Source organism: Salvelinus namaycush, chromosome 3 (assembly GCF_016432855.1).
Source record: "Salvelinus namaycush isolate Seneca chromosome 3, SaNama_1.0, whole genome shotgun sequence".
NCBI lineage: Eukaryota > Metazoa > Chordata > Actinopteri > Salmoniformes > Salmonidae > Salvelinus > Salvelinus namaycush.
In genome coordinates, this window is record NC_052309.1 from 82,393,235 (window position 1) to 82,537,413 (window position 144,179).

At 43.0% G+C, this 144,179-nt stretch overlaps 7 protein-coding genes across 11 annotated transcripts in view; 3 read left to right on the forward strand and 4 right to left on the reverse strand.

The window, feature by feature from the left end:
- Positions 1 to 14,009: 14,009 nt before the first annotated feature.
- LOC120041079 (transcription factor E4F1-like) lies at positions 14,010 to 31,250 on the reverse strand. Of its 3 annotated transcripts, none has more exons than XM_038986051.1 (14): positions 31,113 to 31,250; positions 30,472 to 30,614; positions 30,279 to 30,369; positions 29,870 to 30,051; positions 29,569 to 29,689; positions 29,307 to 29,459; positions 21,230 to 21,402; positions 20,693 to 20,923; positions 19,623 to 19,737; positions 19,067 to 19,284; positions 18,607 to 18,805; positions 18,139 to 18,311; positions 17,763 to 17,834; positions 14,010 to 15,847 (listed from the first exon to the last, which is right to left on the reverse strand). In XM_038986051.1, exons 1-14 carry the CDS (start codon positions 31,207 to 31,209, stop codon positions 15,479 to 15,481), a joined length of 2,337 nt encoding a protein of 778 aa, XP_038841979.1. In that variant the 5' UTR covers positions 31,210 to 31,250; the 3' UTR covers positions 14,010 to 15,478. The 3 variants fall into 3 exon arrangements, with proteins under 3 accessions (XP_038841979.1, XP_038841987.1, XP_038841970.1); XM_038986059.1 differs by having other exon boundaries at positions 20,726 to 20,923; positions 29,870 to 30,060; XM_038986042.1 differs by having other exon boundaries at positions 29,870 to 30,060.
- Positions 31,251 to 32,024: 774 nt separating this feature from the next.
- Positions 32,025 to 46,323, forward strand: LOC120041097 (hexosaminidase D-like). The gene is made up of 14 exons (XM_038986067.1): positions 32,025 to 32,186; positions 34,797 to 34,892; positions 35,093 to 35,351; positions 35,963 to 36,072; positions 36,713 to 36,800; positions 37,572 to 37,736; positions 38,060 to 38,243; positions 38,495 to 38,566; positions 42,288 to 42,492; positions 43,595 to 43,677; positions 44,127 to 44,202; positions 44,525 to 44,623; positions 44,772 to 44,861; positions 45,028 to 46,323. The coding sequence occupies exons 2-14, from the start codon at positions 34,807 to 34,809 to the stop codon at positions 45,218 to 45,220; spliced, it is 1,710 nt and encodes a 569-aa protein (XP_038841995.1). The 5' UTR covers positions 32,025 to 32,186; positions 34,797 to 34,806; the 3' UTR covers positions 45,221 to 46,323.
- Positions 46,324 to 46,461: 138 nt separating this feature from the next.
- LOC120041107 (cytosolic Fe-S cluster assembly factor narfl-like) lies at positions 46,462 to 56,972 on the forward strand. 2 transcript variants are annotated; one of them, XM_038986078.1, is made up of 11 exons: positions 46,462 to 46,545; positions 47,236 to 47,331; positions 47,657 to 47,800; positions 47,939 to 48,071; positions 48,182 to 48,316; positions 50,165 to 50,283; positions 53,422 to 53,551; positions 53,682 to 53,754; positions 54,438 to 54,575; positions 54,908 to 55,065; positions 55,397 to 56,972. In XM_038986078.1, the coding sequence occupies exons 1-11, from the start codon at positions 46,480 to 46,482 to the stop codon at positions 55,636 to 55,638; spliced, it is 1,434 nt and encodes a 477-aa protein (XP_038842006.1). In that variant the 5' UTR covers positions 46,462 to 46,479; the 3' UTR covers positions 55,639 to 56,972. The 2 variants fall into 2 exon arrangements, with proteins under 2 accessions (XP_038842006.1, XP_038842007.1); XM_038986079.1 differs by having other exon boundaries at positions 47,942 to 48,071.
- Positions 56,879 to 62,939, reverse strand: LOC120041132 (hydroxyacylglutathione hydrolase, mitochondrial). 2 transcript variants are annotated; one of them, XM_038986091.1, is made up of 10 exons: positions 62,746 to 62,939; positions 62,349 to 62,410; positions 61,460 to 61,650; positions 61,297 to 61,361; positions 61,028 to 61,145; positions 60,836 to 60,944; positions 58,972 to 59,075; positions 58,646 to 58,747; positions 58,038 to 58,117; positions 56,879 to 57,818 (listed from the first exon to the last, which is right to left on the reverse strand). In XM_038986091.1, exons 3-10 carry the CDS (start codon positions 61,562 to 61,564, stop codon positions 57,719 to 57,721), a joined length of 783 nt encoding a protein of 260 aa, XP_038842019.1. In that variant the 5' UTR covers positions 61,565 to 61,650; positions 62,349 to 62,410; positions 62,746 to 62,939; the 3' UTR covers positions 56,879 to 57,718. The 2 variants fall into 2 exon arrangements, with proteins under 2 accessions (XP_038842019.1, XP_038842011.1); XM_038986083.1 differs by lacking the exon at positions 62,746 to 62,939 and having other exon boundaries at positions 62,349 to 62,483.
- LOC120041143 (acylpyruvase FAHD1, mitochondrial-like) lies at positions 62,573 to 64,154 on the forward strand. The gene has a single exon (XM_038986104.1). The coding sequence runs from the start codon at positions 62,874 to 62,876 to the stop codon at positions 63,528 to 63,530; it is 657 nt and encodes a 218-aa protein (XP_038842032.1). The 5' UTR covers positions 62,573 to 62,873; the 3' UTR covers positions 63,531 to 64,154.
- A 7,554-nt stretch (positions 64,155 to 71,708) lies between these two features.
- On the reverse strand, positions 71,709 to 95,416 carry LOC120044076 (heparan sulfate glucosamine 3-O-sulfotransferase 6-like). The gene is made up of 2 exons (XM_038988664.1): positions 94,989 to 95,416; positions 71,709 to 72,971 (listed from the first exon to the last, which is right to left on the reverse strand). The coding sequence occupies exons 1-2, from the start codon at positions 95,414 to 95,416 to the stop codon at positions 72,353 to 72,355; spliced, it is 1,047 nt and encodes a 348-aa protein (XP_038844592.1). The 3' UTR covers positions 71,709 to 72,352.
- A 48,010-nt stretch (positions 95,417 to 143,426) lies between these two features.
- Positions 143,427 to 144,179, reverse strand: part of LOC120041152 — a 2,584-nt gene continuing 1,831 nt past the window's right edge. The window contains exon 4 of the mRNA XM_038986110.1: positions 143,427 to 144,179. This exon is cut by the window's right edge and continues 164 nt beyond it. Coding sequence (XP_038842038.1) covers positions 144,102 to 144,179 — 78 coding nt within the window. The 3' untranslated portion in view covers positions 143,427 to 144,101.

The following is a 144,179-nucleotide window of genomic DNA, read 5'->3' on the forward strand; positions in this document are numbered from 1 at the left end:
GATACGAGGTAATGATTAATAAGATGACTGTTTATCGATGTAATACCTTATGGAGTTTAATTCAGGAGATGGTAACTCTTTAAACAACCTCTTCCGTGGTGCCCCAAATTCATAATGAGTCAGTCATTAAATTATGAATTTATTCGGGTAACAATTAAACATAGTTAGTGGATTAAATAAAAAACAGTCATCAGATTAATGAAAGTAAAGTCACGACAATGTCATCACTCAGCAAAACGCCTGTTACTCAGTCAGAGTCTGTAGCATAGGACAGAGCCAATATGTATATTTGGAACTTCTTTCGAAAGAGAGGCAAAAAGAAGCAAGCAGGTTGAGCACGAGCAGGCAGCAGTGAATGATGTGGAGGGAGCAGAACAGCCAGAAAGTCAAAGTTCAGCAGCTGAGTTAGACACAGGTTTGTGCAGGATTGATGGTAGCTAATTAGCTAGTCTCCCTCAGCATAAGGGTTGGCTAATGCTAGTAAGCTAGCATTAGTGCGCAGCATCTTTAACTTCTTTGGGGTAGGGGACAGCGGTTGCATTAAGGACACAGCGGTTGCGTTAAGGAGAAGTGCATCTAAAATTCCATGCATAACAGTTGTATCTTTTAGCAATGTTTATTATGAGTATTCCTGTAAATTGATGTGGCTCTCTGCAAAATCAAAGGATGTTTTGGAACTTCTGAACGTAACGCGCCAATGTAAACTCAGATTTTTGGATATAAATATGAACTTTACCGAACAAAACATACATGTATTGTGTAACATGAAGTCCTATGAGTATCATCTGATGAAGATCATCAAAGGTTAGTGATTAATTGTATCTCTATTTCTGCTTTTTGTGACTCCTCTCTTTGGCTGGAAAAATGGCTGTGTTATTCTGTGAATAGGCACTCACCTAACATAATAGTTTGGTTTGCTTTTGTTGTAAAGCCTTTTTGAAATCGGACACTGTGGCTGGATTTACAACACGTGTATCTTTAAAATGGTGTAAAATACATGTATGTTTGAGGAATTTTAATTATAGGATTTCTGTTGTTTTGAATTTGGCGCCCTGCAGTTTCACTGGCTGTTGAAGAGGTGGGACGCTACGGTCTCACGTACCCTAGAGATGTTAAGTGACAGAAGAGCGCAGATGGAGCGAGAACAGAGGTGGGTTGAGCACACAGTAGACTGTATCACTTCAAGCTGCTTGTAGATTATTTATTTGCACAAATTAAAATAGGTGAAATACTGACAATGAAAACATAAAACATAGTTACAAAGAATTTGCAGGTTAGGTGAAAAAGCCACTGAAATTACTATTAAAACATTTTTTACAACCAGGACAGGAAAAGAGAGGAGGGTAGACAAGACACAGGAACATAAAATACTAAGATACAGCAACAGAAGAGGGCAGGCGAGAGGCAGAGGAGGGGTGAGCACACAGTGGACTGTATCACTTAAAGTTGCTCTATGGATTCTAATTACTGCACAGCGTGCGTGCGTGCGTGCGTGCATGTGTGTGTGTGTATGAGTGAGTGAGTGAGATTGGGTACTGTGGGATTCTTTAATCAGTTTGGCTCATTGGACAGGCCAGATTCTGTTTGAAGTTGTTGAGTGGTATGGAGGTTTTTGGCAATACATTGTAGATGTATTTGGCCCAGAGAAGAGAGTAGAGAGTGTTCCAGAGTAGAGACAGTAGATTAGCAAATGAGTACTGGCAGTGTCTGCTGTGGGAGGTGGGAAGGTGCAAGTTACCTGTTGCTGGACCCAAGGAAGAGTAGCTGCTGCCTTGGGTCCAGGGGATCCATAATGGGGATCCATAATAAATACAAATCTCTCAATGTTCTAATCTCTCAATGTTCATCTCAAAGTGCACCAAATTAATGCATTTAGCTGTTGAAATTCCTTTATTTTTTTTGGCTGGGGGAGAATGCCTCCGGACACCCCTACTGGCTTTGGGCTAAGCCCCAAATGTCTTCAAATCCTACAAAACGCCCCTGATGAGAGCAGAGAAGAGAGAAGTCTTTGGGAGTAAGATTTTGCTGTGACAGATACAAATGAGACCCAAATTACATTATCTTCTCCCATTATCACATCTGTCACATTATGTTACATTACCTCTTACCTCCCCTCCCACTGAGGGAGGGAGCAGACTAAACTCTCTCCAGTCTCCATTCAACACTGGTTATGCAATAATAATATGAGCCTTCTGTTTTTGGAGGGGGGAGAGCGAGCTAGGAATATTCCTTGATGGTGAGAGAAACTCATCGTCACTGCACACAATTTATAAGAAGGAAAAAGCAACAAACAACGCCCATTGAGAAGCCAGGACATTCATTTATTTTGACAATTGATAATACGTAAACTAGAACCCCCACCGTTGGTAGCCTACAGTAGCTATCAACTAAGTATTAGTACCATTGCGTTCTGACAAAACAGTCCTGTCTACCAACCATCAGTAGTACAGTTGTTGACAAATAGCAGCAATCTTCTAAACTCCAAACTCTATGACATTTCACCATCACAGCTGGCCTCAGGGCATTATCAAGTACAGGAAGATGAGAGGAACACAAAACTAATCAAACTGGCCAAAGGCTTAGTCAAACAAACCAAATTCCTTCCCACACTATAAAAATAAATATATGTTTTATTGTCACATACACTAGACAGATACAGTGAAATGTGTTTAACAGGGTCACTAATAATAGTACAGCGCCCCTGGATCAAATGAGTGTAAAGTGCCTTGCTCAAGGGCACATAGACAGATTTTTCACCTTGTCGGCTCAGGTTTTCGAACCAGCAACCTTTCGGTTACTGGCCCAATGCTCTAACCGCTAGGCTACCTGCCGCCCCTTTACTGTATCTTATGGAGTACACAACACCTGCATAACTGTCTATTTCACAACACCTGCCCAAATCACAGTACTGACATCACTCAGATCACCAGGCGGCAGTACTCACCTGAAGCAGGTCATCATCAGCAGCATCGCTTTCTGCAGGGTTCATAAATCCAAACCAGAGGAAGAAACTATGTGTGTGTGCGCATGTGTGTGTGTGTCCAAAGCCTGTCACTGCAGTGTGCAGATGCAGCAGATGTGAGTGTGACTTGTGTGTGCATCTCTCTACCACCAACAGCAAAGTGCCTGCAGAGAAGCTAAGAGCTGGATAAAGGGACTGAAAAAACGATCATAATCAACAATGAGATGCAGAATATGTGTGTGTGTGTATAAGTCTCTCAGACACACAGAAAGTGCCTGCGCACACAAAAGTGTTCATTTTCTACTTCGCTATCAATGCTGAGAAGAAAGAAACGTGATATTCCCTGGGGACTTTGACAGTTTTCCTCTGTACAGGAGGGATAAATGGTCTGTGTCCCTAAATGCCATCCTCTTACCTACATTGTGCACTAGTTTAGAGAAGAGCCTGGTCAAAAATAGTGCACCTTATAGGGAACAGGGCACCATTTGGGATGTTACCATGGAGTATGCAAACCAAACTGACATCTCCAGCCTGAGGAGGATTTCAAACAGACAGTCCTCACCACGAGACAGCCCACTGGTGACATCTGATCAAAGTCATTGAGCTTCGCCACATAACTGATTCTGTTCCTGCCACCATTCTGAGGAAAAAGTATGAGGAAAGCAGTTTTTCTATGAAATATTGATTGTTACACAATTAAATTGCTCTTGTTCCTACAATGCAGACCTATTGTTGTTCAAGACTACCATATCGATTAATACCTCAGCCAGGGCCTGTATTTATAAAGCATCTCTGAGTAGGAGTTCTGATCTAGAATCAGGTCCCCCCTGTCCATATAATTATATTCAATACGATCTAAAAGGCTAAACTAATCCTATATCAGCACACTTACTGGTCCTGGTCCATTAAACACACTAAGGTCTATTCGACTCTCCCCAAGCTCATTTCTGTGTAGTAGAACACTAAAACACAAAGGGTAGACAACTTGAATATGATTAATTACAATGAACATTCAAAGCTCCCCCGTGGGTAAAATCCATTGTTCTGATCCAATGCACAGTAAGTCATCCAGGTGAGCTGAACTGAACCGATCTAAATGGACGAGATGAATTTCGTATTGCTCAAAGGATTCAGTTTTCCAGGACTGCTCCATATGTTCTCACAATAGTATGAAAACATACAAATAAAAATGTGCAACTCAATCAGGTTCCATTCAATTCAATACAACGGTATTAGTCCCCCTGAGGGCAATTAGGAATACTACACCATGTGATGAAACTAAGATTTGACCATAGATCATAAACATTATATACAGTATGTATATGGACATCATAGCATGTCACATGTCTGAGCCTTCCCTGTGAGCAACCTTGATTAAACATATCCAGTATCAAAGCACTAATCATATCACACACATACAAACACAAACTGCATCTTCAAACTCAGGTCTGGCACCAAGGCTGTTCACTCACTCTAAAATATGAATATGCTGTCCTGATTATATCAGCTTGGTAACTGAATATATGTCCACCACTGTGTATGAGTGTGTACCAATGATACTGTCACTGTTAGTCTTTGTTGTATATTTTGCCATGGGTGGGTGGGTGTGATAAGGACGTTTGTTTGAATCTGTTGTGCTCAAATGTGTTTGTGCTTTGTGATGCTTGGAAGCTCCATAAAAAACCCATCAGGGAGAAGAGTCGCTAGTCACTATGACAGGATGTGACTCAGAGAACTGTATGACTCTCAAAGAGATTGTGTGTGCGTGCATTTGGTTTTTTTTAGGGGGTGGATCAGTTTTAATATATATCTGTGTCTTCTATCAATGTAATTGTCTGCATCATTTCCAATCCACCTTATATATTTTTTTATATATATATTATCTTAAATATATACAGTACCAGTCAAAAGTTTGGACACACCAACTCATTCAACTGTTTTTCTTTATTTTTACTATTTTCTACATTGTAGAATAATAGTGAAGACATCAACACTATGAAATAACACATATGGAATCATATATCAACCAAAAAAGTGTTTTGGTTAACCAAAGAAGTTAACAAATCAAAATCTATTTTAGATTTTTCAAAGTAGCCCCCCTTTGCCTTCATGACAGCTTTGCACACTCTTGGCATTCTCTCAACCAGCTATTTGTATTTATTATGGATCCCCATTAGCTGCTGCTTTTGGCAACTCTTCCTGGGGTCCAGAAAAATTAAGGCAGTTTATACAATTTTTAAAACATTACAATACATTCACAGATCTCACAACACACTGTGTGCCCTCAGGCCCCTACTCCACCACATATCTACATTACTAAATCCATGTGTATGTATAGTGTGTATGTTATCGTGTATGTTATCGTGTGTGTGTGTGTGTGTGTGTGTGTGTGTGTGTGTGTGTGTGTGTGTGTGTGTGTGTGCGTGTGCGTGTGCGTGTGCGTGTGCGTGTGTGTGTGTGTGTGTGCGTGTGCGTGTGTGTGTGCGTGTGTCTGTACCAATGTTTGTGCTGCTTCACAGTTCCCGCTGTTCCATAAGGTGTTTTTTAATCTGTTTTTAAAATCTAATTTTACTGCTTGCGTCAGTTACCTGATGTGGAATAGAGTTCCATGTAGTCATGGCTCTATGTAGTATTATGTGCCTCCCATAGTCTGTTCTGGACTTGGGGATTGTGAAGAGACCTCTTGTGGCATGTCTTGTGGGGTATGCATGGGTGTCCGAGCTGTGTGCCGGTAGTTTAGTCAGACAGCTCGGTGCATTCAACATGTCAATAACCTCTCATAAATAAAGGTAGTGATTAAGTCAATCTATCCTTTTTGTGGCACCTGACCACACAACTGAACAGTAGTCAAGGTGTGACAAAACCAGGGCCTGTAGGACCTGCCTTGTTGATATTGTTGTTAAGAAGGCAGAGCATCGCTTAATTATAGACAGACTTCTCCCCATCTTAGCTACTACTGCATCAATATGTTTTGACCATGACAGTTTACAATCTAGGGTTACTCCAAGCAGTTTAGTCATCTCAACCTGCTCAGTTTCCACATTATTTATTACAATATTTATTTGAGGTTTAGTGAGTGTTTGGTTCCAAATACAATGCTTTTACTTTTAGAAATATTGTGGGCAACTTATTCCGTGCCACCCACTCTGAAACTAACTGCAGCTCTTTGTTGAGTGTTGCAGTCATTTCAGTCACTGTAGTAGCTGATGTGTATTGTATTGAGTCATCCGCATACATAGACAGTCTGGCTTTTCTAAAAAAAAATATTCTTCAAAGTAGCAATATTTTGCCTTGATGGCAGCTTTGCACACTCTTGGCATTCTCTCAACCAGCTTCATGAGGAAGCTACCTGGAATGCATTTCAATTAACAGGTGTGCCTTGTTAAAAGTTAATTTGTGAAATATATTTCCTTCTTAATTAGTTTGAGCCAATCAGTTGTGTTGTGACAAGGTAGGGGAGGTATACAGAAGATAGCCCTATTTGGTAAAAGATCAAGTCCATATTATGGCAAGAACAGCTCAAATAAGCAAAAAGAAATGACAGCCCATCATTATTTTAAGACATGAAGATCAGTCAATGAGGAACATTTCAAGAACTTTGAAAGTCTCTTCAAGTGCAGTCGCAAAAACCATCAATGATGGAACTGGCTCTCATGAGGACCACAACAGTGAACGGAAGACCCAGAATTACCTCTGCTGCAGAGGATAAGTTCATTAGAGTTACCAGCCTCAGAAATTGCAGCCCAAATAAATGCTTCACAGAGTTCAAGTAACAGACACATCTCAACATCAACTGTTCAGAGAAGAATCAGGCCTTCATGGTCGAATTGCTGCAACAACAAAAAAACACTACTAAAGGACACCAATAATAAGAAGAGACTTGTTTGAGCCAAGAATCACGAGCAATGGACATTAGACCGGTGGAAATCTGTCCTTTGGTCTGATGAGGCCAAATTTGAGATTTTTGGTTCCAACCACCATGTCTTTATGAGACGCAGAGTAGGTGAACGGATGATCTTCGCATGTGTGGTTCCCACCGTGAAGCATGGAGGAGGAGGTGTGATGGTGCTTTGCTGGTGACACTGTCTGTGATTTATTTAGAATTCAAGGCACACTTAACCAGCATGGCTACCACAGCATTCTGCAGCAATAGGCCATCTCATCTGGTTTGTGCTTAGTGGGACTATCATTTGTTTTTCAATAGTGCAATGACCCAAAACACACCACCAGGCTGTGTAAGGGCTCCAAGAAGGAGAGTGATTGAGTGCTGCATCAGATGACCTGGCTTCCACAATTACCAGACTTCAACCCAATTGAGATGCTTTGGGATGAGTTGGACCACAGATTGAAGGAAAAGCAGCCAACAAGTGCTCAGCATATGTTGGAACTCCTTCAAGACTGTTGGAAAAGCATTCCAGGTAAAGCTGGTTGAGAGAATGCCAAAAGGATGCAAAGCTGTCATCAAGGGAAAGGGTGGCTACTTTGAAGAATCTAAAATCTAAAATAGATTTTGATTTGTTAAACACTTTATTGGTTACTACATGATTCCATATGTGTTATTTCATAGTTTTGAATGAGTTGGTGTGTCCAAACTTTTGACTGGTATATTTAAAAAAATATATATTTTCCTTTATTATTTCCCCTAACCCTACCACCCCTCCCCTAATTTAAGTAAACTAATGGACAACACTTAGGCTTCTACTTCCAGCTTATACATACTATATACATTTTACAGACACAGTATATTTTACATGAGTTATCTTTTGTTTGTTTTTACTCCCATCCTTCAGCTACCCTCAACCCCTCCATCTCTGAACAGAATCCAATTTTGATCTATTTGCCATATACTTTTCAACTGTTGGGGAGGGGGTGCTTTTTTTTAATGACACCTTGAGTTGCTCTCTATGTGCGTGCTCTCTATGTGGTGTTTTGGGAAACGCATGTGGCAACTTTGGCCGTTTTAGGAACAATGCATTGTTCAAATATTCGTAAGCTTATCGGGAAACCGGGCCCTTGTCTGACCCGACCATGACCCAATGCCACAAAGAGGCGGCATGACAGCGTGTTATAATCAGCTGATTGGTACCTGACGCTGTCAATCAGCTGCTGATGGTCCTCATTGATTAAGATGTCTGGGAGGGCTTCAGCTAGGTTCTCCACGTTCCGCTCGGCTGCGTACTGCTTCAGAACACCAAACAGCTGTTCCTTTATATCTGGCTCATCACCAAGCACCTCCTCCACCTGCAAGAAGAAGATAAACACAACTTCCTGTTGACCTCTGTGGGCTTGTGAGTGTGGAGACCTCCATAGACGGAGACACAGACAGAGACAGAGTTGGAGACGGAAACAGACACAGAGATGGAGACAGATGCAGAGACAGAGACAGAAGACAAATATGCAGGCACACACCCCTGCCACCCACACACCTTCTTGTTAAACTCCAGGGCCTTGTGTGCACGGTCCTGCCTGACACTATCCCCGCTCAGTGACACCTCCCTCATACTGTGGCTGAGGCGCTTGATTCTCCGTCTCATACTGAGCACACCCAAACGCAGTGGGCGCCCCTGTGCCACCTTGATCATGGCCGCCGCCGTTTCGTGATGCTTGACGGGGATCCCGTTGACCTCTATGACGTAGTCGCCGGCCCGGAGGCCGCTGCGGCCCGCCGGGGAGTTGGGCAGGCAGTCATCCACCAAGAGGGGGCAGTCTCCCACGATGGTGAAGCCAAAACGGCCGTCAGGGCCTGGGTTGATGTCCATCTAGGGAAGGGGAAGCAACAGTCAGATTAAAATTAGATGTGAAGTCAATAAACTGTCTATTTGATAAGTATCTGCATGGAAAGTAATGGAGATTGTTTTGAAAGTACATATCATTTTGCCCTAGACTTATGTGTTACCCAGCTCACAGTTCCAGATCAGTAGTAGTGATCACACTGAGGCTTAAGTAACATGCAACAACACTGTCACAACCAACTCCTATCTGTCTTTAAAAAATGTCTCTAGTGAAAAACCGAGGTCAAATGTCCACTATCTGCATCACTGAAGCCTAAATGATTTCCCAACTGTTCCAGACCTGTTCTATGCGTGACACCACTCCGATGCTGGGGGGTACAGTCTTCAGAGTCTGTGCCAGGGCCACCAGGGCCTGGGTGCTGAGAGAGGACACCTCCTGGCCCTCGATGTCCACCACCTGGTCCCCAGGCTGCAGGCCCGCCAGGTAGGCACTGCTGCCCTCAATCACAGACAGGATGTAGCTGGGGCCCGCGCCCCCCAGAGTGAACCCAAACTCCTCCGGCCAGTTCTGATTGGTAGCCGGGAGGGTCAGGTCTGGAGAGTAGTCAGGATTGGGTTGGTTACTTAAGCCTGTTATACATAGCCTGGGTGCCAGTCTGTTTCTGCTGTCTTGACAACTCCTTATGGAACATGTTTGACTTGGCAATGACAGCAATGTAGTTGACAAGAGCACAAACAGATCTGGGACCAGGATACTTCTAACACAAACACTGCTATTACCAGGGTCTAGAGTCCATGCTTTTCTCAAATACTATCCCCAAATATACCAGATTATAGATCCAGTCACATGCACGCCTCCTGCTGTGATAGAATGGTAAAACCTCATGGGTCCTTATTTGTTTTACACCAGTAGGAGGCGTGGCGGGAATTCAGGGACTATAATGAGAATCCAGGTTTCCCCAAATACACTGGTGGAGACCCAGGTAAGACCATGGTCAGACCTGCCTCTGGACCAGGGATCCAAAGCAGGGTCTGATAACCTGGGATGACCTGAACACACTGAAGACAGAGCCAGGTAAAACCAGGGTACCTTGATGTATTTGGGGCATAAGAGTGTAGATTATTTTAATAACAATGTCATGCAATGTCACAGTATGATACCATTTAAATGGAGACTCAGCGATATGAGCAGCTGTGTGAAGAACCAAAGATACTGGAGAGTGAGTGCCATGCAAGAGGCTGCACTTGTGAGCATGCACACCACAGAGCATCTGCACATGTTCACGAGAGTTTGCGTCACTCTCCTGCAACATGATAGCTGCGTGACAACAACTGCGGAGGAGATTTGCCTCTTGCTTCGCGCTCTTTGATGTTTTGGAAGTCGTCCCGATCTGCTAATGGTACATTTGTATCGCTGAGTCTACCTTTAACTACATTGTAGTCTCTTTTCACAGTTGCTTGTCTCAGAGGCGGAGACAAGTGGCAGTGAAGAGACTACTACAATGTAGCTGTACTTGACTGACCTGGGTTGAAATACTTTATCTGGGCTTGATTGAGCTTGCCTGGCACAATGGAACCAATGGAATAGTTGCAAAACTACAAACCCCACCCATCTGGAACCCCAGGCAGGCTAAACCAAACGCTAAAAGTATTTGAACCCAGATCTGGGACTTGAAACTAGTTTAAAAGTCTTACTGATATTCATTGGATTATTCATTGGAGGACAGCCCATTTGTTGACGGAAAGCATCATCTGAATGGGCGAGAGAACCAGAGACTGAAGCGTCACAAGAATGAAATGGGTTGAGAAGGTTTTTCTGCTCTTAAGGGACATCCACAATGGTCGAACACAATGGTATCACTTTTTAACAGACACTATCATACCTCCATAGTATAACGCCCCGCTTGGAGGATTCGAGAGTGGAACATCAACTATTGGAAAAAACTTGACTTTATTATATAATAGCAATCAATGAGAAATAACACAATCAATAACGAATATACTTTTATTTTGAAGAGTGAATATAGTCAATGTTTAGAGAGATCAAATATTAGCACCACATAGTTTTGAGCCCACCTGTCCTCTCCGTCAAGAACAGGTCAAACTGAATACGTTTCCACCATATTGTTTTTACAGATCAACTTGCTTTAAGACCAGTGATCATGAAGGACAGAACAGAATGATGCTGTTTTAGACTGTTGGGACTCAGCCTATGTCTGTCATATCTTTCTGTTCGGAACTGCTGGCCCTCCCCTGGTCACTGGCCTCATTCTCATACTGCAGTCAGCGGGTGCCACTCAACACCACAAAATGGCTTCCTGTCCTCGTCTCCTCTCACTCATCTGCACTGATCTGAACAGACGCGATAGCTGAAGGCAAAGTGGCAGATCGAGGCCTATCAAAATTACTTGCTTTATCTTGTCAAGTTGTTTCAGATCAGTGCAGTTGAAGGAAAGCTGGATACAAGGGGAGGAAACGTCTTTAGATTATTGAGATGTACCCATTCATTCTCCTCACTCTCTCCTGTACCAGACTGTTAACCTCCTAACACTGGAGTCTACAGCCGCAGCCCTATTCATTTAATAGGCCATATGATGATCCTATGAGGATGAATGTTTAATGAAAAGATTAATAGGTTTCATGACTACAGCAGGCAGTTTATGCAAATTCAATGACTTAAGTGGCAATCTTTCTCTCATTATGAAGGGGTGCATGAAGACACACACACACACACACACACACACACACACACACACACACACACACACACACACACACACACACACACACACACACACACACACACACACACACACACACACACACACACACACACACACACACACACACTCTCTCTCTTTCTCCCTCTGTCTCTTTCTCTTTCTGTATCTCTCTCTTTCTCTCTCTTTTAGAAACGGGTGCATGAAGACACACTCACGCACTCAAGCCTATTGTATGTGGATTTCTTAAAGTGAACAAGAAATGGATGGTCAGATCAGTTTGAGACATTTCAATGGAGAAAAGCTGTCAACAGTGGCATCATTACATAGTTCTACACTGACTTTGCAGGGAAAATAAAAAAGTGATGGTGTTATGAAAATGTACGCGCCCCGGATTATCTGAATAAAAGTTCAGAACACAGTGAGAACACGTCGTTCTATATTTCACTTTGTCAGTCTCCATGTATTGTGTCATAAAACAACAAAGTCTAAAGTAACGTGTCAAAATAAATTGGGACATCTAGACCTGTGAGAAAGTACATTGGTTAAATCAAACATTTCTTTCTCCAATGTACCAGGACACGCAACCCCACCGTCGAGATTAAATTTCCCACGGCCTTCTTCTCTCTTCTCCAAATCTGAAATACTTCTGAAGCCCGCGACCTAGATACACACACACAGCTTTTGTCCTTTTGTTCTCTTCTGTCTCTTCTCCTCCTCTCTTCAGAAGAGAGGGATGAAGCAGATAAGAGGAATAATGAAAAGGAAATAAAGTAAAGACTTACAGAAATCTTTGGAGGCACCGCGAGGTCCAGACTTGCTCTGGCGCAGCGAGAAGCGGCCTTTGCGGCTCAGAAAGCGCCTCATCTTGACACTGGTGGTGTCTACTGAGATGTCAAGGTTTGCGAGGACACGTCCAGTCAACAGCCCAAAGTCCCCGTCTCTGGTGCCCAGTTACGCCCTTACCCTCTCTCTGGCTCCTGTACCCAGCTCCAGCACCCCCACCAAGACCTACAACCCAAACCCTCTCAGGAGGTCACATCAGCGTACAAGTATGCTGATGTCTCCCTTTCACGGATCAAAGAACCAGAGATATGGGGCAAAAGAGGAGAAGGAGGCTGGGAGAGAGAGGAGACGGTCTGTAAGTCAGGCTCCCCATCGCAGGTAAAATCTGCCGGCCCACAGCCCTAGCTAGCTGCTATCGCAGAGCGCCCATACAAAAACTGGGACACTTTGTCCTCTAATGATTATTTCGCGAGAAAAGGTAGCGCGAAGCCCCATTTTTCTATAAATACCTCTGCCTCTCTCTCTTTCTCATTCACTCTCCTCCTACCCTCTCTCGCTCTGGTTCTTTCAGATGGGGCCCTCTCTAAGGGCTGAGGACTGACCCAGAAACAGTGAGGAGAGCCAGCCAGGGACACTTCTCACTGATTAGATCGTGTCAACCTCAGTGTTGAGGCACTGTAGTCTATAGGCAGTAGGCACACAATGGCTCCTCAAGGTTCATGTAGGAAACTTGAGATTGAGGGAACAGGTTAAAGGTAACACATTCCAGGTAGCATACCATCCTTACATTCCTGAGGCGAGGAAAAGGAGCAAGGCTGGTGAATGTCTATTATACCTGATGGTAACTTCCAGAACCTTGGCTGAGGATCAGCACGAGAGCAATCCTGGTTCCCTGTTAGACACTGACGTCAAGCTTGCACCTCCTCCAAACTGGCTACCTGAAAGTGAGAGACCTGTTCAATTTCAAATCACCCGTTATAGTACTCTTGTAGATGTGAAATGATAGCATTTTGGTGATAACTCCACCATGCACTGTAATAGGTTATGTGGACCAGCCATCACATTGCTTACACATATAACCTTTCAGATCTAGTGTCTAAGAGTAGGGGTGAGGTGTCAGTTTGAAATTTGGCAGTATCCCTCAGTATGAGCCCTGAGGAAACCATTTCCTATTGGTAAGTGTTTACCCCTCCGGGGCTGACTTGACCTCAATGGATTCGTGATCAGTGTGTTTCCAGTGAGAGATGCAGGCAGCAGCACTACAGCTGTGGATTGTCCTCTGTTCTAACAGTGATCATGGCTCATGTGAAACTCTGCCAAATGAATCTCTAGAGAGGATCATGTTCAACAACATACAGTATGCGGAAACTAATCAGGGAAACAAAGTGATTGTGATGTTTGAGTAGGTGTCTTTGATTGGACACAACGTCAGCAGAGTTAAGGTTTAGTTATGAATGGCTGGATCACCATGCCAGTATGTACAATACAACGGGCCAGAATCAATGCTTTGTTTAGTAGAGATGGGGACATTCTCACTAGGTGTCTAATAATTTACTTTGCTAGCCACAGGCATGACAACAAATCCCCCATTGGGGACACACAATTAAATTTCCTAATTCCACAACCAAAAATAGTTTGTACAAAATACTTAAAAGGCAACACAATTGCAGAAAAATATACATCAATACACCATTGGCATTACATCATGTGAAAATGCCCTGTTCATCTTACAGTAGAAGACTATGGGGGATTTCAGACTTTGAAAAAAGGAAAAAGCCAAAGACATGATTATACGTTTTGTTTCAGGATTGTTTTATTCATATCAAGTAGCCTGATCCCATTGCATCTATGATAGATCAAAGGACTATCTCAGAGTAAGGGCAGCTGTACAAAAAACCCAGAGGGGTGAAAAGATTTGTCTTCATTCTGACAGCCTTGAGAGAGAATGCGAGCGAAAGGCATGGGAGTAAAAAGAGTGAATGAGAAAAGAAAAGTAAAGTGAGAAGAGAAAGAAGGCAACAACAACCACGGGCAAGGTGAGCAGCAAGGCTGCTTTGTCCTGAATCTGCCAGGCTGATGAATCCACTCCCGCTCCTCCATCTGGGGCCCACTGAGAGCTGTTGGGTTGCCCACGGCAACTGTAAACACCAGACCCAATCAATCGATCAATAACTGAATCAACCGATCACTTCTCAACCTGCTTTTCAGTCAGGTATACAGTACACAGGAACCATTCATCCATAACAAGCACATTTTTCACATACACAGGACAAATAAATTCCTTTTAGTCTTCTGCAGAAACTCAATTCTCAAAGATGACATGCAAAGTTGTACTGAAAGTAGCATTTATTCATTCCACGCAAACTGAGCCAGTCAAGTAATAGATCACAGCATTTGGCAGTAGTGAGGTGTCTGTCCGTCTACTGGTTGGCCTAGTTGTCCTGCTGTAAGGCTGATGTGTAACACATCAGCAGCACAGTCCAACAGCTAAAGATCACAGTCATATTCACTAGGCAACAAAGAGTAGACATTGTCTATTAAGAAATGCTCATTTAGTTTTTTCCGTTGCAATATGGTGTGCCCTAATGAATACAATCCAGAGACTCTCACGAACAATCACTAAAGCATTTTAAGTCTATGGTCAAGCATAACAGAATATTTTATAATGAATCTGTCCAAGGTAAACAACTCCAGAGTCATTAGGTAGTATAATTGTTTTAATTAAGGGGGGGGATTTTATAAAGTTGACATCTCCTGGTGTAATGTCTAAGTGTAACAGAAACAGTGAACATTCTAGGGCTTTTGAGACTATCAAGGCAAAGGTAAGTACTTGAGCTCCTGTGACCTCGCTATAAGCTTACTGTTCGTACCATGTGATTGGTTGCGCAGTGTTGACAACCAATGACATTACAGTTCTGTGTACTAAAATAAAGGCAGCTTCACTTCTGTACAAGTAAAACTTACACTTCAGTCCTCCTTACTTCAGTGACTTAAGACATAATACCCTTCCAATAATTGATTGCAATCCTTACCCAATAGAAATCGACTGTAATACTGTAAAATAAAATGTCAAACTTTATACAAACAGAATCTTTCAACCTTATGCAAACTGTCCATAATACAAGCAAACTCCTCAAACATAGACCAATGTTCTCATTCAAAGTCCTGAGTTCTCATAAGAAACTCTTCATAAGACATTCTGTTCTTATAAAACACACTGTACTCATAACTCATGCAAAGTCCTGAGTTTTCAGAAGACACTTCATAACACTAAGAAATCATATAATGACTGTCTGGATCTCCACCTCCTCCGATGACGTAATAACAAACTCCTCCTCCTGCTGCTGCTCCATCACCTCGACCATGTCCTCGCCCCCCGATGTCGTTACCATGGTGACCGTGCCATCAGGCGTTTCCAGGGCGCCGCCTCCTGCCAGAAGGGTTCCGTCGCTGATGGCTGAGGCCAGGGTCATGGCGACCTGCGCGGTCAGGTTCTCAGGCGTCGCTATGGTGATGGTGTCGCCACAGTCGGAGATGGATGTGCCCTCGTCCATGGAGACGTTGCGCACAATGATTTGGTGGCCGCCGACGCCGCCACGTGATTGGTTGACGATCTGCTGCACCACCTTCATGATGTGGTTGCCCATCTGAAAGGTGGGTAGAGCGGGGATGAGTATTGAGATGCCTTCTTAATGTCTACCTAATAGTTGATTTATCTTCTTAATGTCTACCTAATAGTTGATTCATCTTCTTAATGTCTACCTAATAGTTGATTTATCTTCTTAATGTCTACCTAATAGTTGATTTATCTTCTTAATGTCTACCTAATAGTTGATTTATCTTCTTAATGTCTACCTAATAGTTGATTTATCTTCTTAATGTCTACCTAATAGTTGATTTATCTTCTTAATGTCTACCTAATAGTTGATTTATCTTCTTAATGTCTACCTAATAGTTGATTTATCTTCTTAATGTCTACCTAATAGTTGATTTATCTTCTTAATGTCTACCTAATAGTTGATTTATCTTCTTAATGTCTACCTAATAGTTGATTCATCTTCTTAATGTCTACCTAATAGTTGATTTATCTTCTTAATGTCTACCTAATAGTTGATTTATACATGTCAGGGATCATCAACTAGATTCAGCAGCGGCCCGATTTTTTCTTGAGAGGATGGTCGGGGGGCTGAAACGTAGACTGTAAATTGACCACAAAAAGTCCAAACATATGTTTGACTAAAACATAAGCATTTCAAGACCTGCTTATATTTGTATACGATCACATGTCTCTATTATGCGTGGGAATACTTGGGAACAGATTCCTTAAATTAAAATCACTTGGAGATGGTTTCCTGGTGTTTTTACAGTCTTATGTCCAGCAATGAAAATCTTTAAACAAAATACATTTAGTTAAAAACACATTTTGCTCCGAAAACTTGAGGGGCCAAATAAAACCACTCGTCAGTTGGGGAACGAAACTAAGTTTCGGTACAATTTTTTAATGTAGACAGATAATTTGTTGGATTTTTTTGTGTTATGATGAACTTCACAGGGTGGCGAGGGTCTTATTATTCTGGTGACATGATGATCGATGCTTGACAAATAGAAATATTCTCTCTCTTATCCATAATAATCTCATCATGTAGAGTAGCCTACCTGCAATGTATCTGCGAGCTGTTGGCTAGAGCGCACGTGCCAGAGTAGGCATATTTGCTATTTAACAGTTTTTGGTAGAGTTGAAAATGCGATGAAAACACATTGAACTTTAGATTTTTATTCGGTATATGAAAACGTAAGCGAATAAATTACATTTTGAAGGGCTCCCGGGTGGGGCAGTGGTCTAAGGCACTGCATCGCAGTGCTAGCTGTGCCACAGAGACTCTGGGTTCGAGCCCAGGCTCCGTCGCAGCCGGGAGGTCCATGGGGCGACGCACAATTGGCCTAGCGTCGTCCGGGTTAGGGAGGGTTTGGCTGGCAGGGATATTCTTGTCTCATTGTGCACTAGCGACTCCTGTGGCGGGCCGGGCGCAGTGCACGGTGTTGCGCTGTGTTAAGAAGCAGAGCGGCTTGGTTGGGTTGTGTTTCGGAGGACGCATGGCTCTCGACCTTCATCTCTCCCGAGCCCGTACGGGAGTTGTAGCGATGAGACAAGATAGTAACGACTAACAATTGGATACAACGAAATTGGGGAGAAAAAGGGAGTAAAAAAAGAAAGAAAAAAGGACATGTGTGCACTACGTCAACACATGGCGCACTAGCGACTCCTGTGGCGGGAGTCGCCAGTAGTGAGGTGATATCAGCAACAAGTCAGTTTGGTGGAAACACCGATGGATAATCTGCATATTTTCTTTATGCAGATTAGTTTATATTTGCATGAAAATCTGTCGCCAATTGGATGGAAACTTAGCTTTGGTCACATGTTAAATATATGTCTATGAACAAGCAAACAGTGAAAGGTGGGACTGTTGTATGTGTGGAGGGAGGCGAGCGCTAGTCTAAGCCATCAAGACACTAGAACACAATTTCTTAGCTCCAGGAGAAATAGGAGAGCAGAGCACTGACCTGATTCTCGTTGTCTTGGATGAGAGTCACCTCCTCGCCCTGCCCCTCCTCCTCCTCCTCCACTCCTGGGGCCTGGGGAGAAGAGACAGAACACGTGAATTACAGAACCTTCCATACATACTGACAGCATCATTTGTGAATGTGATGATGCATCTAATTTCTGTGAGAAAAACACAGATGAATATTCCTATTAACAACTGCGTTTACATCAGCACCTTGTCTGTGTTGGTGCCTAAAGTTATGCCAGGTCAAGTTGAAACATTCAGTGAATTCAGCAAAAGGTCTGGATATATTACTTTCACTTTTTTGGCAGTGTGAAATGGGTAATAGATCCATTAGGAGAATAACCCCCCCGCCCATCTATAAATGGTCTCACCCTAATGATGTACTCCTGGGTGTCAGCCACCACAGAGGAAAACTCCACCAGCACAGCGTGGGGGTCGTCTGACATGATGGCTGCTGTGGCCAGGCTGTCTGCAGATTCCTGCTCCTCTGAGACCAGCATGCCTTCCTCCCCAGACCCCTCCTTCTGGCCAGCATAACAGCCACCTGGACACACAAACACATCAATGTAATCCTGTGTAGTGCTATTTGGCTGTTTGCTTGTGTCAATTGTGGAATTGATAACATGTATAGGCTAATATGGAAAATCCATTACATCATCAATTAAAAATCAGGGCCAGTGTCAGCCTATCCAAAGTAATGTAAGTCGGGAGTACACACATAAAGAATAGTAACACTAATATCACTGATAAGATCAATGCCAGATACATCGGATTCTATGAATCTGACATTGATCTTAATGCTATACATGACCCAGGAGACAAGTGTTAATCATCCTGACCTTTGGCACGTAAGTGGCGGTTGAGGGTGCCATGCTCGGCGAAGCCCCGCCCACACTTGTGACACTTGAAGGGCTTCTCTCCGGTGTGATGGCGGATGTGGCGCACTAGAGAACCCTTCTCCCTGAAGCCCCGCGAGCAGAACTGGCACACGTACGGCTTCTCCTGGGCGTGCGTCCGCTGGTGCACCTGCAAGGCATTCTGGGACAAAAGTGGAGGGGGGAAAAAATTATTAATTAATCGTCATCTGTTAGTTAACCAATTCACTTCTGACATGCGAGAAAAATTACTGATAACCGTTCAATCGAAGAAGCTCCGAAACTTGACTTAACATTAGCAGACTCCTGCCATTTAAGAGACCGAATAAAACTTAGGAAAAGCAGGAATTCAACAACTTTCAGTCAGATTATTTTGCTTGCTCACGGCCTCCTTGGTTTAAATAAAAGTTGAGTAGGAACAAACCTTGGTCTTGTATCCCTTGTCACAGCTGTTGCAGTTGTACGGCCGTTCCTCGGAGTGGGCCCTCATGTGTTCCCGGACGTGTCCGATGGTCTTGTACAGCTTGCCGCACTCACCACACTTATACCGCCTCTCACTCAGGTGGACCTCCATGTGCTTCTTCAACAGGTAGCCTGTCAGGAAGTCTTTCTGACACATCACACACTTGAAGGGCTTGCAGCCTGCAGAGAACACACAGATGAGCTACTGTAGGTCATGTTCATTAGTGAACGCAACAGGTAGTCCCTCCCCTTCAGACCGGTTTCCTTGGAGACTAATGAACACGACCCAGGGAGAGAGAGACACTGGGGAGATTTGAGAAAATGTAAGAAACAGGGAATACATGATATAGACGTATCTGATTTTGAAACCTTGGCTAAATCCTCTTACCACCCCAATCATTTGATATCAATGGATCACCTATGTGTGTGTGTTGACTAATGATGTAAAGAAACAATGGGTTATGCCGAGACTATCGTTAAAGGAAATCATTAAAAAGAAATGGAGACAGTGGTCTTACCGAGGTGACCTTTGACATGGAAGCGGAGGTAGTTGAGCGCCTTAAAGGAGCGACTGCAGTGAGGACACTTGTGACTTTTAGACGGCGGCAGATCCTCCTGCTTGTCAGACATGTCCTACATGGCAGGGCAAGGGACATACATCATGTTTATCAACCTCCTGCTGTAGGTGAGAGGATACATCATGTTTATCAACCTCCTGCTGTAGGTGAGAGTATACATCATGTTTATCAACCTCCTGCTGTAGGTGAGAGGATACATCATGTTTATCAACCTCCTGCTGTAGGTGAGAGTATACATCATGTTTATCAACCTCCTGCTGTAGGTGAGAGGATACATCATGTTTATCAACCTCCTGCTGTAGGTGAGAGGATACATCATGGTTATCAACCTCCTGCTGTAGGTGAGAGTATAAATCATGTTTATCAACCTCCTGCTGTAGGTGAGAGTATACATCATGTTTATCAACCTCCTGCTGTAGGTGAGAGGATACATCATGTTTGTCAACCTCCTGCTGTAGGTGAGAGGATACATCATGTTTATCAACCTCCTGCTGTAGGTGAGAGGATACATCATGTTTATCAACCTCCTGCTGTAGGTGAGAGGATACATCATGTTTATCAACCTCCTGCTGTAGGTGAGAGGATACATCATGGTTATCAACCTCCTGCTGTAGGTGAGAGTATACATCATGTTTATCAACCTCCTGCTGTAGGTGAGAGGATACATCATGTTTATCAACCTCCTGCTGTAGGTGAGAGTATACATCATGTTTATCAACCTCCTGCTGTAGGTGAGAGGATACATCATGTTTATCAACCTCCTGCTGTAGGTGAGAGGATACATCATGTTTATCAACCTCCTGCTGTAGGTGAGAGTATACATCATGTTTATCAACCTCCTGCTGTAGGTGAGAGGATACATCATGTTTATCAACCTCCTGCTGTAGGTGAGAGTATACATCATGTTTATCAACCTCCTGCTGTAGGTGAGAGGATACATCATGTTTATCAACCTCCTGCTGTAGGTGAGAGTATACATCATGTTTATCATTCCCCATTGACTAACTCACCACCATCTCCATCTCCACACACTCCTCCATCACCTGGATCTCTGTCATCCTGCCCTCCACGTCCCTGACCTGCAGGACCTCTTTAGGCATCCCGTCCATTGCCTGCTCCTCGGCCTCCTCCTCAGTCTCAGTGACTGCCTCCAGGGCGATGCCAGAGTTGATGATGGCCTGGCAGATGAGGTTGTCTCCCTCGGCCACCAGGGCATCTGCCTGAGCCTGCTCCAATATAACCTAGGGATGGGGAACCAGACAAGAAAAGTGGGTCCAACATGGCCCTAGGAAAAATGTGTGACATCCAAATAGGTTATATTAAACATCAACAGAGATTTGGGATACAAAGGAAATGCTTGAGGGTGGGTTTCTCTATTTTTTTTTTAAAATCTGCACTGATGTGATAGAAACGGACAGGCATTCTGTAGGCATTCACAACATGGCCTTCACCTATCCTGTGTTTTCAGATCACTACAAATGAGCAGGTGTGAGAGGAGACGAGGAAGACAGTTTATAGTACAGGAATGCATCCAGATCTCCACACACCTGCTGTTCCTGCCCTTCTCCCTCTACCTCCATGTGGAAGTGGACCTCGTGGATGACTTCCTGTTCTCCGCTGTCAGTCTCCACCACGCTGACCACCGCCGCCTGCGCTTCCTCTTCCTCCTGCTGCTCCACTTCCTGCTGAGCAGCCAATGAGGCGGCCTCAGCCTCCACTCCTGGAATACAAACATGACACCATCAATACCTATATATTTCCCTGTCCAGCTACTTATCTACCGATAGATCCATATATTTAATCTTTCTATCCATATATTTATCTTTCCATATAGTAATTTCCCTCTTTCCATATAAACAAAAGTATACTACCGGTCAAAAGTTTTAGAACACCTACTCATTCAAGGGTTTTTCTTTATTTTTACTATTTTCTACATTGTAGAATAATAGTGAAGACATCAAAACTATGCAATAACACATATGGAATCATGTAGTAACTAAAAAAAAGTGTTAAACAAATCAAAATCTATTTTACATTTGAGATTCTTGAGGTTCATGCGGTAGTCACCTGGAATGCATTTCAATTAACAGGTGTGCCTTCTTAAAAGTTCATTTGTGGAATTTCTTTCCTTCTTAACGTGTTTGAGCCAATGTTGTGACAAGGTAGGGGGTATACAGAAAATAGCCCTATTTGGTAAAAGACCAAGTCCATATTATGGAAAGAACAGCTCAAATAAGCAAAGAAAAATTACAGCCCATCATTACTTTAAGACATGAAGGTCAGTCAATGCGGAACATTAAGAACTTTGAAGGTTTCTTCAAGTGCAGTCACAAAAACCATCAAGCGCTATGATTAAACTGGCTCTCATGAGGACCACCACAGGAATGGCAGACCCAGAGTTACATCTAATGCAGAGGATAAGTTCATTAGTTACCAGCCTCAGAAATTGCAGCCCAAAAAAATGCTTCACAGAGTTCAAGTAACAGACACATCTCAACATCAACTGTTCAGAGGAGACTGTGTGAATCAGGCCTTCATGGTCAAATTGCTGCAAAGAAACCACTACTAAAGGACACCAATAAGAAGAGACTTGCTTGGGCCAAGAAACACAAGCAATGGACATAAGACCAGTGGAAATATATCCTTTGGTCTGGAGTCCAAATTGAGATGCGGTGTGGGTGAACGGATGATCTCTGCATGTGTATTTCCCACAGTGAAGCATGAGGAGGTGTTATGGTGTGGGGGTGCTTTGCTGGTGACAATGTCAGTGATTTATTTAGAATAAGGCACACTTAACCAGCATGGCTACCACAGCATTCTGCAGCGATACGCCACGCCATCCCATCTGGTTTGGGTTTAGTGGGATGATCATTTGTTTTTCAACAGGACAATGACCCAAACACACCTCCAGGCTGTGTAAGGGCTATTTTACCAAGAATGAGAGGGATGGAGTGCTGCATCAGATGACCTGGCCTCCACAATCCCCCGACCTCAACCAAATTGAGATGGTTTGGGATGAGCCGGACCGCAGAGTGAAGGAAAAGCAGCCAACAAGTGCTCAGCATATGTGGGAACTCCTTCAAGACTGTTGGAAAAGCATTCCAGGTGAAGCTGGTTGAGAGAATTCCAAGAGTGTGCAAAGCTGTCATCAAGGCAAAGGGTGGCTATTTAAAAAAAAAATGTATACTTTGTTTTTATTGTAGGAACACAAAGAAAGTACAAATAAAGTAAAATAAAAGAACAAAAATGATCTGGCAGTTACAGTGCACTTCATACCTTCATCATCATATTAGTTACATTAGCATCTTTGAATTAGACCTTTTCCAAGTATGAAACCCATTTCTCCCAGTATTCCTGACCTCTCTGACCTGACCTCTGTGGTGTATTTCTTCTACAATGTCTATCCATTGTGTCACTGTGGGAGGGTCTTTTTGTAGCCATTTCCTAGTGATAGCCTTTTTACTGGCTGCCAGTAGGACCTTCAAGAGGTACTTTTCTCTATTGTGTAAGTTATCTGGTATTTCACCCAAGTACAAAGAAATGAATGTTTGTTCTATGTCAAATCCCATTATTTTCCCAATGTTAGATCTTATTTCTCCCCAGTAAGTTTCGATTGCGGGGCAGGACCAAAAGATATGAGAGTGGTCCGCCCTCAATAGACCGCATTCTCTCCAACAAGGGTGTGGTGAGCCAGTCTGTTTCGATTTCAGTTTAAGTGTTACGAAGAAAAGTATAACATTCTTCCAACAGAATTCTCTCCATGACCTTGAGTTGCTGGAGCTTTGTTAAGTCTCTAATATGTTCAACCATGTTTCATCAGTTATTTCAATGTTAAGTTCCTCCTCCCATTTCTTTTTAATATAGTTTGTAGAATGTTTCTTTGAGGATTGAATACCCAAGTAGAGATTTGAAATCGTTTTTTTGTTACTCCCCAAGTTGTATGCGTTAGTGAATACTTGGATTAATTTTGGAGGTGTTCGAGGGTCAGTCACTTTTATCTCCCTTAAGAAATAGTGTCGGACTTGTAGGTATCTGTAAAAATCTTGTTTATCCAAGCCATGTTTTTTACTTAAGTCCTGGAAGTTATCTAGGTTCCTATTCCTTATAATTGTACTGAATGATGTGATGCCTTTCTGCGTCCATTGTTTAAATCTGCTGTCCTGAGTTGCAGGGATGAAGCTGGGGTCATATGCGGGCCAACTCAGCAGTTTGATCTCTCTGTCTAAATTATTTTGCTTAACTACCCTAAACCATGTCTTCAGAGAGAAATTAATCCACTGATTTTGTCTATTGTATATTTCTTTTACCATGTCCTTATTTCCCAAAACTGACTGTATGGGTATCCCTGTCAAAGTAGTCTCGATGTCTTTCCATTTGGATTCGTATTCTGAATTGCACCAACAAACCAGGGGTCTCAATTGGGCTGACACATAATAATCTTTTAGGTTTGGTAAGGCCATACCCCCACAGTTTTTTGGTAATTGTAATGTTGTATATCTAGTTCTTGGTCTCTTACTGTTCCAGATAAACCTTGATATCCGTTTATCCCATTCCCTAAACTGTTTAGGTGGGATGTCTATGGGCAGTGATTGGAACAAATACAATAACCTCGGCAGGATGTTCATTTTGATTGTTTCAATTCTACTACTAAGATCTAAGGGAAGTGAGTTCCACCTGTCTAGGTCATCATATATTTTCTTGTTGATGTGATCGTAATTCATGCAATAAAGTTTGGGTGTATCTTTTGGTAGGTATACTCCAAGATATTTAATGGATGAAGAGGTCCAGGTGAAGTTATACCTATTCTTCAGCTCTTCCTGTGGGGTATAATTATATACTAGGGCTTGGGTCTTGTGTACGTTAAGCACATACCCTGAATATGTTCCAAATGTTTGTAGAACATCCATCAATCTAGGTACGCTTGAGCCTGGGTCTTTAAGGAATAACAGAACGTCATCCGCATACATGCATATCTTATGTTCACTGTCTCTTATTGTTATTCCCTCTAAGGTTGGGTCCTGTCTTATTGCCTGTGCTAATGGTTCGAGGTACAAGGAGAAGAGCGTGGGTGAAAGATTACAGCCTTGTCTTGCCCCTCGCTCTAATTTTATCGTTCGTGTCAAATGTCCATTTATCTTTATTCTAGCGGTCGGACATGAATACAGTGTTTTGATGCACTGTATCACTTCTTTGTTGAAACCAAATCTTTCCATAACTTGGAATAGGTAATCCCATCCCACTGAATCAAATGCTTTTTCTGCATCTAGACTGATTAATATTGCACTTGTCTTATTCTGAGTAATGTGGTCCATGACATGTAGTGTTCTCCTTATATTGTCCTGTGTCTGCCTATTTTGTATGAAACCAGTTTGATCTCCGTCAATCAATTCTGGGATTATATTCTCCATTCTTTTGGCTATTATTGATGCATATAGTTTATAATCTGTGTTAAGAATTGCGATAGGTCTATATGAACTGCATTCTTTCTTATCTTTACCCTCTTTTGGGATTACAGATATGATGGCCTCTCTCCATGACGGTGGGAGACCACCCTCCCTCAGAGTCCAGTTAAAACAGGCCTTAAGTAGAGGTGTTAGTTGTTCTCTGAAGGTCTTGAACCATTCTGAAGGGAAGCCATCAGTGCCTGGAGACTTGTTGACTTTTTGTTGAGATATTGCTTTATTAATTTCTTCGGTGGATATTTCTAAAGTTAGTCTATCATTTTGCTCTGTCCCAATTGAGGGGAGATCAAGTGAGTTCAAAAAGTGCTCTATTGTCTGTGCATCTGCCTTCTCTGGTTGCTTGTACAGATTTGTGTAATATGATTCAAATGCATTCTGTATTTCATCTAATTTGCATGTGTTCTTTTTTGTTTTGGGGTCTTTTATTTTAAAAATGGTATTCTGTGCTTGTTGTTTCCTGAGTCTCCATGCTAGTAATTTGGTTGTCTTTGAGCCTGCTTCATAATATCGTTGTTTCAGGAACCTAAGCTTTTTCTCTACTTCTTCTCTATAAATCTGGTCAATTTCCTGTTTTACCTTTTGAATCTCTCGTAATATAAGAGGGTCTTTGTATTGACTATGAGATCGTTCTAAGTTTCTTAGGGTTTCCTGTAATTTCAGCAGTTTCTGTGCTTTAATCTTTTTCTTGAGAGACGATGTGGCTATGATTTTTCCTCTAATAACCGCCTTAGCTGCATCCCACAATATAGCAGGAGATACTTCCCCATTATCATTATTCTCCAGATAGATGTTCAATTCTATCTTTATTGATTCCTTGAATGCTGGATCATTCAGCATGCTTGTATTAAGTCTCCATGTAGTATTTCTTGGTTTGCTATCAAGGTGTAGAGTGAGGTAAACTCCATTATGATCTGATAAGTCGCTCTGCCCGATCCTACAATCCTTAAGCCTGTGTCTATCTGCACTGTACATAAAAAAGTAGTCTAACCTGGAGTATTCAGTGTGGCGGGCTGAGTAAAAAGTATATTCCTTATCGGTCTTGTGGGTGTCACGCCATACATCGAGCAGTCCTAGATCCTGCAGTATCCTATTGATCTTTTTGGCAACTAGGCTCATTTTCCTATTTTGATTTGTGCTGTCCAATTTTGAGTTTAGTATTGTGTTAAAATCCCCTCCACAGATAAGAGTGCCAGTGGTTTCTGTGGCAATTAAATCAAACACCTTCCTATAGAAGACCATGTCACTCCCTGGGGGTGCGTATACATTAAATAATGTAACTTCCTTGTTATCCAGTTTACATTTAACAAGTATAAATCTACCCTCCTTGTCTTTTATTTCTGACAAACTCAAAATTAACTGAATTTGGGATCAAGATTGCAACTCCCCTTCTACCCATTTTGTAAGAAAAAAAAAAGTGTTCCTATATCCCATTTTCTTGAGTTTCTCGTGTTCAGGTGTGGATAAGTGAGTTTCCTGACAGAATAGTATGTCAACTCTCTCCCGTTTCATCTTTGCTATTACCTTACTTCTCTTGATGGCACTCCCCAGTCCGTTTACATTGAGACTTATGACCTTAAATTCCCGATGATGCATCGATATAAATAAAAAAAACTGTGCACCATATCTGCCTGCTTATCATGAACCTAAAAATTAACGAAAATTCAAGAACGATAATAAAGTAAACCAAAGTGGGAAAGTACTTTGGTATTTGGACTCCCATGTCAGAGGACTGTCTCTTGCCTCTGGGGTTTGAGGGGATGAGCCTGTCCGCAGGATGGGCCCCTCGCTCAGATATGAAAATGCGTGACGTAGTAACAAACAAGACCTGGTGGAAGCGAAAATAATAAGGGCGCCTATTTCGTCGCTTATACACATCGGTTAATTACAAGTGAAAACTATATCGGTCATGCGTGCATATCATGAATCCTCCCCTTGATATGCCCTTCTGTCGCCCCGTTGTCAATGTGTCATTAATCCTTAGCTAATATATATGTTATTAACGTGACGCTACTTAATGTGTTCATAAAGAACACATGCTTTTGGGTACTCACCCTTGTCCAGCATTGGGGGAAAATAGGGGAGATATTTTATCTATTGCAATGTCAACCGTAACAACCCAAAGTCTTAACAGCTGCGGTAACTATTAATTCTGTTAAATCCGATTCAGTGTCATTCATCTTCCCGTTGGAAATGCCTGAGTCTCTCTCGGATGTGAACGTCCTCTCGCCGAGATGGTTTCCCTCTTTCTCCATGACCTTGCTTGTTGCCAACGATCCATGGGAGAGCCTGCTCGAGTCTTTCCGCTGGTGATGTCGCCTTTCTCCTGGCGGTATACTCCACTGGGAAGCCCCTTGACTTCAGGTCCTCAGCCGCCTCGTCTGCATGCTCGTATGTAACCGGGCCATTTTTCAGAAATACCCACATTTTTGCCGGGTATGGTGTTTGGAAGCGAATACCCTTCTCTTTAAGTGCTTTCTTAATGGGGGTGTATTCTTTCCTTCTTTTCAGTATCTCTCCCGCGTAGTCATGATCAAAGAACACTCGTTGGCCTTGGAAGTTAACAGGTTTTTTCCAGGTAGCATGTAAAACTTTCTCTTTGACTGAGAATTTTAGGAACCGTATTACTATGGATCTTGGTGGGGCGCCGCTGGGGGGTTTTGAGGCCAGAGCTCGGTGTGCTCTCTCGATTCCCAGGTCAGTGTCGTCGTCAAGTATGTCCTTGAATAGACCCTCCAGGGTGGCTATTTTGAAGAATGTCAAATATATTTTGATTTGTTTAAAACTTTTTTTAGTTACTACATGATTACATATGTGTTATGTCATAGTTTTGATGTCTTAATATTATTCTACAACGTAGAAAATAGTACAAATAAAGAAAAACCCTTGAATGAGTAGTTGTTCTAAAACCTTTGACCGTTAGTGTATGTGGAAACCCCTTCAAATTAGTGGATACACCCATTTCAGCCACACCTGCTGCTTACAGGGGTATAAAATCGAGCTTACAGCCATCCAAACTCCATAGACAAACATTGGCAGTTGAATGGCCTTCCTGAAGAGCTCAGTGACTTTCAACATGGCAGGTCAGTGACTTTTCAAATCAGTTCATCAAATTTCTGCCCTGCTAGAGCTGCCCCGGTCAACTGTAAGAGCTGTTATTGTGAAGTGGAAACGTCTAGGTGCAACAACGGCTTAGCCGCGAAGTGGTAGGTCACAAGCTCACAGAACAGGACTGCCGAGTGCTGAAGCGCATAAAAATCACCTATCCTCAGTTGCAATCCTCACTATTGAGTTCCAAACTGCCTCTGAAAGCAATGTCAGCACAAGAACTGTTCATTGAGTGCTTCATGAAATGGGTTTCCATGGCCGAGCAGCCGCACACAAGCCTAAGATCACCATACACAATGCCAAGCGTGGACTGGAGTGGTGTAAAGCTTGCCGCATTTACCTCAGGAGCAATGTAAACACGTTCTCTCGAGTGATGAATCACGTTTCACCATCTGGCAGTCCGATGGAAGAATCCGGGTTTGGCGGATACCAGGAGAACACTACCTGTCTGAATGCATAGTGCCAACTGTAAAGTTTGTTGGAAGAGGAAGAATGGTCTGGGGCTTTTTTTCATGGTTTGGGCTAGGCTGCTTAGTTCCAGTGAAGGGAAATCTTAACGCTACAGCATACAATGACATTCTAGATGATTCTATGCTTCCAACTTTGCGGCAAAAGTTTGGGGAAGGCCCTTTCATGTTTCAGCATGACAATGCCCCCGTGCACAAAGAGAGGTCCATACAGAAATGGTTTGTCGAGATCAGCGTAGAAGAACTTGAGTGGCCTGCAGAGCCCTGACCTCAACCCTATCGAACACCTTTGGGATGAATTGGAACGCCAGCCTCATCGCCCAACATCAGTTCCCGACCTCACTAACGCTCGTGGCTGAATGGAATCAAGTCCCCACAGCAATGTTCCAACATCTAGTGGAAAGCCTTCCCAGAAGATTGGAGGCTGTTAAAACAGCAAAGGGGAAACCAACTCCATATTAACGCCAATGATTTTGAAGCAGGTGTCCACATAATTTCAGTCATGTGGTGTATGCATCCTACCATCTATCCATATATATATCCATCCATGCATGCATGCATGATCCCTCAATCTTTTGACAGACTGCTACCTTTCTGCTGTCCGTCCTTGCTGACGAGGATCTCCTTGTACTGGTTGAAGCGGATCTTCTCAGTGCAGGGGGTGATGGACTTGAGATGTCTGGTCAGAGCCCCTGACTCCCTGAAGGAGAGCCCACACAGGTTACAGCGGTATGGGCGCTCATCTGGGGGAAGAGAGGGAGAGAGACTGATGATGGAGATAGGAAACGAAGCTGCATATGTCACATGCAGCAAAATCTCATTCTGAGCCCACCCCCTTCCAGTCCACTGTACCTGTGTGACGGCGGTTGTGACGAATCAGGGAGCCTTTGGTGCGGAAGGCACTCCCACAGAGCTCACAGGGGAAATTCTTATTCTCACTGTGGGTGATCATATGGGTTCTCAGGATGTTTGTCTAGAAAAAATGTAGACATAGAAAAATAGGTTTGTTTGATAGAGCATAAACAAGGGAAGAACAAAATCGCTGATAGTCATGATTTCCAAACTTTCTTCCAGACTAGACAAGGTAGTGACAATCTGTACGGGTTCATTCTCAGATCTATATCAACAGAAGCACAGGTGCAGTACAACTCACCGTTTTGAATGTCTTCTCACATGTTTGGCAAATGTAGCGTCCATCTTTGTTGACCCTGTAGACTGGCTTGTCTGCACCGTCAGGGCTGTGGGCCTCGGTCCCCTCTGTTTGGACAGTAGCCTTCCCTGTGCTACCCCTCTTCCTGCGACTTCGAGAGGAGTGGCCTTCAACTTCTACCTCACCTGAGAGAACTTAAGGCTGGTTAATTCAGTCCCCTCAAATATTTTTTTTGACTAACCCATTTCAACTGGGCATGAAAGTCAAAACAGGAGGAAATTGGGTTTCTGACAGAATATAAAGTCGTTGCCATGAGAAGAAACCATAAATCAATCAAATAATGTCTCATCAGTTACGGACAGATGATACTGGAGGGTGCCAGAGTGCAAAAAGTCAAGGACCATTGACTGACCGTTGTTGTTGGACTTGTCTGGTTCATCTGAAGACAGTCCACTTCCATCCATTCTTGTCAAGGTAGCAGAAGTTCCATCTGGGGCAAAAACCTGACCAAACACAAACGTTTTGACATATCACCCCATTAATTTATGAATTCAACAATCTAAACCGAGTAGGCACCGGGTGTACAATTGCCCGGGCAAGCCTACCTTTTGGTTGTCATCTCGGAGTTTATTGACGGGCACCTGGGGTTCCTGTGCCCGCGTGCAGTTCTGCTGGAGTTTGTGCTGGATGAATGCCTCCAGCGTACAAAACTCGGACTGGCAGCGTCCGCACTTGTGGACATCTTCATCTGCAAGTGAAATGCATGAAAACCATGCGTACAATCAAGAACAACACACTTAAAAATAAATTGTAAAACGTTCAATGTTGTTGACTGGCTAGCTAATTAATTGACACATGCAAGAGACTGGACATTGACATAGCTAAGTTAGCTAGCTACTGTAGCAAGTGCAGCCGCCAGCTAACTTAGCTAATGTTAGCATATTTAGCAAGCCTAGCTAGTTGGCAAGGCTAAAACCGATAAGTGCAAAGTTAAACTACAATCCGAGGATGCTAACTAACCAAATCTGACCAGCGCGACCTACACTACTTGGCTAGCTAGGTGGATAGATAGATAGCATTGACCCGATAAAGCGCAAGCAAAGATGTGGCGCAAGCTAGAGTGCACCGACCTTATTTTGTCGCCTACCAAGCTAGCTAGCAGCTAAATAAATTGAATCAATTGGAGTGGGCCAACATATATGCCAATAAAAATATATGACTGTTTTTGCACGTAAACTGTCTTTACCTTCATCTCCGAGAGTTGTTTGAATTGTGACGATGTTGTTGCCGTGATCCGTTTGCTCGCTCACTGTTTCTGCCGTATTATTATTTTCTACATTCATGTCGTTTGAGTTCTCCGTCTCTGTCGCAACGCTACTAGATGGAAAACATGGCGGATTTACGACCTCGTAGTCATAACAACAAAAGTGCAATACGAGGGAAGGAGGGATAAGAGACAAATCATAGGACCACTTGGATTTTGACTTATGCGTTTTACCAGATTTTGGTTTAAAAAAAGGCTTTTTACCACCTATTACATGGCCAAACTCTGATGTCTGAAATTATCATGCGCAGGATTTAAATAAATATCATCAAGACTGTTGGGAATTTGAATTTGCAAAATATTCCAGAATTGGAAATATTTCACGACATGTCTGCTCTACAATGTGAGTGTATTCCATAAACTCTATGCCCCTGTCATTCTCTACAAGAGGGCAAACTTGTCCACAGCATGGCATTGATGTAATGCCTCATGATTTCCGTATTCTTTTCATATGGATACCCACCGTGCGGTGTGACCCGAGCCGCGAACTGTCAAACGAATGCAACGTACCCCCGAATGCAACGTACCCCGATTGTTGCCCGGGGTCGAATTCTTTAGACTAATTACATGGATGAAACACAGGCACAGCAGCTTTTCCAAAGATTATGATAACAATGCGCTTGCATTATTTCCCACGCGTCAAACAATACGTGGACAGATCAGATAAAAGTCAATTTACTAGCCTGGATGATTTATTTATGTGAGGATGGGTGCAACTTCTCTCTACTCTAGTATATTCTGCTGCACAGAGCAGAGCGCTATCTTTTCGCAGTGCTTTTTTATTATTAAATGATGGGTGGGTGCGTTCATTTATAGCTCAGTGGGTAGTGTGTGTGACGAGATGCCACTAGTGTAACGCGGAAGTTCGTTGAAAGTTGTCGTGCGTTTCGTGTACAGTAGACCTTCCACAACATTCGGTGTTCAAGTTCCTTTTTTTCCGGGAATTGTAAGTGCGGAAACATTAGGACAACAAACTACATGCACGCTCCTCACGGGGTAAGGATTTATTGTAGCCTACCGCCATCAACGTTTAATATACATCGTCATTGAGTTGATGCGATGACAACTGTGAAGTTGGATAGTCTACTGTTCATGCAATTTATTCAAATGTAAAATATCAATGGCAGCGCTGTAGTGGAGGCTATACGCAGGTATATGAAGTAGATCCACTGTTTCCAAGTGGGAATTGCAAATAGGCTACCAATTTTTAATCCCCACTGATGCATATCAAAGTAGCCTAGTGTAGTGGCGGTATATACCGTAACAATTATGTAGGCTAGTATAATAGTGAAATCATGCACAAAGTATACTACATAATCGCAAAGTACGTGAAGTATGTTCGCAGGGTCGCAGCACACATAGCCTAGTTTCAACCGAATACAATCATTCAGGCAGGGGTGAAAGTACAATTAATTTTTTCCCGGTACGGTAACTCATATTTCCACTCACAACACATGTCCAGCCTCCAAACAAACAGTGGTGGATGGAAATATACATATATTACACAAAACACCAAAACACCAACAACATCAACCCAGCTCGTGGGAAGTGACAAAGAGCTCTTATAGGACCAGGGCACAAATAATAAGATTTTGCTCTTTATTTAGCCATCTTACATATAAAACGTTATTTGTTCATCAAAAATGGTGAATAACTCACCACAGGTTAATGAGAAAGGTGTGCTTGAAAGGATGCACATAACTCTGCAATGTTGGGTTGTATTGGAGAGTCTCAGTCTTAAATCCTTTCCCACACACAGTCTGTGCCTGTATTTAGTTTTCATGCTAGTGAGGGCCGAGAATCCACTCTCACATAGGTACGTGGTTGCAAAGGGCATCAGTGTCTTAACAGCGCGATTTGCCAAGCAAGGCAAGAAACTCTGAGCACAGCCCTATCCAGAAATCTGCCAGTGTCTTTTGATTAAATAACATTTTCACAGAACCGCTTGTTGCAATTTCGATGAGGCTCTCTTGTTCAGATATCGGTAAGTGGACTGGAGGCAGGGCATTAAAGGGATAACTGTCACGCCCTGACCGTAGAGATCTTTTTATTCTCTATGTTTGGTTGGTCAGGGTGTGACTCGGGTGGGAAACTCTATGTTCTTTGTTTCTATGTTTTGGCCGGGTATGGTTCTCAATCAGGGACAGCTGTCTATCGTTGTCTCTGATTGGGAATCATACTTAGGCAGCCTTTTTTCCTTTTGGTATTTGTGGGTAGTTGTCTTTGTTAGTGGCATTATAGCCGAAGTAAGCTTCACGGTCATTTCCTTGTTCTTTGTTTTTGTTGGCGACATTTATAAATAAAAGAAATGCACGCTCACCATGCTGCCCATATTTTTTTATTTAAACTTCATTTAACTAGGCAAGTCAGTGTCACGTTCTGACCTTAATTCCTTTTTTATGTCTTTATTTTAGTTTGGTCAGGGCGTGAGTTGGGGTGGGCATTCTATGTTGTTATTCTATGTTTTGTTCTGTGTGTTATATTTCTATGTGTTTGGCCTAGTATGGTTCTCAATCAGAGGCAGGTGTCGATCCTTGTCTCTGATTGAGAATCATACTTAGGTAGCCTGTTTTCCCACTATGGGTTTAGGGTAGTTATTTTCTGTGTCTGTGTTTCACCATACAGAACTGTTTCTGTCACGATCGTCTTCTTGAGAAAGAGTGGACCAAGGCGCAGCGTGTGCAAAATACATCTTCTCTTTATTTAGAAGAAGAACAAACGAGAAGCTATAAATGACTAAGTGCAAACATGCAACATAGACTAGACATAGACAATTACCCACAAACACATGATGCCCATGGCTGCCTTAAATATGGCTCCCAATTAGAGACAATAAACCACAGCTGTCTCTAATTGAGAACCAATCTAGGCAGCCATCGACATACAAACACCTAGACAAGACATTGCCCCATTAAACCTACAAACCCCTAGACAAACCAAAACACATACTTCACCATGTCACACCCTGACCTAACTAAAATAATAATGAAAACAAAGATAACTAAGGCCAGGGTGTGACAGTTTCGGTTGTTTGTTTGTGCTTTTGTTATTTTGTTCAGTGTTCAGTTGATTTATTAAAAATCTAATTATGGACACTTACCACGCTGCACATTGGTCCGATATTTCCTGCTCCTCCTCAGACGAAGAGGAGAATCGTTACAGTCAGTTAAGGACAAATTCTTATTTACAATGATGACATACAAGGGAACAGTGGGTTAACTGCCTTGTTCAGAGGCAGAACGACAGATTTCTATTTTGTCAGCTCGGGGATTCGCTCTAACCACTAAGCTACCTGCTGCCCCATAGCGATGCATAATGCAGAAAATACATGAGAGTTCAGGGGCCTTGCTTTAACAACGTTAACCATTTTCACTGTAGTGTCTAAAACGTCTTTCAAGCTGTCAGGCATTACCTTGGCAGCAAGAGCCTCTCGGTGGATGCTGCAGTGTACCCAAGTGGCTACGGGAGTAACTGCTTGCATGCGCTTTACCACTCCACTATGTCTCCCTGTCATGGCTTTTGCGTATTTGACTGCCATGTGGGTATTATTAAAAACTTGAACTTGAAAATGAACTTGAAATATTATTTTCTATTTCTCTCTGTTAGCTGAAGCACCATGGTAACAAAAAGGCAGGCCCTCAGAGCTGTTGTACTTTGTCTGGTGCTTGTTGCTGCTGTCAAACTTCTGCTTTCGGAATACAGGTGAGACATCCTACCATGGGCACAATCCTCATTCAGTGAGGTGTTTGTAGACTCATATGATATAATATTGTGTTTTTCTTAGCCTCTTGGGACAGCCGTTCGTTCTGGGTGCCGAGATTATTTTAGTAAAACTTTCTCAAGCCTTTATTAGTCTTCAGAAGAAAATAAAAAAGTTACTGTTTAAATCTGTCTTGTTCCAGAACTGAAAGGAAACAGAAGTTGGCCATCATGGATCCTGGCTCATTTTGGCACCAGGGACCAAACGTGAAGGAGGCTGTTACTGTACACAAGTCAGAGGTTATAAACTATTTTGTTAACTGGGCCCAGAAACCAGAGGTTCCAGAGCCTCCAGTAGAAAAAGGAGCAGACACAGTACCTCTGGAAACCAGCAAAGTCCCTGCAAGAATAGTACACCTGGATCTGAAAGGTGCTGCACCCAAAGTCAAATACATGAAGCAGGTGAGAAAAGTTGTTCTCTCCTTGAGGTGGATCCCCCAAAAATGTTATTTGCAGGGCCTCACTCTGGATAAGAGCATCTGCTAAAATGACTAAAATGTCAAATGTAAATGTGTTCTTTATAAGGTGTATCCCTTTCCTGCAGTCAAATGACCTAGTGACCTGATGAGTGGAATGTTGTTCATATCATTTAATAATTAATAAACATGATAAAAAATCCAGTGTTTCTATGTCAACTGGCTTTGTCATATTTCAGTCTTCTGTGATGTAGTATATAAAGTGTAAAATTGGGATGCAAACTCACAAAATGTAATACATTTCAACTCTATACCTGACATGGTACAGGTGTCTTATTTTTTAAAGTCCGTAACCATGTGTGTGAGGTGTATACTTTTGTTTCAAAGTAGATTTATTTAAGACTACCAAGAAACAGTCTGTGTGACCCTGATTTAGCCCACTGCAGTAAAAGGTTTTAAGATTCATATTTTAATGGAGATCCTGGCATATGGGTAGTCTTGTTTATATAGTATAGCTATATAATTGAATTGGGGAAAAATGCAGTATAAGAGCTTTATCCACCAGAACCAAAGTCATTGTGACGGTTTCCATTCCAGATCTTCCCGCTCTTCTCCTCTCTGGGTGCTGATGGTGTTCTGCTAGAGTACGAGGACATGTTTCCCTACCATGGAAACCTGACGATTCTCAGGTCACCGTATGCCTACAGGTGAGCACCAGATGGTGATGTCTCAGTCAATTTATGATTGATAGGAAAAAACTAGGGCCTGGAGTTTTCCTTGTCAGATCGCATGTCAAAGGAGAAACTCCTGACAATGATGATAAAACTAAGTGAAAACTAGGATGGACAATCTGTATTACTGTCACGTTCCTGACCTGTTTTTCCTTTTTCTTGTGTTTATTTAGTTGGTCAGGGCGTGAGTTGGGGTGGGTTGTCGAGGTGTTATTTTCTATGTTGGGTTGTTTGTGTTCGGCCGGGTATGATTCTCAATCAGAGACAGCTGTCAATCGTTGTCCCTGATTGAGAATCATACTTAGGCAGCCTGTGATTCACGTGGTTTTTGTGGGTGTTTGTATCTCGTGTCAGTGTTAGTACCACACGGGACTGTTTGCGGTTTTGTCACGTTTGTTGTTTTTGTATATTAAGTGTTCAGTCTACGTGAATTAAAAGATGACCACTTTCCACTCTGCATATTGGTCTGATCCTTCTCGCCTCTCCTCCTCGTCCGAGGAGGAGGATTACGACAGCCGTTACAATTACCGTTCTATTGGATTATTAGTGTTCTATTTAAATATGTGTCACAATGATGAACAGTCTGCTGTATATCTCTGTGTTCTCTGTTAAACAGTATGGAAGATATAGAGGAGATAAAGAGCCTAGCCAAACTCAACAAGCTGGAACTGATTCCTTTAGTGCAAGTGTTTGGACACCTCGAGGTAAGTCAGGGATACTGTATCAGTGATGTAGTGGGGAAAAAATAGGTGGTTACGCTGTTCACAGTGAGTAAAGTAATGCTCCCTATACTTTCAATGCATTTTTCCGCAAAAGGTGGGTAAACGCCCACGCAAAATAAGAAAGTTGCGTAAACAGCATTTACGTGTGTTTACCCGACACTAAATGCTGCACTATTTAAACACTAGCCTCCCAACCCCCCTTCCCCAAAACACGTGTAAATATTGGACTATAAGTTGTGCCTTCCTGTATTATACTTATGGTAAAATGTTTATTCTACTGAGCCATTTACTTTATGTTTGTAGTCTTGTCTTTTATTATTTCTCATTGTTGTTGCATTGTCCAGAAGGAACCTGCTAGTAAGCATTTCATTGGACGATGTATACCATGTGTATCCCGTACATACGACTAATAAAACTTGAACTTGAAGCACTACACAGCTGGTCTGTATGTATTATACTCATATTGGTTCCTCAGTCTCTCCTGAGGCTATCATGACCTTAAATAAGCGGATCACTTGTTTCATATTCTAACCATACCAGAAAAGCAAGAATAACTATACATTCCTTGGAATGCTCATTTTCAGTCATGACTGCACTAAGTGAGACCAGAGCTATGCTAGATATCTATCTAAATATATGGCTGTGAGTGATACTATTCCATAGTATTGTGTAATGAAATTGAACCACTGTTGCCTGCGGGGTAAAAACTATGCCTCCTCTTTAATCTATCCTCCTCTTATTTCCTCTGGATAGTTTGTGTTGAAGCATGAGAGGTATTTCCACCTGAGGGAGGTGAGGGCTTTCCCTAACAGTCTGAACCCCCACCATCCTGGCTCTGTGGCTCTGGTCAAGGACATGGTCTCCCAGGTCATGGACTGTCACCCTGACGCACGCTGGTTCCACATGGGGGCTGATGAGGTTGGTGGGTGTGTGTGTGTGTGCGTGCATGATTTTGTGTGTGTGTGTACGCCGTGTGTTTGTATGTGTATGAACTAGAACACTACTAATGTATGTTATCGTATCTGTTAGTAGGACTTTCAGTTCAGCAGGATATTGAGATATGCAAATAAAGTGCAAGTAGATTGTTATAAGACCAATGAGATAGGCCTACATTTTCCATACCCCCTGGTTTCTATAGTTCCATTCATAATACAGTGTGTGTGTGTGTGTGTGTGTGTGTGTGTGTGTGTGTGTGTGTGTGTGTGTGTGTGTGTGTGTGTGTGTGTCTCCATGTTCCTCAGGTGAGGGGTCTGGGAGAGAGCCAGGACTCTAAAAACTGGTTACATAGCAACAAGGGGGACGTTGGGAAAATGTTCCTGAACCATGCAGTGTCATTGGCCCGTTTCATCACAGAGAGAAGGTCAGGGGTCAGAGTGATTCTGTGGGACGACATGTTGAGGAAGATCAGCCCTGCCACTATTAAAGGTGTGATGATGAGATCTCCTAGCAGTCCTATTGTGCTGTGGATTGATTAAATGAATGTATGTTTTTCTAATTAGAACTGACTGACTTCAGGACACACAAGTGTTTCTATGTTTTATCTTTATTTTTTTTTACTTCATACCATGTTTATTACAATGAATTATGCCATGTGCATTACAATGGAAATGGTTAAACCCCACTAAGTGTCTGACTAGTTGCTCTATAGCTGATTGTGCATCTGTTCATACCCCTAGAGTCAGGCCTGCAGGATCTAGCTTCCCCAACAATATGGAACTATTTGAAGAAAATGGATACAGATGGTATAGGTATGTTTATGTTTTCAGCCATTATTACTTTTTTTGTAATAATATATTTTTAATTCATAAATTCCACCCCAGATACAAACATACACATACGTACAACAATTTACGGATGCACACAAACATTGACTACAGTTAGTCTGCCCAGATTCGCATGCTCACACCCCTATCCCTAGTGCCTGCATAATATTTTGCCACATGGCCTTAAATTGTACCAATTCGTTTTTTTCGGTCGCCCATGCTATTTAAATAATATATCATGAGATTTTCCATTGTGTTAATGATGATGGTGGATTGATTGATTCCCAAGTTTTTAGTATATGTTTTTCAAGATGAGTGATGAGAATTGTCCAGCCCATTGTATCTCACTACACCCCCATATGCCATATGTATTGAGATATGCAGACAGACGGATTAAAAGTAAGTTTACATTGTAATACTTATAACTTGCCAACTTTCTAGCTCCACCAATAACTTTTGGACTGTATAGCATTCCCAGAAAGCATTGATTATTGAGTCATATTTAGTTTTACACTTAAGACATGACTGTCGTCGTGCTGTAGAATTTGTGAATGTTGTCTCTTGTACAGTATAATAAAATGTATACATTCATTTATACTGGACTAAGCGTACATTTTCGTTAACTAAATTCGTTAGGTATGCTCCCCTCCATCTTGTGCAAACAAATCAAATCAAAATCAAATCAAATGTTATGAGTCACATGTGCCGAATACATAAGGGGTAGACCTTACAGTGAAATGCTTACTTATGAGCCCCTAACCAACAATGCAGTTTAAAAAATACAGATAAGAAATAAGATAAGAAATAAAAGTAACAAGTAATTAAAGAGCAGCAGTAAAATAACAATAGCGAGACTTTATACAGGGGGGTACCGGTACAGAGTCAATGTGCGGGGGCACCGGTTAGTTGAGGTAATATGTACATGTAGGTAGAGTTATTAAAGTGACTATGCATAGATGATAACAACAGAGAGTAGCAGCGGTGTAAAAAGGGGGGGGGGGGGGGGGGGGGGGGGCAATGCAAATAGTCTGGGTAGCCACAGGAGTCTTATGGCTTGGGGTAGAAGCTGTTTAGAAGCCTCTTGGACCTAGACTTGGTGCTCCGGTACCGCTTGCCGTGTGGTAGCAGAGAGAACAGTCTATGACTATGGTGGCTGGAGTCTTTGACAATTTTTAGGGCCTTCCTCTGACACCGCCTGGTATAGAGGTCCTGGATGGCAGGAAGCTTGGCCCCAGTGATGTACTGGGCCGTTCGCACTACCCTCTGTAGTGCCTTGCGGTCGGAGGCCGAGCAGTTGCCATACCAGGCAGTGATGCAACCAGTCAGGATGCTCTCGATTTTGCAGCTGTAGAACCTTTTGAGGATCTGAGGACCCATGCCAAATCTTTTCAGTCTCCTGAGGGGGAATAGGTTTTTGTTGTGCCCTCTTCACGACTGTCTTGGTGTGCTTGGACCATGTTAGTTTGTTGGTGATGTGGACACCAAGGAACTTGAAGCTCTCAACCTGCTCCACTACAGCCTCGTCGATGAGAATGGGGGCGTGCTCGATTCTTTTTTCCTGTAGTCCACAATCATCTCCTTTGTCTTGATCACGTTGAGGGAGAGGTTGTTGTCCTGGCACCACACGGCCAGGTCTCTGACCTACTCCCTATAGGCTGTCTCATCATTGTCGGTGATCAGGCCTACCCTTGTTGTGTCATCTGCAAACCTAATGATGGTGTTGGAGTCTGGCCGTGCAGTCATGAGTGAACAGGGAGTACAGGAGGGGACAGAGCACGAACCCCTGAGGGGCCCATGTGTTGAGGATCAGCGTGACGGATGTGTTGTTACCTACCCTTACCACCTGGGGGTGGCCTGTCAGGAAGTCCAGGATCCAGTTGTAGAGGGAGGTGTTTAGTCCCAGGGTCCTTATCTTATTGATGAGCTTTGAGGGCACTATGGTGTTGAACGCTGAGCTGTAGTCAATGAATAGTATTCTCACATAGGTGTTCCTTTTGTTCAGGTGGGACAGGGCAGTGTGGAGTGCAATAGAGGTTGCATCATCTGTGGATCTGTTGGGGTGGTATGCAAATTGGAGTGGGTCTAGGGTTTCACGGATAATGGTGTTGATGTGAGCCATGACCAGCCTTTCAAAGCACTTCATGACTACAGACATGAGTGCTACGGGTCGGTAGTCATTTAGGCAGGTTACCTTAGTGTTCTTGGCCACAGGCACTATGGTGGTCTGCTTAAAACATGTTGGTATTACTGACTTGGCCAGGGAGAGGTTGAAAATGTCAGTGAAGACACCTGCCAGTTGGTCAGCGCATGCTTGCAGTACACGTCCTGGTAATCCGTCTGGCCCTGCGGCCTTGTGAATGTTGACCTGTTTAAAGGTCTTACTCACATCGGCTGCAGAGAGCGTGATCACACAGTCTTCCGGAACAGCTGGTGCTCTCATGCATGTTTCAGTGTTATTTGCCATGAAGCAAGCATATAAGTAATTTAGCTCGCCTGGTAGGCGTGTGTCACTGGGCAGCTCTCGGCTGTGCTTCCCTTTGTAGTCTGTAATGGTTTGCAAGCCCTGCCACATCCGAGGAGCGTCAGAGCCGGTGTAGTACGATTCGATCTTAGTCCTCTCTAGGTAGATAGTGTGGTCTACAGCTTATCATGAGATACTCTACCTCAGGTGAGCAATAGCTCGAGACTTCCTTAAATATTGTTCACCAGCTGTTATTTACAAAAATACATAGTCCGCCGCCCCTTGTCTTACCAGATGCCGCTGTTCTATCCTGCCGGTACAGCATATAACCAGCCAACTGTAAGTTGATAGTGTCGTCGTTCAGCCGTGACTCCGTGAAGCATAAGATATTACAGTTTTGAATGTCAGTTCCTTTTAAGTCTTGGTTCCAACAGTTTAAAAAAATCTAAGAGATTGTCAGTTGGATAGGCTCTCTGCAAGGTTTTCTATATCTTACCTATCATATGAACATCTGTTTATGACTCAAATAAGATTCCCTCAAGGTTGCTCTGATGTCCAAAATATTTTAAATTGAAATTTCGTGATATGCAACTTTTAAATTGCATGTATTTGAAAATATCTACATTGGTCAGTCCAAAATTGCTTTTTAATTCTGTCATGGAAGTAAATGTATTTCTTGTTACCAAGTCATTTACAGTTTCTATGCCTTTAGTTTTCTATGTGGACCAATTTATTGGTGAATTCTGAAAAGCTATCCAAGGATTGTTCCATAGGGTTGAATTTTATGGGAGTGATATTGGTTCTTATAGAATACGTTGCATTTTCTTCCATATTGTTAAAGTGTTCTTAACTATGAAGTTGTTAATGTTCTTAGCTTTATCCTTTGAAAATAGACACATGAAAAGATTCTGGGGATGAGCGTGTGCATCTTCAGTATGTACCCATTGTTCCTCTTTAGTGAGTTCAACTATATGTCACGAGTAAAAGCCTTGGGTAGCAAGTTGATACAATTCCAAGTCCGGAAGGTTAAACCACCCTCCGACTTAAAAATTATGAATTTTATTTGTCCATATAAAGTATGTTATGACCGAGTATACTTTTTTAAAGAATGTCTTCGGTGGGGTAATTGGTATTACCGATGACACAGAGTCTAGACCATTGTAAAAGTGTTTACACCTTTTTAATAAGAGAGGGAAAATATTATGTTTACCAATACCCAATTGTATTGTTTTCTATTTTGAACAGGAACGTTGATATCTAGATACCACGAGGCCGGTTTCAAGGGTGTATGGTTCGCCAGTGCATTTAAAGGGGGCACAGGTATTGACCAGCGATGGACCCCTCTTGACTATCAGCTACAGAACCATCTGTCCTGGATAAAGGTCATGAACTCTATGACTAAATACCCCAACATAACCCTCCATGGTATCCTGCTAACCGGATGGCAGAGGTAAGACATTGATTAGGGTTGCAACATTTCTGTAACTTTTCCAAAATTCCAAGGTTTTCCAGAAATCCTGGTTGGAGGATTCCGGATTTCATGCGTATTCCCTTCTGATTCCAGGAATCTTCAAACAGGGATTTCATGCGTATTCCCTTCTGATTCCAGGAATCTTCCAATAGGGATTTCATGCGTATTCCCTTCTGATTCCAGGAATCTTCCAATAGGGATTTCATGCGTATTCCCTTCTGATTCCAGGAATCTTCCAATAGGGATTTCATGCGTATTCCCTTCTGATTCCAGGAATCTTCCAATAGGGATTTCATGCGTATTCCCTTCTGATTCCAGGAATCTTCCAATAGGGATTTCATGCGTATTCCCTTCTGATTCCAGGAATCTTCCAATAGGGATTTCATGCGTATTCCCTTCTGATTCCAGGAATCTTCCAATAGGGATTTCATGCGTATTCCCTTCTGATTCCAGGAATCTTCCAATAGGGATTTCATGCGTATTCCCTTCTGATTCCAGGAATCTTCCAATAGGGATTTCATGCGTATTCCCTTCTGATTCCAGGAATCTTCAAATAGGGATTTCATGCGTATTCCCTTCTGATTCCAGGAATCTTCAAACAGGGATTTCATGCGTATTCCCTTCTGATTCCAGGAATCTTCAAACAGGGATTTCATGCGTATTCCCTTCTGGTTCCAGGAATCTTCCAATAGGGATCTCATGCGTATTCCCTTCTGATTCCAGGAATCTTCCAATAGGGATTTCATGCGTATTCCCTTCTGATTCCAGGAATCTTCCAATAGCGATTTCTGGAAAACCTGGTAATTTGAGGGAAATTACCAGAATTTTGCAACCCTGACACTAATCAACCACAATTGACTCTGATACTGATGTCTTGGTAATGTTCAAAGTGTGTGTACTAAACCAGAGCATGCAGAAGATATACTGTATAAGGCATGATGTTATATAGTTGAACTAGATTACTTGACTCATAACTCATTCCGTTGGCCCATTAAACTAAACCAACAGGACGATCCTGTCTTTTACTGTGTCTGTGTTATGAAGTGCTGCACCTCAGTGTTTGAAATATTTTACCCTCCAGGTTTGAGCACCATACAGTGTTGTGTGAACTCCTCCCAGTTGGCATTCCCTCCCTGGCTATGTGTCTACAGAGCTTAAAGCATGGTAAGTGCCAGGGGAACTGTAAAATAGGGACCTTCTCGCAGTCATAAGGACAAAGATTCAGCAGGAGGCAGGCAGGTAGAGGTGCAAATGAGTGTTTTCTATTCTATTTACACAGTGCTGTTGATGAGGGTGATACATTTACAAGTTGCTATATTTACAAACGTCTGACTTCAAAATGTCACTATTCAAGAAGAAAAAGCCTCCTGACAGGCAGAAACTGTCCTAAGCATAAATGAACAGGTGGTAGAGCCCTGTACTCCAAACAAAAGACAATAAAGCAATTGACAGAAAACTGGTGAATATAATAAAATAAACCAAAGCTTCTTACTCAGAAGTGTTGCACAGTTTGTGAGCTCTCCAAAGAACATGTCCACTACAGACATGAGATCGGTAAAGTATTACAGTAGACCGGTCTTGTAACTAACATTATGCATGCGTCTGTTGGACAGGTACATTTGACGAAAAGGCAAAGATGGAGGCTCACCACATACTGGGTTGCAACATCAAGGTGGAGAAAGATATCTGGTTAGTATTATAACAGTACTATTTAATCAAATGTGATGACCTTTCTTCAGTAAACTTCAACTGAAATACTGTGTTGTATTATGAGAAAGACCAATTGCAATTTTCTAGAGAAAGGAAAACGTACACGTGAGGAAGGTGGAACTTGGTGATTTGTCTTTTGTGTCAGAGCAAGAGTGTGTGGCTACATTCCTTTCCTAAGTCAACCTGAACTGTACCATGTCACATATGGTTTACTTGAAATGCCTTGCTTTGTGAACTTAACAAAACATAAGTTGTTTGGTAAAGTGCTTGACCTTTCTCTCCTGTTTGTCTGCCTCTGTAGTGAGGGGAGTGGAGCCTTCTCAGGCTCTCAGATCTACCACATGGTGTTTTACATTCACACAAACCTGCAGAAGGAGGTGGAGGCCCTCATGAAACACTAGTAAGCATCCATCGCTTTCATTTTTATGTGATTCCAGAGTATGAAAAAGACAGCATAAGTAATTAGATAAGTCATTCAGAAGCAAAGAAAATACCATATATTTGTCTGATGGCAATTTATTGTCTATTCATCTGATTATCTCTTACAGCCACATCAAAGGGGGTTTCAGTCGCTACCACAGAAAATACAATTTTGCAAATCCAAGAATTATAGGATTCTTCCAAGGTCGGCTGAAGAAGTAAGTATTGCTTTTAAAAATGATTGATGTTAGCCATCACCTTTCTCTTCACCATTAACACCACAGAGATATTATCTGGATGTATGAGAGATATTCAGCCACTTGGAGGACAATGGAATAAAAAATGCCTCTTCTTCGTTAGTTAAACCCCTGTCTCCTCTTCCAGACTGTTGGATAAGTGGGAGACGTACATAGAGAACTTCCGTATGGAGATGGAGGGTATCTACTTCCCAGACACAGTGGAGGAGTGGATGGAGGAGAATGTCAACGCCAACATGGATCTACTGAGAGAGAATGCCCGGGATGCCGAGCGAATCCTAAAACTGAATGGACAGCCCAAGTCACTGAAGACCTTATAGTGACTGGCCTTGTACAGTCTCCAGACCTGATGCCATTGGGTTGGAACTTTGCACATAGTACCTGTTGATGGTATGTCTAAAGGAGTTTTTCAAGACCATGCGACTTGACCAGGAAATACTCTGGACCATAGTTATACTGGTGCTAGCTGTAGCCTGTAACTAGGGTCCACAATTTGGTTCTCTGGCTTTACAAGCCATTAACTGTGTGATTGTGCTGAATGTGTCACATGGCTCATATTTACATTGCAAATCATGCTCTTTGTATACAGTACGGTGGCAGAAGCTGCACTGAATCTGTTTCTTTGTATGTTTGTTTATTTGTAGTGGGGAGTTCTGATGAGAATAACATTCTGTTATAACACTGTCTGTATTGCATTATCATTATAAGTTTCCTGTATATGTTTTTTCTAGATCCTCCCTGTTGCCACATGATGCAACTAAGGGTTTTGCCAGTAACCATGGAATAATATGTTTTTTACTGCTTGGAATTTTAGCGTGAGGGCCTCGGATGGTCTATGAGTTATGAGTTAATTACAAATGTATGCTTGAATATGAACAATACATAAAGGAACACTGATCCTGTTATGATCAAATTGCACTGTAAGATTCATGCAGTCTATACTATACTGCAATGTTAACATGCCTTTACAGCTTACAGGATGTAGCTCTTTATGTTCTATTGATATGCTGCTGCACAGTCTCAGGTTAAAACACTGTCTGATTGTACAACATTGTTGAACATTGGTCATTACAAATTAATTGTGCAGTCATTACAAATTGAAGATTGTGTATTTTGCACATATTAGTTGATTATTCTTGATTGCAAGTTTTACAAGTTATTAAAAGTTTTTGACTTGATTATTGTTATTTTATTGTTAATACGGGATATTTTCTTTAAAGAGGAGCTCTGACAGTTCCCTGGATGTGCAGGTTATGGTATCCTATTTCAAGTTTTGGTCACCTTGGGTTTCCTTTATCATAGCCTACCTAAATGCTGACAGTGTACAATACCAATTAAAAAAGTACATTGATTCATAGATTTATATGATTTGATTCTGGTATGTGAATTCTGAGAACTTAAATAAATGGGGTTCATACGCACATTATTTATTTTTATTTAATCGCCTCGGTAAACGTGGGTACTGTTTAAAAATACTAAGTATCAAATCTGGTTGGTATTATGAGAGAAGCGCATTCTCTGACGAAACATCTTTACGACATTCAAAGTAAACACAAACTGCTTTACTGCAGCACTAAACATGGTGTCCCAATTTAGCGGTGTTTTGCAGTTGACAGATCTAGATGATTTTATCACTCCTTCCCAGGTAAATAACACTTATCCATACAACAATCAGGTTATTAAACACGTTTTACATAATTTTAGCATAGGTATAATGTGGTTATTTTAATGTTAACGACCCACTGGTCGCCATTCTCAGTAGCTAGTTAACGTTAGCTACTGTAGTTAGCTAACCTCTAAAGTACTGGCTAGCTGTCAAATAGAGTATTATCTGTCCAACTTCCAAATGCGTATATTGCGTTATTGGCATTGCTGTGTAAATTGATTGAAGCAATGGTGGTTTTCAATTGAACGCGCTTTTGTTCTTTTTTTTAATCTAACTAACTCGTAGCGGATGCTGGTGGGGGAGCTTTAGGATGAGGACGGGCTCATTGTAATGACTGGAATGAGATCATTAGAATGGATTCAAAGACGTTGTTTCCTTCCAGCCCCCTCTACTACCTAGTTGGTTTGCTCTCTCGCTAAGTAGCTAGGTCATCGAAATGACATGTGACTCATTTGACTAGCTAACGTTAACTCGTTTTAACTTCCTAGGTTGAAGAACGTAGCCAAAGATGTCCACTTTTATCTGTCATCAGACACATCATTAGTTCCTTTTAATTTAATTGGTCCTTGTACTGTAAGCACCTGGATGTGACTAAGCTAGCTAGTATTGTTTGTGATTGTACTTCTCCCCCCTAAACTGATTGCTACTTGCTCCCCTTTCCTTTCTTAGGAATGTGTGAAACCAGTCAAGGTGGAGAAGAAGCAAGGCAGATCTGTGGCTAAAATTCAAATAGAAGATGATGGGAGCTATTTCCAGGTTAAACAGGTGCGTATGCTTCAATGTTTCCCACATAGTGACCACAGCTGGAGCTGTGATGTTACATTGACTAACATGTCAACTGGCATGAGCCTACTTCACTGAGGGTGAATCTCAAAACTCTCTTGTTGCTCTTCTCATCTCGCCTTCACCTGAACTTGTTCTGAAGACACAGGATCGGTAAAAGCAATATGGCTGCCTTATGGGATTTGTTTTGTCAAGTACTTTCTCAAATTAATTTGAGTAGTGGATGCTACTTTTTGAGACACACATTTTCTTTCTCACTGTTAACCTACAGTACAATGTTACTCCATCTTGTTCTTTGTGTCTCCAGGATGGTGGAAAGCAGAAGCTGGAGAAAGCTAAGATCACTCTGAATGACTGCCTGGCCTGCAGTGGCTGCATCACCTCAGCTGAGAGTGTCCTTATCACACAGCAGAGTCATGAAGAGATCTACAGGGTGCTACGCAACAACAAGGTAGTGTGTGTGTTGTCATCCATCTGAAGACCCACAAACAGAACCCACCAGTCATACTCAACCCAGCGTGTTTAGTGATGATGATGGTGTCTGTATCTGTCTCCCCTGTGTGTAACTAGTCTCCCTTCATCTCCCCAGCAGGCAGGTGTAGCAGAGCAGAAGGTGGTGGTGGTGTCTGTGTCCCCACAGTCCAGAGCCTCCCTGGCAGCACGCTACGGCCTGAGCAGCAGTGAGGCAGGCAGGAGGCTCACCGCCTTCTTCAAGGGTCTGGGTGAGTGCGAAGGTTAAAAGATAAACCTTTGTGTATCTGTGTAATACACATTAGTGAGATACATTATATTTAGATAAAATATACTGACTGGTGTGACTGTTGTGTTTCAGGGGTTCACCACGTGTTTGACACCAGCTTCAGTAGGACCTTCAGCCTGTTGGAGAGTCAGAGAGAGTTTGTGGAGCGGTTCCATCGGAAGGAGCAAGACAAGCAGGCCCTGCCCATGCTGGCCTCTGCCTGCCCAGGTAACCAGCTGTACCTCAACACCTTAACTAGCCCCTGATTATCTCCAGGCCAGAATCCTTCCAATAGAACTTCAGAAACCAGGGCCCAATTTCACAAAGTTCCTCAGATTAGAAGTGGGTGGGTGCTTATATTTGTCCTGTTTCACACATGTACAAGTGTGTATTAATTGGAAATGTGTTTTTTGCATATCCCAACTCCCTCTGAGACCCTCTGAGAGTGGGGTCACAGCCAGAAGAGGGAATAAGAGGGGGGACAGATCATCTCCTACTCTGAGATACTTTATAAATACAGGCCCTGGTCTCTTCCAGGTTCATTAATAATACAGGCTTGTGTTCGGGTTCATTAATAATACAGGCTTGTGTTCAGGTTCATTAATAATACAGGCTTGTGTTCAGGTTCATTAATAATACAGGCTTGTGTTCAGGTTCATTAATAATACAGGCTTGTGTTCAGGTTCATTAATAATACAGGCTTGTGTTGTCTTCAGGTTCATTAATAATACAGGCTTGTGTTGTCTTCAGGTCCAGTAATAATACAGGCTTGTGTTGTCTTCAGGTCCAGTAATAATACAGGCTTGTGTTGTCTTCAGGTTCAGTAATAATACAGGCTTGTGTTGTCTTCAGGTTCAGTAATAATACAGGCTTGTGTTGTCTTCAGGTTCAGTAATAATACAGGCTTGTGTTGTCTTCAGGTTCAGTAATAATACAGGCTTGTGTTGTCTTCAGGTCCAGTAATAATACAGGCTTGTGTTGTCTTCAGGTCCAGTAATAATACAGGCTTGTGTTGTCTTCAGGTTCAGTAATAATACAGGCTTGTGTTGTCTTCAGGTCCAGTAATAATACAGGCTTGTGTTGTATTCAGGTCCAGTAATAATACAGGCTTGTGTTGTTTTCAGGTTCAGTAATAATACAGGCTTGTGTTGTGTTCAGGTCCAGTAATAATACAGGCTTGTGTTGTCTTCAGGTTCAGTAATAATACAGGCTTGTGTTGTCTTCAGGTTCAGTAATAATACAGGCTTGTGTTGTCTTCAGGTTCAGTAATAATACAGGCTTGTGTTGTCTTCAGGTCCAGTAATAATACAGGCTTGTGTTGTCTTCAGGTCCAGTAATAATACAGGCTTGTGTTGTCTTCAGGTCCAGTAATAATACAGGCTTGTGTTGTCTTCAGGTTCAGTAATAATACAGGCTTGTGTTGTCTTCAGGTTCAGTAATAATACAGGCTTGTGTTGTCTTCAGGTTCAGTAATAATACAGGCTTGTGTTGTCTTCAGGTCCAGTAATAATACAGGCTTGTGTTGTCTTCAGGTCCAGTAATAATACAGGCTTGTGTTGTCTTCAGGTCCAGTAATAATACAGGCTTGTGTTGTCTTCAGGTTCAGTAATAATACAGGCTTGTGTTGTCTTCAGGTTCAGTAATAATACAGGCTTGTGTTGTCTTCAGGTCCAGTAATAATACAGGCTTGTGTTGTCTTCAGGTCCAGTAATAATACAGGCTTGTGTTGTCTTCAGGTCCAGTAATAATACAGGCTTGTGTTGTCTTCAGGTCCAGTAATAATACAGGCTTGTGTTGTCTTCAGGTCCAGTAATAATACAGGCTTGTGTTGTCTTCAGGTCCAGTAATAATACAGGCTTGTGTTGTCTTCAGGTTCAGTAATAATACAGGCTTGTGTTGTCTTCAGGTTCAGTAATAATACAGGCTTGTGTTGTCTTCAGGTTCAGTAATAATACAGGCTTGTGTTGTCTTCAGGTCCAGTAATAATACAGGCTTGTGTTGTCTTCAGGTCCAGTAATAATACAGGCTTGTGTTGTCTTCAGGTCCAGTAATAATACAGGCTTGTGTTGTCTTCAGGTTGGATCTGCTATGCAGAGAAAACCCATGGAGAGTTCATCCTGCCCTACGTCAGTTCCACCCGCTCCCCACAGCAGATGATGGGCTCTCTGGTGAAGGGCTTCTTCGCTGGCCAGCAGGTTGGTAGGGACTCATTGACATTAGAGTCCTGCATGGGTCCGTTTTTGGAGCCGCACCCGCCCCGCGCCAGCCACATAAATTCTGAGCCTACCCGACATCAAGAGAGATCTTTCTGTACATTCCGACCCATCCGCATAAAATTGTTCCGAGAGCTGATCCGTTAACCTGCCAAATAACATCTATTTATTTACTGTTTGTGACTCCTGGGTAGTAGGCTAATATTCTTCTTCCCTGCATGAATTCATTTGTCTGCGTGTCTATTCAACATGAATTAAGAACAATATATATATTTTTCTTCACAATGCAATGCGGCACATTGACAACTCAAATCGCTATGAAAAATGGAGACTTCTAATTAGCCTTCTTACCTAATGAAAGCCTGTAGCCGACATAACGAAACAAGACCTTTACATTCAATATTGTTTAGATAATCAAATAATTTCATTGAAACTTAAAGGGATTCTCTGGTACTTTTGTATACTTTTTAGCCAGTAGTTCTGAAAGTAGCATCCACGAGCTAAAAGTGGTCCCCGAAAATTGTGTACTACATCACATATTTGCAGATATGTGCTCCACGTCATTGCTCTCTCTCTTGCTCTGCTGTGTGTGATTCTTGCTAGTTGTCACTCAAATAGCGATGGGCTGAATTTCATTGGCTAGATCTTCAATTGCTAGGGGGCTGGCCCATGTGGGGGAAGTTAGGGAAAATGGCGCAACACAGCTTCCAGAACAGTTGCTTTTAAACTAGGGATTTTGTGGTTAATTGAGGTAAGACAGTAATTCTGCTCATAGATTATGCGTATATGAACTACACATTGACACATCCAGCCCAAAGCGAGAGGTTTCAAAAATATTTACTAGTCGCTAAAGTACCTGAGCATGTCTTTCCCAGAATAATTTATTTACTAGGCTACACTTTTACCAGCGGCACTGGTTAAACGTTATATGGCCTGTGTATGGTCTAAATGTACGAAAGCCTGAATTAACAGAATCATTCACTAATAATTAACTGAATTATTGTAAACAAATACCTGCTTGCACTTTTTGCAGTCTGTGCATCCATCTACCGAGTTGTTGACTTTGTCCATAATGACTCCAAAATCCTTCCAAAGCGGGGATTTCACTCGCGCAGCACCTGTTTCCATGATTGTGTATTCCTCCATCATAACTTTTATTTATTTATTTGTCCTGTTACTTTAGCCATTTTCGCGTGAGATAGGCTAGCCAGGGAAAGTAACCTTGGCAATGTATTCTTACGTGGGGGAAGGGAACATAAGCTCTGCATGTGGACAAATTCAAATGTTTCAGCACAACACAGATAATGGACAGTGTCCTGCTGGTCGCCTTCTATGTCTGCCTCACCGCTCACAGAATGGAATTCACATAACAACACAGATAATGGACAGTGTCCTGCTGGTAGCCTTCTATGTCTGCCTCACCGCTCACAGAATGGAATTCACATAACAACACAGATAATGGACAGTGTCCTGCTGGTAGCCTTCTATGTCTGCCTCACCGCTCACAGAATGGAATTCACATAACAACACAGATAATGGACAGTGTCCTGCTGGTAGCCTTCTATGTCTGCCTCACCGCTCACAGAATGGAATTCACATAACAACACAGATAATGGACAGTGTCCTGCTGGTAGCCTTCTATGTCTGCCTCACCGCTCACAGAATGGAATTCACATAACAACACAGATAATGGACAGTGTCCTGCTGGTAGCCTTCTATGTCTGCCTCACCGCTCACAGAATGGAATTCACATAACAACACAGATAATGGACAGTGTCCTGCTGGTAGCCTTCTATGTCTGCCTCACCGCTCACAGAATGGAATTCACATAACAACACAGATAATGGACAGTGTCCTGCTGGTAGCCTTCTGAGTCTGCCTCACCGCTCACAGAATGGAATTCACATAACAACACAGATAATGGACAGTGTCCTGCTGGTAGCCTTCTGAGTCTGCCTCACCGCTCACAGAATGGAATTCACATAACAACACAGATAATGGACAGTGTCCTGCTGGTAGCCTTCTGAGTCTGCCTCACCGCTCACAGAATGGAATTCACATAACAACACAGATAATGGACAGTGTCCTGCTGGTAGCCTTCTATGTCTGCCTCACCGCTCACAGAATGGAATTCACATAACAACACAGATAATGGACAGTGTCCTGCTGGTAGCCTTCTATGTCTGCCTCACCGCTCACAGAATGGAATTCACATAACAACACAGATAATGGACAGTGTCCTGCTGGTAGCCTTCTATGTCTGCCTCACCGCTCACAGAATGGAATTCACATAACAACACAGATAATGGACAGTGTCCTGCTGGTAGCCTTCTGAGTCTGCCTCACCGCTCACAGAATGGAATTCACATAACAACACAGATAATGGACAGTGTCCTGCTGGTAGCCTTCTATGTCTGCCTCACCGCTCACAGAATGGAATTCACATAACAACACAGATAATGGACAGTGTCCTGCTGGTAGCCTTCTATGTCTGCCTCACCGCTCACAGAATGGAATTCACATAACAACACAGATAATGGACAGTGTCCTGCTGGTAGCCTTCTATGTCTGCCTCACCGCTCACAGAATGGAATTCACATAACAACACAGATAATGGACAGTGTCCTGCTGGTAGCCTTCTATGTCTGCCTCACCGCTCACAGAATGGAATTCACATAACAACACAGATAATGGACAGTGTCCTGCTGGTAGCCTTCTATGTCTGCCTCACCGCTCACAGAATGGAATTCACATAACAACGCAAAACAACAAGCTCCTGGGTTTGTAAAAAAAAAAAAAAGTGTTTTCTTGATTTAAAAAGTTTCTGACCTGCAATATAGTTCTTCTGAACCGGAAGTTGACCCCCCCCCCCCCCACCCGTCAGCTGATGAGTCTGACATTCAGCATGGATCAGGGATGCAGACTGCAGGGTTACATATCTAGATGTTAGTTATGGAATAGACTAAATGGAGTCAGGTGATATAGATCAGAGATGTAGAGTAACGTTTAAATAGATGATAAGAATTTGTTCATTTTGGATGATGATTCTATCATGTCTGTATAGTAGGATGAGATCTTCTAAAGGACATGACTGACAGGTGTGTGTTGTTGTTGTTGCAGGGCCTGAACCCTCAGCAGATCTACCATGTGACTGTGATGCCCTGCTATGATAAGAAACTGGAGGCCTCCAGGCCTGACTTCTACCTGGAGGAGGCTGACACCAGAGAGGTGGACTGTGTCATCACTTCAGGTAGAGAGGACATTACACCACTATGGCAGATAGTATTCAAAGTGTGTGTGTGTCTGTGTGTGTTTTCTGTTTTGAAATACATTTTTAAATGAACGTTTTCTGATGTCTGTTTCTGTTTATTTCATGACAGGAGAAGTTCTGAAGATGCTAGAGGAAGAGAAAGTGTTGCTCAGCGATGTGGAGCCAGCCCCATTAGATACAATGTAAGGGTTTGAACCTCATCTTTTACATATAAATTAATACCAGCGCATGTGTCAGGAGAACTCCAGAAGGTGTGTGTGTGTGTGTGTGTGTGTCAGGAGAACTCCAGAAGGTGTGTGTGTGTGTGTGTGTCAGGAGAACTTCAGAAGGTGTGTGTGTGTGTGTGTGTGTGTGTGTGTGTGTGTGTGTGTGTGTGTGTGTGTGTGTGTGTGTGTGTGTGTGTGTGTGTGTGTGTGTGTGTGTGTGTGTGTGTGTGTGTGTGTGTCAGGAGAACTCCAGAAGGTGTGTGTGTGTGTCAGGAGAACTTCAGAAGGTGTGTGTGTGTGTGCAGCGTGCGTCAGGAGTACTCCAGAAGGTGTGTGTGTGCAGCGTGTGTCAGGAGAACTCCAGAAGGTGTGTGTGTGTGTGTGCAGCGTGCGTCAGGAGAACTCCAGAAGGTGTGTGTGTGCCAGGAAAACTCCAGAAGGTGTGTGTGCAGCGTGTGTCAGGAGAACTCCAAAAGGTGTGTGTGCAGCGTGTGTCAGGAGAACTCCAAAAGGTGTGTGTGCAGTGTGTGTCAGGAGAACTCCAAAAGGTGTGTGTGTGCAGCGTGTGTCGGGAGAACTCAAGAAGGTGTGTGTGTGTGCCGCGTGTGTCAGGAGAACTCCACACTTGCTGATGTGTGTGTGCACTTTTGTCCCTGCAGGTTCAGCAGTGTGTGTGGTGATGAGTTGCTGGGTCATGCAGGGAGCGGTTCAGGAGGATACCTTCATCACGTGTTCACACACGCTGCCAGACAGCTGTTTGGAGAGGAGGTGAAGGAGCTCACATACAAGACACTCAAGTAAGTCAGTCTGGCCCTGCAGTATTAAAGCCCTGTTAGGAGCTCACGTCTGCTAATTGGTTAGCTTTCACTTAGTTGTGTCAACTGTGAAATAGTGCAGGCAAAATACTCAGTCTCTCTTCATTTCCATGAGATGTGCAGGGAAGTCTGTCTCTGCTTCCTATCAGCCATGGAAGTATAGATTTGTTGAGAAGAATAACCCTGAGATTAGAGCAAGTTTAAGAAACAGGCGTTTCTGATTGGACAAATCCAAGTAGTCCTTCCCTGTTTCAGTCTGATTTCTTGCTTTTGGTGCCTAATGAACACAACCCTGATTAACCTGTCCCCTTTAGGAACAAGGACTTCCAGGAGGTGACCCTGGAAAGGGATGGTGTGGTCGTGCTGCGTTTCGCCGCAACCTACGGTTTCCGCAACATCCAGAACCTGGTGCAGAAACTCAAGAGGGGAAATTCACCCTACCACTTCGTAGAGGTCATGGCCTGTCCGTCAGGTGAGGGAAGAGGAGGCTTTGTTTGTTGGTTTACATTTGCGTTTAATATAAACACAGATAATATATACAAATGCATGTTTTTTTCTTCTTCCCACATTCAAGTCTTTGAATTGAATTATAATGTCTTGTCTGTTTATTTATTTACTGCTATGGTTGAAGTCTCTATTCTACATGTGCACAGAAGCACAGACAGCAGCTAGTAATAGACAGCACACTGTGTGAATTCCCCTGAGGAATGCTTCCTGTTTGTAATGGCATTTCTTTGGTTCAAGTCAAAGTGAACTTGTAAAACCAGTTGTGTGTTGTGTTTCCTCACTGTGTGTGTATACAGGTTGTCTGAATGGGGGAGGCCAGGTGAAGCCCTTACCAGAGCAGAACAACAAGGAGTTGCTGCAGCAGGTGGAGGATCTGTACAGGGAGGAGCGCCCTCTAGTGCCAGAGGAGGACCAGCGCGTGGCAGAGCTGTACCAGTCCTGGCTACAGAGTGTAGGAGAGGAGAGAGCCAGGGAGCTGCTGCACACACAGTACCATGCAGTGGACAAGGCCACCAACGGACTCCTTGTCAAATGGTGAAGAAGAGGGTGAAAGGATGTTGAAGGGTTTCTGTAAGTGAATGGTCTGTCCTCAAGTGTCAGGGTGCATCTCAATAGTCTAAAGTAGCCTCCTCTGTTTCATCTCCATTGAGTTTAACACAGGTTAGGTGGAAGCAACATGGCCGGTTCTTGTTGGGTATTTTCTGTCACCTGTCTAGTTGTTTAATATCAGTAGAAATAAAGAAAAAGGCATGATAGGACATCTATTTGGCTATTGAGATGCATCCCTATTCTAGGATTATTTGAACCATTGCGTGAAATCACAAAACTTGACCTTGGGTTAATGTTTATGCTCTATCTGTTCTGGATGACTGAATTTATCACTTTCCTTCACCGTCTCTTTCTTGTCTCTCTCCTCTCTCTCTGCTTTTAAGGACCCCTCATCTCTTTTCTCTGTCTATCCATTCCTCTCTTATCTATCCTTCTGTCTGTGCTTAAAGGACTGTCTGTCAGGTCAAATAGAGCATTATCGCCAAGTGTTTAATTACTGTGGTGGCCTGTTATTTATACCAACATAAAGCCTGTATACATTCAGGCTATCGATTCTATACGCACAAGTTAATTCATACCAGACCACTGGTAATGTGGTTGGATAATTATTACTACATTTAAGTGTGCACTAATTATGAATACAGCAGCAAATTCTGTTATTTCACTTGTATGCACTGAAAAGTATTTGTTGTACTCTTGAAATGTTTTCTGATGCAATTCTAAAGAAATATTTTAGTTTAAATGTATATAATTTCTGCCTTATTTATAATAAATCTATGATACATATTTTGCATATTAAAATGTTACATTAGTGTAACGTTCAAGTACGTTATTCACCATGTACCAGCAGTCATTGATATACATACTGGCACGATTTACTTGATACAAAGGAACAGTTTTAGCTGTAGAAATAAGCATACACTTTAAATATTTACATTTGGTTTTTCAGTGTTTTCTTCCTTTGTATGGCATGGTGAGAACAAGAGGCACATCCCTTCATACGGTATGCTCTGTCAGTTAAGCAGCTATGTTAAACCATTTAATATGGACTAGGTAATATTAGCAATATGTCAAAATATATTGCTAATATATTAAACAATGTTTAGCAGCTCTCTTGTAGATATGTGGTGAAATGTTAATATAGAATGTCAAGCAAACATCACCATTTTACCCCAAGAAATCTGCAAGCAGGTAATAGTCATTAGGGATATGAATCTCTGACAAATATGAAATGGTCAGGCCAACAATACATCTGCTTTATTGATTTTTCTGTGAAAGAGACAATGGAGATTTTAATAAAACCTATATGCATCACGCACTTCACATCGTCACTCAAAAGCCTGATGTGTGTATAAATATATGGAGCTTTTGATTAACAAAGAGCATAAGTTGTTATTTAGTATGAGAGATGTTTGGAAGTGCTTCAGTTGATTTTCTATATGTCCAACAATCACACTAAAGTAGCCCTGGCTTCTCTAAAGGGACTATACACAAACCTCTGAAATATTGTTTTGAGTGAATATACCATATTAAAGTAATAAAACACTTGATAAGAAAGCTTTATACAGAGACAAAAAGTCTAAATTAATTTACAAACATTGCACATTAAGACATCACTTATTCAAGCTTCTACCTGCTTTTTATAGTTCTGTTTTGCTTCTGCAGATGAGAATTGTTGGGGTTTATTAAAATATTATTTTTCACATTACAGAACATCAATACTGTATTCACTCTACAGCAAACTGTACATTTCAGTAATCAAAGCTAAATTAACTTAATTCAAGTCAAGATTCTTAAATCAATCTGCAATACAGATCAAATTTTATTCTGTAAATCCAGTTTATACTCAATCTCCAGTCTTCCTCGTGACGAGACTACAATATTTTGTTTTGCTTGATGCTTGCATTAGGTCTACAAGCTAATGTACAGAATGTGGAAATGAAGTAAATACAGTATTTTACGTAGTGAATGAAACGGGTAGGAAATATTTTGCCATAGTTGTTAGTAACAAGTCGCAGTGCACTGGTACGCATGTAGTGGAACGGATTTCACTAGACTCCATTCTGCAGTCACTCCTTGGGGACCCGGAAGCCATCTTTCTCCTTACGCAGACTCCTCATGGTTTCAACAGGGTCATTCTGCCCAGCATGCTCTTGCACAGACTTCTCTCTGGAATAGAAAGGAAAGAATATGTCACTTAAATTATTTCACTACATACAGAGTGAGCATTGGCACTTTCACGCTAAAATCCTCTCCCTCGTCTTCCTCTGACACAAAGCTCAAGAGGGCACTTGTGGATTGTCTGATGCTCGTATAAGAGATCAGTGCTGCTTGTGCTCACTTGAGCGAGTGCTTTATAAAAATGTCTGAATCGTTAGTTGTTCTTACTTCACTCTCATAAAGGGGTTGAATTTGAATTCTTCAGCCACAGTGGAGGGGATGGTTGGTTCTCCATTACGGACCTTCTCCTACGGATTTAATAAAAAGCAGATTATACATTTTCTTGATTACATTAAAGATCGCCATGGCCATGAGTTCACACAAAAAAATGTCCAATGCAGCTGTTTCTCAATATAATTTCTGGGTAACAAGTAAATAAATTACTGTGATTTTAATTGAAAACAATGGTCAAAAATAGCTTCTTAGCAAAAGGGACATTTCTAAATATTTAGCTATGACTGTCTTGGAGTGGTCTGAGTGGGAGGGGAAAACTAAACATTTGTTGTTATTGGCAGAGAGGTTTGGAACTGTTTCTTATTGGTCTATTAACTAATTTACCGCATGGTGATTTCACCATGGAAGGCCAAAACGCCATCCTACCAAAAACAGCAGAATTTCAGTCTTTTAAAAGCAGCTCTTACACTAAGGGCATTAATCATCTTTTTTTTTACAATTTCACAGTATTATTCCAACCTCAGTGAGGAAATGTATATAAAACTCAGGGAAATCATGTTTTTGACTGCACTGGGCCTTTAATGAAATGTATCAAGATATACCTTTGCCCATGCTAGTTTTTTCTTGATGACCTCGTTGTCAGGCTCCACATGTCGAGCGAACTTCAGATTGTTGACGGTGTACTCATGACCACAGTAAACACGCTGGAACACAAACACACTATTGTTCCCATCTGCTGCGTGACCAAGCATGTGTGCTGACAAACTCTGTCACACGTGCTTGGTCGCATATAATGTAATAATAACTGACCTTTTCTAACCAATAAAGACAGACACTGAATAGTGTTAATACATTAGCTGTCATTACATGTAAAGAAAGTTATATCTAGAAGTTAATTTTTAACACCGCGTGATTGCGGTATATTTACTGTTTCAGGGGGCAGACGTCCCAGCACGTCTATCAATGCCCTGTACATCTGTTCAGCTGTACCCTCAAAGAACTTCCCACAGCCAGCAACAAACAGTGTGTCCCCTAAACAGGAAGATAACAAGGGTCAAAGGGCATCCATGAAAATCTGCTGATTTAATAATACATAGATAACTACTGTAGGTTTACTTATGTAACTCATGTTTAATGATCAGAACTGTTTAAGAGATTGAAGTCCCCTGTGACTGGAACTGTATTACGACGAGTCTATTCAGACTTCAATAGAGTTCTCCTAGCTTTAAAAAACAACAAATGAGATAGATAGATCTATCTATAATAGAAAAGTATGTGGACACCCCTCCAAATAAGTGGATTCGGCTATTTCAGCCACACCCGTTGCTGACAGGTATATGCAATCTCCATAGAGAAACATTGGCAGTAGAATGGACTTACTGAAGAGCTCAGTGACTTTCAACGTGGCACCATCACAGTATGCCACCTTTCCAACAAGTCAGTTTGTCAAATTTCTGCCCCAGTCAACTGTAAGTGCTGTTATTGTGAAGTGGAAACATCCAGGAGCAACAACGGCTCAGCCGTGAAGTGGTAGACCACACAAGCTCACAGAACGGGACCACAGAGAAGCACATTAAAATCGTCTAACACTCACTACCGAGTTCTTAACTGCCTCTGGAAACAATGTCAACACAAGAACCGTTTGTCAGGCGCTTCATGAATGGGTTTCCATGGCCTAACATCCACACACAAGCCTAAGATCACCATGCGCAATGTCTAGCATTGGCTGGAGTGGTGGAAAGCTCGTCGCCATTGGACTCTGGAGCCGTGGAAACGCGTTCTCTGGAGTGATGAATCACGCGTCACCATCTGGCAGTCCGACGAAAAAATCTGGGTTTGGCGGATAACGCTACCTGCACCAATGCCAACTGTAAAGTTTGGTGGAAGAGAAATAATGGTGTGGGGCTGTTTCTCATGGTTCAGGCTAGGCCCCTTAGTTTCAGTGAAGTGAAATCGTAACACTACAGCATACAATGACATTCTAGACGATTCAATGCTTCCTACTTGTAGCAACAGTTTGGGAAAGGCCCTTTCCTGTTCCAGCATGACAATGCCCTGTGCACAAAGAGGTCCATACAGAAATGGTTTGGTCGAGATCGGTGTCAAAGAACTTGACTGGCCTGCAGAGCCCTGACTTCAACCCCTTCGAACACCTTTGGGATGAATTGGAACGCCGGCCTCGTCGCCCAATATCAGTTCCCGACCTCACGTCATGGCTGAATGGAAGCAAGTCCCCACAGCAATGTTCCACCATCTAGTGGAAAGCCTTCCCAGAAGAGTGGAGGAGGCTGTTATAGCAACAAAAGGGGGACCAACTCCATATTAATGCCCATGATTTTGGAATGAGATGTTCAACGAGCAGGTGTCCACATACTTTTGGTTATGTAGTGTACCTCAGGAATGGCTGAACGAACCAATTGGGAAAGAATGGGTTTTTGGGATAAACACCAAAAATAAGGTCTGAGGTTAACACAGGCTTAGGAGAGCTTATACGTTTTGTTCTATGAGAATATCAGTCAGTTAACATGACCTTTATGAATTATGAAGACTTTATGTGCTTGTTTTGATTACTTAAATGCTTCAAAATTCACAAAGGGACATTAGCTGATATAGATTATCTCATAGAACAGAACGTATAAGATCTCTTAAGCCTGTGTTTACCACAGTTCTTATTTTCGGCTTTTATCCAAAACCCCTATTAATTTCCCTTGGGCTTTAGCCAACATGTCATTACTATTGCTCTCTATTACAGTAGGTGATACAGTCAAAGTGGAAAGATACCGGTAGCTTACCTGTGAAGACAGCTGGAGGCTCAGTGCTGTTGTCTTTGGTCACAAGGTAGCAAATGTGGCCAGTGGTGTGGCATGGCGTAAACAAACACTTGACTGTAAGTGAACCAACCTGGCAATGAAATAGACACGTTTTTAAAATATTTTTAGGCCTGTTATGGTTATTACATAGGTTATTCTGGTATAAGGCCTTACTTTGAACGTGTTGGAGTGTTTGACTTTCTTAGTGAGGGCATCCACCCGGTCATCTCCTCCGTACACAGTGAGACCAGGCACCAGCCTCACCATCTTCTCATTGCCTCCCGCATGGTCCCTGTAGAGAGAAGGAGACAACACATGGTACATAGAAATCCTATAATGTCAGTATATCTAATCTCAGTGTTATTGGACTGCTCACAATGGTAATTTCGCTGAGTCATTTGCACTGAGTGATATTCAAAACATTGATTGACAACTTGACTTACCAATGGTGATGGGTGGTCAGAACTGTCGTAAGTCTCACACCGTGCTTTCTGATAGCTTCTACAACCTGAAGAGACAATCAAATGATTATATAATGTATATACATAATATCCTACTGTTGATCCATCAAAACGAACCTACAGCAGGCTATATTTCATTTCATACCTTCACTGGTTCAACTGGGTCTATGATGGCAGCTTCCTTTGACTCCTCATCAATGAGAAGGTACATATAGTTGTCAGTGAGGGCTGGCAGCAGTTCTACCTTCATGTCGCTCTGCTCCAGAAGTAAAGACTTCCTTATCGGGATATCAGGAGCTTCCTTGTGTAGAAGGGCTGCTTGGACGTGCGCAGGGGCTACACAATATTTACAATTCATCACATTAGACATAACAGAACTCACTAACCAATTTGTCATCGTAAAAATATAAATAGTTGACATAATATTAACCAATCCATTTTCGTGGAAAAATACAGTTCACATACAGGTTAAACGTGCTTACAATGTACACAAGGGCTACGTGGTTCTTGGAGAACAGCCAAGTAAAGTTTCGCTATTGTAACCCTGTCAGAGAGAGCTTGTTGTAAATTTATTCAAGCTGTCATTCACATGAAAGTAAACAAGTAAGCCAGAGAGCACAAAGCCAAAGTACTATGGAGTAAGATCAGAATAATAAATAAAAATAACTGGAATCCAATGGTTTGCAAATATTTCGATGCTGCCACATTCTATGCATAGTAGCTAAGCCTTCAGTTCAGTCTGTGTGTGAGAAAATGTTAAGAGGAAATGCCAGACAAGGGGATGATGTAACAGCATCAGAGGCTTGCTAAACGCTGACCAACACCAGTTAGCTAGCCCGGGACAGCTGCTTCAAAGATATATGGCTGCTTTGACAGTAGCTAGCTAGCATTTGACTATGCTGTGCAAATTACAAATATGAACGCTAGCTAACCTTACGTTGGCGTGTCATCAGTGACAGTTCGTTTAGAAACGTTCAGGGTTGTTATGTAGCTGTGAAAAGAACCTGAAAGATCGGGATGTGAGCGAAACATACCAATTTTATACGTTGCAGCGGCTCCAAGAACGCCAAGAGTGCAGGCACTCGCTACCAGTGACCTGTAAAACATAGCAAGCAACACTGTAGCTGTTTGCTAATATCGCAATCGCATGTACAGGAACCAGACAAGTTTGGTTTAAAGAAGAGTTCCGCCTTCTTTAAAGTTGACCTCCGCAGATACGCCAATCGAATGCGGGGGAGTAGCTCGTGAATATCAGCTGGTAGGCTGGAGAAAGCGAACCCACAGAACTTTACGACGTCATATTTGTAATCAGGGTTGAGTTTGTAAAATATATGCACTAATTTAGCTTCATTGTAATATTTATATAATGCATTTCCTTCGTATCGAAATATCTCATATTTGTGAATGAACTTTTATTATGTAACACGTCACCTTTTTTTGTCCACTCTGGGATACCGTACGGTTGACAGGTTTGTTCAAGGAAGCTGCAGCGGGCAAAGGTCGTTTTGATGGTAAGAACTGCTTCGGAGCAGCTGTAGACTTGACAAGATTTCTTTACAATGACTTCACGAAATGTATCTCGATATTGGGAGTGGGGAAAGAAAATCATCTGTGTTGGGAGGAACTACGCCGACCATGCAAAGGAGCTGAATAACGTCGTCCCAACAGAGCCCGTGTTGTTCCTGAAGACACCATCTGCATATCTGACAGAGGGCTCACCTATCCTCATTCCCAAATACTCCAACAGTGTACATCATGAAATCGAGTTGGGGGTGGTCATCGGGAAAGGGGGCACCGCTATCCCCCAATCCTCCGCGATGCAACACGTCGCAGGGTACGCCCTGTGCTTGGATATGACCGCTCGGGATGTCCAGGATGACTGCAAGTCTAAAGGTCTTCCGTGGACTCTGGCCAAAGCGTTCAACACGTCTTGTCCCGTCAGTGAATTCATCCCCAAAGAGCGGATACCCGACCCGGGAAACGTGAAGTTCTGGCTCAAAGTGAACGGCCAGATGCGCCAGAATGGCTGCACCTCTCAGATGATCTTCTCCATTCCCTTTCTCATCAGCTACATCAGTGAGATCATCACCCTAGAAGAGGGGGATCTGATTCTCACTGGGACTCCCAAGGGTGTATCCGCTGTGCAGGTGCACGATGAACTACATGCTGGCATAGATGATGTTGTCAGCATGACTTTTAAAGTTGGCAGACGTTGACAGATGATTAGCAAACTCTATTAAAATCTGTATTTTATTGTACATTTCTGTAATTTGCTTTTAATCAGAGCAGAGAGCTGGATGAAATGTATGGAATTACATTGGAGTCATTAGGCAGGCCTATTTCATGCAGAATGGCCACACTGATCCAAGTACATTGTTGCAGTTCTGAAACCAGCAGAGGGCAGTGCTTACTCAAAGATTCTAATACAGAATTACAATGTAGCCTATTAGACCATTTTTTAAATTGATTTTACAATGGGAAATATGATAGATACAAAACTTGAAGTCTTGTTTTGAATTTCTGGTCCAGTAGATTTCACTAAATCAGATGCTCAACAAGTGGGCCAGGTGCTGATCTTAATCTTATCCTGACCAATTGTTGTTTTCTGGTCTAGACAACAGCCTCTGTCACATCACTGTGATCACAGTTAGAATGTTCGTCTTAAAAATCTAGTCTTTTTCTGTTTGTGAGGAACATTGCCCATGGCATTTTGAACTCCTGTCTACTCTACTATGAATAGGGAAAAAATCTGAGGATTTTCTCTTACAGGTCCAATCCTCTTCAAAGCCAAATCAGCCTGAAGAAGTAGTCACATTAAACATTTACAGCCTGTTCATTTATATTGGCGTGCCTTTTATAATCTCAAACATTTCACAGATGAAATTGAGTCTCCACTACAGTGTCACAGATGAGTGATGTTTGAGACGTGACTTATTGAGAGAGTTAAGGGAGGTTTTTGCTCTAGTTGTGTTGTGGGCCTGCTGCATGCTACCCCATTATAACAGTGGAGAGGAGACTGTCTTCATCCACTGGCTTTATGAGACAGCATATTACACCTGTGTTTTTTGGAAGTGATCAGAGTATCAGACTTCAGGCCTGAGGTAACTCCTTGTCACCCTCCATCTCCACTTGAATCTCTATCTTTTGAAGAGGAACAGACTAAAGGGCTTTTCACATAACTGAGTCAAACTAACCTGAGCTTTTCTGTACTGAGCTTGCCTGGTTATGTGTCCACCATAGTGGCTAGTTGATATTGATATCGGAGCCAGCAAAGCTTGATTCGGGTCGGCACAGTAGTGTGAAAATGGTATGATTTCTTTCAACCTGCAACAACTCAACTGGAATGTTTCTTGTCATAGGATCAAACAAGCCTTTTTCATTTAGCTTCTTTCCAGGAAAGGACTCCAGATTTTCAGGTTTGTGTAAATTCTGTCTGACTTGATTACAGTCCGTCATTTCTCAGTTTCTCAAATCCACAGTCAAATGTATCCTCTTATCTGTAACTGGCTCGCGCTGTGCGGCTCAACCGTTGTCCATGATGGCGGTAAATAAGGGCCGTGTGGGTCTGCCAGCTCTGCCCTCTCCGTAACCACATTCTTCCAGGAGTGTTTAACATCTGTTCCAGGTTGAATTACACTTCCCCCACAGGCCTCTGCTATCAGGATCAATCACAGTCTCAGCCTGGCTTGACCCAGGCCTGTCTCTCCCTGTAACCTGAGTCTGTGTGTAGTATACACCTTCATCATCCCACCTCAGAGGCATTCTATCACCCAGTCTCACAACTATATGTCCCAGCAGCCTCCAGGGGACTAGGGTTATGTCCAACTTGTTCATCATCATAGCAACTATGAAAGGTTCTGTTTTAATATGTCTAAGAATCTCACTGTAGCTGTAACTGTACCCAACTATCGTCTATGATACAGTCTGGTGAACTATGATTGGGTTATAGCATATGCATGTGTACGCTTTGTGTAGCTATAGGTGCTCCTTTTAACGAGATATGATTATTGTCATCTTAGCTTATATGTGTCTGTGGGTATTATCCTCTAGTCTCCTCTATTAGGCTTGAACAATGAGTTCAAAGCCGAGTGTGGAGCCATGGCTTAGCATTCAGCACAGTGAAATGGCATGTTGTCATCGAGCGAGAGGCCTGAGAAGGTACACTTAACATTCTCAGGGAGTGGATTACCTGCAGTCAGACCACAGCGTGTCTTCAAACCAACCCAACACTCACACACTGACAGTAACAATGATGTCATTCATTGCAGGGCATCAAGCCAGTGGGGTAAAAGTGAACCAAAGAGTGAAGTCGCTCTTTGAAGAAAGGGAATCCCATTGTGAAAAGAAAACACATAATTCTTTCTTTTGAGTGGGGAAACAAAAGCAATTCTGCTGTGGGGTATAGCTTTTGCATTTCTACACAAAAATAAGCCCCAAGTTAACATGACCAAATACTGACACTCACTCACTCAGTCACACAAGAAAGCTATCAGTTACCATTTAATTTGTCCGAGATGCTTCCCCTGCGTGTGAACGCAGAGGTGAGTGTGGTGGATCTTTAAAAGATGACAGGGCTGGTAGCTGTCATTCCAGGAGCAGGCAGAGGTGAGGCACACAGGCAGGAAGGAAGGCAGATGAGTTTTGGAGGTTCATTTTACACAGACAGTCTGCATGACACGCTACAACACCTTCATCCATCCTCAGCACTCATCAGCAACACATGACTGGGTGGTAGAGGTAGTAGCAGGTAGGTATCTCTCCTCTCAGCTTGAGGACACTGAGTTCCTGCATTTGGGTTCATACAGACAGCAGCTCCCACCTTTTTTGTCGATTTCTCACCCCAAGCTCAAGCTCATCTGTAGCCCGGGCGCTGATTGGGAAACAGTAGACAACTTAATTTTTTTTATTGTGTCTGTTCATGTGAAGTCATTTTTCAAGTGCACTATTGAGAAGGTCCTATAGACTTGACTTTGAGAGTCCTATAGAGTTTTTTATACAGTCTTGCCACGTCGGCGTTTAGAAAATGACAGTTCGTGATGTTCTGCTTGCGTGCTGTGCTGTATGTATGTCACCAGACTGTACTGTGGTGTGGCCATCCTAAGAAAGCAGACGCCACAGGCACACACAGCTAGTGGAAAGACTGAGTGAGGGAGGATTCAATATCACATGCATGACAACAAGGCACAGATATGTCCACAACGACTAGGAAACTATCGAGGAATAGATAGTATGGGATTTCATTGCTGGCGATTAGCTGAGAAAAATATTGTGTGTAAGTTTGGATTGTGTGTGTGTGTGTGTCAGTCTAGGAAACCAATAGTTACATAGTTTATCTTCTTGTCCTCTTCATAAATGTCCTAATTAATGACTGAATCTTTGACTATAGTTGATCTCCCACACATGGAAGTAATTACTTTGTGTTCAAGTCAATCCATCATAAAGAATTTATAAGTGGGTGGTTGGGTTTAATAAAACCATGGAACATATCAAGAACCAATTAGTGCTTTATATAGGCATGGCAAAGCTTTAGCATAGACTTATATAAAACTAGTCCTATACCATGGAACTTAAATACTGACTTATGGCATGCAGAATGGAGTCCTTGGCAGCTGAAATTGAACTGTGTAACATAACAGGTGTGTACTTCATTAAGTCTTAGCACGGTAGCACCTGAAAGGGAGGTACAGCTAGCCTGGTCCCAGATCTGTTTGTGCCGCCTTGCCTACTCATATATGGTAATTGTTTGGCCTGACTCCAAACAATGACCATATAGCCTATAGGAGTTGAAAAGACAGCATAAACAGATCTGGGACCATGCTACACTTACAAAAAAAGGGTTCCAAACGGGTTTTTCGGCTGTCCCCATAGGATAACTGTTTTTGGTTCCAGGTAGAATCATTTTGGGTTGCATGTAGAACCTTCTGTAGAAAGAGTTCTACATGGAACCCAAAAGGGTTCTACCTGGAATCAGAACCTTTTGGGTTCTAGATAGCACCTTTTTTTCTAAGAGTGTAGGGCACATCATCTCTGAAGGTACTATGCTATCAATTGAAGACATATTCAACGGTGCACTAAGTAGTAGATGTATATTTCGAGGCAATCTCTAGTCTTCAAGGACTCTGTGATATCATCAGAAAGGTATCAGTTACCATTTCATTTGTCTGAGATGCTTCCCCTGCGTGTGAATGCAGTATATTTCGAGGCAATCTCTAGTCTTAAAGAATTCTGTGATATCATTGTGCTTTTCAGATGTTAAGTGATATAGATTCAGTTGTTAGTCAAAACAGAATGCCTGGAATGTGGCGACTGTCAACAGTATTGTAGTAAATCGTTTATTAAAAATCCTGTTATAGTTTAAAGTGTGAAGTTTTCCCATCCAATTGGTAATATTTAGCTCTGCACCTTGCCATTTCTGGGTGTCTGCCATCCTATGAATTTTAATTGTGAGTTTTCCAAAAAAGCCCCAATAAGCTAATTATAAATGACTGGCAACTTGGATGTTAAGTGGTATTGAAGCAAGAGTTTTGTCCTGAAATAGTATAAAGTCCCATTGTAAAACTTCCTAATCCCATCTCTAAAAAACATTCCCTGAAACAGGCTTACTCACCACCAATTTAAAGTAAAACCATTTTGAGCCAAATTACTCTGAACAATTAAAGCCAGAGTCACTCGTTTAACAAGATACAGTGTACTACCCTAACCACAGAGTGTGGGAAATGTGTGGAGTCCTTGTAGTACGGACTGTCTTCATTTATGAGTAATCAGAAGAAACCTCTTTTACACTGTAATCCTGCTTTTATCTGGTGTGTACAAATCAGCCTTTTTTTCTTCAAACTGAGAACCCTCAAAATCGTTCAACCCTCCTCCGTGACTGGTTCTGATTAGTCTGCCATATGCCCATATATGTCTCATCCTTCCCTTACGCAAAATATATAGGTCCCTCATCACAGTTAATCTCCAATAATTACAGGGCTGTAACCGTATCCACGTCAGGTGATTTTCATAAGGGTAAACAAATCCACAATGCTAGGAAGTGATGGCATGCATCAAATTGTGACCTCAGATTCTTAAGAGCTGCATACCACTAGGGCCACAACAAATTGTCTAGTTGCGGAACGGAAGACGTTAAGGTTTATGAACCTGTAATTTAATTGATGTACTCATTCAGTCATGTACGGGTTTTATAGGTCTACATTGTTAAAACCTCCATCCTCTTCAATGTAAACAAATCAGTCAGAACAACTGGATCACAGTTTCATTCTGGGTTTATCTGTGGAATTATCTGTGTATGGAAACTGAAGTGCAATGGTTGGTTATTGTACACTACAGTAATACTACAGTCATAGCATCACAGTTTGTCATTTCTGTTGGATAACTTAGTAGTCTTCTAAACTCCAAAATCCCCTTTTTGGCTCGCGTGTGAGAAATGATGTCTTGGTACTACTGTTTTCACGATGGGGCGCAATGATGTCAGGGTTGTTTTACGATGGCATGTTCAATGTAACCAGGATGGAGTCTTTGACTGTCTACATGATCTGTCACATTACCAGACTTATTAAAGGGTCGAATCATATCTAGCAGATACATAGATCTACAGTACAAAACCAGTCAATTCGGATGCCTACAGTGGATATCAATGAGAGTTATGTTATGCATGCACCTTAAGTTGAGACCATGCCCATAGAATGGAATGATTCAAATACATAGCCATTCCTCCGGGCCCCATTGTGGAATGTTTTGGGACAGCTTTGCCCAGAGCATCCACTCATACCATGCTGTGGTTGCAGTCGGGTTGCAGTCCCATTAGAGCCACAGTAGTTCAGCCCAGTGTATAATAAACATGTAGCCTATGATTCATGTTCCGCTGATTTCATTAAGTTTACTGTTAGGCTGGTACCGAAGACATTGGTGCTAATGACTTGCCCAGATGGAGGGGGAATATAAAAAAATGGACACACGCGCAGGCACACACACACACACACACACACACACACACACACACACACACACACACACACACACACACACACACACACACACACACACACACACACACACACACACACACACACACACACTCCTACCACTGGGCTGGCACTCAGAAAAGGCAGCTATCAGCAAGACAGCTAAATAAAATGTGGTACAGATGAAGTGAGCCAGGGACATTAAATGGTACTGAGGGCACTACTAGCCTGTGGCCAGACGTATTTAAGTGAGGCGGATAGGTGGGAATGTGTGACAGACATAGCCTACTGGGTGTAGGTACTGTATCCTACTGGGTGGAGGTACTGTAGACTACTGGGTGGAGGTACTGTAGACTACTGGGTGGAGGTACTGTATCCTACTGGGTGGAGGTACTGTAGACTACTGGGTGGAGGTACTGTATCCTACTGGGTGGAGGTACTGTAGACTACTGGGTGGAGGTACTGTATCCTACTGGTGGAGGTACTGTAGACTACTGGGTGGAGGTACTGTATCCTACTCGGTGGAGGTACTGTAGACTACTGGGTGGAGGTACTGTAGACTACTGGGTGGAGGTAATGTATCCTACTGGTGGAGGTACTGTAGACTACTGGGTGGAGGTACTGTAGACTACTGGTGGAGGTACTGTATCCTACTGGGTGTAGGTACTGTAGACTACTGGGTGGAGGTACTGTAGACTACCGGGTGGAGGTACTGTAGACTGCTGGGTGGAGGTACTGTATCCTGCTGGGTGGAGGTACTGTATCCTACTGGGTGGAGGTACTGTATCCTACTGGGTGGAGGTACTGTAGACTACTGGGTGGAGGTACTGTAGACTACTGGGTGGAGGTACTGTAGACTACTGGGTGGAGGTACTGTAGACTACTGGGTGGAGGTACTGTATCCTACTGGTGGAGGTACTGTAGACTACTGGTGGAGGTACTGTAGACTACTGGGTGGAGGTACTGTAGACTACTGGGTGGAGGTACTGTAGACTACTGGGTGGAGGTACTGTAGACTACTGGGTGGAGGTACTGTAGACTACTGGGTGGAGGTACTGTAGACTACTGGGTGGAGGTACTGTAGACTACTGGGTGGAGGTACTGTAGACTACTGGGTGGAGGTACTGTATCCTACTGGTGGAGGTACTGTAGACTACTGGGTGGAGGTAGGCAGGAGGCAGAAAGTAGTGCCACTGCCAAGGTAACTGGGTACTAAACATAAACTGAGCCCGTTCATTAACTGTTAATCCTGGAGCTGTTCTGCGTCCATCCCAGTCTACATTTCAGGGGGAAAGTTGGGTTCCTTTAAAAAAAAGTTATTCCACCAGAGCAGATGTGTTTTCTTCCTGTTGGAAGAAAGGAGTGGTGCTAATTCTGCCCAGAGAGGGAAGGATGGGCTCTTTTTAAGACAGCTGACATATTTCATAATTTAAGGCCACAGCCCTCAGACTGCACATGTGGTCTCACTATGTGGAGGGAGAGAAAGAGGGAGAGAGATAGAGGGAGAGCGAAGGGGGGACGAGAGGGAGAGGAAAGAGAGGAGAGGGAAAGAGGGAAGCTGAGGTCTGTGCATGTTTTCTACTGAGGAGGTAGACAGAGTTTAGCCTCTTATTCCAGGCTTCTGAGTTCTCCTAGAATACACAGAACACAATAATACAAGGTCTGGCTACGCTAAACTAGGTAGAGTTGGGTCTTCAGGCCTCCAAGGGACTCCTGATGGTGGGTCTTAATGAGACCTGTTGTGGCTAGTAGAACACTGACAGGTCACAAGAGCATTACCGCACCACTGTGTGTGTTTCAGTAAAAAAAATAACATTATGTATTCATTTCAAATGAAGCTTTACTAAACATCTCAACATATTCTCATTTCAGTATGTACAAGTGTTGTATAGTGTTGTATGTATAGTGTTGTAAACTTCAGTATGGTTTAATATAACATTTTTACAGAGTAATACGAAACAGTTTCCTATACATAATTGAAAGGAAATAAACTTTGACAAACATAATCTTTAAGCATGTAATTTACAAATGACCTGGTAACGTCAAGTGACCTGGTAACGTCAGGATAATGATACTAATTGTACATTGCGATTCATCATTGAAGGGTAAACTATATATACAAATCTGTTTCGGTTGCAAAATGGTGTTTCTGTACCCAAAGTGAGGTATCATTGTTGGATGCATCAAAGGTTTGCAAGTAAGAGCATCATTTTAAATGAGGCTTAAATAACTTTGAGTTAAAAGGTGAAATAAGTATCACATCATAATTAGCTCTTTACCCAAGTGGAAGAAAAAGGATTATGTGTACAAAGTCTATGTAATAGAGGTTCATCATCCAATGTAATACTGTCCCAATGGAAATGCTGTAAACAGGGTCTGGTATTAGATTGACTTGACAGATAATGATAGATAGTTACACATTTGGTTTTAGATCTACAGTACCATTGAAAACACAAGTCAAAAGTCAAAAGAAAAGGATTGTCAACCCTGATAAAGAAAGGTTTTGTTGCTTAATTGGGTGGTCACAAGAATAATTAAAGCTACGTACACATATTGCAATAAATAAACTTTTCTTACGGTATCTTAAACATGCACACACACAAACATACATACACACACATACACACACGCTGGTCAGAAACAGGTTAGTTATAATCCTTTGTATAATTCATTGTAACATGAGTCTCCTCACACAGAGGTATCAAGTCATCAACGTCCTTTGGTCTACTTACTGTGACATTTATCCTTATCTCCTGGTTCATGTACTTTACACTGGGAAAACAATTAGTTCTTACATTATTCTTACATGTAGCAACATACAAATATTGTAACTGAAACTATAAATGACAGCTTTATATCACTGTTCCATAAAATACCAAAAAATGCCAACATTTTGTATAATGCATACCATGTCACAAGTCAAAGTGGTAACCTAGAACCCCTGTTCCCTCATTGACAAATGTAATGTCAGTCTTGTGTTTCTTGTCTTGATGAAAGCAGTGACCTCTCCACATGTTTTAAAGTAATCATTTTCATCCTTTAGTTTGATTTTCCATGTAACATTGGTGGACGGCTCAGTCCCATCCAAAGTCTTGTCCAGTCATCCGGTAGAACCTGAGGTTGAATGGCCTGTAGAAGTCCCTGAGCCTCTGCAGTACCTCTGGTGAGATCTGTGGATGAGGCCTTCCTTTGGACTTCCCCAGACACCGGGGCCTGCTGCTTCCCTCTGGCTTCTTCAGACAGGGAAATCCCTTAGTCTGGTTGAAGTAAAAGTGCTTGTCGCTCACCACCCTCTTCAGACCCAGGAAGTCCTGCACCCGGCCCATCTCCCCCGCCGGGTCGGACACCAGCCGCTCGCCGCTGACGAACAGGAAGTGAGATAAGGGGAAGTGCTGGAGCCAGTTCTCCAGGTGCTTGGCGTACAGGCCGATGCGCACGGCGCTCCACGAGGTGTCGACCAATCCCGTAGAGGTATTCTTGAGGGCCAGGCTCTGGAAGGAGGGGAGGCCGGGTTGTTTAGAAAGCGTCTGGGTATAGTCGGAGACTGCCCGGGTCACGGGGTCGCGGACGACTACAATGAGCTTGGTGCGGCAGTTCATGGTGCAGAGGCGACGAGGAGCCTCCTTGGTCACAAAGTAGCTGGGCGTCTTCTCCATGGTGATCTGACCTTCCAGGGTCCGAGGCATCAGGTTCCTGACAACAGACATGGAGAATAATCAGTTACTGTCATTCAACAACATGACAAACTTCACACTATGCAGTGTCATAAAGAGCTGGAACATTGATTCATAATATACTGTACATTGGATATGATTCTTACATCTGTGTGTTTTTACAGAAATAGAGAAGACATTACAGATATATCATTTTAGATACACATCTTTGTCTGAGCCAGATATACATCCTTCAAGTTCAAAACTTTGTCCATTTTTTTTTCTGGAAATGTTTCATTTCCAAAAACACTATTTTCCTCTACAAACTCAGGTATGAAAATTTGCATTCTTAACTGCCACAAATCCAGCACTGTATACCTAAATTAAACCTTCTCCAAAACAGTCATGATTAAAAGAGTACAGTCTATGTTTATGAACCAGTCCCCAGCCCATCCCAGTCCTGGTATAGGAGCCATGGGAAACTGGGAGGCCACAGAGCCAATATGGATCTGATGAGCCAAAGCCACAAGAACCACTTAACAGCAATTTCCTTAAGACTTCCTTCTCCAGCCCCCTGTCCTCCCCCTTTCCTGCACCGCAGAGTGATGTGTTCCCCCCGCAGGCAGGCTCTGTGAAGAATCTAGCAATACCAGACGAAACAAATTCAGGACTACTATGAAACACAAGGCTAGCTAAGCTGCTTAGCTCAGTTACACCGCCTTTCTCACATCTACTTTTAGTCTTAGATCATAGACAACCCCTGGTGAGAGATACTGTATACTGGAAAGAGATACAACACATAGAGTCCCAACTCTGTCCTGTAGGCAAAGATGTAACTGAGGTGTCATAAGAAACTGTTCCATAAGAAACAGTCTAGATTGAGTTCAGTCAGATGAATAAGCCTCTGTCACCTCTCAGCATCTGTTCTCCTATCTGCTCTGTGAATGTTCTGACATGGCTGTTTGCCTCAACAACACCAAAATCAAGTTCAGTGAAGTTTACTATCAAGCTAAAGTATAAATCTGTTGATGTTCCCTTGAGCAAGGCACTTAACCCTAATTGCTCCAGGGTTGCCGTTGATAATGGTTGATCTCTGGCCGTGACCCCACTCTCCGAGGGTGTCTCAGGGGGATATGCAAAAAACGAACTTGTATACTACAAATGTAAGCACCCACCTAATTATTAATTATCTTATCTACTGTACTGTACTGTACTGACCAGGGAAAACTCCTAGCTCTATTGTCTATAATTCTGCTTCATCTAAATTCATCGGAATAAATTCTGTTAAATGCCATGTGTGTCTGGTCTGGGGGATTTGTGGGTAATGTATGGAGACGGTCCAATCCTCTACTGACGTCTGAGGCCGCTGTTTTGTGGTGAGAATGAATTCAGGGAACAAATTGTTTTACTTAACAAAGGATGAGAAGAAATGTTAGTTTATAGCAATTACTTTTCCATCCATCCATTCATTCATCCATCCACATCATAAGCCTACAGATGTAGGATCTTAATTTGAGTCAGTTTGCTACAGCAGGAAAATAATCCTGCAGCAACAGTATGTGAATTATTATGTGGAATATAACTAATGGACATTTTTGCTGGGGTTCATCCACTTTTCGTAAGGGAAAATCAAGTCTGAGTTTATCAGAAGCTTCAGAAGCCTTTTTAAACCTTAAATACACTCTAAGTTATCCTGCAACAAGGTGACCAAATTAAGATCCTACATCTGAATAGTCTGTTATTCTTAAGGAGACCATATTGTGGCTTTACTGAAAATAAACAACTTCAACACATTCTCTATGGACAGCCAGCACTTGAAAAAGTCAGTTTGTTTTTTATGAAAAGTCTTGAAGATTCGCCAAAACAATAATGAAGAATGACAGGAGTCCTTTCAATTGCTTCTATGTTTGACAACAGATGAAGCGCCCATCAAATGAAGTTCAAAGAGTTCGTCCAAACAATGTGTGATCCTAGTTTAATTTTGCCAGTTATTCCCCAGCAGGACTCTGGCAGTGGTTGCTGACTGACTTTGACGATGGCTCAGAGACTTTGACGACAGTTCAGAGATGTTTCTGGGTAAATCAAACTGTTCATTAGGCCTTGTGTCTGCTGCCAGACATGACATGGCACTAAAACAGAATGGTTCAGCTTAACTAAAGTTGGAATGAAAACCAAACCAAGAAAGGAGGGAAGCGAATCAAACGAACAAGTCATCTCAAACAGATTATAGTCATGATAAGCACAGATAGTGACCTCTGTACATTTCATATTTTATTTAAAAGACTTTTCAAAATGCTATTATATTTCAGAAATTGATAGCGTGGGCATCATCTTGGTTGGTTTTTGAGGAGGACTAACAGTGATTTAACTCCTCTCTATAATCTCTCTATAACATATTTTGACTTTAACGTAGTTGATTTACTAGGTGGACCAATACCTTCAACCCTGTTGACATTCTAGAGAGCTTCAACAATCTCTAAAGGCTCAAATCATACAGACAACAGAGTGGAGCAACAACATGACCCCCTATTAGCCCTGAGCTAAGCACTAGTTTACAATAGTTCAAAGAGTCATCTGTAGTCAAAGTACAGGGGTATTGTAGACTAGGTCTCCTGTAATTGCAGGTGGACAGACTAGAGCAGTGGTACTGTAACACCAGTGGAGGCTGCTGAGGGGAGGACGGCTCATAATAATGTCTGGAACGGAGCAAACACTGCAGCATTATACTCAGCTAATGTCTTTTCTGTTTAAATGTAGCAAATAAACACGTCCCATTTATGATTAACATCCCAAAATGTTAATCACCTGTCCTGTCTGTCTGTCCCCAGTCCTGCTCTGCCAGATCGATGTGTCTGTCTCTGTATATCTGTGATGACAACAGATACGGCAGGACAGTGACAACAGATATGGAGGTGATGATGTTGATTGGGTGGCTCTTCTGTCTGTCTCCTGTCTGGCCTTGGGTGTCTCCCCTCGAAAGTGATGTTTGTCATTGCTGTAATTGGCCATAAGAACACCTCCTTCCATAGTTATAAATAGTTAATGTGATGCCCCTTCTAGCCGCCCTCCCCAGGTCCCTATCTATCCCCCTCACAATCTGCCTCATCATTACACAATCAATAAGAGCCACTCTCTCCCTATTATCAATGTCTTTGTGTGCCTTAAGTGTCAAGCACAATCAATATGAATCTGTATAATATTGGGACATGTGCTTCATAGGACATTCTTCGAAATTAAAAAAAAGGAACAGCAATCGTACAGCTAACTACAACATAGTGTTATAAAAACAAGGAACAGCCCCAGAGCTAGCTAAAAGTGTAGCCCAAGAGCTAACTAAAACTGTAGCCCAAGAGTTAGCTAAAACATCCATGTCTGACTGTTACAGCACTTGGAAAGGGAGCAACAGGGCAAGGTAGAGTTCTCTATTTGGGCCTTCTTGGAGAGCTTTGCTGAGCTAGCCACATTAGCTAGTGGGTCCCCGCTGTTAGAGGATGTGGGTATTTTACCCTGAAGTGATATGCTTCTGATTATACGACTGATATGTAGCAACCAATCTGGAGCGGAGCGTATAAGCTACCCCCGCAGCTAGGATGTGGCTGACACATTTCCTGCCTTCACGATCATAACCCTGTAAAGTACTGGTACTACTACTACTACACAACATACTGTGCCTTCCTGTAAGAAAAACATGGGACGTTTTGTGTCTATGGAAACGTGAATTGCTAAGACTTCAATGAATTAAGAATCATGACTGTACCAAAATGTTTATAATATCAACAGTCAAGAAACACTATTTATTTGTATAAACCTCACACCATTCTGCTTTAGAACTGTAAAGTAATCATAATGCCTCCACTTTACACAGAGGCAGAAGAGAAGCTGAAGTTGAAATGGACGTTGGAGAATCTGCTCACTAGGCTTATTGAGCACAGAGCTTGTTGGAAGTAGTCTCTAAGTATTCAGGGCCCATATTCACAGAATCTCAGAGTAGGAGTGCTGATCTAGGATCAGATCCCCCCCTGCCCATAAAATCGTATTCATTAAGATCTGAAAGCCAAAACTTATCCTCGATCAGCATTCCTTCTCTGAGACGCTTTTTGAATACGGACCCAGAACTCTGCCTGTGAGATCCAATTAGACTGAAAATCAGCCCCATAAAAGAGGCAGGAGAGCAAACAGCAAGCTGAAGAACACAACAACTCCCGGCAGTCCTGCTGTGCACAGAGGGTGTCGGACAGAGACAGACAGACGGCCTGGGGGACAGGCAGGGCTGTCTGGCTGACTGTGGAAACCTTTCCCACCATGCAGTGCTTCCTGCCTCTCTGGATAGCTTGATAGCATGTTGTTTACTGTATTCTCCTTCAATGACATGGCACAATATCAGGCTTAAACCTGGAACCTTTTAGGTTTAATGACTGTTATGTGATGTTATGTAAATGACATTGACATTCTAAATGCACAGTGGATGTTTTGACTCTACTCTGTATAGATACTATCCTAACATTCTTCCAGTTTAACTTCATTTCACCTACAGAATGTAAACATGTCAAAAGAGCATGAGTAGGCTTCCATTTCCCCAAAGAGAAAACACTAACTGGTCTCTGATGATGTGATTGGATATACAGATGAAACACTACAACAGGAAACGCACTGTACAAGAAGAGAGCCACAGAAGCCTTTGACGTGTGTACGTGTGACAATGAATTTAAAATATATATATATTTAACCTTTATTTAACTAGACACCCTACTGGCGCCATGGCCGGGCCAACACTATGACACTATCAAGGATCATGGCAGGCCGACATGCTGACGAACTGTCTCTGATGTCAGGTCTTTGTGACAGCTTCTTAAGGGACAGCTGAGCTGACCAGTCATAGTGTTGGCCTGGCTGTGGTGCCAGTAGGGTGTCATGGCTCGGGCTGTGGCGGTCATAACATTTTGTCAGCCGGTGATTGTCATGCAAATAACTGCTGGTCTCACAGTAAATGACCATTAATATAAACACGTTTAGCATCTCCTGTCTTCCACACACAGCCTACAAGCCACTGATGCAGACATTTGGAACATCTACATTTGAAAAAGTCTAATAAATTCATGTAATATAGCCTACACCATCACAATAAATCCATTAAATATTTTAGACAGGACAAAATAAACATGATGTGAAGAAAATGTAGTCTATTTCAGAAGAACAGAATGGCATACTCTAAGTTGTCTTTATGTTAGGCCCTGATCTGGTTATGCCATATGGCTCTGGGCTACACTAGTTCATTTAGCAGACAAGACTCTAATAGACAAGACTCTAGTTGCATGAAAGGCATGAGCTCTGCTGTACACACTTCATCAAGGCTGTAAACACTTCATCAGTCTCTCATTCACAATTTGACAAGCATTTGATAATGCCTCGAATTTCCCGGCTGCATCCACTTTGTGTGGCCGTAATGCCCCCTAAAAAATCCATGCCTTTTGCGGCCAGTGGCCGTTGTGCTGAATATAATCATTATAATTCCCTTCTCCCTGCTGCATGCCGAAGCACCTCTCACAGTAAGTAAGGTGATCGGGTCTTTCTCACAGACTACAAGTCAAGACCGACACATCGGGGACGGAACTGCATGGGTCCTTATCCAATTCTGAGGCGCATATTGATGATATGGCCTATTTATTGCCTTAACTCCCTTATCTTACCTCATTTGCACTCACTGTATATAGACTTTTTGTTTTCTTTTGTTCTACTGTATTATTGACTGTATGTTTTGTTTATTCCATGTGTAACTCTGTGTTGTTGTATGTGTCGAATTGCTTTGCTTTATCTTGGCCAGGTCGCAGTTGCAAATGAGAACTTGTTCTCAACTAGCCTACCTGGTTAAATAAAGTTTTTTTTTTTTTTTTATATATCTGAAGAACTGTCCACGTTTACTTTTCATCAGCCAACAAGATGAGTAGGCCTAACGAACAGCAAAAGCACTAGCTTATGTCAATCTACTATCCCCCATAGTACAAAAGTTGACCTATTCTATTCTGTGCCATAAATAAATATTCCAAACATAGTCTGGGACAGTTGTCAGATGCGATAGATCCAAATTAATAGAACCACTACCATAAAAAAATACGTTTTTAAGCAATGAGAACGTTTAGCTTAAAATGTTGATAAACTATTAGGCTATTTCTTCACATTATAAGCGCAGCAATGCACACACGGCAGTAGGCAAAAAGCGTATGTTCCATTAGCAGGAAAATACCACCAAGTGACCACAAATGCAATTATGCATGTATTGCTTTTATTATAAAGGTGTGTTTTTATGATGAAAATGATCTTCCCCAAACTTGAAACTCAGTTATCTCTACACCCGTTGTAAAGCGGTTGAATGTGCTTCATTTTAAGACGTTATTTGGCCACTTTAGTTGTGATACAAACCTTATCAAAACATTTAGGCCTATGGGCTAGGCTACATGAGGTGTGCGACTATGATTTGAAAAAGTCGCACAAAAAAGCATGTGCTGTTTGCTTTAAGCTGGTGATAATATATCATTCAATATATCAAGTGACAGGCTAATACTGTCACCCATCACACTATTCTTGATTTAATCTTGTCTTTACATATACCAAATAATATGTGTGTGAAATTTGTCATGACTCATGACCGCCGGTGTGGCGGTAATATGGTCACCGTGACAGCGCTAGTCATGGCCGCCAGACGCCTACAGTGTTGGGGCAACACATGGTGCAACACACCATGGCCTAAGGATTGGCAGGGCTGCTGAGATTGAACACCAACACTAGCCAAGCAATAAACAACATTCTGTACCAGTCTCAGTAAAGACCAGAACCCACAGAGCTGTAGCGATGGAGCCAGAGTTGGGGGTGCCCCCATGATTGCATGACTGAGAATTAACCATGAACTCACCCACACATCCGTACCATACCACTCTACCCTCTCTGTCCCTCTCCCTCCAACCACTCTATCAAATGACTCTATCAAATGCTATGGAGCCAGAGACCAGGGGTGCCAATGTTTGATATCCCCATACCACACACACATCCACATCACTGCACCCCCCCCCCCCTTTCCCCCTCCCCCATTATATTCTATGAGGCTGGGGGTGCAATGTCTGAATCACAGCAACATCCCCTCCCCCCCACATGCACACACACATCCTCACCACTGGAGCCTTGAATCCCCCTGCCCCCTCGCCCCCCATGACACTCTATCAAACACTATGGAGTCAGAGACAGTCTGAAAGATACAGTAACACTACCCACACACCCCAGACACAGCCTCACATCCACACCACTTCTCCGCCCGCTCCCTCCCTCCCTCCCTCCCTCCCTCCCTCCCTCCCTCCCTCCCTCCCTCCCTCCACACACACACACACACACACACACACACACACACACACACACACACACACACACACACACACACACACACACACACACACACACACACACACACACACACACACACACACACACACACACACACACAATGAAGCACCAGAAAGGCCAGGACAGCAGGATCTGGTGTGTCTCAGAGACGTAGTGTGTCAGACTGGAGGTGAATGCCTGTGGATTCACAGTGTGTCTCCCGCCAGGCTCTACTGCCCACATCCACCCATTCATACTCAGACAGGAAGAGGAAAAGAATGGTTATACATAATATATAGTAGAGTAGGGGGAAGTATCTACACCAGAGCTTGGGACTAAAAGCTATATTTTCAAAAATATGATTCTGAGATAATTGGCTTTAAAGTTCAGAACACTCATTTGATTTGAATGGTTTCAGCATTTATAAAAATATATCTTAATGTTTTTACAACATTAATTGGGGGTATTTAGAGCATTATATAGGTAGAGAACATTGAACAGAACAAGGCTATGTCAATAACTCAATTTTGACAAAAATGCATATTGAACCGTATAGTCGCAAGCTCTTGTAACAGGCTCCTTAAACAAGAGTAGGATACCATTATCATAGGTGTGATAGAGAGGAGATGGACTCGCCAAATCTGTAAAAAAAGAAATGTGTGTGTGTTTGAGCGTGCACGTGTATGCGTGTGTGCGTGTGTGCGTAGGCTTCTCTTTTTAGAGATGAAGTGCAGTGGAGCCCATTACTAATTAGTGACTAGAATAGAAGAGCCCAATCATATTGAAGTATCATCACAGGGTCTGAGGTCAATGATGCGTCGCCGGAGAGTTTTCTGGGGAACGGCTAATGGCTTCAACATTTACACACATTAAAGTACATAGGCCAAGCAGTCAAAAACCATGTAGCCGCTGTCAGACCTGGGCTCAAATACTATTTGAAATGTTTCAAATACTTTAAGCGTTTGTTTTAGCCTGCCCATGATTGCCAGGCGGGCGGGGCTTGGACTTTTGGGACCTTTCTATTGGTTCAACTGCAACAGGCAAGGTTAATGAGGCACAAATAAATTACTTCAAATTATTTTGAATAGCATTTGAACCCAGGTCTGGCCGCTGTTCAAGTCCATGACATGCTGCTGCCATTCTATATTCAACTGTACATACAAATGAAAGTTATCTTTAGAAACATATACTTACAAGATTTTTACGTTACTGCATTTAGCTCTCGTATGATTGAGAACTTGAAACAGTTTGATTACGTGTGACAAAGCCATTGGCCCGTGAGCACTCAGTGTAATTTCAGCTTATTTCCATTAAACGTTTTTCATCGTTTTTAACCTAACATTATTCTTTGTGGGGATGGCAGAGAAACCATGCATGACAACACAAGGCATCTGAAACATTTCATTTTGGCCTGTCGAAGCGAGCTATTCATTCTCCTCACAAACACGTTTCTCCTTCCTACTCCTGACCGACCGACCGACCGACCGACCGACCGACCGACCAACCGACCGACTGACTGACTTATTACTGCTGGGAGTGCAGCTAAAATGGCAAAACGTTCTGATGTCTCCTCAGTACTTTCTGGGATCGCTAAAAATGGACCACAATGCACCTCAAATTATTATAATTCCCACCATATGGGGTGTGAGTATAGGGCCTAGTAGCCTACTGTATCCCAATGGCGCCACTCCACCCCCACCTCCACCTTAACTCCAACCCACCCAGGCCCAACACTATTAAAACACTATGCAACTGAACGCTACAGCCACTTCCTGTTCTGTTTGCAACTAAACGCCACAGCCACTCCTGGTCTGTTAGACAACTCAACACGGCATCCAGCCTCTACTTATCATTAATGGCCAAAGGGCAGGACAGTGAGGGAATGAAGTGTGGGGAAATCCCCTTTACTCTAATGGAAAATCAGGCCTGCGTACTGTACTGTAACAATGGGTTACTTTTACAGTCCGTTTTATACATTGTCTGGACTGAGAGTGATGCTGTGAGATTTTGGGTTCTACCTTCAAATACAGTAATAGTATGTTTTTGTAAGTTTAGCAGAGTTAAATCATCGTTGTGTAAGATTTAAAGAAGAAAAAACCCGTAATTTAATTGGAATTTGTATTTAATTAAAATGTTTTCATATTTTATAAACAATACAAAACATACACATACAATCGACAACATCATACAAACATCAACTACATCAGATCTGCCCAGACCCACTAGCATACACCCCCATCTCCAGCACCCGCATCACTTTCTGCCACATGGCCTCAAACTGCACCATTTTGTTTCTCTCCATAGCTCACGCACTTTCAACATTTAAATAATAAATCATTACATTTTTACATTGTGTTAATGATGGTGGATTGATTGACTTCCAAGTTTTTAGTATACGTTTTTTCAAGATGAGTGATGAGAAGAGAATTGTCCAGCCCATTGTATCTCACTACACCCCCATATGCCATATGTATTGAGATATGCAGACAGACGAATTAAAAGTAAGTTTACATTGTAATAGTTCTGACAGACAACCTTTTAGCTCTGCTCCCAACTTCCGGATTTTAGAGCATTCCCAGAAAACATCGATTACTGAGTCAGTTTTACACACAGAATTTCTTATTCGGTACTAATGATATGACCAAGCCTCATGGATTGATGCAGTGAGTGTCAATTTTGCTTGTATAGTTTACAAAATCAGATCCATAATCAGAAAAAAATTATAATTGTTTTTATTTTGATTGAAACCAGAAGGACTCGTCCATAAATCTACAGTTTATGTCAGATGGATAGGAGATACATTTATCTTGTCTAATCAATATTGTGTCATGCATGATCAATGTGTTTCAAATGCTATTATTATTATTGAAACAGATGGGAGGGGAGTGAGAAAGAAAGGATAATTGTCTTCCATATTGATATCATTGAGCATTCCACTATTCTTACAGAATGTACACATGGAATTCTGAAGCGGGTTATAACACCAACAATAAGGTTATAAGTATACATTGACTTCAGTATTATTTAGCTTGACAGAAGTGTCCCGCTCCTGCAAGCTTCCAGTAGGCCTACAGTACCTTTTTCCTGTGTAGAGAGAGAGTATGGTGTAGCTGTGTGCTAAACAGCCTATTTAAACTGTGTTTGGCTTCCATAATGGTCATTGCAATGGATCTTTTTACATGTGGTTGATAACACCAATGAGCATATCACTGATAACAACAATAACCAACAAGGACAGTGAAAATCCACCTGTTGTAATCATCACGTCCATATTGTTGTGAATTGTTAGATATTACTGCACTGTTGGAGCTAGGAACACAAGCATTTCGCTACACCCGCAATAACTTCTGCTAAATATGTGTATGTGACCAATACAATTTGATTTGATTTGATTACTACATGACTTAATTGACGGCACTTTGTGAGCCTATGGGATTTCCAGTAGTATTGACGTTTCCCCGTGCCCTTATGCCATTGCTCTGAAAGGATTTATACTATAATTTAATTGCAATCCGATTGGCTGAGGCCTTCGGTGTCAGGGGTAAAGGTCAGCCAATTGACAAGCTGTCAAAATATTGATGACATCACTTGCGTATTGGAGTTTGTCCTCAAATTGAAATGCAGTAATGATCTTTTCATGAATCACGCAGTATCATCACTGCGCACATTCACTGACTGGCTGAGTACTGTATGCTTGATTGTATTCATACACAGTACAAATCATGATAAGAGGACATACACATTCACTGACTGGCTGAGTACTGTATGCTTGATTGTATTCATACACAGTACAAATCATGATAAGAGGACATACACATTCACTGACTGGCTGAGTACTGTATGCTTGATTGTATTCATACACAGTACAAATCATGATAAGAGGACATACACATTCAACAGCTTGCCTACTGTATGTTTTTAGAATTGCAATATGTAGCTAGTTTATCTTTCTGTATGAAAGTGAGGAGTGGAACAAGTGAACAGCATCTTATTCCTAATTCTTTCATCTTTATGAAAGCAATATGAAAAACATGTGGAGATCCATTTTGTCTAGTCAAGACACTATGGCTGAGTTTACACAGGCAGCCCAATTCTGATCTTTTGTCCAATTATTGGTCTTTTGACTCTTTTATGGTCCAGATGTCCGACTGGACTGTAGCTCTTCTGATGTGATGTCTGACTGGGTTTGATCCCAACCCAAATAAATCTCCTCTCTGCCTCAGAGGCATACATGAAGAAGCTACTCTCATATAATTCACTGTCTGGGTGAAACATGTCAGAAGGCACTGACTTACGGATGGACTTTGTCAACGATGTCACACATCTTGAAGCCAGCTTGCAGGTTTTGAAACATGGCACAAATTTACACTGTATGAAATTACACTGCATATTCAGTGGTCCTATTCACAAGAGGGTTCTCTTTTGGAGGGATATGTGTGACATTCTTGCTGGGATTTGAGAAGTTAGGAGGTGTGTGTGTGTGTGTGTGTGTGTGTGTGTGTGTGTGTGTGTGTGTGTGTGTGTGTGTGTGTGTGTGTGTGTGTGTGTGTGTGTGTGTGTGTGTGTGTGTGTGTGTGTGTGTATGTGTGTGTGTGTGTGTGTGTGTGTGTGTGTGTGTGTGTGTGTGTGTGTTGGGGGGGAGGGGAGGGGGTGTTAGCAGGAGAAAGCACAAAAGTAGAAAAGCATGTTTCATACAATTTGGTTTATTGACACAGTATAACTCAATAGGACTGGATAGAATTCCATGATCTCTCTTGATCCATCTGTCTTAAATAAGTCTTTAAGGCGGTTTCACGCTGGTACACACAATGATTTAGTGGTTTGTAATATTTGTAATATTTGTTAGTCATCAATCCATTAATCAAATTGAAAAGTGAATAGGAGTATTTTCTACCATCAGCCTTTCCAAGAAGTCTGTTTTCTCCCAGTCCCTCCCTGCTTTTCCTGTAGAGGTGTTTACACACCATCTCCAAGAAGTCTGTTTTCTCCCAGTCCCTCCCTGCTTTTCAAGTAGAGGTGTTTACATGCCATCTAAAAGACACGTTTTCCCCCCAGAATGAGCCAACGATGCATTTTGTCATTTCCATACAATAAAGATTCAAAACGTTCATAAGAAAGCAGAAAGACAAATGAGTTCATTATAAAGTCTTCAACAACAGGAGGCCGATATATAAAACAGTGACAACTCATGTACTTCATTGTGCCCATGTCGCGGTGACATAAGCATAACAATCCATGCCATTGTGCCACGGAAAGTTGAGGTTTGCCGGTTTTCCTGTTTCAACTGTGTCTGGTGTGGCTCTCACAGGGCCCATATGAAAAACATTGGCCCTAAGTCTATTTAAACCCATGAAACAACACAGAAAGTCATTAAATCCCCCTTTTGATTCTGATGGGACTGTTCTGTGGTTTTTTCTAGTTCAGTAATGTCCGTAGGCACACATGCACACTACACAGACACACACATGCACGCACTCACACACTCACAAGCATAGAAGCACGCGTGGACGTACCGTTCACAGACACACACCCACCCACCCACCCGCCCGCACCCGCACACACCCGCACCCACCCGCCCCCGCACACACACACCCGCCCCCGCACACACACACCCGCCCCCGCACACACACACACACACACACACACACACACACACACACACACACACACACACACACACACACACACACACACACACACACACACACACACACACACACACACACACACACACACACACTAAAGCTCCAGAAAGCTGAGGAAAAGAGCTGGCAAGAATCACAGAGAGAAGTCAGTGGAAAACACTTAAAAGAGGTCTGAGCAGTTTTGTCTTATAGCAGACAATGATTTTTGGAAGACAATGCGTGGGATTGGATTGTGTGTGTGTATTACAGCTTTTAACAATCACTTTGGCACTAATTTCAGAACCTTGTGGTCATTTTTCAAAACTCTAGACACAAAACTCAAAACGGTCATCACTTGTAACACAGGCTGTCCAATGTTCAAAACATTGCATTGTGCATTCATATCGTTAAAGAAACCTTGCACTTGCAGAATCATAGGTTCAAATAACTCATTTATCGTGAAATACCATAGGAACATTCATTTAGATCACCCACACACAAGATACCGATAGTTTCACTGTGTAGTTGTTCGTACAATCATTAAATATTGCAGTACAAAATATGTGACACATGTTTCATTATGCTACTACACGTAAATACATCACTGTAAAAGGACTAGTAGAGAGAATACTACAGACACAGTGGAATCATTGAACAAAATATGAAATTTATTGATGAAATACAATGAAATCACAACATAGGTTTCTTTGAATCAAAGCTAAAATAATTAGATAGAAAAAAAGAAAACAACTACAGTAAAACGTCAACTGCAGTGTTCCTCACCTGGCTTACTGTAAAAAGCAAAACAAAGGATTACTGTACTTCTATATTTCCATCAACCCTGTCTTGTGGATTTGGCCACAGGTTCTCATCCACATCACAATGGATGTTTTCATTAGCCAAACATCTTGTTAAGAATCTTCGGGCATGGCGAATCCAGGCCTGACACTGGTCTGCCGTGATGTCATTGCATGCGTCATCCATGGCCTGGAGAAGGGTGGCTTGTTCGTGAGGACGCCTATCATACCTTCCACCTCCATGTGGAGAAAAATTCCTCAATCGGGTTAAGGAAAGGAGAGTATGGAGGTAAGTACAGGGTGGTAAATTGTGGATGGGCCTGAAACCATGCTTGCACCATTTGAGCATGGTGGAACTTGACATTATCCCACACAATGACATAGGTCATGCCATCAGCTCTACAGACCTGATTTAGCTCATCAAGGAAGGTTACATTCGAACAGCGAATCATGTGGCTCCCTGCAACTCAATATATAGAGTATATAGAGTAGAGAGCTTAAGATGTTGTTCGACCAAACATTAGAACGGGCAAGATGAGTAATCTAAGCAACATTGACTGTGGTATGATTGTTGATGCCGCACATGGTGATTCCAGCATCTCAGAAACAGCTGCCTTCCTGGGATTTTTACACACTACAGTCTCTAGAGTTTACAGAGAATGGTGCGATAAACAAAACACATTCAGTGAGCGGCAGTTCTGTGGGCAAAAAAACCTTGTTAATGAGAGAGATCAGAGGAGAATGTCCAGACTCATTCAAGCTAACAGGAAGGCCACAAATACTCAAATAACAGCTGTTTAAAACAGTGGTGTGCAGAATGGTATCTCTTAACGTACAACACCATGAATAATTCAGGCTGTTGTGGAGGCAAAAGGGGGTCCTACCCAGTACTAGATAGGTGTACCAAATAAAGTGGCCGGTGAGTGTACAGTAATGTCAAATCTGAAAACATGGTCTGGAAAAGTGGTACATGGGACCATAGAAACATCTCGTTATCCTGAAACTTTCATGATCTAAACATGGAATATTGTTTGTCAGTTTCCATAAAACTATGCATTATGAGTAATGCAACAGTTACTTATCATTTTGAGCAGTTATATCAATTGATAGTTAGATCATTGTAATGAAATGAATAGACAGTCATCTCAGATGTAATGTGTGAATTGCATTTTGAAATGGTAATACTTTGATGTTAAGCTGTGTCATTTTGAACAGGTGATTTTAGTTCAATGAACAAATGATCTTAGCTTTATGTGTATTGTATCCAAGCAATTGGAAAAAGTGTTAGAGTTTTGAAAAATTAGCATTTTGATCATTGGTTGTACATTTTGTGTCTAGAGTTTTGAAAAATGACATCAAGGTTCCGAAATTAGTGCCAAAGTGATTGTAAAAAACTGTAAGTCTCTTCAGTATGCATATTGCGCCTGTATGTCCCTGTGGTTGACAGTCATAAATGATAATGTTTTTTATGACAGTGCACGAGCAGTCCCTCTCCCACTCTATTAGAATCAGATGCAGTCATCATATTTCACTGTCCAGGACACATGGCTCCAGACATATAATCACAATGCACTGCTGTCAGCTCCCCCAACTGTCTTTCTCTGTCCATAATCATGTGTCTCTCTGTCAATGACAACGCATTTGGTTCCAAAACTGCATGAGGCCAAGGGTCACACAATGTAGATAAAAAGTTACAGTTGTAGATAAAACGTTTATAATGTTGTTCTCGTTTTAAAGCATTTCAAAGCTATATTTTTAGTTGATTATATTCAAATACAAGAAGCGAGATTCACAGACCATTTGGCGGGTAGCTAAAGCTCTGTTGACAGTATGCAGCTGTCATGTATTCTGAGAGGAGGACAGAAGTTCATACACACTGACATGTCAAAGCAAAGGGCTTCAAGAGGAGGCTGTCACAGTGTGTGTGTGTGTGTGTGTGTGTGTGTGTGTGTGTGTGTGTGTGTGTGTGTGCGTGCGTGCGTGCGTGCGTGCGTGCGTGCGTGCGTGTTTGTGTGTGTGTGTGCACCCAGACATAACAGTGTGTTGAGTTTCTGCTAACTGAGCACGGCGGGCACAGAGGGGTCAGGTGTGTTACCCTCACGGGGACCCCCAGTCAGTGCGTAACATATGTACCGTAGCTGAGCACTACAGAATGGTTCTGGTAACGTACGTACCGTAGCTGAGCACTACAGAATGGTTCTGGTAACGTACGTACCGTAGCTGAGCACTACAGAATGGTTCTGGTAACGTACGCACCGTAGCTGAGCACTACAGAATGGTTCTGGTAACGTACGTACCGTAGCTGAGCACTACAGAATGGTTCTGGTAACGTACGTACCGTAGCTGAGCACTACAGAATGGTTCTGGTAACGTACGTACCGTAGCTGAGCACTACAGAATGGTTCTGGTAACGTACGTACCGTAGCTGAGCACTACAGAATGGTTCTGGTAACGTACGTACCGTAGCTGAGCACTACAGAATGGTTCTGGTAACGTACGTACCGTAGCTGAGCACTACAGAATGGTTCTGGTAACGTACGTACCGTAGCTGAGCACTACAGAATGGTTCTGGTAACGTACGTACCGTAGCTGAGCACTACAGAATGGTTCTGGTAACGTACGTACCGTAGCTGAGCACTACAGAATGGTTCTGGTAACGTACGTACCGTAGCTGAGCACTACAGAATGGTTCTGGTAACGTACGTACCGTAGCTGAGCACTACAGAATGGTTCTGGTAACGTACGTACCGTAGCTGAGCACTACAGAATGGTTCTGGTAACGTACGTACCGTAGCTGAGCACTACAGAATGGTTCTGGTAACGTACGTACCGTAGCTGAGCACTACAGAATGGTTCTGGTAACGTACGTACCGTAGCTGAGCACTACAGAATGGTTCTGGTAACGTACGTACCGTAGCTGAGCACTACAGAATGGTTCTGGTAACGTACGTACCGTAGCTGAGCACTACAGAATGGTTCTGGTAACGTACGTACCGTAGCTGAGCACTACAGAATGGTTCTGGTAACGTACGTACCGTAGCTGAGCACTACAGAATGGTTCTGGTAACGTACGTACCGTAGCTTTTGTATAATTTCATCAACTGTCCGTTCAAACAATGTGTTGCTCATGACATCACTTATGTGACTGAACACTGTTTCTAGTTGCCGTGGCCACATCTGCATGTGATTGTGATGGTGTTGTGCCTGCTACAGCCCCGGCAATTAAAACACACATAGTACCACACTACCCTGCCCTGCCCTGCCTCCTGGAAACCAGTGCTGCCACAGATATTATACATAAACACTTCACCTCCTTCATCTGCCACTCTTAATGAACAGAGAGAGAGCAGGAGGGATGGAGGGAGGGAGGGAGGGAGGGATGGAGGGAGGGAGGGAGAGAGAGAGAGTCTGTGTGCCTGAGAGAGAGAGAGAGAGAGAGAGAGAGAGAGAGAGAGAGAGAGAGAGAGAGAGAGAGAGAGAGAGAGAGAGAGAGAGAGAGAGAGAGAGAGAGAGAGGGGGGGGGGGTACCAGCAGCATGCTAAAATGATCAGTGGCAGAAGTGTTTCCATGTTTCCATGTGTTCGTATGTTTTAAGTTTAAATGCTGCTATAAAGGTTAAGAAAAAAGAATTAAAATATTAAATTACAGATGAGAATTTCACGCTCACTTTCTCTCTACTGTCTCCCACTTTATTTTTCAAACTCAAACTATCTGTTATCAAATTCTTTCCCACTTCATCTTCCTGCATGTTGTTTCTATATGAGAGAAAGGCTTATCTACAATAGCCTGATCCTATATCAGTATGTGCTGTAGCTACAATAGTCTGATCCTATATCAGTATGTGCTGTAGCTACAATAGCCTGATCCTATATCAGTATGTGCTGTAGCTGCAATAGCCTGGTCCTAGATCAGTATGTGCTGTAGCTACAATAGCCTGATCCTATCAGTATGTGCTGTAGCTACAATAGCCTGATCCTATATCAGTATGTGCTGTAGCTACAATAGCCTGGTCCTAGATCAGTATGTGCTGTAGCTACAATAGCCTGATCCTAGATCAGTATGTGCTGTAGCTACAATAGCCTGATCCTATATCAGTATGTGCTGTAGCTACAATAGCCTGATCCTAGATCAGTATGTGCTGTAGCTACAATAGCCTGGTCCTAGATCAGTATGTGCTGTAGCTACAATAGCCTGATCCTAGATCAGTATGTGCTGTAGCTACAATAGCCTGATCCTATATCAGTATGTGCTGTAGCTACAATAGCCTGATCCTATATCAGTATGTGCTGTAGCTACAATAGCCGGATCCTATCAGTATGTTTTTTAAATGTATTTTATTTTTAATTTCACCTTTATTTAACCAGGTAGGCCAGTTGAGAACAAGTTCTCATTTACAACTGCGACCTGGCCAAGATAAAGCAAAGCAGTGCAACACAAACAACAACACAGAGTTACACATGGAATAAACAAACAGTCAATAACACAATAGAAAGTCTGTATAGAGTGTGTGCAAATGAGGTAAGATAAAGGAGGTAAGGCAATAAATAGGCCGTAGTGGCGAAATAATTACTATTTAGCAATTGAACACTGGAGTGATAGATGTGCAGAAGATGAATGTGCAAGTAGAGATACTGGGGTGCAAAGGAGCAAAAAAATAAATAACAGTATGGGGATGAGGTAGTTGGATGGGCTATTTACAGATGGGCTATGTACAGGTGCAGTGATCTGTGAGCTGCTCTGACAGCTGGTGCTTAAAGTTAGAGAGGGAGATATGAGTCTCCAGCTTCAGTGATTTTTGCAATTCGTTCCAGTCATTGGCAGCAGAGAACTGGAAGGAAAGGCGGCCAAAGGAGGAATTGGCTTTGGGGGTGACCAGTGAAATATACCTGCTGGAGCGCGTGCTACAGGTGGGTGCTGCTATGGTGACCAGTGAGCTCAGATAAGGCAGGGCTTTACTTAGCAAAGACTTATAGATGACCTGGAGCCAGTGGGTTTGGCGACGAATATGAAGCGAGGGGCAGCCAACAAGAGCATACAGGTCGCAGTGGTGGGTAGTATATGGGGCTTTGGTGACAAAACGGATGGCACTGTGATAGACTGCATCCAATTTGCTGAGTAGAGTGTTGGAGGCTATTTTATAAATGACATCGTATGTGCTGTAGTTACAATAGCCTGATCCTAGATCAGTATGTGCTGTAGCTGCAATAGCCTGATCCGATATCAGTATGTGCTGTAGCTACAATAGCCTGATCCTAGATCAGTATGTGCTGTAGTTACAAAATCCTGACCCTAGATCAGTATGTGCTGTATGTAGCCCAATCCTCTGACTATCATTGTCATCCTAAACATGTCAAACACAGTCAGAGGAATCGGCCAAACTAAAGAACATGGAGCCTCTTCACACTTACTACACTTTTCATCAAAATATCAGCTACAGTACACGTATTACTCAAATATAAACTGACATACTTGCAGTGGTGGGAAAAGTACCAAATTGTCATACTTGAGTAAAAGAAAAGATACCTTAATAGAAAATGACCTAAATTAAAGTGAAATTCACCCAGTAAAATACTACATGAGTATAAGTCCAAAAGTATTTGGTTTTAAATATACTTAAGTATCAAAATTACATGTAATTGCTAAAATATACTTAAGCATCAAAAGTAAAAGTATACAATTCCTTACATAAAGCAAACCAGACGGCACAGTTTTCTTGTTTTTTAGTCAGGGGCAAACTCCAACAGTCAGACATCATTTACAAATGAAGCACGTGTATTTAGTGAATCTGCCAGATCGGAGGCAGTAGGGATGGCCAGTGATGTTCTCTTGATAAGTGTGTGAATTTAACAATTTCTCTGTCCTGCTAAGCATTCAAAATGTAACGAGTATTTTTGGATGTCAGGGGAAATATGAAATATGAAGTTAAAAGTACATATTGTCTTTAGGAATGTAGTGAAGCAAAAGTAAAAGTTGCCTAAAAATATAAATAGTAAAGTGAAGTACAGATATATAAAAAAACATAGTCGTAGTACTTTAAAGCATTTTTACTTAAGTACTTTTACAACACTGTGTACTTGCTATGTCTCGAGCGCATGACACTCCCCCAACAGTTGTCCCCCTTGAAGCAGGGCAGTGTGAACAGAATTGTCTTGTTGAGCCAACACTCCTACAGTATAATTCTTACAGTAGGCATTTCACTGTAAGGTCTACACCTGTTGTATTCCGCGCATGTGACAGATAAACATTGATTTGATTTAAATAGTAATAGCAGAGCAATGTTTTTGAAACAGCTGAAATGTGTAGACATTTTCCTAATATTTGAAACTTGTTTCATTGAGTTTTTACTGTAATTGCCGTAACAGCCTGAAATAGTTTTCCTGGGGCCCAGAGTTTTTCCTGATCTGGTAGTAGGCTAGCCTAGCCAACTCCAGGCCCTAGTTGTAGTAATAAATCAGCTGTAAAAAAGTATTTATATTAAACTTCTGGACAAACTCCTGACCCTGGGGAGGATGAAAACATCAAAACCCTATTCATAAAATGTCTCAGAGTAGGAGTGCTGATCTACGATCAGTTTAGCTTTTTAGATCATAATGAATAACATTACACGGACAGAGGGAACCTGGTCCTAGATCAGCGCTTCTAGGCGCTGTCAAACAGTCTCTCTCCTCAGCTATGACATTCTCCAGCAGGATCCTCCAGTCCAGACATCTGAAGGTAATCAGAACCTCCAGCCATCTCTAGCTCCATAGGCCTGCAGTAAGGCAGGTAAAGGGCCATCAACATCCATATCCCTGCAATAGGGTTGCTAGGGCCATAATTACACCCCAATTACAGCTATGGTCAGCTGCGTCATCTATTACCAGCAGATCCTATCACCTCCAAAGTAGCTACAGTGCCTGGGTGGAGATTTTACTGTATATACCAAGACATTATAAGTTTCAGCCTGTATCACACTGTGGCTGTATTCACTCTTGGCCAAATCCAAAATCAAACTACTGCAAAGAAGTATATATCTTCTATTGAGACCAGTTCCTGCTGTATATGAAGTATAGACTACGAGTTGGGCGTGCTGTATATGAAGTATAGACTACGAGTTGGGCGTGCTGTATATGAAGTATAGACTATGAGTTGGGCGTGCTGTATATGAAGTATAGACTACGAGTTGGGCGTGCTGTATATGAAGTATAGACTATGAGTTGGGCGTGCTGTATATGAAGTATAGACTACGAGTTGGGCGTGCTGTATATGAAGTATAGACTATGAGTTGGGCGTGCTTATTGATTCAACCCTCTTTAACTACAAAGATGAGACTGTAACGTTTAAGTTAACATTTAGCATTTCAGTCATTTAGCAGATGCTCTTATCCATAGTGACTTACAGTTAAACTTACAATACTGTAGCTAGTTGGGACAATCACATATCTCAGTCATAGTAAGTACATTTTTCCTCAATAAATGAGCTATAAGCAAGGTCAGAGAGCTAGTAAGGAGGAAAAAGTCTGGTTAAAGCCTATGATCATTCAAGAGGACATGGGCTTTTAATGGGAGTGCACCATTCCATTCCAATAGAATAGACATGGATTGTATGTTAATATGGGATGTCATGTTGAACTGAATAAATTGTGTTTAAAACACTGTCATGATGATTAACAACACCCCAGGGACGTATAGACTCTTCATCTACATCCAGCCCTACATCAAGTCAGGCAGGGTTGTATTGACACACACACATGCTCACACACACACGCACACACGCACACACACACACACACACACACACACACACACACACACACACACACACACACACACACACACACACACACACACACACACACACACACACACACACACACAGTACTGGATATCTGACTGTCAATGTGCAAATATCTATGTCTGTTATTGACAAGAACCTTCAGCAGAGTTCTCCACAGGTGAATAGCTTCCCCAGGGGAGAACACTACTCCTCATCTACCTGTCATCCTATCTCCATTCATCATCCTACAGTGGCTGAGGTGTCATCTTTCTCCAAGGCTCAACATGCAGCTTCAACTGAAACTGTTGTGAACAATACAAATACAACTAAATTATATGTTAGATGTTTGTATTGCAACAGATTTGATATGTATGGAAGGTAGCCCCAGCCCCCAATTCACAGATTCGATTCAAGATATCGCAATATCAGAGTAGGCTAGAAGCCGCGCATGGTTTGTACTGGCGCTGATAAACACTCTATGGACATTGTAAAGTAGCAGAATATGTGCCTTACCTGTACCACTCAAGTCCTTTCTCGTAGAACCTGTCGAAAAAGTGAGGTTCTGCCCCGACAGCTCTCACATCCGGATGAATCCGTAGGAACTCCAGCAGAGCGCGCGTTCCGCCTTTCTTCACACCGATTATGATGGCTTGTGGGAACTTCTTACTCTCAAATGTGTTGGACATGGGGATGCCGTTAGCAGCTAGATTTTCCTTAGGGCTATTCGGTATCTCTTGTGGGAGCAGTCCGCCTTCAACCCACTTTAGCGTGGCGACCTGTTCGTCTGCACGGTGGAGCGCGGCGCCCGTTGAAGTGTCTGTCCTGTTCCAGGGAGTCGGTGCGCCCGGGTGGTGAGGATAGAGTCGCGCTGGCGGCAGCAGGTTGTCGTACGTACGGTCCGATACATCATAGTCTCTGTTTACAGTATGATGGTCGAACATCTGTCTCGGCGCCGAGTCACATAATCCGGTAAGACAGTAGAAGAAATAGGTGAAAATCACGACCATGGTAAAACACACGGATACTTTGGACAGCGCCTTTCCAAAGTTGAGCCTTGTTCTACAGCCCACACTACATCCCATGAGTCGCTGTCCTGTTCGGTGAGCAAGGAACAAAATGTTGTCAGCATACTGCTTTTCCTTACGTTGAGTAGCCTAACTGTTCTCTATATAACTATTTCCTGAATCCTGAAAAGTGTAGCTGTTTCATAATCATAACACCCCAAAATTGGAGCATTGTCGTCGAACTTATCAAGGTGATCCTCATACCGTTGTCACGCATCATTACACAAGACAGAAAACGGGTCTTTAACCTCTTTAAACAAGCATTTGTCATTCTGCATGGCTCAATACTTCAATTTTCACTGAGTAATGATTCCACTGCCTTGCTGTGCGCTCAAGTCAGCTCTGGTGATCTCTCATGCACGGTTTCCCCTCTCCTTCAAAGATTGCTGACACACCCAACAATCTCTACCCGTCCCTTCTCCAGCAATGGACAACATGCCCCATGAGACGTTTAGCAGCATTCAATGGTGTAAGCTATTGTCAACTACTGGTTCTTTATTCTACTGTACTTATTGTACACCTCTCTTCATCCTTCCAGACCTGGGTGTGTAACAAGCATACATTTCAATCAATTTACAGCCAACAGAAAATAATACCATCACAATTTAACACGTTTTATGGTGCATGCTGACTCAGGAAAAGGACAAAAAATGAATAACAACCGTTCCCCCTTTGAACCTCATGATAGATGAAACGTTCCTCTTATGAATGAGAAAGGCCCTCAGGACATCCATCCAAACCTTTATCTGCACCTTGAGACTCCTTGTCATAAGAACAAGTGGTGCGGCAGTCCTTTCATATCTACTGACACAAGTCTCACAACAAAGACTTGAAAAGCAGAGCCCTGCCCCAAACTCATTCCCAAGCATACCTGTTGTAGATACAGTGTTATGGTTTGGTGTAACCTAGCAGGACAGAAGGCATTGCTGAGAGAGAGATCATCACATCACACAGTAGGTCTATAATGTATATAGTTTCAGGGCTGACAAAGGTGTATGTGTGTGTGTGCACATGCATTTGTGTGTGTGTGTCAGGTCCTTTGAACCTGACCAATACCAGCGTCTCCAGTTTGAATAAACTGGAGGAGAGATCATCTGTCTGGGAACCACATGCACACAGTCAGCTAGGTGAAGTCAGCTAGCCCAAGTCAGCTAGTTGAAGTAAGCTAGCCCAAGTCAGCTAGCTCAAGTCAGCTAGCTCAAGTCAGCTAGGTGAAGTCAGCTAGCCCAAGTCAGCTAGTTGAAGTCAGCTAGGTGAAGTCAGCTAGATGAAGTCAGCTAGCCCAAGTCAGCTAGGTGAAGTCAGCTAGGTGAAGTCAGCTAGCCCAAGTCAGCTAGTTGAAGTCAGCTAGCCCAAGTCAACTAGGTGAAGTCAGCTAGCCCAAGTCAGCTAGCCCAAGTCAGCTAGCTCAAGTCAGCTAGCTCAAGTCAGCTAGCCCAAGTCAGCTAGTTGAAGTCAGCTAGCCCAAGTCAGCTAGCCCAAGTCAGCTAGGTGAAGTCAGCTAGCCCAAGTCAGCTAGCCCAAGTCAGCTAGTTGAAGTCAGCTAGCCCAAGTCAGCTAGGTGAAGTCAGCTAGCCCAAGTCAGCTAGCCCAAGTCAGCTAGCTCAAGTCAGCTAGCTCAAGTCAGCTAGCCCAAGTCAGCTAGTTGAAGTCAGCTAGCCCAAGTCAGCTAGCCCAAGTCAGCTAGGTGAAGTCAGCTAGCCCAAGTCAGCTAGCCCAAGTCAGCTAGCCCAAGTCAGCTAGCCCAAGTCAGCTAGGTGAAGTCAGCTAGCCCAAGTCAGCTAGCCCAAGTCAGCTAGCTCAAGTCAGCTAGCCCAAGTCAGCTAGTTGAAGTCAGCTAGCCCAAGTCAGCTAGCCCAAGTCAGCTAGGTGAAGTCAGCTAGCCCAAGTCAGCTAGCCCAAGTCAGCTAGGTGAAGTCAGCTAGCCCAAGTCAGCTAGCCCAAGTCAGCTAGCCCAAGTCAGCTAGCCCAAGTCGGCTAGGTGAAGTCAGCTAGCCCGAGTCGGCTAGGTGAAGTCAGCTAGCCCGAGTCAGCTAGCCCAAGTCAGCTAGGTGAAGTCAGCTAGCCCAAGTCAGCTAGCCCAAGTCAGCTAGGTGAAGTCAGCTAGCCCAAGTCAGCTAGCCCAAGTCAGCTAGCCCAAGTCAGCTAGCCCAAGTCGGCTAGGTGAAGTCAGCTAGCCCGAGTCGGCTAGGTGAAGTCAGCTAGCCCGAGTCGGCTAGGTGAAGTCAGCTAGCCCGAGTCAGCTAGGTGAAGTCAGCTAGCCCGAGTCAGCTAGGCCGAAGTCAGCTAGCCGAAGTCAGCTAGCCGAAGTCAGCTAAGTGAAGTCAGCTAGTTGAAGTCAGCTAGGCGGAGTCAGCTGACCGAAGTCAGCTGACCGAAGTCAGCTAGGCGAAGTCAGCTGACCGAAGTCAGCTAGGTGAAGTCAGCTAGGTGAAGTCAGCTAGGTGAAGTCAGCTAGGTGAAGTCAGCTAGGCGAAGCGAACGAGTGCTCCCATACTCCCTTAAAAGACATTCAAGAAAAAAGCAGCAATAGTACTGTTTGTCCATTTAGAGACGCTGTAGCCAGTAGACACTTCCTCAAAATAGTCAGAATTAATCTATGATAACTCAAGAACTCTGTCATTGATTTTGACGTTTTTGCAGAGGAGATCTTAGTCTGGCAATTTTACATCTAAAGAAAATGTTTGGTGCAGTATTTCTAAATGACAAAATGTGCATGAAAACAAGTTGTCTCTCATTGAATGACAACAAAGACTTTATTGAAGAATCCCTGTTGTTGACCAATCACCGCCGAAGGGGCGTAGACTTCGGCTACCATTTTCAGCTTGTCTCAAGAGAAAAGGTTGTGTGGCCAAACAACCGAAGTCCAAAACGAACAAAAACGTCACAACATGTTGGCATAATATAATAAAATTAAATAAAATTGTATTTGTCATACGCCGAATACACAGGTGTAGACCTTACAGTGAAATGCTTAGTTACAAGCCCTTAACCAACAATGCAGTTTTAAGAAAAAAAGTGTTACGAAAGTATTTACTAAAATAAACTGAAGTAAAAAATGTAATAAAATACAAATTAAATAAATAAAAATAGAAAGAGTTTGTGCAAATAATATATGCACAAACTCTTCCGAACTGTTTCGGCTGGGAAGCGTGCAGACACCTTAAGAGAGAGATGAAGGCCGAGAACGTCGACAGATAGTTTTGAAACAGTCAATATGAATCATGAACAAAAATTTGGCACATATCTGTCAGCTGGTTTTTCCTATTTGTTACACGTCACTAACATTCCCCTATTCATTTTCTATGAAGAATAGTTTTGCTGCAAGCTCCATGCATAGTCCATTCAGAGACCAATTAACAGTAAAACTAAGTAAAAGTGCTTAAACAATGGTCTCTATGGATACTGGCATCTGCAGAGCAAATATAGAATAATGATAGGTTTTTAAGCATAAACAGCCATTGTAAATCCATGTAAGGAGAGGGCAGACTGGCACTGTGGAATTCACAGCTCTGAAAATGACTTCCTGACTGCGTTCAAAATGACACCCTATTCCCTATGTAGTGCACTACATTTGACCAGGGCCCATAGGGTATATATAGGGTGCCATTTCAGACGCAACCTTCTGTGATTTAGGAATAGGAAAGACGGACAGAGTCACAATGAGGTCAACATGCAGCCTTTCTTTCATCAGACGTTTTTGGGCTTTTCTCCCGTACTAATTGCTCTATCTGGGCCTGTATGCTGACAGTTCTGGATCCAGAAATGTAAACGTAGAAAATGGAGAAACAAACAGTTTTTTCTGGTGGTGATGTTGAAAACACATGTATGAAGAAAGAATGTGTGTGTCTGGGGGTGGGGAGGAACGGTGTATTTGTGTGTGTGTGTGTGTGCGTGCGCGTGCTGGTGTTCATGTGTGTGTGTCTATATATCTACGTGTGTGTGTGTACGTGCTGGTGTTCATGTGTGTGTGTCTATATATCTACGTGTGTGTGTGTATGTGCTGGTGTTCATGTGTGTGTGTCTATATATCTACGTGTGTGTGTGTACGTGCTGGTGTTCATGTGTGTGTGTCTATATATCTACGTGTGTGTGTGTACGTGCTGGTGTTCATGTGTGTGTGTCTATATATCTACGTGTGTGTGTGTACGTGCTGGTGTTCATGTGTGTGTGTCTATATATCTACGTGTGTGTGTGTACGTGCTGGTGTTCATGTGTGTGTGTCTATATATCTACGTGTGTGTGTGTGTATGTGCTGGTGTTCATGTGTGTGTGTCTATATATCTACGTGTGTGTGTGTGTATGTGCTGGTGTTCATGTGTGTGTGTCTATATATCTACGTGTGTGTGTGTGTGTGTACGTGCTGGTGTTCATGTGTGTGTGTCTATATATCTACGTGTGTGTGTGTGTATGTGCTGGTGTTCATGTGTGTGTGTCTATATATCTACGTGTGTGTGTGTGTGTGTACGTGCTGGTGTTCATGTGTGTGTGTCTATATATCTACGTGTGTGTGCTATTGATACATTTCCATAGCTAGCGGCCGGCAGATGGTGTGTACATGTGTCAGCCATTACGGCAAATTACAAGTCCTCCCCACCGAAAAGGAGAATGTTCCGCTCTCATTTTGTCATTTCCAGGACTGGAGAAGATGAGCTCTGGGCTATAGTTGTGAGAGCCACAAGATTCCCAGCAGAGATGGTTGAAAACCATTATGACAGATCCCTCTACCACCACCCATGAGAGGGTAGTTAGCGTCTACATGGATATCTGGAGTCCTTTACAAAACCTTACTCGATGGATGCCTATATTGTGGCTGCCTCCCAAATGACAACCTGTTCCCAATAGAGTGCACTACTTCTGACTGGGTCAAAAGTAGTGACCATATAGAGAATAGTGTGCAATTTGGGACGGACAAATTTTGTCTGAATGTTTCTATGTCCTCTTCATCAAGATATTTAGTAATAATGGTTTCCACATTGAGGACATATTAGCCTCCTTTTCTCATCATCACTGTACTGGATCAGTTTCACATGACATGTTTTTATTTAACTAGGCAAGTCAGTTAAGAACAAATGATTATTTACAATGACGGCCTACCCCAGCCAAGCCCAGACGACGCTGGGCCAATTGTGTGCCGCCCTATGGGACTCCCAATCACAGCCAGATGTGATACAGCCTGGATTCGAACCAGGTACTGTATTGAAGCCTCTTGCACTGAGATGCAGTAACTAAGACCATTGCGCCACTTGGGAGCACATGTATTCCTTTGATTTGATTCTCATCTGATACCAGTTCATATAGTGATCCACTTTAGTTTAGTGACATTAACATTTCACAGTAATTGGATTATGTTGATTCCATTATATTGTGTCCCAAATGGCACCCCATGTGCAGGATTTTATGACCCTGGCCCATAGGGCTTTGGTAAAAAGTAGTGCACTATATAGGGAAAAGGGTGCCATTTGGGACACAACCATAGTCGGTATATAGAACTTCTATTGTGATGTGTATCGCTTATTTTGTAGTAATTTAAAGTAGACCACCCCTCACACCAATCACCAGAGATCTAGTGTAGTACAAGGTAGTGTCTGAAGTTTGTCTTGTGTGAAAAGAGAATAGAAATCTCCCTTACCCCCAGGGGCGCTAAGTCCATCTCTCCATTCCCACACACACTCACACACACACACACACACACACACACACACACACACACACACACACACACACACACACACACACACACACACACACACACACACACACACACACACACACACACACACACACACACACACACACACACCTCTGATTGTAAAAGGATATCCCCTGGGTCTACAGTCAGACAGGATCACAGAATTCAAAGAGATACAACAAAGTCGATGGTGACACAGTTCTATACAGTGAAAGCACCACCCCTCCTCTCTTCCTCCCTCCTCCCTTTTTTAAGCTTTTATCTGAATGCCACAGGTGAATGATAGATGGATGGAGAGATGGAGGGTTGGGTGAGGTGACTGATCTCTCCATTTAACCCATCCTCCAGGGTCCCTACACCAGTGTATATCCTACCCCCAGGCCTCCCCTCCCCTCTTCCACCCCCCCAGCCTAAAGCACTACCCAGACCCATACAGGTGCATCCATGCAGCTGGCCTCCAGGTTGGCTTTCATAACATAGCAGACCCTAAGGCTTGTAGGGACACCACTAATAAGGTGGTCTTTTGGAATAGAAAGTTATTGCAACTTACTCTAAAAACCTCAAAGGCTGTTTGGATCAACAGACAACATGATGCTGTTGGGCTTAGATATGGTGTAGATGGTGTAGATGGTGTGTGATGTGTGATTGGAAACATTGGTTTACACACCTGTTGTTGATTTGTGGTTGAAGTCTGGTTAAAATATGCATATATTTTGCGAATTCAACAGAAAACAATCTATATATTGATCAGTATGTTGAAAAAAAAGATTTAATTGATGTAATGTATTTTTGCCTGGTGGGAGGTTTGTTCATTATGAAAGATCAACATAACAATGTGTTCCTATTTAATACATGTATAGTTACAGTATCCACTGTGATAGGACTGTGAACAAGATCGATGCAGGTCTTTGTCACACATCCAGAAGCCAGCTGAGGAGAAACCGTTTGTTTTCTGTTTGATCACATTGGCTATAAAGAGCTTTTCAAAGTCTTTGAAAGGGACAAGTCCATACAGGAGTCTTTCATCTAGTTTTATTTACCTTCACAGGAGTCTCTATTGTACCGAGGGAGGGAATCAGGTATAGAGCACTCTGACAGTAAGGCTGGGAATTACTCTGTATGACAATTATGTCATCACATAAGCCACACAGCATTTGGGAAACGCCTGCTCTACTAATCCAAAACACTGTGGTGAAAGGAGTTCAGAATGTCAAAGTGTGTGTGTGTGTATATGTGTACAGCGTGTGTGTACATGTGTAGCGTGTGTGTGTTTGTGTGAGAGAGAGTGTGAGAGAGAGAGAGTGAGAGAGAGAGAAATGAGTGAGAAGGAGAAAGAGGTAGAAAGAGCTCTGATTAGTTCAGTATACAGTTTCCTGCCTTGGAGCTCGCTTGAGGGATTAACTAAGACTTGTGGCTGCAAAGCTGACAGCCCCGTAAAGGTGTGTGTGTGTGTGTGCATGTCCACACGCATGAGGAAATGTGTGTGGGAGGGGAAAGATGACCTTTAATCTTTGTCTGTATTCCATATTCACGTGCACATCTGTCTCTGCAGTGTCACACACACACACACACGCACGCACGCACGCACGCACGCGCACGCACACGCACACACACACACACACACACACACACACACACACACACACACACACACACACACACACACACACACACACACACACACACACACACACACACACTGAGGTGTTGTCTAAATGCTTTTGGGAGAGTCCCTGTGGCTTTCTTTCATTCAAGCCTCGTAGTCTTAACCTCTACAGCCATGACGTCAACATGAAACCACAACCCCCTTTTTTTTATGTGTTACTGTCACCATGCATTTCCACCCAGCTCTCTCTTCCATTGAACGATTCACTTACCGGAAAGGGAAGACTGGATCCTGGGCCGGGTGGCTTGACCACACCAGAATCACTCTCCAGCTGGATTTTCTCCTTAACACTTAAAGGTTTTCCACAACACTATATCAATCCACAATACCTAGGGGGTGTGGAAACAGAAATAGAGAGAGCACGAGAGAGAGGAGAACAAAAAAAGCAGCCGTTAGTTGGGTTTCCGGAGTCAGTAATTATTGATTGGGTCAAGGATGCGCCTTTTGAAATTCCCCTGTCACCAAAGGAATGTGGCACGCCACCCTGACATCACCTGAGATCTCACAGAGGCACAACAGCTGAGACACTGTCCTCTTGATTGATTGATTGACTGATTTTATACATATATACATAGTACATAGCTGTCCTCTTTGACCATGGTGTCCTCTTTGACCATGTGTCCGCTTAAATTATGGTGTCCTCTGACCATGGTGTCCTCTTAAATTATGGTGTCCTCTTTGACCATGTTGTCCTCTTAGACCATGTTGTCCTCTTAGACCATGTGTCCTCTTAAATTATGGTGTCCTCTGACCATGGTGTCCTCTTAAATTATGGTGTCCTCTTTGACCATGGTGTCCTCGTTGACCATGTTGTCCTCTTAGACCATGTGTCCTCTTAAATTATGGTGTCCTCTGACCATGGTGTCCTCTTAAATTATGGTGTCCTCTTTGACCATGGTGTCCTCGTTGACCATGTTGTCCTCTTAGACCATGTTGTCCTCTTAGACCATGTTGTCCTCTTAAACCATGGTGTCCTCTTAAACCATGATGCACATCATGTCCACTGCCTCACTGTCGAATCACGTCCAGTAGAACACATATCACATGGCTTGTGAGAACACGCACACCCCAGACAGAGCATTGGCTGGTGATGATATCTTCAACCGGAGGGGACAGGAGTGTACCAGATATGTGCATGTCTGATGTCTTCCTTCAGTGAGTGAGGGGGAGAGCCATGGTGGATGGCCTATGCTCCCGAGGGGACACTGAGCATTAGGTTAAGAATGTATTTCCTCTGTAACAAGACACAGTTATGAGAGTGGAACTTCAAGGGGGGTGAGGGGGTTTCCTTCAAAAGTCACTCTCTTAGGGAAGTATGGGTACCTCTACCTTAGTCTTGGTATTTTCAGTCTTAGGGAACTCTGGGTACCTCTACCTCTGTCTTGGGTAGAGGAGAGGGTTGGAGTTGGGCGTCTGTGTTCCCCAGTGGATGGAGGGGGTTTGCTCTCTCTCTCTCTCTCTCTCTCTCTCTCTCTCTCTCTCTCTCTCTCTCTCTCTCTCTCTCTCTCTCTCTCTCTCTCTCTCTCTCTCTCTCTCTCTCTCTCTCTCTCTCTCTGGATTATGGGGGTTAAAGGGTGTCTGACGGGGGTCTGTCATCTTCAGTTCCTCAGTTCTGTGGGAATCTGCTCAGGCTCTGACCTCATCATTAAACTAACCCCTTTTTCCCTCTTCCCCTCTCCACCTCTCTCTCCTCTCCCCTCTCTCTCCTCTCCCCTCTCCCTTCTCTCCCCTCTTCCCTCTCCCCTCTCCTCACTCCCCGCTCCCCATCCCCTCGCCATCTAGAGGTACTTTGGCTTTGGGCTGTGTTCTGGGGTCTGTGGACACACACCAGACAGGGACTCTTATGCCACAATAAAAGTATATTAATGCTGTGGGAGATTTCCCCACATACTTAAGTAATTGCATCATTTGCAAAGAGTTATGTTGTTTGCATCAACCTCATTCGCATAATCCGTTTCTACAGTTGATAGGTTGTTTGTCACAGATTGCTGTAACAAAATGATTTACAACTGAGTCTAAGTCTAAAACTCCCCAGCCTGAAAGTAAAGATGCTGTAACAGTTCCAACATCCAGTACATTTGAAAGAGCCGCTGCACTGTGGCTGAACCTGCTCTCCTCTACAATGTGTGTGTTTGTTCTGTATGGGGGTGGAGAGAGGAGCAGAACCTGCTCTCCTCTACAATGTGTGTGTTTGTTCTGTATGGGGGTGGAGAGAGGAGCAGAACCTGCTCTCCTCTACAATGTGTGTGTTTGTTCTGTATGGGGGTGGAGAGAGGAGCAGAACCTGCTCTCCTTTACAATGTGTGTGTTTGTTCTGTATGGGGGTGGAGAGAGGAGCAGAACCTGCTCTCCTCTACAATGTGTGTGTTTGTTCTGTATGGGGGTGGAGAGAGGAGCAGAACCTGCTCTCCTCTACAATGTGTGTGTTTGTTCTGTATGGGGGTGGAGAGAGGAGCAGAACCTGCTCTCCTCTACAATGTGTGTGTTTGTTCTGTATGGGGGTGGAGAGAGGAGCAGAACCTGCTCTCCTCTACAATGTGTGTGTTTGTTCTGTATGGGGGTGGAGAGAGGAGCAGAACCTGCGTTCCTCTACAATGTGTGTGTTTGTTCTGTATGGGGGTGGAGAGAGGAGCAGAACCTGCACTCCTCTACAATGTGTGTGTTTGTTCTGTATGGGGGTGGAGAGAGGAGCAGAACCTGCTCTCCTTTACAATGTGTGTGTTTGTTCTGTATGGGGGTGGAGAGAGGAGCAGAACCTGCTCTCCTTTACAATGTGTGTGTTTGTTCTGTATGGGGGTGGAGAGAGGAGCAGAACCTGCTCTCCTCTACAATGTGTGTGTTTGTTCTGTATGGGGGTGGAGAGAGGAGCAGAACCTGCTCTCCTCTACAATGTGTGTGTTTGTTCTGTATGGGGGTGGAGAGAGGAGCAGAACCTGCTCTCCTTTACAATGTGTGTGTTTGTTCTGTATGGGGGTGGAGAGAGGAGCAGAACCTGCTCTCCTTTACAATGTGTGTGTTTGTTCTGTATGGGGGTGGAGAGAGGAGCAGAACCTGCTCTCCTTTACAATGTGTGTGTTTGTTCTGTATGGGGGTGGAGAGAGGAGCAGAACCTGCTCTCCTTTACAATGTGTGTGTTTGTTCTGTATGGGGGTGGAGAGAGGAGCAGAACCTGCACTCCTCTACAATGTGTGTGTTTGTTCTGTATGGGGGTGGAGAGAGGAGCAGAACCTGCTCTCCTTTACAATGTGTGTGTTTGTTCTGTATGGGGGTGGAGAGAGGAGCTGAACCTGCACTCCTCTACAATGTGTGTGTTTGTTCTGTATGGGGGTGGAGAGAGGAGCAGAAGACCAGTTTCTCATTGACGTAACAGTTGGATTAATAAAAAGTTGTATTGTTGAACTGAAGTAATGTTTATCCATAGAGCAGTGGTTCCCCAACTTTATTAAACCACAAGCATAAAGCATGGGATATGAGGATTTTACAGCATTTCATTGCACCATCTGTCACGTTCGTCGTAGTGAGGAGACCAAGGCGCAGCGTGATTTGAAGGCATTCTTCTTTAATAATAAATGAAGAACACTAAACAAACTAACAAAAATGAACGTGACGCTAATTACAACGAGTTCTGACATGCAACTACACATAGACAACTACCCACAAAACCTAAATGGAAAATGGCAACCTAAATAGGATCCCCAATCAGAGACAACGATAAACAGCTGCCTCTGACTGGGAACCAATTCAGGCCACCATAAACCTACATTACCTAGACATACAAAATCCCCATAGATAAACAAAACCCCTAGACAAGACAAAAACACACATACCCACCCTCGTCACACCCTGACCTGACCAAAATAATACAGAAAACATAGAAAACTAAGGTCAGGGCGTGACACCATCCATACTTAGAGCGGACGAATCTAACCCTCTCTCATGTCTTTGATGAAAATGGACCACACAACACGCGTTCCTAACCAAGTCTTAATACCTGTGTCAGTCTGGTCCACAGTACACTCACGGTACACTCTGTACATGGCTACAAAGACATTGAACCCAGTGGAAAGAAGCTGACGAATAGACAGAATAAATACATGTCAGTTGAATGATTTGGAGGATTAGGAGGTATTTGCCTCCTTGGCACGCCATTCAAAGAACAACATGTGAAGGCAGATGTGTGAATAATAATTCTGAACTGGCCAATTTCAGATACTAAATCAAAGTTTTTTCAATGGTGAAATATGAATCATGTTTGAATTTATTTCGTTGATTTAGTTATTTCAAAAAGAGATAGTCTGGATCTGGTTGATGGTCTTGGCGTTGTTCATATACAGTATAAAGTCATGTCAATGAATCGCTCAACATCTCTTTCATGTCAGGATATTATACGCTCTTAGAAAAAAGAGTTCCAAAAGGGTTCTTCGGCTGTCCCCATAGGAGAACCCCTTTTGGTTCCAGGAAGAACCTTCTGTGAAAAAGGTTCTTCTGTGTCAGAGACAGGTGTGTGTGTGTGTGTGTGTGTGTGTGTGTGTGTGTGTGTGTGTGTGTGTGTGTGTGTGTGTGTGTGTGTGTGTGTGTGTGTGTGTGTGTGTGTGTGTGTGTGTGTGTGTGTGTGTGTGTGTGTGTGTGAAGCAGGTTAGGGAGGTGTGTTCACACAGGAGGAGCTGAAGGGCAGAAAGCTGTAGAAATACGGAATTCCCCTCAATCAGGTGATGAGGGGGATCCAGATGTTAATAGAAATGAACACACATGTTCACACACACACACACACACACACACACACACATACACACACACATACACACACACACACACACACACACACACACACACACACACACACACACACACACACACACACACACACACACACACACACACACACACACACACACCATGTCTCCTCCACGGTGTAAATTTGGAACAATCCCGCCTCTCCTCCTCTCTTCCTCCAACACTGGTGTTTATCCACACTAAAGAAAGACAGCCCTTCTCCATATCTCCCATCTATTTCATCACAGTATCTCCTGTTCTCATCCAAACACACACATCCTCCCTCTCATCTCTGGTTAGGGCTTCTAGTGTTATATGAGATGCAGATCACGTTGTGCGTGTTTGTGTGCATGTGTGTGTGTGTGTGTGTTTGTGTGTGTGTGTGTGTATGTGTGCATTGCATGCATATGTCTGCATGTGTGTGTGTTTGTGTGTGTGTCTGCAAGTTAGGACCCCCCAGGCCCCAGATGGGGGGTCCTAACTTCTCCTCTGGTAGTCCTGGTTGCTAACCTCTGTGGTATAAATTCAGGGTGTCTTGGGAGATCCAGATCCCCTTTCTTCTCCTGAATTTAAGAGGACACCATGGTCTAAGAGGACACCATGGTCTAAGAGGACACCATGGTCTAAGAGGACACCATGGTCTAAGAGGACACCATGGTCTAAGAGGACACCATGGTCTAAGAGGACACCATGGTCTAAGTGGACACCATGGTCTAAGTGGACACCATGGTCTAAGTGGACACCATGGTCTAAGTGGACACCATGGTCTAAGAGGACACCATGGTCTAAGAGGACACCATGGTCTAAGAGGATACCATGGTCTAAGAGGACACCATGGTCTAAGTGGACACCATAATTTAAGTGGACACCATGGTCTAAGAGGATACCATGGTCTAAGAGGACACCATGGTCTAAGTGGACACCATAATTTAAGTGGACACCATGGTCTTCGAGGACACATTGGCAATTACCCATAATTCAAACCATCCCCCAGCATATGAGGGGGGTTATGGAGCCATGTGGATGTATGTGTTTGGATTTTACGTTATAACCTGAACACAGCCTCAATAACATAAACACATTATAACCGGAACACAGCCTCAACACCATAAACACATTATAACCTGAACACAGCCTCAACACCATAAACTCATTATAACCTGAACACAGCCTCAACACCATAAACACATTATAACCTGAACACAGCATCAACACCATAAACTCATTATAACCTGAACACAGCCTCAACACCATGAACACATTATAACCTGAACACAGCCTCAACACCATAAACACATTATAACCGGAACACAGCCTTAACACCATAAACACATTATAACCTGAACACAGCCTTAACACCATAAACACATTATAACCTGAACACAGCCTCAACACCATAAACACATTATAACCTGAACACAGCATCAACACCATAAACACATTATAACCTGAACACAGCATCAACACCATAAACACATTATAACCTGAACACAGCCTCAACACCATAAACACATTATAACCTGAACACAGCCTCAACACCATGAACACATTATAACCTGAACACAGCCTTAACACCATAAACACATTATAACCTGAACACAGCCTCAACACCATGAACACATTATAACCTGAACACAGCATCAACACCATAAACACATTATAACCTGAACACAGCCTCAACACCATAAACACATTATAACCTGAACACAGCCTCAACACCATAAACACATTATAACCTGAACACAGCCTCAACACCATGAACACATTATAACCTGAACACAGCCTCAACACCATAAACACATTATAACCTGAACACAGCCTCAACACCATGAACACATTATAACCTGAACACAGCCTCAACACCATAAACACATTATAACCTGAACACAGCCTCTCTTCATATCGTGTTGCTATGTGTTTCCTTTCTTATTCTGTTGCTTTGGTCTACTGTACCATCATGGTTGATGATAAAAGCAGACAAAGGTAAACAATCAGAGACATCTTATTAACCTTTTCAAGGCCTCCTCTCTCTCTCTCTCTCCCAGTCCACCCTCCATCCCTCAACAAAAAGTAAACTTGTCCCTGATCCGAGAGACACCCAGTACAATACCAGCAGCTCACACCCCTGGTTGGTTGGTGTATACTGTAATACTCACTTTGAGGCTCTCAGAGCCAGCCGGCTCTGTCTGGCGGTTCCATCACCAAAGACAACGATGACAGCCCAGATAGGAGGTTGTTTTTCCAAACACCTGCTATTCATCCAACATCCAACTGACCCTTAGAGCAGGGAAGTTACAGGAATGTCAACTCTACGCCTGGTACAGTAGATGGTGTGATAAAGTCTGCTATAAAGGAGGTTAGGCCATTTGAAGACCTATATCATTTCTCAGATGTTTCACATTGTTTATGTTCTCAGTAGAGACCCACATAGAGACCCTCTTGCTCGGCAGTTCACGTAGAGTACCTCATATTTTACTGTACTTGTCGTCCAATTTCACAACATACTGTCCCCTCTCACTATAAATGAACTGACCAAAATGAACTAAGTAAGAGAGGCTAGTAAGAGAAAGACTGAGTTAGCTTTAAATCATATTGTTACAATGTCGGTTTCTCACAAGTTCTAACACACCAAAGGCCTTTACTGTACAATGTTGCAATGTTTATAGTCTGTATGTTGTGACAGACATGCTGCCAATATATACCATTCATCTTATGCAGTCTGTAAACTACACATCAGGTTACGTTACACTTCACCTCTATCTGAGAGGCAGAGACCAAGTAACCTCATTATTTCCCAGGTTCTCCTCTACACTAGAATCGCCGTCTATAACACATGTTCACCTGATAGAGTGGAATTAGAACAATGCCCAGCCTGGAGCAGTGCCACGAGTCCCGGATGTTCTGAACGTTCCCTTTGATCCTCAGTAGAAAATCACATTCCCATTCCATTTATAAAAACACTGTTTATGCTTTCATTCATCGCGTAGGGACTGGGAGAGAGACAGATGTTTGGCTAGGCTGTGGAAAGGCCCATATGTATGCCCCTCGGAACCTGGGTTCAAATACTATTTGAAACCTTTCAAATACTTTGAGAAATTGCTTTAGCCAATATGGAATGCCAGGTTGGTGGGGTTTGGACTTCTGGGACTATTCTATTGGTTCCATTGCAACAGGCAAGCTCAATTAAGAGCTTGATCAAGTATTTGAAAAGTTAGCAAAGAGGATTTGAACCCAGGTCTGGCATGCCCCTTAGAAACACATGGATGGCAGCCCCCTTATGTAGGACCAGGCAGCCATCCTATAGCACCATGTGTAAGATGGTAAGGTGGTGGTGGTAACACACATCTTGTAGATATTATTCCATGATGAAAGGATGGTTGTGTATTAGTGTTAAGGACAGGAAACAAAAGCTTTGTTCTCTGTATACACAGCACAGTACGTGCAGGGGCCTTCAACATCTGACCAAGGCCTCTGTGGTGTGCAAAGCAAACCACCAAACCAGTGTAATTGCTGATGGATGCCTTGAGTACGTGTTTACCTTGATGAGGCTGTATAAAGGCCTATATACTGTATGTAACATACTACTGCCACTGGTCACTGTAATAGGCCTATATATGTACAGTACAACTGCCACTGGTCACAGGAAATGGTCCTTTACCGTGTGGTTCCAAATAAAAACAGGTGCCTCTATGAAAAACATCTACCGACAAGTGGCTGTGGTATCATCAGATCAAGATGTGCTATGAATGAGACAGTGGATATGTGTGTGTGTGATCTGAGGAGTGTTTAGACTTGATGCTGGGGGGAGTTAGTAGTGCTTTAATCTGATTAAGGCTTTCCTGTCCTTTATTATCAGAATGGGGCCCCAAAGGTCAGGGGAGGAAAAGCCCCAAAGGTGTCATGACGTTGGCCTGTGGGTAAGGTTTATGACCCCCTCATAAATACCTTTCTCCCTTCCCTCTCTCTCTGACTCTACTGAAGAACTCTTGAATAGCCTTTGTTAAACATAGAGAGTCTGGGAACATCAAACAAGTGGAGGGAAAGGAACCATATTTCGGTAATAGAACCAGTTGAAAATATGCGTTGGTACTTAATGAATATGATGTCAGTTCGGTTGTCATCTGAGACATTATGACTGATGACAGGACGACATAAACTGTATCTGGGAAAGTCTACACATTGTAGTTATCAGATTCACATGGAATTGTTGTGCAATTTAAATGTTTAAATATAACACTATTTGTGAAAAGATGAAATATAATTTTAGCTTCCAAATGAGAGAATTGGGTTTTCATAAGGTTAGAGCTCTGCTCAATCAGTGGCCCGCCCCTGTGTAGAGACATTGGTTATAAACTATGAAACACACCCTTCTCTCCCTCCACTATATAAGCCCTTGACGAAAATGTAACCTCCTGTTCCGAGTACGCGAGGCCTGCAGCCTCTGCGTTAAAAGGGCGAATAACTTTCTGTTCCGGGTACATTAGGACGAAGGTCCGATGTCAGAAGGATTCAGATAATAACTACAGAACTAAGCCAACCTCAGCGTGAGCTTTGGTTGCAAATGGTATGAACTTTGAACTCTTATTCACTACAGAAGTGATACCTCCTAGCCGTTGAGTTAGCAGCGGCCGCTGTAAACGTGGGCTAGGAAAAGACGGACGACGTATCCAGTCTAACACACAACGACGATACTACAACGTGTACCATTTACTACCAGAGACATTCTTCCGAGGACAGCAAGATCTCTGTTGGGCAACACGGCCAGCATCTACGACCAACCAGCTCAGAGTAAATATTTATTGCATTTCCCTTTTCCAAATGGGCGGTAATTTTAGAATGCATAAGATACTGTATTTACGATAGCATAGCCTCTCCCTTTGTTCCTCAGTCTTCCCGCTCTTTCACTCAAACCCAACCCCCTTTCCTTTGTGTAACCAGCCGTCATGTCGGCTCCGTCCACCAGGGACGTTTTCTGTATGACATAATTTGCATTCTGTGTATATGTAATTCTGTGTGATTAGTTAGGTATTTAGTAAATAAATAATTAAACCCAATTTTGTATTGCTGATACAACTTATTAGCCAGGGTTCGTGTAGATAATCAAGAATTTACAACTTTCAGACGAGACTGAAATAAGGTGACGATTAATATTGACTGCTATTGATGTAAAATATTACTAGGTCTTTAAGAGTTTATTCGGAAGATAACAGCTCTATAAACAGTCTTTCGTGGTGCCACGACTTTCTAGTTACTTGATTAGCTCAATCAGGTAATATTAATTACAGAGAAAGGATTTTATAGAATAGCATGTCATATCACTTAATCCGGCATAGCCAAAGACACAACAAAGGTCAGGGGACGAAAAGCCCCAAAGGTCAGGGGAGGAGAAGCCCCAAAGCTCAGGGGAGGAAAAGCCCCAAAGGTCAGGGGAGGAGAAGCCCCAAAGCTCAGGGGAGGAGAAGCCCCAAAGGTCAGGGGAGGAAAATCCGCAAAGCTCAGGGGAGGAAAACAAGAGTTAGAGCCTCACTCTGTCCCATCATATTCTATCTGAAAGTTACTACTTCCTCCTTCCTCTGAGGCTTCCTCTGAGGCTTCCTCTGGACATACAGCTGTGATGTTCCTCACAGCTCGTACCCCTGTCTGCTTCTAATGGGCACTCACTATGCCATCTGCATCCTCTGGTACTACTCAGAATACTACAGAGACAGTACACAGCACAGGTTCCCAACAGGTTTACAGAGACAGCACAGGTTTCCAAACAGCCATCTCTATGAGGGGGCATGACATGAGGAAAGTAATACCCTACCACATTAATTAGAGACTGGGGGTGAGGGCTGCTTCCTAAATTATACCCTTTTCCCTATTTAGTGCACTACTTTTGACCAAAGCCCTATCTTTGACCAGAGCCCTAGGAGCCCTGGATGGTCGAAAGTGATGTACTATATAGGGAATAGGATGCCATTTGGGACTCAGGCAAGGTCAATGCTGCCGGTCATCAGGCTTGTCGCAGAGGAAGAGGAACATGTGTCATTAATTAACCAGTAAGGGGATTAGACACGGTTTCAGCTTCGCCCCATTATGATATCAAGACTCGGTTCCCCAACGTCTAGAAATGGCTGAACTTGGCTTAGAGATACAAGTACACAAATACACTACCCTCCAGTGGTGGAAAAAGTACCCAATTGTCATACTTGAGTAAAAGTAAAGATATCTTAATAGAAAATGACTGAAGCAAAAGTGAAAGTCACCCAATAAAATAGTACTTGAGTAAAAGTCTAAAAGTTTTCGGATTTAAATATACTCAGAAGTGAATGTAATTGCTAAAATGTACTTTAGTATCAAAAGTAAAAGTATAAATCATTTCAAATTCCTTATATAAAGCAAACCAGATGGCACCATTTTCTAGTTTTTTTTAATTAATTCAAGGATAGCAAGGAGGCACACTTCAACACTCAGACATAATTTACAAATGAAGCATGTGCATTTAGTGAGTCCGCCAGATCAGAGGCAGTAGGGATGACCAGGGATGCTCTCTTGATAAGTGTGTGAATTGAACCATTTTACTGTCCTGCTAAGCATTCAAAATGTAACGCGTACTTTTGAGTGTCAGGAAAAATTGATAGAGTAAAAAGTAAAGTATTTTCATTAAGAATGTAGTGAAGTAAAAGTAAAAGTTGTCAAAAATATAAATAGTAAAGTAAAATACAGATACACAAAAAAACTACTTAAGTAGTACTTTAAAGTATTTTTTACTTAAGTACACCACTGGTAGTACCTCTGGTGTTAACGTTTATGGTGTAGGGATATATATAAACAAGTAGGCTATCTGTGTCATGGCTGTTGAAAGATGAGGACCAAGGTGCAGCGTCGTGAGCGTACATTTTCTTTATTTTATCAAAATGACGCCAAACAAAACAATAAACACCACAAAAACAAACCGTGAAGCTCAAAGGCAAAGTGCCCTAAACAAAGTCAACTTCCCACAAAGACAGGTGGAAAAAAGGGATACCTAAGTATGGTTCTCAATCAGAGACAACGATAGACAGCTGCCTCTGATTGAGAACCACACCCGGCCAAACACAAAGAAATACACAACATAGAACATAGAATACCCACCCCAACTCAAGCCCTGACCAAACCAAAAATAGAGACATAAAAAGGATCTCTAAGGTCAGGGCGTGACAATCTGCAATTTGCAACAAATGAATGTGAACATGCCTGAAACTCAATATGCTATCAAATCAAATTAAAGTTTATTTATATCACTTGACCATTTGTGATTTGACCACAACTCTCTCTTGACTAAAGATCCTAGAGATCAAACTAACAAATTATTCCGATGGTATTTATTGTAATGTTGACTAACAAACAACACCAGTCATATTGAGCAATTAGTTGACAACCTGCTTCAAAAGCACTAGGACAATGCATGTTTGCGGTCCCTGTCCCCTAATCCCATACTTTACACTGCCACCTTTGAACTCTCCCTCTCTGATCCTCTGTCCTTTGAAATGAGCTGCTCTACACCTGCTCCGCAGAAATATAAAGAACTAGAGAGCTTGAACGTGCCCCCAATCCTTCCTTTGTTTGGGATTCCTCTGAGTAGTGGTGGCTGTAGGTGTTTAACACACATCTGCTCAGCAGTGTTGTTTAGGGTTTGGTACTGTACTGTACTAATCTACCATGCTGGTGTTGGTACTGTACTATACTATACAACTCTACCATCCTAGTGTTGGTACTATACTGTACTAATCTACCATGCTGGTGTTGGTACTGTACTATACTATACTACTCTACCATCCTAGTGTTGGTACTATACTGTATACTGTACTGTACTATACTGTACTAATCTACCATGCTGGTGTTGGTACTGTACTATACTATACTACTCTACCATCCTAGTGTTGGTACTATACTGTACTGTACTATACTGTACTAATCTACCATGCTGGTGTTGGTATTGTACTATACTATACTACTCTACCATCCTAGTGTTGGTACTATACTGTACTGTACTATACTGTACTAATCTACCATGCTGGTGTTGGTACTGTACTATACTATACTACTCTACCATCCTAGTGTTGGTACTATACTGTACTGTACTATACTGTACTAATCTACCATGCTGGTGTTGGTACTGTACTATACTATACTACTCTACCATGCTGGTGTTGGCACTATACTGTACTGTACTATACTGTACTAATCTACCATGCTGGTGTAGGTACTGTACTATACTATACTACTCTACCATGCTGGTGTTGGTACTATACTGTACTGTACTATACTGTACTAATCTACCATGCTGGTGTTGGTACTGTACTATACTATACTACTCTACCATCCTAGTGTTGGTACTATACTGTACTAATCTACCATGCTGGTGTTGGCACTATACTGTACTGTACTATACTGTACTAATCTACCATGCTCGTGTTGGTACTGTACTATATTATACTACTCTACCATGCTGGTGTTGGTACTATACTGTACTGTACTATACTGTACTAATCTACCATGCTGGTGTTGGTACTGTACTATACTATACTACTCTACCATGCTGGTGTTGGCACTATACTGTACTGTACTATACTGTACTAATCTACCATGCTCGTGTTGGTACTGTACTATATTATACTACTCTACCATGCTGGTGTTGGTACTATACTGTACTGTACTATACTGTACTAATCTACCATGCTGGTGTTGGTACTGTACTATATTATACTAATCTACCATGCTGGTGTTGGTACTATACTGTACTGTACTATACTGTACTAATCTACCATGCTGGTGTTGGTACTGTACTATACTATACTACTCTACCATCCTAGTGTTGGTACTATACTGTACTGTACTATACTGTACTAATCTACCATGATGGTGTTGGTACTGTACTATACTATACTACTTTACCATCCTAGTGTTGGTACTATACTGTACTATACTGTACTAATCTACCATGCTGGTGTTGGTACTGTACTATACTATACTACTTTACCATCCTAGTGTTGGTACTATACTGTACTGTACTATACTGTACTAATCTACCATGCTGGTGTTGGTACTGTACTATACTATACTACTCTACCATGCTGGTGTTGGTACTATACTGTACTGTACTATACTGTACTAATCTACCATGCTGGTGTTGGTACTATACTGTACTGTACTATACTGTACTAATCTACCATGCTGGTGTTGGTACTGTACTATACTATACTACTCTACCATCCTAGTGCTGGTACTATACTGTACTGTACTATAGTGTACTACTGTACCATGCTGGTGTTGGTACTATACTGCACTGTACTACTCTACCATACTGGTATTGGTACTATACTGCACTGTACCATGCTGGTGTTGGTATTATACTGCACTGTACTACTGTACCATGCTAGTGTTGGTACTATACTGCACTATACTACTGTACCATGCTAGTGTTGGTACTATACCGCACTATACTACTCTACCATGCTGTCGTTGGTACTATACTGCACTGTACCATGCTGGTGTTGGTATTATACTGCACTGTTCTACTCTACCATGCTTGTGTTGGTACTATACTGTACTGTACCATGCTGGTGTTGGTACTATACTGTACTACTGTACCATGCTAGTGTTGTTACTATACTGCACTATACTACTCTACCATGCTGTTGTTGGTACTATACTGCACTGTACAACTCTTCCATGCTGGTATTGGTACTGTACTGTACTGTACTACTGTACCATGCTGGTATTGGTACTATACTGTACCATGCTAGTGTTGGTACTATACTGCACTGTACTACTGTACCATGCTAGTGTTGGTACTATACTGCACTGTACCATGCTGGTGTTGGTATTATACTGCACTGTTCTACTCTACCATGCTGTTGTTGGTACTATACTGTACTGTACTGTACTGTACTACTGTACCATGCTAGTGTTGGTACTATACTGCACTATACTACTCTACCATGCTGTTGTTGGTACTATACTGCACTGTACCATGCTGGTGTGACATTGTAGCTACTATATGTGATATAGTAGCTGGATGGATAGAGAGGTGTGGTGGTGAGGTTTCACCAGAGAAACTTTCTAACAAAAGGGCTGCATGGCTGCATAACCTGTTTATTTGCCGGCTGATTTGTAGAATTAATGACAAACATGATAAAACAAAAGCATAGAAATAATGATATGACACAAAAGCGTATTGAACTGTCTAGTGGCTTGACTCATCTCTAATACCATCTCCATGTCAGATACATTGTGGTCACATGGCCTTTGAATGATTGAGGTTACAATAAACACCAAAATACATCCTCTCATGTACAAATCTTCCATCAGCCAAACGCTTAACAGACTGTAGGTTACAAAGAAAGTATGAATCTCGATCTACAAGGGACTAATATTATGGAAGTGGGCAGCACCATCAACAGGTGAAAAGCTGCAACTGCCTCTTCATGGAAGGTGGACGGTTTGGGATAGTTCCAGTATGCAGAGCTGGTAAGAGCAAGCCTGCCTGTCCTCCTGACCACTATATTCTGTCCAGTCATGGTTGCGGTCAGAAAGCTTTTTCCATCCACTTAGTTATTGAAATGTTTCGATTACTAGAGTACTACAGTTATTATTTTATTACAGTTTATCTCAATCCCGTACAAGCATTTTTTGTCGATTTTCAAAACAAGAATCCACAAGACACAGAACTTTGTGGCCTTTTGCAAAACAGTAAATGTGTTTTCAAGGTGAAGTTGCCTTCTCAAAACATAAATCAATTCATCAAAAGAACATGACTGCCTGCAAGAACATTAACACAACCATACTTATCTCTCGAGTCCAAGCAGACAAAACAGGAAGTTCAAGTATTTTAAAAATCCCAGTAGATCAACACATTTTATTTGTATTTCTATTTTTTAGTCACTAAATCCTGATGATTAAAATTGGAAGCACAACTATCTAAAGGTGTGGAATTATGGGCAATGACTCTGCTTTTATGCATATTTCACCAAACAATTTCATATACATGATATCAAATATAATTCCTGGTAAAAACATTGAATAAAAAATAAGCACATTGTGTGCAGGACTCATTCATCGGTATCATCACAATCCAATTCCATGTATTCAATACAAAGGCTGGTTTGCTGATAGTTTTATTTTAACTTTCCATAGCTGCACAGAAACACAATTCACAATAGAACATGGAAAAGTGAATACAATGGAGAAACACAACTGATGTGAACATATAAGTCTAAATCCACACCAAAGCAAAGCTCTATAATGGAAGGTCACAGTGTTGGAGATGAAAAGGAACCCAACTTAATTGTTTGCGTCTCTGCATGTCCGCAATACTGCAAAAAATCAGAACAATTAGACAGTCCCCATTGTCTAGATCTTCCCATATATTGTACATGGTATGACACTGATGGGATGATTTATAATGTTGTCCAGTAGTATTTACTGATTGCCGGACATTTCACACATTTCTCTTCTGATGAAAACAAAGTGTTAATAGTCCGTGAACCAAACACTTAACAGTGAATTATCGATATGCGAGTCGGGTACTAAGGCAAGAAAATTATCAGAAGTTCTGTAAATGTACACTGAACAAAAATATAAACGCAACATGTAAAGTGTTGCTCCCATGTTTCATGAGCTGAAATATAAGATCTCAGAAATGTTCCATACGCACAAAAAGGTTATTTCTTTCAAATGTTGTGCACATATTTTTTTCCAACCCTGTTAGTGAGCATTTCTCCTTTGTCAAGATAATCCATCCACCTGACAGGTGTGACATATGTAGAATGCTGATTAAACATCATTGCTTTGATTAAACATCATAACACAGGTGCCCCTTGTGCTGGGAACAATAACAGGCCACTCTAAAATGTAAATTTTTGTCATACAACACAATGCCACAAATGTCTCAAGTTTTGAGGGAGCGTGCAATTGCCATGCTGACTGCAGGAATGTCCACCAGAGCTGTGCCAGAGAATTTAATGTTAATTCCTTTACCATCAAATCAAATCAAATCAAATGTTATTTGTGCCGAATACAACAAGTGTAGATCTTACCGTGAAATGCTAACTTACAAGCCCTTAACCAACAATGCAGTTCAAGAAATAGAAAATATTTACTAAATAAACTAAAGGAAAAAAATAAATAAAAGTAACACAATAAAATAACAATAACGAGGCTATATACAGGGGGTACCGGTACCGAGTCAATGTGTGGGGGTACAGGTTAGTCGAGGTAATTTGTACATGTAGGGAGGGGTAAAGTGACTATGCATAGATAATAAACAGTGAGTAGCAGCAGTGTAAACCTTTTGAGGATCTGAGGACCCATGCCAAATGTTTTCAGTCTCCTGAGGGGGAATAGGTTTTGTCATGCCCTCTTCACGACTGTGTTGATGTGTTTGGACCATGATAGTTTGTTGGTGATGTGGACACCGAGGAACTTGAAACTCTCGACCTGCTCCACTACAGCCCCTTCGATGTGAATGGGGGCTTGTTCGGCCCTCCTTTTCCTGTAGTCCACCATCATCTCCTTTGTCTTGCTCACATTGAGGGGGAGGTTGTTGTCCTGACAGTTCTCTGACCTCCTCCCTATAGGCCGTCTCATCATTGTCGGTGATCAGAACTACCACTGTTGTGACGCCAGCAAACTTAATGATGGTGTTGGAGTTGTACTTGGCCACACAGTCGTGGGTGAACAAGGAGTACAGGAGGCGACTACCACAAGCCGCCGTCAACGTCGTTTTAGAGGATTGGGCACTACGTCCAACTGACCTCACAACCGCAGACGTATGGCGTCGTGTGGGCGAGCGGTTTGCTAATGTCAAAATTGTGAACAGAGTGCACCATGGTGGCAGTGGGGTTATGGTATGGCAGGCATAAGCTACGGACAACGAACAGAATTGCATTTTATCAATGGCAATTTGAATGCACAGAAATAACGCGAAGAGATCCTAAGGCCTATTGTGAGGCCCATTTTTTTTAAAGCTATCTGTGACCAACAGATACATATCTGTATTCGCAGTCATTTAAAATCCATAGATTAGGGCCTCATGAATGCATTTAAATTGACTGATTTCCTTATATGAACTTGAATTCAGTAAAATCTTAGAAATTGCTGCATGTTGCATTTATATTTTTGTTCAATATATTTTGTCACGTTCGTCGTATAGAGGAGACCAAGGCGCAGCGTGATTTGAATACATTCTTCTTTTTAATTAAGAAAGAACACGAAGAACACTAAACAAAGCGAACGTGAAGCTAAGAATAACGAGTGCTGACATGCAGCTACATATAGACAATAACCCACAAACCAAACTGGAAAATGGCAACTTAAATAGGATCCCCAATCAGAGACAACGATAAACAGCTGCCTCTGATTGGGAACCAATTCAGGCCACCATAGACCTACATATGCCTAGACTGCACACACACACCTAGACATACAAAAACCCTAGACAAGTCAAAACAATCATACCCACCCTCGTCACACCCTGACCTGACCAAAATAATACAGAAAACATAGAATACTAAGGTCAGGGCGTGACATATTTGAGCATTTCATTATTGCTGTTCTGGGAGAGATAGGCCTACGTTTCAACACAGATCCAATTAAGAAAAACAATATGTTGCATAGCCTATGTAAGGGGTGCGTAACCGGTGGCAGGGAAGTCAGAAGCAGGAGAGCAGAACTTGGTAATAGCCGGAGCAGTTTAACTTCACTAGGGTAGGGGGCAGCATTTGGAATTTTGGATGAAATGCATGCCCAAATTAAACTGCCTACTTCTCGGGCCCAGAAGATATGATATGCATATAACAGGTAGATTTGGATAGAAAACACTCTAAAGTTTCCAAAACTGTTAAAATAGTGTCTATGAGTATAACAGGACTGATTTGGCAGGCGAAAACCTGAGGAAAATCCATTCAGGATTTTTTTTTTTTTTTTTTTTTAGTTTTCTATTCAATGCCATTACAGTATCCATTGACTTAGGACTCAAATTGCAGTTTCTATGCCTTCCACTAGATGTCAACAGTCTTTAGAAATTGTTTCAGGCTTGTATTCTGAAAAATGAAGAAGTAAGAGCAGTCGGAATGAGTGGACCCTAAAGTGTCACAGAGCTTTTTCATGTGCGAGATGGAGAGAGTGCCTTTCTTGTTTACCTTTTAAATTGACAAAGTTATTGTCCGGTTGAAATATTACCGATTATTTAGGCTAAAAACAACGTGAGGATTGAATATAAACATCGTTTGACATGTTTCTATGAACTTTACGGATACATTTTGGATTTTTTTGTCTTCCTGTTTTGACTGAGTTTGAGCCTGTGGATTACTGAAGAAAACGCATGAACAAAACTGAGGTTTTTGGATATAAAGAGACTTTATCGAACAAAAGGAACATTTATTGAGTAAATGAATGTCTGCTGAGTGCAACCATATGAAGATCATCAAAGGTAAGGGATTAATTTTCTCTCTATTTCTGACTTGTGTAACTGTTCTACTTGGCTGGTTACTGTTTGAAATGACTTGTCTAGTGGGCTATGTTCTCAAATAATCGTACGGTATGCTTTCGCCGTAAAGCATTTTTAAAATCTGACACCGTGGTTGGATTCACAAGAAGTTCATCTTTAAACCTATGTGAAATATGTTTTGTTTTCTGAATTTTTATAATGAGTATTTCTTGATTTGAATTTGGCGCCCAGCAGTTTCACTGGCTGTTGAAGAGGTGGGACGCTACAGTCTCACGTGCCCAAGAGATGTTAATAGCAAAACCAACGGCATAAAAATAACAAGATGTGGGTACAAAAACCCGTCGCGCACCAATCAACAAGTGCACAAGCACTTACAATAAACAATCCGACACAAAGACATGGGGGGAACAGAGGGTTAAATACACAACAAGTGATTGAGGGAATTGAAACCAGGTGTGAGGAAAAACAAGACAAAACACATGGAAAATGAAAAGTGTATCGATGACGGCTAGAAGACCGGCAACGCCGACCAATTAGAGGACCCGACTTCGACGGAAGTCGTGACAGTATCCCCCCTTGACGCGCGGCTCCAGCAGCGTGCCGACGCTGGCCGACGCTGGGCAGGGCGCAGGGCGATCCGGATGGAGACGGTGGAACTCCCGCAGCATTGAAGGGTCCAACACGTCCTCCACCGGAACCCAGCACCTCTCCTCCGAACCGTACCCCTCCCACTCCACGAGGTACTGAAGGTTCCTTGCCCGACGCCTCAAATCCAGGATAGAGCGAACGGAGGGGGCGGAGGAATCTCCCGCACCTCAGACTCCTGGAGCGAGCCAACCACCACCGGCCTGAGGTCTCCTCCGCGCGCCTGAACCAGTCGTCCACCGCAGGTGCCTCGGTCTGACCCTGATGCCAAGGCGCCAGAACCGGCTGGTACCCCAGTACGCACTGGGAGGGGGAGAGGTCCGAGGAGGAGTGGCGGAGCGAGTTCTGAGCCATCTGGGCCCAGGGCACGAACGCTGCCCACTCCCCCGGCCAACCCTGGCAATATGACCGCAGAAACCTGCCCATATCCTGGTTCACTCTCTCCACTTGCCCATTATTCTCGGGATGAAACCCTGAGGTAAGGCTGATCGAGACCCCCAGACATTCCATGAACGCCTTCCAGACCCTCAAAGTGAACTGGGGGACCTTGATCAGACACTATATTCTCAGGCACCCTGTAGTGCCAGAAGATGTGCGTAAACAAGGCCTCCGCAGTCTGTATGGCCGTAGGGAGACCGGGTAGAGGGAAGAGACGGCAGGACTTAGAGAACCGATCCACAACAACCAGGATCATGGTGTTTCCCTGTGAGTGGGAGGTCGGTAAGAAAATCCACCGACAGGTGCGACCAAGGCCGCTGTGGAACGGGTAAGGGGTGTAGCTTCCCTCTGGGCAGGTACCTAGGAGCCTTACACTGGGCGCACACCGAGCAGGAGGAAACATAAACCCTCACATCCTTGGCCAAGGTAGGCCACCAGTACTTCCCAACCAAACAGCGCACCGTCCGACCGATCCCAGGATGACCAGAGGAGGGTGACGTGTGGGCCCAATAGATCAACCGGTCACGGACAGCAGACGGAACGTGCAGACGCTCAGCGGGACACTGGAAGGGAGCGGGCTCTGCACGTAACGCCTGCTCAATGTCCGCGTCCAGCTCCCACACTACCGGCGCCACCAGGCAGGATGCCGGGAGTATGGGAGTGGGATCCATGGGCCGCTCCTCTGTGTCATACAGTCGGGACAGTGCGTATGCTTTCACGTTCTGGGAATCTGGTCTGTAGGAAAGGGAAAAAACTAAACGGGTGAAAAACATGGCCCACCTTGCCTGGCGAGGGTTCAGTCTCCTCGCTGCCCGGATGTACTCCAGATTGCGGTGGTCAGTCCAGAAGGCCTTCAGAGCCTTGACGACAGCCAACAGCTCCCGATCCCCCACGTCATAGTTTCGCTTCGGTGGCATACCCGAGCGCTGAGAGAGCACGTGTCATGTTTTGTCATTGATTATCATGTCTTGTCCCTGTGCTTCCCTTCTATTCGTTTCCCTCTGCTGGTCTTATTAGGTTCTTTCCCTCTTTCTATCTCTCTCTCCCCCTCCCTCTCTCCCTCTCTCGCTCTCTCTCTCTATCGTTCCGTTCCTGCTCCCAGCTGTTCCTCATTCTCCTAACTACCTCATTTACTCTTTCACACCTGTCCCCTATTTTGCCCTCTGATTAGAGTCCCTATTTCTCCCTCTGTTTTCCGCTTCTGTCCTTGTCGGATCCTTGTTTGATGTTTGCTGTTCTGTGTCCTTGTTCCGCCCTGTCGTGTTTTTGCCTTCTTCAGATGCTGCGTGTGAGCAGGTGTCTATGTCAGCTACGGCCTGTGCCTTCCCGAAGCGACCTGCAGTCTGTGGTCGCGTCTCCAGTCGTTCCTCTCTACTGACGAGAGGATTTCAGTTTTCCTGTTTTGTATTTACCTAAGAGAATATCCAGGAGTATCGTTTTTGTTTAAGACTGGAATAAAGACTCTGTTTCTGTTAAGTCGCTTTTGGGTCCTCATTCACCAGCATAACAGAAGGATCCGACCAGTAATGGACCCAGCGACTACGGATTCTCGCAACACTGCCATCGAGATCCAGGGAGCAATGCTCGGCAGACACGAGCAGGAATTGTCTGCTGCTCGTCATGCCGTTGAGACCCTGGCCGCTCAGGTCTCCAACCTCTCAGGACAGTTTCAGAGTCTTCGTCTCGTGCCACCTGCTACTTCCTGGTCTTCCGAGTCTCCGGAACCTAGGGTTAATAACCCACCATGTTACTCTGGGCAACCCACTGAGTGCCGCTCCTTTCTCACCCAGTGTGATATTGTGTTCTCTCTCCAGCCCAACACATACTCAAGAGAGAGAGCTCGGATCGCCTACGTCATATCACTCCTTACTGGTCGGGCTCGGGAGTGGGGCACAGCTATCTGGGAGGCAAGGGCTGAGTGTACTAACGATTATCAGAACTTTAAAGAGGAGATGATACGGGTTTTTGATCGTTCAGTTTTTGGGAAGGAGGCTTCCAGGGCCCTGGCTTCCCTATGTCAAGGTGATCGATCCATAACGGATTACTCTATAGAGTTTCGCACTCTTGCTGCCTCCAGTGACTGGAACGAGCCGGCGTTGCTCGCTCGTTTTCTGGAGGGACTCCACGCTGAGGTTAAAGATGAGATTCTCTCCCGGGAGGTTCCTTCCAGCGTGGACTCTTTGATTGCACTCGCCATCCGCATAGAACGACGGGTAGATCTTCGTCACCGAGCTCGTGGAGGAGAGCTCGCGTTAACGGTGTTCCCCCTCTCCGCATCTCAACCATCTCCTCCCACCGGCTCAGAGACTGAGCCCATGCAGCTGGGAGGTATTCGCATCTCGACTAAGGAGAGGGAACGGAGAATCACCAACCGCCTTTGCCTCTATTGCGGTTCTGCTGGACATTTTGTTATTTCATGTCCAGTAAAAGCCAGAGCTCATCAGTAAGCGGAGGGCTACTGGTGAGCGCTACTACTCAGGTCTCTCCATCAAGATCCTGTACTACCTTGTTGGTCCATCTACGCTGGTCTGGTTCGGCTGCTTCCTGCAGTGCCTTGATAGACTCTGGGGCTGAGGGTTGTTTTATGGACGAAGCATGGGCTCGGAAACATGACATTCCTCTCAGACAGTTAGGGAAGCCCACGCCCATGTTCGCCTTAGATGGTAGTCTTCTCCCCAGTATCAGATGTGAGACACTACCTTTAACCCTCACAGTATCTGGTAACCACAGTGAGACCATTTCCTTTTTGATTTTTCGTTCACCTTTTACACCTGTTGTTTTGGGTCATCCCTGGCTAGTATGTCATAATCCTTCTATTAATTGGTCTAGTAATTCTATCCTATCCTGGAACGTTTCTTGTCATGTGAAGTGTTTAATGTCTGCTATCCCTCCTGTTTCTTCTGTCCCCTCTTCTCAGGAGGAACCTGGTGATTTGACAGGAGTGCCGGAGGAATATCATGATCTGCGCACGGTCTTCAGTCGGTCCAGAGCCAACTCCCTTCCTCCTCACCGGTCGTATGATTGTTGTATTGATCTCCTTCCGGGAACCACTCCCCCTCGGGGTAGACTATACTCTCTGTCGGCTCCCGAACGTAAGGCTCTCGAGGATTATCTGTCTGTTTCTCTCGACGCCGGTACCGTGGTGCCTTCTTCCTCTCCCGCCGGAGCGGGGTTTTTTTTTGTTAAGAAGAAGGACGGTACTCTGCGCCCCTGCGTGGATTATCGAGGGCTGAATGACATAACGGTTAAGAATCGTTATCCGCTTCCCCTTATGTCGTCAGCCTTCGAGATTCTGCAGGGAGCCAGGTTCTTTACTAAGTTGGACCTTCGTAACGCTTACCATCTCGTGCGCATCAGAGAGGGGGACGAGTGGAAAACGGCGTTTAACACTCCGTTAGGGCATTTTGAATACCGGGTTCTGCCGTTCGGTCTCGCTAATGCTCCAGCTGTCTTTCAGGCATTAGTTATTGATGTACTGAGAGACATGCTGAACATCTTTGTTTTCGTTTACCTTGACGATATCCTGATTTTTTCACCGTCACTCGAGATTCATGTTCAGCACGTTCGACGTGTACTCCAGCGCCTTTTAGAGAATTGTCTCTACGTGAAGGCTGAGAAGTGCGCCTTTCATGTCTCCTCTGTCACATTTCTCGGTTCTGTTATTTCCGCTGAAGGCATTCAGATGGATCCCGCTAAGGTCCAGGCTGTCAGCGATTGGCCCGTTCCTAAGTCACGTGTCGAGTTGCAGCGCTTTCTCGGTTTCGCTAATTTCTATCGGCGTTTCATTCGTAATTTCGGTCAAGTGGCTGCTCCTCTCACAGCTCTGACTTCTGTCAAGACGTGCTTTAAGTGGTCCGGTTCCGCCCAGGGAGCTTTTGATCTCCTCAAGAAGCGTTTTACATCCGCTCCTATCCTTGTTACTCCTGACGTCACTAAACAATTTATTGTCGAGGTTGACGCTTCAGAGGTGGGCGTGGGAGCCATTCTGTCCCAGCGCTTCCATTCTGACGATAAGGTCCATCCTTGCGCTTATTTTTCTCATCGCCTGTCGCCATCGGAACGCAACTATGATGTGGGTAACCGCGAACTGCTCGCCATCCGCTTAGCCCTAGGCGAATGGCGACAGTGGTTGGAGGGGGCGACCGTCCCTTTTGTCGTTTGGACTGACCATAAGAACCTTGAGTACATCCGTTCTGCCAAACGACTTAATGCACGTCAAGCTCGTTGGGCGTTGTTTTTCGCTCGTTTCGAGTTCGTGATTTCTTATCGCCCGGGAAATAAGAACACCAAGCCTGATGCCTTATCCCGTCTCTTTGGTTCTTCTGTGGCTTCTACCGACCCCGAGGGGATTCTCCCTGAGGGGCGTGTTGTCGGGTTGACTGTCTGGGGAATTGAGAGACAGGTAAAGCAAGCACTCACTCACACTGCGTCGCCGCGCGCTTGTCCTAGTAACCTTCTGTTCGTTCCTGTCTCTACTCGTCTGGCTGTTCTTCAGTGGGCTCACTCTGCCAAGTTAGCTGGCCACCCCGGCGTTCGGGGTACGCTTGCTTCTATTCGCCAGCGGTTTTGGTGGCCTACTCAGGAGCGTGACACGCGCCGTTTCGTGGCTGCTTGTTCGGAATGCGCGCAGACTAAGTCAGGTAACTCTCCTCCTGCCGGTCGTCTCAGACCGCTTCCCATTCCTTCTCGACCATGGTCTCACATCGCCTTAGACTTTATTACCGGTCTGCCTTCGTCTGCGGGGAAGACTGTGATTCTTACGGTTGTCGATAGGTTCTCTAAGGCGGCACATTTCATTCCCCTCGCTAAGCTTCCTTCCGCTAAGGAGACGGCACAAATCATCATTGAGAATGTGTTCAGAATTCATGGCCTCCCGTTAGACGCCGTTTCAGACAGAGGCCCGCAATTCACGTCACAGTTTTGGAGGGAGTTCTGTCGTTTGATTGGTGCTTCCGTCAGTCTCTCTTCCGGGTTTCATCCCCAGTCTAACGGTCAAGCAGAAAGGGCCAATCAGACGATTGGTCGCATATTACGCAGCCTTTCTTTTCGTAACCCTGCGTCTTGGGCAGAACAGCTCCCCTGGGCAGAATACGCTCACAACTCGCTTCCTTCGTCTGCTACCGGGCTATCTCCGTTTCAGAGTAGTCTTGGGTACCAGCCTCCTCTGTTCTCGTCCCAGCTCGCCGAGTCCAGCGTTCCCTCCGCTCAGGTTTTTGTCCAACGTTGTGAGCGCACCTGGAGGAGGGTCAGGTCTGCACTTTGCCGTTACAGGGCGCAGACTGTGAGAGCCGCCAATAAACGTAGGATTAAGAGTCCTAGGTATTGTCGCGGTCAGAGAGTGTGGCTTTCCACTCGTAACCTTCCCCTTACGACAGCTTCTCGCAAGTTGACTCCGCGGTTCATTGGTCCGTTCCGTGTCTCTCAGGTCGTCAATCCTGTCGCTGTGCGACTGCTTCTTCCGCGACATCTTCGTCGCGTCCACCCTGTCTTCCATGTCTCCTGTGTCAAGCCTTTTCTTCGCGCCCCCGTTCGTCTTCCCTCCCCCCCCCCCCGTCCTTGTCGAGGGCGCACCTATTTACAAGGTACGGAAGATCATGGACATGCGTTCTCGGGGACGTGGTCACCAGTACTTAGTGGATTGGGAGGGTTACGGTCCTGAGGAGAGGAGTTGGGTTCCATCTCGGGACGTGCTGGACCGTTCGTTGATTGATGATTTCCTCCGTTGCCGCCAGGGTTCCTCCTCGAGTGCGCCAGGAGGCGCTCGGTGAGTGGGGGGGTACTGTCATGTTTTGTCATTGATTATCATGTCTTGTCCCTGTGCTTCCCTTCTATTCGTTTCCCTCTGCTGGTCTTATTAGGTTCTTTCCCTCTTTCTATCTCTCTCTCCCCCTCCCTCTCTCCCTCTCTCGCTCTCTCTCTCTATCGTTCCGTTCCTGCTCCCAGCTGTTCCTCATTCTCCTAACTACCTCATTTACTCTTTCACACCTGTCCCCTATTTTGCCCTCTGATTAGAGTCCCTATTTCTCCCTCTGTTTTCCGCTTCTGTCCTTGTCGGATCCTTGTTTGATGTTTGCTGTTCTGTGTCCTTGTTCCGCCCTGTCGTGTTTTTGCCTTCTTCAGATGCTGCGTGTGAGCAGGTGTCTATGTCAGCTACGGCCTGTGCCTTCCCGAAGCGACCTGCAGTCTGTGGTCGCGTCTCCAGTCGTTCCTCTCTACTGACGAGAGGATTTCAGTTTTCCTGTTTTGTATTTACCTAAGAGAATATCCAGGAGTATCGTTTTTGTTTAAGACTGGAATAAAGACTCTGTTTCTGTTAAGTCGCTTTTGGGTCCTCATTCACCAGCATAACAGCACGGCTCCTATCCCAGCCTCGGATGCGTCCACCTCCACTATGAACGCCAAAGAGGGATCCGGATGGGCCAGTACGGGAGCCGAGGTCAACAGAGCTCTCAGGTAACCAAAAGCCCTGCCCGCCTCAGCCGACAACTACAAACGTACCGGGCCCCCCTTCAGCAGTGAGGTAATGGGAGCCGCTACCTGACTAAAACCACGGATAAACCTCCGGTTGTAATTGGCAAACCCTAGAAACTGCTGCACTTCCTTTACTGTGGTGGGAGTCGGCCAATTACGCACGGCTGAAATGTGGTCACTCTCCATCTCCACCCCCGAGGTGGAAATGCGGTACCCTAGGAAGGAGACCGACTGCTGGAAGAACAGGCATTTCTCAGCCTTGATGTACAGGTCATGCTCCAACAGTCGACCAAGCACCCTGCGCACCAGGGACACATGCTCGGCGCGTGTAGCGGAGTATATCAGAATGTCATCAATATACACCACTACACCCTGCCCGTGCAGGACCCTGAAAATCTCATCTACAAAGGCTTGGAAGACTGATGGAGCATTCATCAACCCGTACGGCATGACGAGGTACTCATAATGCCCTGAGGTCATACTGAACACCGTCTTCCACTCGTCTCCCTACCGGATACACACCAGGTTGTAAGCACTCCTGAGATCTAGTTTGGTGAAGAAGCGCGCTCCGTGCATTGACTCAATCGCCGTGGCGATAAGAGGTAGCGGGTAACTGTACCTCACCGTGATCTGATTTAGGCCTCGGTAGTCAATACACGGGCGCAGACCTCCCTCCTTCTTCTTCACAAAAAATAAACTTGAGGAGGCGGGTAAAGTGGAGGACCGAATGTACCCCTGACGGAGGGATTCGGAGACATATGTTTCCATAGCCGCCGTCTCCGCCTGTGAGAGGGGATACACTTGACTCCTGGAAAGTGCAGCGTCTACCAGGAGATTTATCGCACAATCTCCCCGTCGATGGTGTGGTAATTGAGTCGCCTTCTCCAAAAAGGAACCAACCCGGCACCGACCGGCAGTGTGACCTCTGCGGCCACAGATGGTGCACGAGCCGGAACCTCCTCCAGTCTCCCTACGCACAGCACCTCCCAGCTCCATGGGTACCGGAGCGGCGGTGCTGGGGGATGGAACCGATAGAACCCGATCTGGACGTCCGCGGGTGGCCAGCAGGTTATCCAGTCGAATGGACAGGTCCACCAGCTGGTTGAAAGTGAGGGTGGTGTCCCTGCAGGCCAACTCCCGACGGACGTCCTCGTGCAAACTGCAGCGATAGTGGTCGATCAGGGCCCTATCGTTCCATCCCGCACCGGGGTCCGAAAATCCATGGCGAACTCCTGGGCGCTCCTCGTCCACTGCCTCAGATGGAAGAGACGAAATGGTCCAGCGCCGCATCTCCTTCTCCCCACACATCGTTGGCCCACTCCAAGGCTTTCCCAGAGAGGCACGAGACGAGGGGGGACACCTTCTCACGACCTGAAGGAGCAGGGTGGACGGTTGCCAGGTAGAGGTCGAGCTGTAACAGGAAACCCTCCCTGGCAGCGTGCAGCCGTCCCATCATAAGGAAGGGCGAGGGCGAATCCCACTGGGACCGGGTGAAGAGGGGGCGAGTAGTGGAGACCCTGGTTGTGCTGGTGGAGGCACTGGAGGAACTCCCTGTCTCACCCAACGGTCCATAGTTTGGACAACACGGTCCATGGCGGTGCCGAGATGGTGGAGCATCGCCGCATGCTCCCGGACGCACTCCTCCACCCCTATTCCAGGGGCACCTGCTCCTGCTGACTACATATAGTTGGTGTGGGATTATGTAAGGGGTGCGTAACCGGTGGCAGGGAAGTCAGACGCAGGAGAGCAGAACTTGGTAATAGCCGGAGCAGTTTAATAGCAAAACCAACGGCATAAAAATAACAAGATATGGGTACAAAAACCCGTCGCGCTCCAAACAACATGTACACAAGCACTTACAATAAACAATCCCACACAAAGACATGGGGGGAACAGAGGGTTAAATACACAAGTGATTGAGGGAATTGAAACCAGGTGTGAGGAAAAACAAGACAAAACACATGGAAAATGAAAAGTGGATCGATGATGGCTAGAAGACCGGCAACGCCGACCGCCGAACGCCGCCGAGCGCCGCCCGAACAAGGAGAGGACCCGACTTCGGCGGAAGTCGTGACAGCTTATTACATATTATTTGGGTAGTATTCATTTAACAATTGTTGCACAGCCTTCCATTTGTGTAAAAGTGTAAAATCTGGAAATCTATACATTTTGCAGGAAGTCTATACATTTACCAATGTGGTCAATATGAAGACCTCCAGATAAATGTAGATTAGAAAGAGACTTTAAACAGTGATAATGTCACGACCGTCGTATGAATAATTGGACCAAGGCGCAGCGTGTGTAGAGTTCCACATTTTAATGATAGTGAAACTTCCAAAACAACAAAGATAAAACGATCGTGAAATACGTAGCGCACATGAGCATACAAAACAATATCCCACATAGCAGGTGGGAAAAAGGACACACTAAGTATGATCCCCAATCAGAGGTATTCACCTCAGCTGCCTCTAATTGGGAACCATACACACACACCAACATAGAAATGTAATACCTAGAAAACCCCCTAGTCACGCCCTGACCTAAAACACCATAGAGAACCCCGAGGGCTCTCTATGGTCAGGGCGTGACAGATAAGCTTCAAGAGGCTATTTAATGTAAGCAGATTGGCTCCACTAGCACAATGCTGCACATAATTAACCAATAATTTTGTAAAGCAAAACATTATAATTATAAAATGAGATTATCAACATGAAATTCATGAAATTGTAGGCTACTCCAAAATATGATCACTAAGTGATGGAAGGTATACTTTTGATTCTTTTCCCTTGGATACTGCTGTAAGAGTAAGCCTACAACATATGAAAGCAGTCCTAGAAACAATCATTAATGTCTTCAAGGATCTCCTTATACTCTGGGGTATCCCGGTCCAGATGCATCTCTCTTTTCACCCATATTTTGAGGTCTTTTGCTTGACCATCGTTGATTATCCCCTTGTAGAGATATTCATCGACCAGGTCAGTGTGGCCATATCTGTAGTAGCTCCTTGTGCCTTCATCAGACATGTCAACTTTACCCTCTGTACGTAGTGCGGCGTCAACAAATCCTACAATAACAGTGCAGATTTTCACATTTACAAGGGATTTTTACACGTTGAGAGAATGAATGTTAGTGATTCAAACACTAGTCCTTCTCAACTACACATTTTGCCTAGGCAGCCAATAGTGCATGGGTGCTAGATCTGCACTATCATCTAGCTAGGCTTGATGTGCATATCCGGTAATACAGTCGTGTCTCCCGTAGAAAAATCATACTAATACAAAAAATTACACACAAAACAAATAATCTCACAAAAGTAGTGCACTGGGCCTTTTTTTATGCCAAATCATAGCACCATCACCCCCAAACATCTTCCCGCAGCTATGCTAAATGATAGTGCAGATCTAGCGCCGGGTGTGCTATTGGGTGCCTAGGCTACTACAAGTTCATTAAACAATCTAAAACATTGACGGAAAGACAAACACTGGATACCTTTGTAAGATTTATCTTTAACACTAAATATCCATATGATGAGGGGAATATATACACTACTGGTCAAACATTTAAGAACACCTACTCATTGAAGGTTTTTCTTTATTTTTACTATTTTCTACATTGTAGAATAATAGTGAAGACATCAAAACTCTGAAATAACACATGGAATCATGTAGTAACCAAAAAAGTGTTAAACAAATAAAAATATATTTTATGTTTGCGATTATTCAAAGTAGCCACCCTTTGTCTTGATGACAGCTTTGCACACTCTTGGCATCCTCTCAACCAGCTTCACCTGGAATGCTTTTCCAACAGTCTTGAAGGAGTTCCTACATATGCTGAGCACTTGTTGGCTGCTTTTATTTCACTCTGAGGTCCAACTCATCCCAGACCATCGCAATTTGGATGAGGCCAGGTCATCTGATGCAGCACGCCATATTCTCCTTCTTGGTAAAATAGCTCTTACACAGTCTGGAGGTGTGTTGGGTCATTGTCCTGTTGAAAAACAAATGATAGTCGCACTAAGCCCAAACCAGATGGGATGGTGTATTGCTGCAGAATGCTGTGGTAGCCAAGCTGGTAAAGTGTGTTCTAAATGAATTCTACAATATAAATCACAGACAGTGTCACCAGCAAAGCACCCCCACACCATCACACCTCCTCCTCCATGCTTTACAGTGGGAAATACACATGCAGAGATAATCCGTTCACCCACACCGCATCTTACAAAGACACAGCGGTTGGAACCAAAACTCTCCAATTTGGACTCCAGACCAAAGGACAAATTTCCGTCGGTCTAATGTCCATTGCTCGTGTTTCTTGGACCAAGCAAGTCTCTTCTTCTTACTGGTGTCCTTTAGTCATGGTTTATTTGCAGCAATTCGACCATGAAGGTCTGATTCACGTAGTCTCCTCTGAACAGTTGATATTGAGATATGTTTGTTACTTGAACTCTGTGAAGCATTTATTTGGGCTGCAACTTCTGAGGCAGCTAACTCTGATGAACTTATCCTCTGCAGCAGAGGTAACTCTGGGTCTTCCTTTCCTGTGGCGGTCCTCATGAGAGACAATTTCATCATAATGTTTGATGGTTTTTGCGACTGCACTTGAAGAAACGTTCAAAGTTCTTGAAATGTTCCTTATTGACTGACCTTCATGTCTTAAAGTAATGATGGACTGTCGTTTTTCTTTGCTTATTTGAGCTGTTCTTGCCATAATATGGACTTGGTGTTTTACCAAATAGGACTATCTTCTGTATAGCCACCCTACCTTGTCACAACCCAACTGATTGGCTCAAACGCATTAAGGGAAGAAATTCCACAAATAATTTTTTAACAAGGCACACCTGTTAATTGAAATGCATTCCAGGTGACTACCTCATGAAGCTGGTTGAGAGAATGCCAAGAGTGTGCAAAGCTGTCATCAAGGCAAAGGGTGGCTATTTGAAGAAAAGTATTGTTTAACACTTTTTTGGTTACTACATGATCCCATATGTGTTATTTCATAGTGTTGATGTCATCACTATTATTCTACAATATAGAACATAGTAAAAATAAAGAAAAACCTTTGAATGAGCAGGTTTTCTAAAACTTTTGACCGGTAGTGTATATATGTATATATATTTTTTTACCAGCATCATATCTGAGCATCTGGGAAGCTATAGGATGACCCATGATAAAAGCTTGCTTCAGCATTTTTACTGCACAATCATCTTTTCCGCTTAGAATTGTTTGTGTCAGAAGCCACCTGTGAACAGGAGGGGTAAGCATTAAAGATAGCACACAGAGCAGGGGAGCTGCACAGGTCATGTCCAGAAACAACATCTACACCTACCTCCGTGGAATTTGTGGTTTTATGAAAATATGGGATAGGTATAATAGGACTGCAAAGAAAAATAATATGCCTTTCAAAATCCTCAATGGAAACGTTTAAAAAAAACAGTTACTTTCAGGAATTTTGTTAATTTATCATTTGTAACCAGAAAAGTCTGTCATTGTAAGGGTAAGGGGTTGTTTCTGTTTCCCCCCCCCCAATTTCCAATTAAGTTTACACTTGTTCAGTTCCACTCAAGCAGGGTTGGGGTCAATTCTGAATTGAGAATTGCTCTTTAATTTTTATTTAACTCTTGAATTAGGAAGCAGAATTTGAATTACTTTAGAATTAGATTTAAAGTTTAATTTAATTCCATGAAATTCAAATTGCTTATTTATTCTATCACCATAGAAATGTTTATTTTGACATCATGTACAACCTGGTCTCAGAGCATGTTGTATTATTCTGTACGTATCAATTTAATATGATAGGTTTTGCATGGTTTCTCATGGTATGCCTTAAATTGTCCATCACCCATTTCGTATGATATGGTACGAATTACAATTCATATTATATTACAAATTTGCAAAACGCACAATATGTTACAAAACGTAGAATAATTCTAGCTAGGTGGCTAACATTAGCTAGCTAGCTAGAATGTTAGCTAGACTAGGGGTTAGGGTTAGAAATTAAGGTTAGGGTTAAGTTTATTAGTTAGATTAAAGGGGAACGGGTTAGCTGAAATGGTTAAGGTTAGGGTTAGGGAAGAGTTAGTTAAAAGGGTTAAGGTTAGGGTTAGGGGAAGGGTTAGCTAATATTCTAAGTAGTTGCAAAGTAGCTAAAAAGTAGTAAGTAGTTGAAAAGTTGCTAATTAGCTAAAATACGAAATGCCCACCCATCCACCCCAACCAACCACCCTACTTTCGTTTTTGCCTTAAGTTACCATCTGTCTTATGTAACCATACCAAACGTAAGATATCATACTAAATTGTGCCCTGGATTTACATTCACTATGTCACGTCTAGACTATGAGACCAGGCTGTCATGTATGGGTTACCAACACCATGTAGATGACATCTAATTTAAAAAAATGCATTCTCCTAAAACAATTTGGATTAATTACAGTGGTCTGGAAATATTCTAAGATCATATTGTGGGTTGTCTATAATAATTAATTAATCCCTCAATATTTTTTAATATCAGATATGTTTTGGCAAGAATGCATTACATCAAACACTACAGTATGGAAGGGAACAATCTAACATTTCATGACAAAGAAAAATACTTTATAGTTATAATAAAACTAATATTTTGAATGGTATGTGTATTCATTGCATTAATAAGTGGCATATCCTTCGGATAAAACATTTGTCAAATGAAAGAGACTTTCATGTTTCACGTCTCAGTTGAATTGGCTTGAATTGCTTTGAATTAAATTACACTTCCTGCAATTGAAATTCAATTCAAATGATGCTTCATGAATTGACCCCAACGCTACGCTCAAGGATTAATAACGATTTACAATCTATAAGGGTAGGGAACTAGTACACACATTGGGGGAAAGCCTTGAGCATTTCTAAAGCATTCACCTGCATATTTTAGATTCTTTGCTGCTACCAATGGTCAGAGCATCTCTGTGATCCTGGTAAAGAACCCTCATGGTTAACAGGTTCTGTCCAGTTGGGTCATAAACAAGGCTCATGATCATCTCATGAAGCCTTGGATTCACTTGTAGGAGACCATCCAGTCGTACATCGTTTAGGGCCTTCTTCAGAGAATCTGTCATGTTTTGTCATTGATTATCATGTCTTGTCCCTGTGCTTCCCCTTCTATTCGTTTCCCTCTGCTGGTCTTATTAGGTTCTTTCCCTCTTTCTATCCCTCTCTCTCCCCCTCCCTCTCTCCCTCTCTCGCTCTCTCTCTCTATCGTTCCGTTCCTGCTCCCAGCTGTTCCTCATTCTCCTAACTACCTCATTTACTCTTTCACACCTGTCCCCTATTTTGCCCTCTGATTAGAGTCCCTATTTCTTCCTCTGTTTTCCGCTTCTGTCCTTGTCGGATCATTGTTTGATGTTTGCTGTTCTGTGTCCTTGTTCCGCCCTGTCGTGTTTCCGCCTTCTTCAGATGCTGCGTGTGAGCAGGTATCTATATCAGCTACGGCCTGCGCCTTCCCGAAGCGACCTGCAGTCTGTGGTCGCGTATCCAGTTGTTCCCCTCTACTGCCTAGAGGATTTCAGTTTTCCTGGTTGACTTTACCTGAGATTATATCCAGGATTATCGTTTTTGTTATAGACTGGAATAAAGACTCTGTTTCTGTTAAGTCGCTTTTGGGTCCTCATTCATCAGCATAACAGAATCTTTAGGTGGAATATGGTCTGCCTCTGTAATGCCTTTATTCTCCTTATCACGCCGAGATGGTCTACATTTTTTGTCACTTATGAGGAGAGAAGAATAATTAGTAGGTTAGGTTTACATCATTTGTTTGTTAACCTCGTCCTCAGTCTCGAATTGCTGGCGCGTAGAGCCTGGTAACAGTGTGGGACTATTTGGAATTTAGGGTGCGTGGATTTACTGAGTGAAATGCTAATCGATTTAAATTCTGAGTGAATCACACGAGTATGAGGCGTGGCTCTAAATCGAGGTGGGAATGTGGAGCGAGCCTGTGACAGTTGTATTAGATGGGACTTTTAAAAAAGTATGTTAAATCACATTGACTGTATTATTTTTGAGAAGCCCAATTGAAAAGTATTTCTATGATGCGTACTTTCCTATTTTCTACGCTCACTTTAAATCACTTGTGGTGCTGGCGTTTGAAGACCACAATGTAGGGGGGAGGTTCTAAGGATTACGCTAGAGGATAGACTGAGATCATTCAATTAAAACCAGCGGTTGTTTCATCCACTTCTGCCATAGACATCTATTCAACTTACATTCTGAGGCCCTGTGAAACCATACGGTTCGACAGAGAGCCAGCTGGTGGACAAGATTATTATTTTGTCAATGCAGTTGGAATTATATACATGCTGTCATGAACATTATGTCCTAGGCCTATCCATAACAAGGCCTATTGTATTCAGCTATCAAAGTAGACTTTAATCATGACACCGGAGCTTGGGGCTTCTAACCCCTTTTAAACATTGTGTGTTTGTTGTTCCTCTATTTCTTCTGCGTCCATTGATAGTAACCATTAGTCTGTGTGATTAACGGTAGCAATATTTGTGAGACAAGGGCGGATCCCGAAGGGGTCCAGGAGCGGTAATTCTCACAAAAATGTTGGTTGAGTTCGAATGGTTTGAGCTCCAAACTATTGAGACTCTCACAAACATGTACACAACATGCTCTATGATGCTCACAAGCTACACAATAGTAGTTCGAAGGTAAAGACTTATTCTACATAGAAGATCAAAGGAAATCAGTAGGGTCTATAATACTGTAATAAGTTCACATAGTTGCTGTCACAAACTCCACACAGTTGTCACTGACTAGTTGAATATTAATTTCCCACTGAGCAAACAATTTCTATACTTACAGCATTCTTATAAATTCATTTTAATCAGGGTTTTGTTTGGCGGACCTTATTTTTCTGATTGACATTCATCAATAAAACTCATGAACGCAACTGTTTTTGTGCTTTACTTGTAGCCCTGGTTGTCCTGAAAATAAACTGGTGAAACACTTCATTGTGAGGCTAAATATAAGGGTTGGACATGCAGATAAATGACAGAAGTGATTTTTATTTTTTACAGATATTTAACACCTTATTTTTGGGGGCACAAACTACCTCAATACTTTCATTAGTTTGAATGGGTTACCTTCAGATTTCCATTGGTTTGTATGGGTTAACTTCAGACGAGTACTGGGACACTTGTGTGGGCCATAGAGCAAATCGGAGAATCAAATCGTGTTCATTCTCCCCTTTCCATAAGTTTGTAGGCCAAACGTTTCGGACGCCACAGACGTTTTCGTGAGAAGACCGATTTTTGGGATGTCTCACATGGTCTGTAGTTCGGCCACCTTCCACTACAGATGTGGAAGGCCGACATAGGCCGATGCAGTGGGTTGAGACGCAGCTCATGCCAAAATATCTGATATCTTCAGTTTAAACTGACAGATTTTGTTGGGGATATTTTTATTATGTTTATTATGTTATGTTATGATATCTTAATATCTGATCAATTAGTCTTCGAATTAATGAACTATTATTTACCTCACGTCAGTCTCATTCCAAACGTCGTAAATTGTTGTTTATCTGCACGAACCCAGTCTTCACTATGAGTCATCCATACATCAATTGTCTTAAAATATTTATTTACTAACTAAGTACTCACAGAAATGCATAACAAACGGTAGATATGGTTACAAGGAAATGATAGCGGATGTGCCCTAGTGGGCTAAACCGGCATGGCGGCTTGTTAGACAGAGTGATATTTATAACAATTGAAATGCTAATTCTTTGCACATGAACGCTCACTCATTCGGGAACAATTGCAATCAATATATATATTTACACTCAGTGTGTCGTCGGGATCTCTGTTGAAAAGTTTGTTTCTGTTGGAGAGTCTGTCCGCCCTCTCTCTCTCTGTCGTGGTTAGAATGGATAGTTCAGTGACATTCATTCATGTCGTTATAGAATAGATGTTTCGGCGGTTGTCGGTCTTCGCGTTCAATGATACCGAATTCCTAGCTGCAGAATAGTAATTAATATCAAAGACTTGTTCTTATTCTGTCGGTATCGATAGTCTAAGAGTTTAACCACGTGGTATGGTTAAAAGATTCAGCCATCTATCCAAACCTTAGGTTTATGGTCTCTACTCAAACCTTGTCCCTCTCGTGGTAAGCTGGTATGCAACCTTTAGCCATCTCGTAATTGAGGTAAGCTCGGTCTGGTGATAGAAAACCCGGCTGGGTTGTTTTATTCGGAAGAGCAGAAAAGGGCCTGTCCCAGGATGCCCGACCATAACTGTGATCATGGGCGGTCCTCTGATTTAGTTAAACTCCAAAGGGAATTGGAGTTTCCTTCATTAAACAGTCCAAAATGACATTACACAATTTCACAAACAGTATCATCCTCACTCATTCATCTTATACAACAATTAGATGTAAGCCTCATATCTGAAGCTATTGTATAAACAGCGTTATGGTAATGTGGCCGTATTGTCTCCCATGACTTTCACAAAATTGTACCAAACCGACCAGTTCCTAGCTGGATTCTTCACCGATCTTTTATACCTTTATAACATAAATGTCGTTCGGTTCTCCAGTTCTGTGAGGTGGAAGGAATTCCTTTGTTCTCTCTATGAACTCGCTCTCTCTCTATACTGTCTGGCCATGAGGCAGGATCTTCCCTGCCTCATGGCCAGACCGGAATTTACGACCTCTCTGACCACAGCAGCCTGGTTTTAGGAGACAGAGAGAGATGGTGCCGAGGTAGGGGAATGGTGCATAGAAAAGGACTGGTGCAGAGGGGGGGGTAGAGGGCAACATCATGACACTAGTATCATACAGTGAAGTTTCATATGATTTCTCGAAATGGTCACCAAAGAACATTTGTCCAAGGTGTACTTATACAGACAGCTTTGGCACCAGAAGTCTACATTCAACAGCTTCAAAAACAAAAAACATTGTTAAAATAAAGCATTTATGATGGATTAATAGTTTATTAGTCATTTAGAAAGCATTGTTCCTAAATGTATAAATATTAGTAAGCTATTCATAAACAGTATTTTATCAATTCATAACCACTCTTATAAATGACGTATTAATGATTAAGAAGATCCATTAAAAGGTGTTTGATAATTGTATTTTCATACTTTATAGTTGATTTATAAACTAGATATACATTAATTATTGTTGCAATTACAAAGCAGTTGTAACAGACCTGTTATTGGTTCATGAAATCATTAATAGAGCATTAGTTAACGGTCTGCAGATTATTTAGATACTGTATATATTAATACGTATAATTATACATATAATGAATTGGATATATAGTAATGGTTAATAAGTGTGTTCATACATATTATCGTCAACACTTTTAATACTGCAATGAGTGATTAATAGGGATACCTACAACACATATGGGTAGTTGACATGACGACCCATTGTTTTGTCCATGATGGCAAACACAAATATAACTTAACTTAAATTGTCAAAAATTGTGATATAATCCTAAAAGCTTAGATTTTGTTTTAATTGGATCATGAGTATTCTTAGGCAATGTGTCATTTGTTTTCTTACAATTTTGAACCAAACGTGACAATTGTCCCATGGTGTGACTGTCCCATGTAAGGTAGTGGAACATTGAACTTCAGTAAATTAATTAAAATAATTAATCAAATTCCCTTCACATAGTCTTTTAGTTATAGCACATAAGTTTATTTCAAGAAACAATAGTCCATATTTCCAAATAGTTCTGATTGATTATATTTTGGCCCGAAAAGCAATGTCCACTTGGTGTAACACAATTCAGATCCTCAAAAAGTTCTAAAGCTGCACCATCGAGAGCATTCTGACTGGTTGCATCACTGCCTGGTATGGCAACTGCTCGGCCTCCGACCGCAAGGCACTAGAGAGGGTAATGAGTACGGCCCAGTAAATCACTGGGGCCAAGCTTCCTGCCATCCAGGAACTCTATACCATGCGGTGTCAGAGGAAGGCTCTAAAAATTGTCAAAGACTCCAGCCAACCTAGTCATAGACTGTTCTCTCTGCTACCGCACGGCAAGCGGTACCGGAGAGCCAAGTCTAGGTCCAACAGGCTCCTTAACAGCTTCTACCCCCAAGCCATAAGACTCCTGAACAGCTAATCAAATGGCTACCCGGACTATTTGCATTCCTGTTTGTCGCTCCCTGCATTAGACCATCCATCCCCTTGCTCCCTCTCTGTCTGTCCTACCAGTTTCACTCCTCCTGACCATGATCCACGTGATCCACCCTGGGAGGCCCCCCATCAGCCATGCCTCTTTTGGAGACTGTTCCCCCCTGCTCTACCTGGTTGATCCTGCCATGTTCTTGTCCCAAAGATTAAGCCATGCAAGTCTTAGTACACACGGTTGGTACAGTGAAACTGTAAATGGCTCCTTCAATCAGTTGTGGTTCCATTGATCGCCCCAATGCTACTTGGATAGCTGTGGTAATCCTAGAGATAAGATATGCCAACAAGTGTTGACCTTCAGGGACACATGCATTTATCAGACCCAAAACCCATACAGGGTGCTCTCGGGTGCCCTGGACGCTTTTGGTGAAGCTTTGTGCCACTGGCATCCCATTCTAATGTCTGCCCTATCAACTTTCAATGGTAGTTTCTGTGCCTACCATGGTGACCACGGGTAACGGGGGAATCAGGGTTTGATTCCGGAGAGGGAACCTGAGAAACGGCTACCACATCCAAGGAAGGCAGCAGGCATGCAAATTACCCCCTCCCGACTCGGGTAGGTAGTGACCAAAAATAACAAATAACTCTTTCAAGGCCCTGTAATTGGAATGAATACGCTTTAAATCCTTTAACGAGGATCCATTACTGATGTTTACAAGCATTTTTACAGTGGTCAGAAACTTCTGAAAGTTTCCTTAATTATGTTTTAACAGTACAATGACTGCCTGATGTGTGTTGTTGTCACCTGTGCTCCCCCTCTGGCCTCTACGTCACCAGGCTGCTTGTTAGGGCGCACACCTGTCACCAGCGTTACACGCATAATGACACTCACCTGGACTCCATCACCTCCTTGATTACCTGCCCTTTATATGTCACTCCCTTTGGTTCCTTCACCAGTCGTCATTGTTGTTGTTTCATGTCGGTGCGCTGTTTGTGTTTCTTGTTTTGTTCATTTGTTAATTAAATGTATTAACTCCCTGAACTTGCTTCCCGACTCTCAGCATACATCGTTACAATTGTCCACTGGTGTGTCATAATTATGGACAAAACACAGGGCAGCGTTGATCACGTTTATCTACCAGGGCCTCAGAATTGTATTATCAAAGAGGACGGCACCATCAACAGGTGGACACCTGCTACTGCACTCTTCAGGTAGATGAAGGATCTGTGAAAGTAGAGGGATTTACACACAGCTAAAATTTACACAGGAGCTGGACAAACAGAAGATCTAATACAAATAAGAAAGTAATGTCCACTCACTGTCTGCTGCTTCCAAAATAGCTGATTTATGCTGCATAATGTTACATTAAATGCAGAGAATCAGGAAATCTAAACATTTTGCAGAGAATCTATAGGCTGTACATTTACCAATGCCACAGGCAGACAGGATCTACTAGTAGTACACTGCTGAACATAACCTACCAGGCACCGACTATACCAGTAGGCCAAAGAAACATTGCAACATCTATCAACAATAAATTATACTCCTCATTATGATATTTATACTGTTAGATTCTGAACAAACGGAGTAAAAACTCAAACGGACGACTACACAAACCTCAAACCAAGTTTATTCACCCACTGGGTCATACAGCTGCAAAGACAAGGCATGATTACACAAGCACATATATTTATTACCTTCTAATATGTGGGATCATGTCCTTACACATCTATACAGCCAATACATCTCTGTTGCTAGGCAGAAACTTAATTGGTTCCTCTCACTGGTGTAGTCATAGCCCTGCCTGATACTTAAACCTTCATGCGTGGAAGTGTATGTGTGAAATAGGACTGTAGTAGGAGAGTCGTTGTGGTGGGTCTCTCTGGCCTGCCTCCCAGAGGTTTCTTCTCACTTCATCTGTTGACTTGACCTCGAGACGCATTCCTCGCTCCTCCCTAGTTCCTCAGCTGGCCTGCCTTATCAGAGACTAACTATTGCCCTTCAACTCCCTCCTTAGAAACAGGGAGCAGAATATGAACTTTCTACACTCAGTAACTTTCCATAAGTCCCTATCTACCCTTCCTTGACCCCAGCATATGCATTCCTTATACATGTAAATGAATCAATGAGTTCTAGAATGGTCACATGAATTAGTATATTTCAAACTAGAATCCAACAATACTGAATTCCATAATTTGCATATCATAGAAACGTTTTTAACTTGGGAACTCCCGTTAGAGTACACAATCTGTATTTACTCTGTATTGTCTGAGTTTGTTTGCCATTTCTACCACCGGAAAACACGAAAATGACGTTTAATGTAATCAAGGATCTCCTCATACTCTTGGGTATCCCGGTCCAGGTG

Bases quoted from the DNA above. Each gene is read 5' to 3' on its own strand.
- LOC120041079 (XM_038986042.1), bottom strand. From the start codon at position 31,209: ATGAATGTAGAAAATAATAATACGGCAGAAACAGTGAGCGAGCAAACG. The intron at 30,615-31,112 runs GTAAAGACAGTT...TTTCACTTGCAG, and splicing joins AACAACTCTCGGAGATGAAG to ATGAAGATGTCCACAAGTGC. The intron at 19,738-20,692 runs GTGAGTTAGTCA...CCTGCCATGTAG, and splicing joins GTGTGGAGATGGAGATGGTG to GACATGTCTGACAAGCAGGA.
- LOC120041097 (XM_038986067.1), top strand. From the start codon at position 34,807: ATGGTAACAAAAAGGCAGGCCCTCAGAGCTGTTGTACTTTGTCTGGTG. The intron at 34,893-35,092 runs GTGAGACATCCT...GTCTTGTTCCAG, and splicing joins CTTCTGCTTTCGGAATACAG to AACTGAAAGGAAACAGAAGT. The intron at 38,244-38,494 runs GTGTGATGATGA...TCATACCCCTAG, and splicing joins CAGCCCTGCCACTATTAAAG to AGTCAGGCCTGCAGGATCTA.
- LOC120041107 (XM_038986078.1), top strand. From the start codon at position 46,480: ATGGTGTCCCAATTTAGCGGTGTTTTGCAGTTGACAGATCTAGATGAT. The intron at 53,552-53,681 runs GTAGAGAGGACA...ATTTCATGACAG, and splicing joins GGACTGTGTCATCACTTCAG to GAGAAGTTCTGAAGATGCTA. The intron at 54,576-54,907 runs GTAAGTCAGTCT...TGTCCCCTTTAG, and splicing joins CTCACATACAAGACACTCAA to GAACAAGGACTTCCAGGAGG.
- LOC120041132 (XM_038986083.1), bottom strand. From the start codon at position 62,421: ATGTTTTACAGGTCACTGGTAGCGAGTGCCTGCACTCTTGGCGTTCTT. The intron at 59,076-60,835 runs GTAAGCTACCGG...CTTCCTGTTTAG, and splicing joins GCCTCCAGCTGTCTTCACAG to GGGACACACTGTTTGTTGCT. The intron at 57,819-58,037 runs GTAAGAACAACT...TTTCTATTCCAG, and splicing joins AACCCCTTTATGAGAGTGAA to AGAGAAGTCTGTGCAAGAGC.
- LOC120041143 (XM_038986104.1), top strand. From the start codon at position 62,874: ATGACTTCACGAAATGTATCTCGATATTGGGAGTGGGGAAAGAAAATC.
- LOC120044076 (XM_038988664.1), bottom strand. From the start codon at position 95,416: ATGTTCGACCATCATACTGTAAACAGAGACTATGATGTATCGGACCGT. The intron at 72,972-94,988 runs GTAAGGCACATA...GTCTGTTGTCAG, and splicing joins AAAGGACTTGAGTGGTACAG to GAACCTGATGCCTCGGACCC.